This window comes from Citrus sinensis, chromosome 3 (genome assembly GCF_022201045.2).
Source record: "Citrus sinensis cultivar Valencia sweet orange chromosome 3, DVS_A1.0, whole genome shotgun sequence".
Taxonomy (NCBI): domain Eukaryota; kingdom Viridiplantae; phylum Streptophyta; class Magnoliopsida; order Sapindales; family Rutaceae; genus Citrus; species Citrus sinensis.
In genome coordinates, this window is record NC_068558.1 from 41520926 (window position 1) to 41622720 (window position 101795).

General features: G+C 35.2%; 14 protein-coding genes, 1 long non-coding RNA gene, 1 other non-coding gene and 1 pseudogene across 20 annotated transcripts; 8 read left to right on the forward strand and 9 right to left on the reverse strand.

The window, feature by feature from the left end:
• Positions 1 to 5656: 5656 nt before the first annotated feature.
• LOC102609110 (uncharacterized) lies at positions 5657 to 9095 on the forward strand. Its single transcript, XM_006479190.4, has 2 exons — positions 5657 to 6484; positions 8407 to 9095. Exons 1-2 carry the CDS (start codon positions 6199 to 6201, stop codon positions 8775 to 8777), a joined length of 657 nt encoding a protein of 218 aa, XP_006479253.2. The 5' UTR covers positions 5657 to 6198; the 3' UTR covers positions 8778 to 9095.
• A 137-nt stretch (positions 9096 to 9232) lies between these two features.
• On the reverse strand, positions 9233 to 12369 carry LOC102609572 (putative pentatricopeptide repeat-containing protein At3g25060, mitochondrial). The gene has a single exon (XM_006479192.4). It carries the CDS (start codon positions 12033 to 12035, stop codon positions 10245 to 10247), a length of 1791 nt encoding a protein of 596 aa, XP_006479255.2. The 5' UTR covers positions 12036 to 12369; the 3' UTR covers positions 9233 to 10244.
• Positions 12370 to 13595: 1226 nt separating this feature from the next.
• On the forward strand, positions 13596 to 18166 carry LOC102609867 (probable methionine--tRNA ligase). Its single transcript, XM_006479193.4, has 14 exons — positions 13596 to 13806; positions 13903 to 14047; positions 14923 to 15076; positions 15231 to 15386; positions 15559 to 15789; positions 15940 to 16083; positions 16402 to 16492; positions 16658 to 16764; positions 16846 to 16960; positions 17072 to 17190; positions 17287 to 17352; positions 17433 to 17561; positions 17653 to 17796; positions 17914 to 18166. The coding sequence occupies exons 1-14, from the start codon at positions 13665 to 13667 to the stop codon at positions 18046 to 18048; spliced, it is 1878 nt and encodes a 625-aa protein (XP_006479256.2). The 5' UTR covers positions 13596 to 13664; the 3' UTR covers positions 18049 to 18166.
• A 739-nt stretch (positions 18167 to 18905) lies between these two features.
• On the forward strand, positions 18906 to 23976 carry LOC102610176 (uncharacterized). The gene is made up of 13 exons (XM_006479194.4): positions 18906 to 19184; positions 19262 to 19931; positions 20370 to 20454; positions 20579 to 20668; positions 20918 to 20991; positions 21543 to 21627; positions 21733 to 21819; positions 21917 to 22047; positions 22312 to 22393; positions 22476 to 22523; positions 22889 to 22961; positions 23083 to 23186; positions 23500 to 23976. Exons 1-13 carry the CDS (start codon positions 19046 to 19048, stop codon positions 23617 to 23619), a joined length of 1788 nt encoding a protein of 595 aa, XP_006479257.2. The 5' UTR covers positions 18906 to 19045; the 3' UTR covers positions 23620 to 23976.
• A 2499-nt stretch (positions 23977 to 26475) lies between these two features.
• On the reverse strand, positions 26476 to 30195 carry LOC102610489 (uncharacterized). Its single transcript, XM_006479195.4, has 6 exons — positions 29787 to 30195; positions 29287 to 29348; positions 28912 to 29183; positions 28193 to 28267; positions 28021 to 28083; positions 26476 to 26820 (listed from the first exon to the last, which is right to left on the reverse strand). Exons 1-6 carry the CDS (start codon positions 29891 to 29893, stop codon positions 26776 to 26778), a joined length of 624 nt encoding a protein of 207 aa, XP_006479258.2. The 5' UTR covers positions 29894 to 30195; the 3' UTR covers positions 26476 to 26775.
• A 1696-nt stretch (positions 30196 to 31891) lies between these two features.
• LOC102610787 (uncharacterized) lies at positions 31892 to 36828 on the reverse strand. Of its 2 annotated transcripts, XM_006479196.4 has the most exons (11): positions 36541 to 36821; positions 36287 to 36382; positions 36096 to 36172; positions 35231 to 35310; positions 34986 to 35043; positions 34172 to 34257; positions 33978 to 34059; positions 33360 to 33443; positions 33185 to 33262; positions 32643 to 32762; positions 31892 to 32074 (listed from the first exon to the last, which is right to left on the reverse strand). In XM_006479196.4, exons 1-11 carry the CDS (start codon positions 36554 to 36556, stop codon positions 31892 to 31894), a joined length of 960 nt encoding a protein of 319 aa, XP_006479259.2. In that variant the 5' UTR covers positions 36557 to 36821. The 2 variants fall into 2 exon arrangements, with proteins under 2 accessions (XP_006479259.2, XP_015386092.2); XM_015530606.3 differs by lacking the exon at positions 32643 to 32762 and having other exon boundaries at positions 36541 to 36828.
• Positions 36829 to 37971: 1143 nt separating this feature from the next.
• LOC102611090 (uncharacterized) lies at positions 37972 to 39428 on the forward strand. Of its 2 annotated transcripts, none has more exons than XM_025098735.2 (4): positions 37972 to 38406; positions 38571 to 38654; positions 38803 to 38919; positions 39023 to 39428. In XM_025098735.2, exons 1-4 carry the CDS (start codon positions 38112 to 38114, stop codon positions 39157 to 39159), a joined length of 633 nt encoding a protein of 210 aa, XP_024954503.2. In that variant the 5' UTR covers positions 37972 to 38111; the 3' UTR covers positions 39160 to 39428. The 2 variants fall into 2 exon arrangements, with proteins under 2 accessions (XP_024954503.2, XP_024954502.2); XM_025098734.2 differs by having other exon boundaries at positions 37974 to 38406; positions 38520 to 38654.
• Positions 39429 to 39710: 282 nt separating this feature from the next.
• LOC102611777 (uncharacterized) lies at positions 39711 to 43941 on the reverse strand. Its single transcript, XM_006479200.4, has 5 exons — positions 43560 to 43941; positions 41809 to 43068; positions 41032 to 41181; positions 40765 to 40945; positions 39711 to 40048 (listed from the first exon to the last, which is right to left on the reverse strand). The coding sequence occupies exons 1-5, from the start codon at positions 43818 to 43820 to the stop codon at positions 39870 to 39872; spliced, it is 2031 nt and encodes a 676-aa protein (XP_006479263.2). The 5' UTR covers positions 43821 to 43941; the 3' UTR covers positions 39711 to 39869.
• A 392-nt stretch (positions 43942 to 44333) lies between these two features.
• On the reverse strand, positions 44334 to 45683 carry LOC127900834 (xyloglucan endotransglucosylase/hydrolase protein 2-like; annotated as a pseudogene).
• A 237-nt stretch (positions 45684 to 45920) lies between these two features.
• Positions 45921 to 48783, reverse strand: LOC102609979 (xyloglucan endotransglucosylase/hydrolase protein 2-like). Its single transcript, XM_006479274.3, has 4 exons — positions 48533 to 48783; positions 47997 to 48097; positions 47576 to 47769; positions 45921 to 46479 (listed from the first exon to the last, which is right to left on the reverse strand). The coding sequence occupies exons 1-4, from the start codon at positions 48708 to 48710 to the stop codon at positions 46086 to 46088; spliced, it is 867 nt and encodes a 288-aa protein (XP_006479337.2). The 5' UTR covers positions 48711 to 48783; the 3' UTR covers positions 45921 to 46085.
• Positions 48784 to 58237: 9454 nt separating this feature from the next.
• Positions 58238 to 58341, reverse strand: LOC127901561 (small nucleolar RNA R71). Its single transcript, XR_008053802.1, has one exon. It is a non-coding gene; the product is annotated as a small nucleolar RNA R71 (small nucleolar RNA).
• A 10234-nt stretch (positions 58342 to 68575) lies between these two features.
• LOC127900835 (uncharacterized) lies at positions 68576 to 70414 on the forward strand. The gene is made up of 2 exons (XM_052436087.1): positions 68576 to 68847; positions 69088 to 70414. The coding sequence occupies exons 1-2, from the start codon at positions 68576 to 68578 to the stop codon at positions 70412 to 70414; spliced, it is 1599 nt and encodes a 532-aa protein (XP_052292047.1).
• A 4359-nt stretch (positions 70415 to 74773) lies between these two features.
• LOC102612364 (small ubiquitin-related modifier 1) lies at positions 74774 to 76512 on the forward strand. The gene is made up of 3 exons (XM_006479201.4): positions 74774 to 75019; positions 75901 to 76050; positions 76266 to 76512. Exons 1-3 carry the CDS (start codon positions 74918 to 74920, stop codon positions 76335 to 76337), a joined length of 324 nt encoding a protein of 107 aa, XP_006479264.2. The 5' UTR covers positions 74774 to 74917; the 3' UTR covers positions 76338 to 76512.
• Positions 76513 to 76719: 207 nt separating this feature from the next.
• Positions 76720 to 79369, reverse strand: LOC102612065 (ER lumen protein-retaining receptor-like). 2 transcript variants are annotated; one of them, XM_052438185.1, is made up of 6 exons: positions 79249 to 79369; positions 78886 to 79151; positions 78633 to 78748; positions 78242 to 78315; positions 77003 to 77066; positions 76720 to 76932 (listed from the first exon to the last, which is right to left on the reverse strand). In XM_052438185.1, exons 1-6 carry the CDS (start codon positions 79337 to 79339, stop codon positions 76896 to 76898), a joined length of 648 nt encoding a protein of 215 aa, XP_052294145.1. In that variant the 5' UTR covers positions 79340 to 79369; the 3' UTR covers positions 76720 to 76895. The 2 variants fall into 2 exon arrangements, with proteins under 2 accessions (XP_052294145.1, XP_052294144.1); XM_052438184.1 differs by having other exon boundaries at positions 76720 to 77066.
• Positions 79370 to 82759: 3390 nt separating this feature from the next.
• Positions 82760 to 86613, forward strand: LOC102612670 (purple acid phosphatase 15). Its single transcript, XM_006479202.4, has 7 exons — positions 82760 to 83213; positions 83363 to 83554; positions 83817 to 84150; positions 84249 to 84466; positions 84899 to 85089; positions 85372 to 85656; positions 85910 to 86613. The coding sequence occupies exons 1-7, from the start codon at positions 82925 to 82927 to the stop codon at positions 86057 to 86059; spliced, it is 1659 nt and encodes a 552-aa protein (XP_006479265.2). The 5' UTR covers positions 82760 to 82924; the 3' UTR covers positions 86060 to 86613.
• Positions 86614 to 87004: 391 nt separating this feature from the next.
• Positions 87005 to 89029, reverse strand: LOC102613173 (uncharacterized). 2 transcript variants are annotated; one of them, XM_006479205.4, is made up of 3 exons: positions 88844 to 89029; positions 88675 to 88761; positions 87005 to 88425 (listed from the first exon to the last, which is right to left on the reverse strand). In XM_006479205.4, exon 3 carries the CDS (start codon positions 88364 to 88366, stop codon positions 87245 to 87247), a length of 1122 nt encoding a protein of 373 aa, XP_006479268.2. In that variant the 5' UTR covers positions 88367 to 88425; positions 88675 to 88761; positions 88844 to 89029; the 3' UTR covers positions 87005 to 87244. The 2 variants fall into 2 exon arrangements, with proteins under 2 accessions (XP_006479268.2, XP_015386164.2); XM_015530678.3 differs by having other exon boundaries at positions 87005 to 88761.
• A 7895-nt stretch (positions 89030 to 96924) lies between these two features.
• On the forward strand, positions 96925 to 98123 carry LOC127900538 (uncharacterized). The gene is made up of 5 exons (XR_008052718.1): positions 96925 to 97088; positions 97193 to 97268; positions 97486 to 97596; positions 97704 to 98023; positions 98109 to 98123. It is a non-coding gene; the product is annotated as an uncharacterized LOC127900538 (long non-coding RNA).
• Positions 98124 to 101795: the final 3672 nt, after the last annotated feature.

The window sequence follows — 101795 nt, forward strand, 5'->3', positions numbered from 1 at the left end:
TAATTTTTTTGCTCATATCAAAACATATATATCTTATTTTTAATACTTAATTTTTTTATTTAGTTTATATTCATGTAATTTATTTAATTTATAATAAATGTAAATAAAAGAGTAGTTGAAAATAATGATAATATTGTAAACTTATACTGTCAGTGGGGATTTTGGCCATTATAAAAACAGAAAGGGGATAAATAGTATATATTAATTACTGTATGGGGGAAAGTGGCAATCCCCCCATATTAATAATATATATATATATATATATATATATATATATATATATATATATAAAGTTGGGACTTGAGGAGGTGATGTGACATCACCATTTCTCATCTTTGTATATTCTCTATTATCTAATAAATAGAGAAACTTTCTTTTAGATTTGACTTTTCATCTTCTCATAATTAATTTGATTGTTATTACACAATAACAATTATGTAAAGATTTTAATGAGACATATTCTTTGTAATGAACATCCAAGGGGGAGTGTTATGAATTTATTAAAATAAATGTAGATGTTCGTAACATATATATCTTAGTCTCCCTACTATCTCCCATTAGCAACCTTTAGCTTCCCTATAACTCTCACTATCTCACAAGGAATTATGATCCATAATTTTTCATTAATTTCATGGAGTGATTATGTAACTATAAAAGAAGAACTCATCTTTTTGTTTTGTACACACACGATTAGAATGAATAAAATCACTCTATAACATATTCTCTCATTTTATTTTTTATCTTGCGTTGTTTCTTTATTTGTATTGTTGGCTAATAGCTTTTTTTGTTTTTTATAAGGCTGTCTCATCTTTAAAAAAAATCAATTCATATTTTTTATCAGTTTCATCAAGTGTAAAGCAAAAAAAAATGATAATACTAAATTCTTTTTTCAAAGCCGAGTGAAGCGCGGTTTTATTTTATAGTTATCAATAAAAGGGGGTATTTATAATAAACCCGTTATTAATTGACCCGATGTTTATCAAATTGTATTTGTATTTTAATTTCAATAACGGGTAAATTATAAACATCCAAGTGGGGTTGTGCAGGAATAATTGTGCCTCCACTCTAGAATTTCTACTATGGATCGGAGAATAGATAACATATAAGAAGGGAATGAGTGTGTTTTTGACTAATGAATACTTCTCTCGATTAATATTTTTGTTCATATTTTTATATATGTATTCTTGTGACCCATCATGTTCATGCATGAGCTAGTTGTGAGATTCTGTCTTGTCTTCTTCATTTGTTGTTAAATTGTCTTGTCATGATGGGAATGCAAAGGAGTCTTGATGGTCTTAATTAGATGATACTCGAAGATATAGAGGAGTCTTGATGTCAACTCGTTGAGTCTTAAGGTTTGACGATGTCTTGATGTACGACTTGGTTTCTCTTAGTGTTGATGGCATGTCGTAGTAGTCTTCCAAAAGAAATAAATCTTAGGAGTTGAGTCTTTGACCATAGCAATCTTTGAATGGTTGTCTTCCAATGGCCTTGCTTGCTTCAGCGTTGTAATCTTTGAATTGCCGATGCAAATCTTCGAATAAGTGATGACTTGAATTGCCAAGAATGTGTTATCGTTCAGAGTTCCTTTGTTAGTCTGATATTAGAATGATATCTAGTTTTATTTACCTTATTAATTGGGCTTCTGATACCAACCAACAGAGCGGAGAGCAAGGTAGCAGAAGTATAATAGAATAGGTTACGCTCTAACAAATCGTAATTAGATTCAGTTCTAATTTAAACGATTCAATGAGATTTGTTATAATTCAAATAACTCAACGAAGTTTTAATAATACGTTAAGTGAGATTAGACGATACTCTAATCCAAATGACTTTACAAGAGTGATTTTGATTGATAATCTCAAATGAAATTATAAAAGAGGATTTTTTTAATTAAGTAAATATTATGAAAAGTTGAAAACAATAACAAGGCCTCACTATGTATAATAGGGTAAGTCTAGTTCCGTATGTTAGCTTAAAAAAAGAAATTAAATAACAATTATAATAGAAATAAAAGATTAAACACATACAATTCTTGACTATAACTAAAAATAGAAACAACTTAAATAAAACATTCTAAAATCTTCATTTCAAAAAAAAAAAATCTTAAATGTGCTTAATATTGATAGGCTTAGTGATATATCATAGGGAAATTATCAGTCATATACCCTTAAATGACATCCGTATCAAATGTGTGCGAACACTTTTCAAGTGTATCACTCATATACCCTAAGTTAACAAAACACTTATGTCGTCCACCAATCCGTTAACTTCCGTTAGAAAGTTAACATAATTATGGCAAATTGATTATTTCGCCCTTAAAACTCAAAATGAGGTAAAAAAATAAATTTACCCAAAAAATTAACATCAATTTTCAATACACAAATTTTTTTATTTTGTTATTAAAAAAATATATTTTTTAATTAAAAAAATGAATTATTAATGGTACATATTATTAACAATTATCCATCAAAATATCCATATTATACCATAAAAAATTATTAACAACATATTATTTACAATTATACATATTATACCACAAAAAATTTCAGTTGGAGTTTGGAGGAGTAGATTTTCAAAAATTTAAATTAAATTTTGGGGGAGTAGATTCGGTTGTAAAGTATTTTTTTAGCAATTATTAACAATTATCTAATAAATGGGATGACATGTCATTTTTTAATTAAAGTTTCGTCCATCTTAAAATACTAGATTACTTTTATGATGTCAACGCTTGTAAACGACAATTAACGGATTGGTGGACGACATAGATCTTTTGTCAGCTTAGGGTATACAAGTGATATACCTTAAAAGTGTTCACACACGTTTGATACAGGTGTCATTTAAGGATATATGAGTGATAATTTTCCTATATTAGAACATGATTTCTACACTTGACTAGACCGATCTAGCTTATGCTTTTGATTTTCAGTATAGGACTTCTTAAAATAAATTATTCGATTATGCCTCTTAATTTTGTCACTAAAATATAAATATACTTAGGGTGTTTGAGGATTGTTGATTGTGGCTAATAAATTGCAACCGTGAGTTAGGTATAAAGCTCGTGGGCTGTACAATAAAACATCGTTTTGCAACATCTGGAGAAGAAGGGGAAAAAGAAAATCATGAAATCTTCAATAAAGTTATAACATCACCCAACGCATAAGAACTCTGAAATTCATGTTAAAAACAGTGACGGATTTAGGTAGGATGTATTTAATAATTTTAATGGACAATATAAATGATATAGAGATAAGGGGGGCTATATGATATGAAGCTAGAGAGCAAAGCACGTAAACAAGCTTATTATTTTTTGATTGAGCTGGGAATTGAAAATTGTACAACATTTAGGAGGCCGACCAATAGGATCAAATGGTGCGCAAGTAGGCATTCATTACACCTCTGTTTTACCGGTCTCAATTTATTTGAGTCGATAGACGTCCACTTTGCACACTGCATTATTATAATTTGATACTTGAAATTTTTAAAAAATCACCACCCAATTGACTGTTATTATACCATCAAATATATGAGAAAGTCTTGTCTGGGGGATTTCGGAGGCTGGAGCACCCCCTCATTTTGTCCACGTGGTGTTTCCCACCAATGACAAGCTGCACATGTGGCAGAAAACTTTTATTAACTTATTCATCCAGTCTTTCTCCAGGTCTCTCTCTCATTATTTTTACATTTAATGAATAATCTCCCTCATGTCTCTTATTTTGATATTCAAAATTCATTTCTTCAATTTGAAACTGTCAAATGATCTGTCTAAACCCATATTTATTCCCCCTACTTGTAAGTTTGTATCACAGACATATATTTGTTCCTGAAATTAATTATTTTAAGATCTACTATATTACTAAATAGTCTAAACTGGCCCTTAATTAGTTGGTTGAAACCTTAATAAAATATGATTGATTTATCATTGCTATCTTTTAATTGGAATTTTGCATCGATAGTCAGTCTATTGACTAAGTATGATATCAATTTATAATCAAGATACTTTCCCTATGTAAGATCTCCGCACAAAGCGCACTAGAGATTTGATGTGTAAATTAACAGTTGGCACAAGCTCACTGGGGAGTAGAAGAATTAAAACTTTTGATTCTTATTTATGATGCTACGCGGCAATGAAAATTAAACTTATTTTTTTAGTTACCAGCGAGTTGCTGCGGAGAAGCAAAATTAAGGACCACTGTAAAAGAAAAGACATGGGATTGGCAAGCAATATATAGTTGACGGGGCGATTAAATTTGTTTTCTTCCCTAATTTGGCCTAATATTTTCCCCAAACGACCTAACTTCGCGTACTTCAATATTAATTAGAGACCATTCCACTAACAGTCCGCACAATTTGAACCCATGCAGCGCCTACGCATTTTGGCGCAACCTCGTTGACTGCTGCCCCATTTTGGTGTATAAATACCGCCACAAGCCCCCCCACAATTTCCATCAAATTCAATTGCTTCTTTTAGTTAATCGGTATATCTCCCATGAAGTCCCCACAGATATTTCTCCTCTTGGCCATGCTCGTGGCTTCGGCCATTGCACTCACCGATGCCACGCCACCGCAGTCCGAAGAAGGATCATTCAATGGCATCGGTACCGGTGACGACAACACTACTACTTCGGTCGATAGGCGAGACTTGCTGACTTCACTCCGAGGAAGAAGGGGGTTCTTCCCTCGCTCCGCGATGAAATGTGACAAATACCCAAGGGTCTGTCGTGCCCGGGGGAGCCCGGGCCCGGACTGCTGCAAGAAGAGATGTGTAAACGTAATGAAAGACAGGTTCAATTGCGGCAAGTGTGGTAGGAACTGTAAGTATTGGCAGACTTGTTGCAGAGGCCGGTGTGTGAACGTAATGTCAAACGAGAAGCACTGTGGGGGGTGCAACAACAAGTGCAAGAAAGGGAGTTCTTGCACATACGGGATGTGCAGCTATGCATAAATTAATGCTGCTGCTGCTGCAGACTTCACGTTACATGCATCGGCAGATTATCTAATACAACCACGTATCTTGGGGCTGGGGCAGCTAAGTTTGGTTCATTTTATGTTATATGTATAATGGCTTTTCGTTCGTGTCACTGTCACACTAGCTAATAAGGCGAACCATCAGTACCTCTGATGGAATTTGCCAGTACTGTAATGGTTGTTATTCTTTTAATTTTTAATTCATGTACGTGTCATGTGTCCATTTGAAGAACAATAAAACTTATTATTAATTGATTGGAATTATTGAGATTTATACATAGGAATCTATGATTATTTATTTATTTATTTATTTTTTCCAAACATCTAAAGAAGGAATGAATGATCTCACTCTGGGATGGCGGATGCATGTAATTTTGAAGACAAATAAGTAGTGCTCTGTTCGACGTGAAACTCGGTAGTTGCGTAGATCATGGGCAGAGTTGTCATAATCTCATTGTCCAGTTGTCAAGTACGAGTAGCGAGTTTCGGCGTTTAATCTAAATGAGAGAGTACGACTAACGCGCCTTTCAGTTTAAAAGCAGTTTCGAAAAAGCACAAAGCTATTTGTTTTTATTTAGATCAATAGATCATCATCTTAGTGGTTTACCAAACGCTACTTTAAGTCTTTAACGTAACAAGATTAGCTAAAGGGCTAATCGAACGCATGATAATAATTTTATAATCTCTTGCTTGCTTCCGAGCCAAACCTGCCCTCTTTTTACGCTACTTTCGTGACTTTTTTATTTTTTGTTTTTAGTTTTTTCCCCATTTCTTTTCTTCATTTAACTTTTTGACTATTGGCCATTTCGTCTTTTGGGCTCTCGTGAGTGAGTCCTGCTGTAAAAAGCAAAACCTATTACCAAATCACACACTACTAATCCACAAACCACACCATTAATTTAGATTAAAGAAGCAAATGAGAAGAAAAATAATGGGTTTCTAAAAAAAGAGCTTCTTTCCTTTTACTTACGGCTAAATCCACAGATCTTTAGCTGTACAAACCTCATTTTTCTTGAGATAAAAATCTAAGTGAAATCTTGTTTTGGGAGGTGGGGTTTTTTTTTTTGGGTGTGTATTTCTTATAAAAACTAGTGCCCATTTCCTAAAACCCTTCTTTTCTGAAGCTGTAGATTGCGTTTCTTTGAGTGGTGTTAGTATTTCTCATGAAGATTGATACACATTTAGGAAAAATCTTGACTCTTTGAAAGTTTCTAGCTGAGCTTGGCAGAGATGATTCAATTGTTGTTCTTGGTTCTTTTCGCTGAGGGTGCTTTGGCTTTTCTTCTATTAGTAAAGATTGGGCCGTTGAGGGAACTTGTGATTAAGAGTTTGGATCAGCTGAAAATGGGGAAGGGTCCAGCTACTGTTAAAACTATTGCTGGCACCATGTTTGTTATTCTCTTATCAAGTCTTATGAGCATTGTCAAGATCCAAAACAAAGGTGCAAAGCTTGGTACCATGTCTCCTATGGATCAAGTTCTATGGAGGACTCACTTGCTTGAGGCTTCACTCATTGGTACGTTGATTCTCTTTTCTGTTGGTGATTTTTGGTTATTGTTTTTTTTTTAATCTTTTACTCTGCAAGTTTTAGTAGTTGTTCATCATTAGAATTCTCTTTGTGGGACTTAAGAGATATTATTTCATATTGGGATAGGTGGATTTTAAGGAAACTAGGAGGGGGTAATTTGAACTAATGTTACAGGGATTGTGTTTTGAAATGTAAGATTTAATTAACGAATGCTGGAATCACAATAGGGATATTTAATGCATAAGTTTATTGCTTTATCTAAATACTAAGATTTTAGATTTGTGTCAAAGATATATCAGCTTTTGAGAGCCAATATCCCCTTGATTTCTGTTCTTAGAAATCACATTTGCGGTGTGGTGAAATTTGTTCTTAGAATAGAAGGACTGGGTTATTTTGATGGCATATGCGCATATATAAGAAGTGTGCCCTAGATGGAGGAGAATGGGGGACTTGTATATTGTACACAAGCTTTCTTTATTTTATTTTATTTTTTTTAAGTAGATTGAGTGAGTGGTGGGCACGCAAAAAACTGAAAAAAGATAGGTATACTACAATAGGGGTCATTGAATACCTGTGTGAGATTGCTTTTGTTTTGTGTGTGCTAAAGTCCATTCTTTTAAAGGAAGAAAGGGAAATCTGAATTAGGGAATGCGTCCAGGTAATTAATGAAAATATCATAACAAACTCATTAGAGAAGTCAATAAGATGCTAAATTCAAAGAGGTTCCCATTCTTCCATTTATGTTCTGAGTATTGTTTCTTGACATGCTTGTGATAAATAAATGTTCTAATTTTGAAATTCCCCTTGGTTTATGCCCACAATACCTTTTGCAAGCATCTTGGTCTATAAATATTGTGGTTACGGTTCTTAACATTGTTGCTGGAATGAAAGATCATGTTCAGTGTGTTCATTCTGATATGTGTGCTTTATGGTTCCTGATTGCTAGAGTTCAAGATTACTGGAATTTCTCTAAACATAAGACTCGGTTCTATAGCTGTTGATGGGATGCAAATCTCATATTTGAGGTCACCTACTGCACCTTTGGTACTCATAGCAAGATGGAAACTGAACTTGGTTGGTCTGAAACTTATCGCAATAAGTACTAATGTTGCTTGAAAGGCCTATGAAGATACATCAAAATCATTTTGCTATAGATGCTAATAAATGTTTTTGCTCCTTATTTTTAATCTCTTCTGCAATATGGCATGTGCGTTTGTCTTATATCGTGCACTTGTTAGTTAGATATGTGTACATCTGTATGCAGTAACTCAAAAGCATTTTAGAATTCAAATTTATGAAAGCAGAAATTAGATAAGATAACATCCAAATCTTACAATGTGAAGACTAGAACTGAATTTGATCTGACTAGATGTTGAATGCCAGGGCTATTTTTGTCTCAAATTCTATTAAGCTTCATGAAACAATTAGCTGTCAATGATTTGAGCTTTAACTATCATTACACTCTTGTAAATTGGATTTCCTAAATTGTTTACATGTGTTCGTACTCTGTTTTTTCAAATTTTCTGGTTCCTTTTTTTATTCCTCCTGGTTGAATGATTGAAAAGTGCCATGTGTTGCATCTCTCGTGTGTAAAAAGTTATGAACTAGAGACCAAACTTTATGTACTACTTCCTTTGTTCTTGTTCCTTTGGCCGGTTACATTGTTGCGCAACATTTTTCATGTAAGCTGTTGTACCATACAACAAATGGAGGAAATTTTAGTTAAAAACATGTTTCAATGATCAACTGTGAAGGACTCGGTGATTGAAAATCTGAAAGGAGATAGATTTAACCTTGAGAAGTTAATCGACATTTTTAGTCTCTGAATTTTGTGCAAACTTAAACCATTCTTGGCCCAATTCCTTTTAGCTTGTTTGTGTAACTATAATGGTCTGAACTTGATTTTGCAGGCTTTACCCTATTTCTTGGATTCATAATTGATCGCATGCATCATTATCTTACTAAGCTTATTCGGCTAAGGAGTAATGCTGGATCCTCAAAAGAGGAAGTGGAACAGCTTCAAAAAGAAAAAATGCAACTTAAAGACAAGGAAGAGAAGGCTTCCAAGGATTTGAAGCGGCTGCAAGAAGAGATTTCAACTCTATCTGTGAATTTGAAGAAGCTAAAGTCAGAATGTGAACAGAAGGACAAGCAGATTGAAACCGCTGATGCTCATGTGATCGCCCTTCAGAAACAATCTGCAGATCTACTACTTGAATATGATCGCTTACTAGAAGACAACCAAAACCTTCAGAAGCAAGCTCAAGGATACAAGAGTTGAGGAAATATCGAAAGACTCCAACATTCAGGTTTTGCAAACGATTACTTCTTTTTGTTCGATGGGATGTCCATAAAACATCTCCAAAATTTCACGGAAATGGCTACTGATTTATGCTTCATGGAGGAGTGGTAGACAGGTGGAGGCCAAGTAGCTCCTTTTTAGGGTAGGGGAGTGTTTTGTCTACACCAAATTGTTGAAAATTTTGTAATTCCCTGAATTTAGAATTTGCAGTTTGCTCATCTTATGTCTTGTCTTATTGTTGATACCCAATTTTCTTTTCAACTGATATAGAAATTGAAGTTAGATTTTATCTTGAAATTCTGGTCATTAAACATTCATCGGAGGGTTGGAAAGTGGAAACTACCGGATACTGTAATAGCCTACTTCTTTTAGTTTATTAATAGACTTGAACATGCTTCATCATTCAGAATTCTTCATAAATATAACCTGGGGGGAAAAAAGGAACAGAATGAAATTTACATAATGAGGTTCAGATTAAGGACAAATTAGAAACAAGAAAAATTATACTGGAACCTGGATATACTTTCTTGTACAGAACTGATAACTAAAATGAATGAGCATCTCAAGATGCCAACACCAGTTGATGCAAATTGCTTTTAACATATATAAACACATCCCTTTGTATATGCATGTATTATACAGAGTTTTACAAGGTGTTAAACCATGCTAGAGGTCTTGGCTTGTATCCAGAAATGGCAGACAGGTGCAATCTTAACATGGTAAATGTTCTCCATATTCTTCATGTTTGTAAGAGTTGGGGATATATTGAGCTAAAGAATTCACACTCTATAGCCTTATTTTCAGATAGTAAGTGGGGGCATATTGTGCAGCAGTTGACAGAGGATCATGCTCTTCATGCTCTTCCATGTGTCCCTGAAGCCAAGAGCTAAGCTCAAGTGCCAAAATCAATAAAAATCAGAAATCCAGTCCAGAAGAGAGTAAACATATCATAGTTCTGGATAAGACTTCCAGAAGAACACTAGTTGATATGACTGATTAATTGGCCTCATGGTGGGTTTATAATCCATGTTCCTTCAAATGCTCTGGGACTTTATAGAGGAAAGTGGAAACCATCTGTGATGGAGATGTTAGTTCACAAACTCTCTTCATGAGCAAGTCACGGTTGTGAAAACCTAGTTCTTTCATCTAATTGAGGGTCCTTGGCTAGAAAATTTGGCTCTCAACATACAGAAAGTCCTTGCAGTGCCTCATGTTTCAGCAGTTCCCACTTGCACAGTTCTTATCCCGAAAGAGAGGGAATTACTTCACGTTTCTCACAAAAGTCCCTTTTTCATTATTTAGGAGGTGAACAGTGAGCTTGGCAGCTCATCTCCCTCTCACCAGCGTCGAGGTTCTTCACAAGGAGTAATTATTTTCTAGTAGTCTCTTATAGGCCACAAGCAATTCCAAATCTCTCACTACGGCCACTCATTCTTGCCTTTCTTTTCAGATCATGCAAAGTTCAATATTCGGAAGATACCTTATAGCTCTCATCTCTAAGTACAACTTCTTTAGAACGTACGCAATATCTTCATACTGATTATGGCTCTTATCTTCCATAATAAATGCATGGAGCTCCCCATTCACTTCGACTACACTATAGCCAGGCACTTTCTTCATCCCACTCTTTCTCATTGTCTTTCTTACACCAGCAACTTCTTCCCACTTCTGTTCCATGGCAAAGAAGTTTGAAACCAAAGCATGAATGCCCAAGTCATCAGGATTTAGCTTAAGGACCTTCTTTGCCACCTTCTCTCCAATTGAAAACTTCTTATGGTTATGGCAGCCTGACAAGAGAGCAACCCAGACAGCAAGTCCAGGTTCAGTACTCATGGAATCTACAATCTTTAGTGCTTCTTCTACTTCTCCTGCACGAGCCAAAAGATCAACCATACAAGCATAGTGGTTCTCAGTTGGTTGAATCTTATATTTGCTGACCATGAGATCAAACCAGTATCGACCTTCTTCCACTAATCCTGAGTGACTAAGAGCTGAGAGAAGTGAAGCAAAAGTAGAATGGTCTGGTTTTACCTTTGTTTCTATCATCTGGAGGAAGAGAGATAGCGCTTCCTCCCCATGTCCATGGATCCCATAGCTAGCAATGATTACATTCCAAGAGATTAAGTCCCTGGATTGCATCTGATCGAAAAGGGCACGTGCACAAGAAGGCACTCCACATTTTGAATACATGTCAATTACAGAAGTACCTAAAACTTGATTAAAATCAAACCTCCTCACAGTATATCCATGAATGGACTTGCCCAATTTCAAAAAACCAATTTGTGCACATGCCAAAAGTGCACTTATGAGGGATACTGAATCTGGTTCAAACCCACAACTCTGCATCTCCATCAATAATTCAAGTGTACTTCCCGCTAAACCATTTTGAGCAAAGCCAGAAATTAGTGCACCCCAGGTGACGATGTTAATACGGGACATATTTTTGAATACATGAGAAGCAAGATCCAAATGCCCCGTCTTAGCATACATATCTACAAGGCTTGTTTGAACCTTGACGTCCAAATTGAGATGTCTCCTAATACTATACCCGTGAACTGAGAGCCCAAATCTCGAGTCCCCAAGATCAGCACAAGCCTGAATCAACCCCATCATCACAACCTCATCTGCATCAATCCCCTCCTTTTTCATCCTTTTATAAGCATCAACGGCTTCACGAGGTTGTCCGTTAAACACGAGCCCATTTATCATAGAACTCCAACAAACGAGGTCTTTCCTTTGCATCTTCTCAAACGCAACCATAGCCTCATTCATTTTCCCACACTTCACATACAAATTCAACATAGACGATCCAACAAACACATCATTTCCATAACCAAGCTCCACTGCTTTACGCCATATTTCCTCCCCCATTTTCAAGTCCATCAAGCTCACGCAAGCCTTTAGTGCAACTGTAAATGTGGAGCTATCAGGTCTTACGTCTTCTTTTATCATTTGATTATAAAGGCCCAAAACTTCAAATGGAGATTCTTTACGAGAATACGCAATGATTATGGCATTGTAGGTGTCTACACCTCTCAGAGGCAATTCTTCAAACAGTTTTCGGGCCGACACAATATCGTTCTTACCACCGTATAATGCTATGATTCGGCCGACGGAGTTTCCATATGCGGAGAGGTTAGTCTTAATCATCAAAGCGTGGATTTTGATTAGGGTTCTTTTATCTTTAGCAGCTAAGAAAAGGGCTTTTAGGTGCTTTGGATTTTTGAGAAAGCACATGTTGCGGCATGCTACAAAAGCTTGAGAGGTCTAGAGTTTGTCAATGGCCGTTACAAAAAAAAAAAAAAGGGCGGGAAACAAAACACAGGGTTAGTTTATCCAAACGATTCCGAAATTAATTTTGCTAATTAAGAAAGCTCTCTTTTTTGTTGCTAAAATGCAATTTCAAAATGATTAAAAGGGATTTGCGAAATATAAAAATATATGTGTGTATGATTTTTCATCTTGGAAATTGACTTTGAGAATCTGATTAATATGCAACATATATTTAAACATGAGGCATCATATCATCTTTGTGACAAACGAGTGCTGACCTTGATGCTCCACTTGCTTGCTTTTTAATACTTTATTGGTTGGCTCTTTTTATTATTAAAAGAAAAAAAAAAAAAAAAAAAAAACAACCAACGTGATTTCCTTTGCTGAGTTGTTTGTCAAATTGTGATGGTGGGTGGGTGATTCTTCAACACCCTATTTCAATTCTTCAAATTTTTATTGATGGTGCACCAGATGGCCTAGAATTGAAATGGAGTAAAATTAAAATACACGGAATCAGAATAGAGAATATGAATTAGAATATATTGTTTACTTTAACTATAAAATTAGAATCAGAATAAACTAATTATATTATCATTAATGTGTTTAATTTATATTAAAATTATTTCAAATTATTAAATTGACCTTAATTAATTATAGTCATTTTTTGTTATATTATTATTATTATTTTAGTGAGGGTAATATAGTCACTTAAAAAAATAAGATTCTCATTCTCATCTCCCCATAAAAAATGAGAACTCTAATAATCATTCATAATTTTAAATAAATCTTGTCAATTTAATTCTCATTCTACCTCTCATTTAAACAAATAAACATATTATTCATTCGTATTCTTTTTTTCTCATCTCCTTGATTCCCATATTCATTTCTGAAAAGTATACACAGCATCAAAAGATACGCAACGGCTGGAATAAATAAATAAAAAGTTCTGCTCCGAAAATATATATAAAATAGCATAATCAATAGTTCAACCACTGCGTACATATACACCGACCACCCTACCCACAAATGAATGATTCGAGCCTTCCCGGGCACTCAAACCGTTTGTCCCACTTCGACTTGGTGGCATTAGCATATAATTATCTATAATAAGTAATTACCTAGTCTCGCTTTATTATTATTATTATTATTATTATTATGATAACTTTATTTACAATACAAAATAGCTGTATAAAAGTAAGTTTAATAATATTATAATTTTTAAAATAATTACTGTTAATTATGATGTAAAAGATAAATTAAATATTTTTTAAAATTTAAAATTTATTATATGTGTTTCGAAATTTATTGTTAAACTGTTAGAAGAATATAAATAAGTAATATATATATATATATATATATATATAATTGAATAAAATTTATACACACACATATAAACAGGTGTATATAATATTTTGATTATATAAATAAACAAGTAATATTTGTGCCTTATTAGTTTTATTAATTTAATTTTGTTACCTTAAAATAAATAATAATAAAATCTTTTAAGGCAGCGCTTGCCAAGCCTATAGTTAGTTACTAAAATCTTGATCTCTCTCCCGCTTCTGGTTTCTTAGACTGCAAGATTACAAGGAAATGGGAGATTCAGAACAACAACCGGATGGTGAAAGAAACCACAGAGTGGCAAAGCTGCCAGTCCCTGGCAAGAGAAACATACTCATCACAAGCGCTCTGCCTTATGTGAACAACGTCCCTCATCTTGGGAACATAATAGGCTGTAAATTAAAATAAGCATCATAGTTTCTTTCTTTTTCTTCTTCATTTGCAGTTCATGTAACCTGGGGGTTTTGTTTTTAACTCGGCTTTGTTTCAGGTGTTTTGAGCGCTGATGTTTTTGCCCGCTACTGCCGACTGCGTGGCTACAATGCTCTGTACATATGTGGTACCGATGAGTATGGTACTGCTACCGAGACTAAGGCTATGGAGGAGAATTGTACTACGCAGCAAATCTGTGACAAGTAATAATTTCTTGTTACATTCATGCAGTCTTTTATTTTTTCCTTTCTTTCTTTTTTTTTCCTTTTTGGCCATTTGCAGCAAGCAGTTGTGATCATACCTTCCTTATTTTTATTTTCAAAAATTGCATTTGTTAACCTTTACTTCAATCGAGGGCAGCAAATCTGTGATAACTGAAGGTGGCTGGAATTTTTTACCTTCACACATATTTGTAGCTTGTGGAGAACTTCTCACAATCGTTGGCCTCGATTTCGGAGGGGTGAGTACCTGAAATAGGCACTCCGACACTTAAATTAGTGTTTGATTAAGATTAAAGAAAGAAGAAAAATGGAGAAAATGAGTTTCTCTCTCTAGGTATGAACAAAATGATTTTTTGGAGGCCAAAGACCAATCAGGGTAACAGATGTTGTATTAATTCGGTATGACCAATCAGGGTTATTTCGATGCTGGAGCATAGAATCAAGACTGCACCTTAATCCAATTCAGTGCAAATCATATTATCTATTGTCATCTAATGGAAACCCATAATTAGAAAACTAGTAATAACCATGTAGGTGTCTTCAAAGTTGAGGCAGCAGTCCCTTTCATATCGTTGAAATTCAGAGAGTCTTATTGCATACGATATCTGATGGAATGAATGTGAGTGCTGAAAGTTGCTCTAAGATGTAACATTGTTGAAATTCTAATAATTGCATAGCTGAGCGTTGTGATATTTGTCTTGCTTGAAGATGTTGTTCTGTTTGTTACTCATATCTTTGATTTCAAGTGACGACCATGTTAATCCTGTATATCCCTGGATGAAGCATATTTCTTTTGTTGCATCTGAAAGCATACATGAATTTCTTCCATCTCTTACTTGTTCTTCCGGCAATTGCAGATACTATGCAATACATAAGGCAGTTTACAATTGGTTCAACATAAGTTTTGATGAATTTGGACGCACATCAACTCCTCAGCAAACTGAAATTTGTCAGGCAATTTTCAAGAAGTTGTTGGAGAACAACTGGCTTTCAGAATATACAACACGACAGGTAGTTTTGCCACACTAGGATGTTATTTTGATTTTGTGCAATTACAGAGGTTTTTTTCCTGCACTTAACTGAATAATTTTATCGTATATTTTCTGGAGAATAATTTGCTGCATAACTGAGTCTTTGGTGAATTTGATTTCCAAAAACGGTGCAGCTTTATTGTGATACATGCAAACGTTTCTTAGCTGACCGACTAGTGGAAGGCAGCTGCCCAACGCTAGGTTGTAATTATGATTCTGCTCGAGGGGATCAATGTGAAAGGTGCGGAAAGCTGTTGAATCCAACAGAACTTAAAGATCCCAGATGCAAGGTACACATACCATTCGCATAAATATGTTTTTTAGCTACTCTCTTCTTGTGACTTCCACAGTACCTTGGCTGAATCAACTTTGTTTAATATTCTGCCTGTTAATTAGAATTTAAAGATATAGGTGTTTTCAGACATATGTTTGGTTTTATATTGAATATTGTACTCTGAACAGGTTTGTCAAGCAACACCAAAAATCCGTGATACAGACCACTTGTTCCTGGAGCTCCCATTGATTAAAGATAAATTAGAAGAGTACATCAATAAGATGTCAGTTTCAGGATCTTGGAGCCAGAATGCTATTCAAGGCACATATGCATGGCTTAAGGACGGGTTGAAACCTCGGTGCATTACCAGGGATCTTAAATGGGGTGTTCCTGTTCCGCACAAAAAATTTAAGGATAAGGTTGAAATGAAATTTTGCATTCATTTTTTAAATTGATCCCTTCTCTGTCAAGCACAACATTCTTGTTTTTAGTTTTGTTCAAAATTGCCAGCTCTTATGCAGTATCACATTTAATTATATCATGTCAAGTTGATTATACATGATGTTCAGGTCTTCTATGTGTGGTTCGATGCGCCTATTGGTTATATATCTATTACCTCATGCTATACTCCTGATTGGGAGGAATGGTGGAAGAACCCTGAAAATGTGGAGCTGTATCAGTTTATGGGAAAGGATAATGTGCCTTTCCACACTGTAAGAACTTCCTCTTCACTTCTGTCTCTTCTATTCTTTTTATTTCTGCTATCGAGTTGTAAAAAGGAATGTACAGAAATTCCTACTTAGGGGAATACTATACCCATGGATTGAAAATGCTAGCAGTTCTGACTCTTGGAACCAGTTTAACTGACAATGGACATGATTAATATGTGCACTCCCATTAACATTCAGTATGCGTACCCCATATCTTCATGATCTCAACATTATCAATGCATATAGATTAATAAATTTTGTGCTCATTAATGGAGTTTGATTTATTTGTGACCCTTCTTTTGGATGATTCTTTTCTTCCAGGTGATGTTTCCATCTACACTTCTTGGGACTGAAGAAAACTGGACACTAATGAAAACTATCAGTGTTACAGAATATTTAAACTATGAAGCAGGTATTACTGTCAATGCAAAGTGGTTATCTTGGCATGAAATCGCCAAATAAGATTTCCTTACGGTGGTTGTGCACTGAAAAAGTCCTTTTGTTTCTGAAGCTGTGATGCTATGATTCTTCAATATAATAAATGTTTGTATAGTTTATATAATGTTTAATACTGCAGGGAAATTTTCAAAGAGCAAGGGTGTAGGAGTTTTTGGAAATGATGTGAAAGATACGAATATTCCTGCTGAAGTATGGCGATATTATCTGATAACTAACAGGCCAGAGGTGAGTTCAATAGCCACAGAAACATAGCTATCAGCTTTAGCAAGATCTGCTTGCTGATTCAGAAGGTTCTGTTCTGGTCAGGTTTCAGACACACTGTTTACATGGGAGGACTTCCAAGCAAAATTGAATACTGAGTTGCTGAATAATTTGGGCAATTTTGTTAATAGAGTACTGAGCTTCATTGCTAAACCTCCAGGTTTGTTTGCATCATCTTATGTACGCCGCTAGAAAACCGTATATCATTCAGCTTACAATTTTTTTCCATGCATAATTTGGTCTCCTACAATATTGATAATTTCTTCTGCAGGGCGAGGATATGGATCTATCATTCCCGATTCCCCGAAGGCAGATTTACATCCATCGACCAAGATGTTGGCAGAAAAAATTAGTAACCATATAGATCAGTACATTGAAGCCATGGAAAAGGTAATTGCTTAACTATGATGTGACAAAATTTAGTTTGTTGTATTTCAGGTCTTATTTTTGGAGTCCTGTGACAATTCTCTGCACTGCGTTGAATAGGTTAAGCTGAAGCAAGGATTGCGAATTGGAATGAGCATCTCTAGCGAGGGGAATGCATATCTACAAGTGAGTCTGTTAAAACAAGTTTTTTGTTCTTTTTAGCTTTATCTGCGTTGACTAGTTTAACTTTATGACATGGTCTGTAGGAGAGCCAGTTCTGGAAGCTTTACAATGAAGATCAAGGTTCCTGCTCTATCGTCATTAGAACTTCAGTGGGGTTAGTTTATCTTCTAGCATGTTTGCTGGAACCTTTCATGCCATCATTTTCTCTTGAGGTATGCATCAGGTTAAGAGATTCCTGAATAAAAATTTCCCAAAAGTTGTTTAGTGAGTCTAATGATAATGCAATTAATTTTCACATTCAAGGTCCTGAAGCAGCTCAATGTGCCCACTGAAACCAAATTTTCACTTTCCGACGAAAATGGAGATCTTGAAAGGGCAAGAAAACCTTGGGAGATTCTTCCTGCCGGTCACAGGATTGGGATGTCCTCTCCATTATTTAAGGAATTGGTATAAATTCTCTTTATCTCAACTTTTATATCTTTGGCGATTCTCTATTGGACTATTACTAGTAGAGCTTAATCTCGCCTTCCTTATCACTGAATGTGGCAATTCGTTTACTTACAGAAAGATGAGGACGTGAGGTTCTTCAGGGAGAAATTTGCTGGAAGTCAAGCTGATAGAGCTGTACAGGCAGAAGCTGAAGCCAAAAGGCTAGCAGAACATTTGAAGAAAACCAAGATTTCTGTGCCATTAAACTGATCAATTCTACTGATTTAGCTACTAGAAAAGAAAAAGAACTCATTGTAAAACCAAGATTAATAAAAGATATAATAAGAAAAATACTAATGAGCCCTTTACATGGACGGCTAGTGATCAATCTATAAAGCGTTTTAAAAAAGAACGTATTTGCAAGCGAATCAAAGACATAAAAAAGGCCACTCCTAAAATGAAAAGATTAAATAGTTTCACGGGATGAGTGTTTTGTGCAGCAAATTCGTGTGGCACTTAGATAATTTTGTCAAAAATTTCTAAGTAAGTCTTGAGCTTCTCGACTAGTTAAGTTTAGAGGTTTTCGAAGAATTAATAGAGAAGAGAGCAATAGAGCTGAATGAGAGAAATTGTATTACTCAAAGAGTGTTTACAAGAAAGCTTATAAAAATGTTTGAGTTACTTGCTCTAAGTTTGTTATTCAAATGCTAAATGTCATGACATATTTATAGGGGAGGCTTACCAAATTCTAGAGATTCTAGAGAATTCTTATCACATGCCTAGAATTCTATATATTTACATGAGCTAGAAATGTGTGGAGTATTTTAAATTATTTACAAGCTCAAATGTGCTAGAGTTGTCTCAACCTTTTCAGAATCGGGTCAAGCTAGCACCCTTGGTCTTGTTTTGGGCTCTCTAGTCCGAAATGATGGACAATTGAGCTAGCAACGGTCCGCAACAATACTGTACAAATAATTCACTTTCCTTTTATGGATCCCCTACCTTACAACTAATGTAAAATGTACTCATCATATAAATAGTGACTAAGTCCCATACATAAACTGTTTATTTGAGAGGATGTACGATTACATTAGTTGTAAGATAATGTTTGCCCCCTTTTATTTATTTATTAAGTTGTTGGAATCTCTTGGGTCCAAATCATTCGCCAGGTCAGCAGTGAGTTCGTAAGTTAACGGGAAGCACGAACACGAGCTGAACTCAATTCAATCGAACCAGAGGCAAGAGCTTCATTCAGTGCAAAAGAATAATGAGCGAAATCTCACCCGAGGTACCCGATAATAGGCAAGCCGCACCTTCACACGTGGACCCGGACAGCACCCGCATCACCAAACCTGGAGTGAAGCGGCTCGTCCTGACTCTCTCCGTACTCTTCTCCTTAGTCCTAGGTAATCATCACACCCAAATATGTGCATCCACTCGTGACTGAATTTTCATTTTCATTAACTTTTAATTTTAATTACAGGCTTTCCGTTCTTATGGAAGTCGGTCGAAATCTACCGCTCTTCGCTTCCGTTCGGCGAAATATCGGAAATGGAATCGAATCCATCGCTATCATTCCCCTGCCGTTTTCAAGCCGTATTTATTAACTTCAATTCGAATCCCAGCCCTAACCATCTCCAACTGTCAATCCTCGACAAAATTAGGAAACTGACCTCGAATACCTCCCAATGTGGCGCCTGTGCTAACGATCTCGCACTCTCCGTCACCGTTGACTCCGTTTCTAGTTGCGCGCAAACGCATCCAACTGATAAGAGTAACTACTACCGCTGTGGCGCAATCAGCGCCGTTGATTTTGATATTGGTAACGATGATGACGATGGTGTTGATGAGTTGTTGGGGTCTGCTCTGGGAGTGAAGAATGTCTACAGCGTTGTGGTGGTGAATGGAGGTGGAGAGGGGATTAGGGCGGTGGTGGGGAAGTACAGGCACGCGTGGATTGTGGGGAGTGTTGAAGAGGAGGAGGAGAGTGTATTGGTTTCGAGAGTTGCGGAGATATTTGTCAAAATGTTTGTGAATGGAGGGACAGAAAATGGGTTGATTCATGGGGAGTTTATGCCTGTGGGTGCTGATGGTAGGATTGTGCTCTCCTTTAATTTGCTTAATGCCGAACCCAACGATTGGGTTTACGATTGGTAAGATGTTTGTTGTTGCTGCTGTATTCTTCTTTGATTTCCCTATATATATAAATTGTCTTAGTTTGAATGCAACAAGTTATTATCTGAACAAGTAGATAAGAAAAGTCTGTGATAGAGGCAATTACAGTTTTGATTTGCATTTTTAGATCTATTTTTCTGCTATTTTCTTATATCTAGAATCTACTCTACTGATATATGGCTGCATTTGACGGAAGTAAGAAGGTGAATTGCTCAATTCAATAACTAATGCTCATTCGCTTTGCTGATTAATGTATTTGGAGGTCATTTTAAATTCTTTGGTCCTTTTCTTATGAGGTTAAAAGAGTATACAAAAATAAATATTGATGGACAAATAAAACGAAAAATAGCAGATTACACATATCTGCGACAACCATTCTAGAAATCTATTCATCTTCCATTTCCATATATATGCAGGGATTTCCAAAGAATAGATGAAACTCTACTGGCCCCTATAATTAAGGTTTTGGGACCTATTGCAAATATCAGTGTTGAAAGTCAGGTAATTGTTCTTTCTTCCTTCCATAAACACTTACTGTGATTTTATTAATCTTTGGTGTTGCATTCATTTTGAGTGTGGTTCTATCTGACACTGGTCTATTTTTGTTGTTTGTTCTCACTTTTAGGTTTTATACCATACGCCAAAATCCTCATTCTCATACTGGGATGAAAAGTGGAAAAGCTACATCTTTAGTACCAAGGATCTTCCCTTCTTTGTAAGTTTCTTTGAGTTCTTAACTTTTTTTGGTTTTTGACAGATTATTGGAAGTTTTGGAAGAATATTACTGTAAAATCTCCATTAATCCCACGGTGCCATATTTGAAGTGTTAGACATTTACAGTATGGTTCACTCATACAAGAATAGTCATTCATGTTATCTTTTCTTATCATGGTTTATTCTGCATCTCGTATGAGTGATTGGTTTTTATTCTTTTCACTCATAATGGTGTTGATTAATTGAATAGGTGAATTCAAACGAGTGGCACTTGGATACTTCTATTGCAGCAGGCGGACGGTCAAAGATATTGCAATTTGTGGTGTATATCCTTTTACTTCCTTCTCCATTTATCCACTTCCTGATACTTGTGTGCAGATCAAGTTGTTATATTATGGTAGATTCATTTAAGACAAATTGTATATCAGCATGTGACATGTTATTAGTTTTTTTAGAATATTTGCTTGTCAGTTGAACATATCTTATTTTCCTGAAGAATAGCTACACTTATCTTATTGGCCAAGTATTCATTTAGTTTTCAGCTTTATTTTGCTCTCTCCTTTGTTTTTGCATTTGAAGAGACAGTACATATTTATCAGTTTAGTTATGGTTGGAGGTTTTAAGTATATGTGATTAACTTTCTGTAGGGCTATTTAATCTCTGAGGAAAAATAATTTTTTCATTATTATTATTTTTCTTTAAAAGTTGGAGAATCCTGTATTTATGAATTTCTTTTGTGGTGTTTTCTGTTGTCATCCTTAGGTTGTTTCCTTGATTTGTTAGTTTAAGCCATGCTAATAGTGTAATTTATTCAGAAGAAGTATTTTGTTCCAATCAAATCCCACTTTGTTGATTTTCTTTCTTTATGCATTCAGATATGTACCATCTGCAAAGGAGTGCCCTCTTTCCCTTCTGCTTCCAACTGGAGAGATTTCTAAGACAAATGGTTTTATATCTCCTGTTAGTGAACTTACCTTCATTATCTTCACTTTCATTATTTGGAGTTTCATTTTCCCTTGAAATTTCCTAATAATATGCACAAATGATGCTTCTGGTAACTTGTAGATGTGGGGAGGTGTTGTTGTTTGGAACCCTCCTGGCTGTTTGAATTCTGAAACTAATCATCCTTCCAGGCATACTATGTCTCGTGAGGTCAGATTAGTTTTTCTGGGACTTCTTGAGCTTTGGATTTTCAATTTATCAATAAAATCTTAATTATTTCCTTATTATGGGGCACATTCTGAAACAGGATCTTCAGGCGGTTTTTGAAGTTTTCATGGGACAGTTCCGGCAGCTATTCGGCCTTAAATCCAATAACCTTTACATTGGTGCCTCTGGCACATACCACCTTTTGCCTAGTGGAAAAGGCTTCACAGAATGGTAACAGTGATGTTTTCTTTCTTGACTAGTCAAAAACTCAATGGGACATCTGTCTGTTAACAAATGCTTTCTTGACTAAACATATTACATCATATTGCCAGTATGGTATTTACTGCAGTAGATGCACGTGCTTAGGTTATTTCGGGGAACTTTTAGTTTTCTGAAGATGTTTATATTGATTTTGGTTTGTTCAGTTTTGAAGGTCAATTTGTAACTGTATTATTGAATTCTTTCTTTGATGGTAATTTTTGGTCATTTTCTTAGGGAGCTGGATGTTTTGTCTCGGCAGTTCGCATGCTTTAATCTTCATTCATGTTCCACAACACTTGGTTCCCTTTCCAGATTGGTATGTTTAGTACTAATAAACTGACATTCTCCACTTTCAGCCAGAGCATTTGGTACAATTATGATGAAACTTTTCTGTTCAGGTGCAGTCGCTGCCAAGGATGATTATCATGGATGAGATAGGAAAACTGGTTAGTTGCCAAGTTGATTGACTGTTGATCGAACAACTATATCAATGATTTCATATCCGATCCATGTGCTTGAAGGGTTAGGAATGTTTTACTTTTGTAATTGATGAAAATAAATGACCATGTGTTGGGAGAAAATATTAGTGGGAAGAAAAGAGAGAATTAACCGGCTATGGACATGGATGAGGAATGCAACATTAGCTATCTACATTTATTTGATGCATAAGAGATGATCATTTGTTGTCCCAGTCTTTGCTGAATTAGATCATAGGCTTTGTTAGTTATATTTTTTGGTCATTTCTCTATTACACAAGGTTTAATTGCATGAGATTTTTGAATTTTCTGTTTCTTTTGTTCTCGATGAGCAGGTTCAGTTTTCTCTTGAGGCAGCAAAATTGTCCCAGAGTAATGCCTCTTTAGGGGATAATGAATCTTCTGCAGGTATGTTTCTCTACACAGTACTTTTAGGTTCTCATTGCTTTTGGCTTCGATTGTGGATTTTGTCTTCATTTTGTATCAGCAAGGATAGCCTAACTAATCATTTACCATCCCTTTTTGTCAGTGTCTTCAGGACAAGCAAGATCCCTAGCAGAGGATGCCTTTTTTCACCCGTCTATCATGTCCATCAGTTACTACTCATTTGAGCACTGTTTTGCCATCTATTCGGTTTGTTACTCAACTCTTCATTCATATCCAGGCACTTAATGAAAAAATTACTTGTATAAGCAAGTTTAACCTAATTAGTGCATGATGGAACATTTTATGTTAAAGCAAGGTCAATCTGATTAGCTCTTTTATTAAATCCTATTTAATTTCCTTCAAACATATGTACAGCATTAGATTAGCTAAACAAAAGAGTTATTATGTAGAATATTATATGAATCAAGTTTATCAGGATTGACCTGACTGTTTGCTTGAGATATCACTTTTCTTGTTGTCTACTCTCTTATTGGATGCCCTTTTGCGTCTCTTTGGGCAGCCATTCTTTTTGCCTGTTTCGATGCATGTCCTCCTTGCCGCTTTAAGAGAATGGAAGAGATACAAGCAAGAAAAAGCAAAATACACAGCGTGGAAAGCCAAAGTGAAGGTAGAGTCTTGATCATTACCTTGACCTGAGCAACATCTAGTAATAGAGAGGAGGGAGACAATGCAGAGAGGCCAGCAGGCATCAGATGGTAAATTCAGCCGGCATTGCGTAGTGCGCCACAGCTTCATACTGCGAAGCAAACATTATTCCATTTAATCTCAATAACACTTGAATGATTTTCTCATCAATCAATGATGTTGGTAGGCGTTTTGAAGATTCATATTGTAGAAATACTGAGATTATGGTGGGTCTATATGGTTGGTTCTGAGTATCTGTGGGATTCTTGTCAACCAATGAGCGAGATGGATTTCTTGCCCCCTCGGCGTTTCGGTTAATTATTACTAAATTGAGTGTAATTTTTTCAGCTAATTGGACAGTCTCTCATGAAAAACTTGCTTTGCAAGTGTACCTGCCACTTAGGGATGGCAAAAATCCCCACGGGGACCGGTATTCTCGGTGATTTTCCCCATTCGGGGAAGATATGAGGATAATTTAATACCCAATTTCTTATTCGGGGAAAGGACGGGGAAATTTTTTTACCCAATTTCTTATTCGGGGAAGGGACGGAGATGAGGTGGAATCCCTATCCCCTACTCATTTCTCCATTTTAATTTTTAATTAATTTTTATTTTTTAAAATTACTAGTAAATAAATAATAAAATTTGAATTATAAAATTATAAGTATTGGTAAAAATAAAAAATATCAAAATATTTATATTATTAAACTTTTAGGCCTAATTAACTAATTAAAGTTCTAAATTTTTATTTAGGACATTAAAAAGACTGGACAGATTCTATTAGTCCAAAATTTTTGTTTTAATTTTAATATTCATTAAATATTTTAAATTTAAATTTATTTTTTATTTATTTTTAGATGTTATAATTGCCCACAGTAAATTACAATTTTAATATCTAATCTAATCTAATATTTGCTTCGACTTAACTATTGTGTTGTAAAGGAAATAGTTCACATTTATAAAGTGCCCACGCCACTATTGAAAAGTTAATTTTGAATATAAATTTAATTTTATTTGTTACAATTTTGTATTAGACTATTAATTTATTCATGATAGTTTGTATCTCTTGTATGCTGCGTTACTTACTAATTTAATGTATGTGACTTTTGTAATGGATATTAATGTAAGATATATTTCGAACTTTACTTTTATTTGAATTTTTTTTAATATGATTAACTCAAAATAAAAAAAATTGTATTAGTTATTCGGGGATCGGAGATCACCTGCTATTATTCGGGGAGGGGATGGGGAGCCTCTTAAATAATTCTGACGGGAACGGTAAGGAGATGGGGACATACACAAAATATTGGAGATGAGTACGGAGAGATTGGTCCCCTCCCCTCCCCTCCCCATTGCCATCCCTACTGCCACTCCACTTCCCATGGATGAACAATAAACAAGTTCCTCTAGAATCAGATGTATCTTGCCACCTGTTAGTTGTCAACTTGTTACCTTTCAATCTTCTTTCCCGACCTTTTCTCCATCCTTCTAGTGAAAAAATAAGGTTGAATTATGCTGGTAATGCCTTCTTTTATTAAGTTTGACCGATGTAAGGTTAAAATTATGAGTCCATCCATACCACACCATGTAGGTGATAATGCCTGTTGCAGCCTTTTGCAATCGGACCTCTGTTACAACCCGATGGAGATGTTTGCCCCGTAAGGCATAAGACGACTCAATATTTAGATCATTGGAGGATGTTTAAAATTAGGTTGTTGTTTTACGGAGTTGGAATCCTACCCGGTGGAATATGCAGGTAATTATGGCAGAACAGGTGAGTCTGGTCTTTCATAATAGAATGATAGATGGAACTGCCAAAGGCACACCCCTTGATCCCCAAAAATGACTGTCTATTCCACACAAATTAGTTGATATCCTCATAAGGTCATATGCAAAATAACATTATAGTAATATGCTAAACAACATTATTATAAGAGCATTATTAAAATATACTTCAAATAAATTTTATTTTTTATTTAAAGAGTCCGATCAATATTAAGGACTCTAAGAAATATTCTAATTAAAAATTTTCAAATAGGATATACTTCTCTCTCCAAAATTATCAAATAAAATTTTCCTTTTCTATTAATATTATATTATTTTGATTGGAGATAGAGAAATGCTATTAATTACTATTTTATTTTTCCTTTCACAAAAATAACTACTTTTTTTTTGTTCTAATGGCTTTTTTTTCCCACCCTATTAATATCATTAAACTCATGCACATCTCAATGCAAATTTAATATCACTCATTTTTCATTTAACTTCATCAAAGTGGATCAATTTGATCATCCAACATTCTAAAAAAAAATTCCTAATTCATTTCAATTCATTGAACCATCTACATCACTAATGACTTAATTTATAAAGAGTTAAAAATACTTGAAGAAAATGGAGATTCATTAAATTTGTTGAAGGGAAAATAAATAGAGATTCATTAAACTTGTTGAAGGAAAAAGTTGAGGGTAATTGAAATTGAATAAGTGATAAAATAGAAGATAATTAAATTTGTTGAGAATCAATAGAAAATAGTTAAATTTAGCGAAGAAAAAGATTTGATTAAAATAAAATTAACTTGTTTTTATTTGAAAAGTCTTTTTAAAAGAATTTACTTTTCCTCCTTATTTGAAGAACAAAATTAAGAGAGTTTTTCGGTGACACTTTCAAAATTTGAAAGAAAAAAAAGAGAGAGAGAGAAAGAGTTAACATACCTTAAGATTAAAACATGCTTAAAGTGGAAGCAATTGATTTAAAATCCAATAAACAGCAAAGGAAACTGCATTGATAAACGCTATACCAAAAAGCCCCACTCCCCACTAGCCACAGTTTCAAGATTTTAGCAAGCCATAGATAACAGCTAACAAAATAGTACATTCATTACTTTAAAGTTTCTACTCTATGAGTTCATTTCAATAACAAGCTTACGGGAGCCACTTTCAGCCAAAAAACTTAAAAAAAAGGAGGTAAAAATTATAAAAAGAAAAAAAGGAGAGGGAAAAAAGGAGGGGGGAAGAAGGCATGGCTTTTATGACACATGGTTACATGCAAGCTCGTATCAACCAAAGTACAAGATACAAACTTGTAAGGAGAAACCAATAAACATATCAAAACCCATGCCAACATGCATAAGAACTAGTTACAGCCTGAGATGTTAGGCTCTGGATTCCAATGCCAAGAGTATCTTCTTTCTCGGGCCCTGAAACCAACAATATGAATAAAAAATCTTCTATTAATCATTGCAAAGTAAAGAACAAATAACTGTAATAGATTGAAAATCAGGTATGGCAAAACATCCAAAAGCACATGAAGGCAGCTCACTGCCAAGTAGTTGATTCACAGAGTTAGACTACTAGCCAAATTTGTCAACTAATTTCGATTGAATCTAACAGCATTCAATTTCAAGCATTCTCCATGTGTAGCCAAGAGAAAAAATATACCCAAAAATCATGTTATATTCATCAACTCTTGATCAGGTTAAAAGACACTGATACCTAAGGACATGCATCCCATTTAAAAGGGAGAAATCCCAACCCTGACTGGTCCAGCGTAGGCAGCAGGCAAAATCATAAAATGGGATTACTCTAGGCCAACCAGTCGCACTATAATTCTATTGTTGTGTGCACATTCTTACATCTATATAATGTATCTACTTTTGTATTATTATTTTTTTTTAAAGGAGAAGAAATAATGTATCTACTTAAATATCTATATTCAGGTACAAGTTTATCACATATGAACACAACATAGTACAAAGATAAAGATAGGTGCAACTTTTACATTCTAAAAAAGATTCTCGTCCTTCTTAAAGACCAAAAGGTCCAACTCAAGAAATCGAATCTAGAAGATTTCACCAATCCCCTGCGCCTATTTTCTTGTGGTATCATTATATTTATTTCCATGATAATTGAAGGGATGGAAAAATAAGCGAGTCCAAACAATTGAATCCATAACTAATCATCAGCATAAATACACCAAAAGATATTAAAACAATGTGTACTGTTATTACAGAACTAAAAAAGGGAGTACAGTTAAATTTTCAAAACTAGTCATATTTTCCAAAATAAAGACATCATTTGTGGAACCAATACAATTTAGTATTTGGACAAATATGGATCGCCCTGACAATTAATAAAATGAACATGCATTGTCCACATATCATGATAACAGAACAGGAACTCCAATGGACATATTCAAACATGGTTTCAAAAAATTGACTCCTAGTTCTTAAATGACATGATTGACTAACACGTCCTTGGCAGGGAACCCAAAAAATAAATCTTCAAATTCTCCTATTACATCTAAACAGGAAGCTTCTTGTATTCTGTAAATTATTGCACTGAGATTGAAATCTATTTAAAAAAAAAATTACATATTGCATGTGAGTTTGGGAATTTACCATAGGTATTCCTAAGGCCTTGAGATCCTCATCGGTCATGTGTAAAAGGGCTGTCATATCAACCTGCAGAAGGAGTGGGTCTTAAAAGTAGTAGAAATCCCTAGGATAATGATTGGAAATAACAAGTAAAAATAAAACACAATAAGCAGAAGAATGCAGTAGGTTTACATACCTCCTCTGCTTGAAACGTAATGGAATACTTCTCAAGACCCAATGATCGCAGAAAACCATCCACGGATGTCTCAGCCTGAATGAAAAGATGCAGGCTTAGAATTTCTGAGACAAAAAGAAGGAACAGAAAATACGTGCACATCCGTAGATCTAACTAATACACTGGGAAGCTAAGACCTCAGTTGAAGAGTCCAAACTTAGGTGCGAGGGAGGTGAAAAGACATGCTTAATTTGACCTATTTTACGAAAAACTATTTAAATTTCATACAGACAGACATGTGAACCCTTTTTTTCCTCGTCTATTCCTCAAAATTTATTTAAGACATATCAAACTTAAATCAAGCCTCATTCCAACAGTCCAAATAACTTAGCCTACCATTCTTCTCTTCAAATATCTGGGAAAATACTGGGCTGCTTACTTCATTCAACATTGGAAGAACACATAAAAAGCTCTAGAAAACATAACTATATTAGCAAGGTAAATGGGTGGTGCTTCTAATATGTTTCTTCAGGAAACAATAAGCATTTCACACTTCTGTGCGCTACATGCAAATACAAAAAAAAAAAAAAAATGAAACTTACAGTGTAGCCTCAAGAAAAATTGGCTTGAAATTCTCACCTAAACATGGCCAAAATCTAACCTAAAACAGGATTCTTCCTTACAGCTCTTAGAAATGAATGTAGAGAACTAATATAAAAAGGAAAGCAGAAAATTTATGCCTTTTGCTGATCTTTCTTTTTAGAAGCTGGAACAGCAATTCTTTTGGACTCTGGTTCAGGAGCTTCAACGGCTACACTCTTTCTGGCCAGTTTGGCAGCCTCCAATTTTGGTTTAGGCGGATCAGAGTTCACTGGCTGTGAATTCATTGTCCCAGATAACTTTTCACGAAGATCCCGCACGCCTGAAAGATGCCCCTTTCCACTTTGAGATACTTGCTGTAGACTCTTCTTTTGAAGTTTCAAACGAAGATCTCGAACACCAACTATGCGATCTTCACAAGCCATTAACACACAGTCAAAACCAATTAGAGATGATATTAGTTGCATCCAAGAATAGCAGCAATTTTTAGTTCCAGGTTCACAATCAATCCATACTTGAAGCGTTTGGTTCATCATCAGTGTAAAGATCATGCTCCCACTTGTCAGCTTGCCTTTGCCTGCAAAATATATCATTAGTTCATTACAATGACACGATTATGAAGTCTCAAAAAAAAAAAAAAATCACAGAAACTAACCACCAAAACAAGATTATTTAAATACTATAGTTACTTAAAAGAATTTTGAGCCTTCAAGGGAACACAATATGATACTATCACCAGTCGTTCAAAAGTGAAAAACTCATACCTTACAAGCAAACTCTTAAACTTCAGGAAGCAAGAGCCAGACCAATTTACAGAATAAGACCCAGATCCTAAATTGTAAAACCCAATAATCTCATAACTAAAATATTAATGTGAACTAATTTTCTAAGCTTCTACACGTATCTGATACATAAAGGAAATCAGCACAGCTACAATAGGTAACTGTGAAGTAAAACTCAGTTTCAAATTGAACAAAGCAATTGCAATAAATCACATTAGATTAAAATTACGAACCTTTTGCCAGTGATTGATCGCCTACGAGTAGAATCACCGACGGAATTACCGTTGAGACGCTCCTTAACCGACTGTTTCGCCGCAGCTTCCACTCGATCAGCATACATCTTTTATCTAAATTAAAACCCTAACCCTAGTTTGGCCAAAAATTGAAGAATAATTTGAAATTCTAGAGAGATGGAACCAAAGCTGTCAGCGTAAGTAAATGCAAAGCAATAAGTTTTCAGATATTTTAAACGAGAGAGAAAAAGTGAAATTAATTAGCCAAATTGTTTTTCAACGCATTCTCTGTAAACTTGAAAAATTGGAGAAGCATAAGGGATTTCACTATCCACTACTTCGGCTTTCGAGACGCGGGTGGATGTTAAAGAAAGACAGGGATATTTTCGGAATTTAAAGTTTTCGCTGCCCGAACCCGATTGCGTTGCGGATCGGGGCAGTTGCACTTGTTTTTGGAAATTGCAGCAATAGAGGGAAACCTACTCTTTTTTCAAAGAAATGAAGGGTGCGTTTCGTATCATTTTTTAACTGAGCGTTTTTCGTTTTACAAAAATAATAAAATTGAAAATACATTTGGTCGGACATTTCATTTCTATAATGAGAAATTATGGAGAATGAAATATTTTTATTCTTTAATTTTTCTTAACAAATGCAAAGATCACAATATTTGTGTTATCTAAATTTTGTTTTTCTATCCTACATGCAATTAACGTATGGGACTACATTTTGGTGACTTTTGTGACTTTTTACCACTAAAAAGTCGTGGGCCTCGAAAAGATGTTAAATACAAACATGATACTTTAATTTAAAAATGACAAATACATAGTAGATTTGTTATGTATACAATAATTTGGTTAAAAAATACTTTAATATAAAATAATAAATATTTTTTTGAAATAATTATGGATATTCTATAAATTATTCTATAATATTTTATTTAATAAAACTTTGTAACAATATAAAAACTCATAATTTTATATTAATATTTATTACTACATTATTTTACTTGTTTATTCATTTTTGCAAAAGTATCTAAAATAACAAGAAGATAAATTTAAAATTAACGCATTTCATATAACTATTCTAAAATAATTTTCATAAAAATTATGTCAAATAAATTTTCAAACAAACTACCAAACACATTTTTACTATTTTTCATTTTTAGATTTTAATTTTAAAACAAATTACCAAATGCGTTTACATCTTCACAAAAAACTAATCCTTCTTATCTTCTAAATGAAAACTAAAAAAACCATTTGAAAAATAATACCAAACACACCCAAAAATACCCACGAGGGAGCAACTCATTCTTTCATGCCCTAATATACATTGAGGTTAAATATTTTTGGGCTACAGGCGGAAATGATTAGGGTAGTTTTTCAATTATTTTATGAAACATTTTCAATTATTTTTTGTTTTAACAAATATATCCACGAAACATTATATATCTTTTTAAAATTAAAGTGAAGATATATTAAAATTCAATTCTCATTTCAAATTTACGACATGTGCGTATTTCATCATATCATAAAAGATTATGATAAATGAGCTTAAAATATAAAGGTGAAAATAAATAAAGAAGAAAAGACTTCTCAAAAAAAATAATTCTACCGCCACAATTACTTATACAAATTAATATGATATAACATAATTAATTAATTAATTAAGAATTTAAACAATAAAACAATCTGTCCTGACAAATAGCAAAGAAAGTTTCAAATATTGTATTGGATTTACATGCTGTATCCAATGTAACAATCTCTCCTCAGATAAAGAGGATGTAAAAAGTAATAAACGCACCGTACATTGTCCTTTACAATTGTTGGTGGTTTAGAGAAAGAAAAAAGAAAACCGAACAGGGGAAGAATTGGATCTTCATGGGAGCTGAAATTCTCCATTTCCATTCATTATCATAGTCTTAGCTTTGAACAGTGCAATATTCCCTCATAAAAGAATAGAAAAAAAAAACCCAGCATAAGACAAATAATTGTTGGAAGATAAATGGATATGTTATATGTTTGTCTTCATATGATCTGTACGCAGATTCTTTCGAAACTTTAGACCATAGATACGGAACTGGATATTCATATAACACTAATCCTCTTTTAGCCACCGAGAAGGCCAAAGAAGGGATTTGTCATTGCAGACCTTAATAAGGAACCAGCTGCGTTTAACCTTTCCATGTCAAGTTTGTCGCTAGGAAGATGCAAGAAATCACCCCCTTCAGTTTTCTCAAATCCACAAAGCTCAAGAAACTCAATTCCTCCTTTCATACTCCCAACCCTATCCTGTTTCGAAATGGTAAAAGAAGATATTATTGAGAATAATCATGACGATAACATAGAAAAGCTGCTAATCGCGTTTACAAAAAGCATTCTCAGAGAAAAGAACAAAAAGATGTATTCAGTAAATTATAACCATCCAGGGTTAGAAAAAAGTCTCCATGAGCAATCTACTTTTATTGCCTAGCAGCTGTGGAATAGATGGGTCCCGTGCAGTGCCTGAAAGAAAACATGCGACTTTCAAGAAACGTATGCCGCCTCAATTAATAAAGGTGAGGACTCTTTGCTAGGCATCCTTGTGATCAAATGTGTTATTTCTCTACCAATTGCCATTTTATATGCTCATAATACCCCTATCGGTCTAATAAAGTAAAGTTTGATAGAACAAACACAATGCTTTGTATCAGTTGATGAAATATGTGATAATAACTAAACCTAAAAGTTTCATTGAATCTGAAGAAACTAGGACCTAGAAGGAGTCAAAAATGTAGGGTGGTTAAAATACAACATTTCACTGATTCTAAAGGTCACCATACAGTTCATTCACATACAAATGCCAGGAAGAGTGCTTTACCTGAAATAATGGGTTGCCAAGTCGAATCTTCCTATATTTTTCCTCATTGGGATTCTTTACAATGTTTCCAACATAAATCAAAAGAGTTTGAAAGGCCCTTTTTACTCTGGCATCATCCTCCTAGACCCAAAATCAAAAAATAAATATGTTGAACTGGAGAAGCTTTTGATAGTAATTAGTGAACATGTCCAAATCAAGACTATTAAGTAATACTAAGCAGCATATTAAATTCTCAGTTCATGAGGATGGAAATTTTTAGAGACTTAAAAATGACCTAGAAAATCTCAGGTTCATAGTCTATTTTTAAATATAGAATTCCAGTTAATTGGGGTTTCTGTTTCAATTGGATGTCTTCAAACACTTTCTGTAAACTGTGCTTATGCATGAATTTCATGCAATTCAATTGCAAATTTAATCTATCTTACAGAATTCACCATTATTTTTAATGAATTTCTTTATGTAGCCTTATAGCCAAACGCATTACTGACTTTTCGGCTCTTCTGCTTGTTAAAAAATAAAGATAAAGATGGTATTTCTAATACCTTATGATTGCGCCTGAGAGACCTTAAACATTCTCTCATTTTCTCAGCCTTTGTGATAGTCATAACAGGCAAAGAGGTCTACAATTTTAACAGGATAAGAAAAACACATCAATGTCAGCATATGTTTAGGCCAGATAGAAATTCCATGTATATAAGATTTTTCTTCCAACCTTACCATTTTATCCTGTACAATAGGCTTTGAAGGATTTAAAGTTACGGGGTTTTCTGATGGGAATCCAAGCTGCCGCCTTCTTTCTACCTGTGAAGACATACCCACAATTCTTGGGAGTCACACGACAGTTTTGAGAACACTAAGATTTTTGGAACGGCTGTTGCTTAAAATAAGAAACATAAAAATGCAGAGTCAATTTTAGCATAGATTTTCAAAGATTATTTACAATTTTACATCACTGATTCCAGATGCTTTAATAGTGTAATCAGTCCTCTAGAACAGTTAATTAAGTTTTTACCCATGACTTTAAAATCTCTCTGGTCCACTATTATCCAATTGAAAAATTTTCAAATATTTACTTTTCTAGAATATTTTTCTCATGAAATTTCTTTGTTTCTTTGGGAAGGGTCACTAGTTATGAAACAGTCATGATTAGCATTACTTTTTTCAAAAAATTGACAGAGAATCAATGTTGTTAACCTTGGCTCATAAGTTAAAGGAGAAAGGTTTTCAAAGTCTCAAGTACAAATACCAAAACTCTTATCTGGTATGCTTGAGATCTCATCTTCAAGCAGTCAAAGCAAAATATATAAAAAACTGTGATAAATAACTAACAAACACCTTATCTGCTTCTATTTTCTGACGAATTTTCTGCCTTGCTCTTTTCACTTCCTCTTTCTCAGCTTTCCTCGTGGCTAAGAAGCTGAGAAACAGATTGCATCCAAAAGTAGGAAAGAATAGGATATGTTAAAAATGAAATGGATAAAGTATCCATGACATGGCATACAAACAGCAGTTACTGGAATAAGACAGACCGTTGCCTTTCATTTTCCGCAGCAGTTAGATTTGCCTCAAGTAACTCCTTACCTGCATGTATTCTTTGCTGTAACCGATGTAGCACCTAGGTAAGCAACATCTAAAACCTTGAGAGGAGGAAGCAGTTAACAACCAAAATAATGGAAATGCTACCATAGGCGAAACACTAATCAGAACTCCAAAATAGACGTAAATGCCAGATTGATGTTCACAGGGCAAGTAGTAATGAAATGTGGCTCAATAAAGACAAATCTAGGTAACAGCATTATTATCCTCAAAATATTATAAAATGAGTTATGCAAATCAGTCAGAAGGCTTGGCGGTCAAAGCAATCCTAAAAGTAAACACTCTTAATGATTTGAAAATGTCCACAAATTAGCAGAATCTTCATGTAGTGGAATTCGTACCATTATTATTCACAATAACATCTCTATATATAGAGAGCATCTAGCATTATTTTTTGGGTTTTGCTCCATGGAAGCAGAAAACATATGATCCAGATGATATTCAACACTGGCAAAATCTCAATTAGATATCCTTATTCTATAGAAGGATACAGAACATTAGCTTCTATGGACCAAATTATGATCGCATAATCTCAACAATATTCCTAGGAAACAAAATGGGAACATACAAATTAGAGAATGAAAATAGTGGCTTAAAGACTAAGCAAAAGTCTTATATTATTGAATTCTTTGGCATACATATTTAGAGAGATAGGGAGCATGATTATGTCCCTGTCTGATTGCCTAAAATTATAAAGATTGCAGAAAACTATCATAGGACAATAGGGAGGAGTAGACTACAAACTACCTTCTCGCTGTTGCTTTCCGGTTTCTTTTCTTCTTCTTTCCTCTGGTGAGCTCGATCCCTGAGAATGAAGAACAATAGTAGAAGTGAAAGGGGAGGGAGAGAGCTTATATGTTCAGAAGAAAATACAGGATCAATCTAGAAAACATTCAGAGTGTAAATATGCAAATGGACATAATGAGAGAAGAAGAAGCTGCAGAGTTTTTCATCAAAGAGTACTCTATTTGGGTGGGGGTGTTGGGGATGACCTTTTTTCCTGCGCTTTCTTTTCCACTTCTTCCATCATATGATCTGGCTGAGGAGATTCAATTTCAATGTTGACAGCTATCTGAAATGAATTGAACAGATGAGACAAATATCCAGTGATAGTTCGAAAAAGATAAGATCTTTCAAAGGTCATATGCTAGACTATTTAACTTATGAACCTAATTTTCCATCTTATCACATCTCGCGCTCCTTATATGAAAATGAAAGAATAGAAGCCATGGAAAACTATGAAATGCTATTTGATGATTTGATAATTGATCAAACCATCAATTTGAGAGGTAGATGTGCAGATGAGAATTTATTTAACAGAGAAAAACCTCGATTCTATATCATGACACAAAATCTAGGCATATGGAGCGCCATCATCTGCATAATAGCTTTGCTTAAGTATTACATTTCTCTAATTCTCAGGTCTACCAACCCCAAAATCACCATTGGAGTAAATAGTAAAAAACTATCATATTCAGAGAATATAATGTCCCAGTAATCAACCACATAAGTTATCATGTGTTTTAGAAGCCCTGATCTGTCACTATATATCCAATAAAACACTTATGGTTCCAGTTCCCAGCTGCCTACCAGAACTGCAAATCCTGCTCTTAGTTCTCTTTGTCCAAATTGTAACATCATTTCATAAACTAACTTTAATGTAGAGGAGCTAGCTCTTCTTCCCCACATCAATACAATAGATGAAGTAGTCATTTAGTTAGACCTTGCCTACGAGCATACATCATTATGCAGTAGAATTCCCAAATGAAAAGAGAACAATTGGGACTGTAAAAAGATAGGAATGGGGAATTAGAAAGAAACAAAAGAATTTGCCAAGATGAAAGATCATGTTCATACCAAAGGCATCTCATCGTCCTCAGCATCGTTCTCATGATCAACGATCCAATTTATAGCATCCTCAAGGCTACCATTGCCTGGAAAGAAAAGACAAAAAGAAAAATTCAATTTTTTGCATATGAAATTAAAAACAATTAGAAACTAATGTAATTTCCAAAGTCAATTTATATCCACAAAATAGGCCTAAGCACCAGAATAATGAAGCGCCCGCGCTGCTCGAGCAAGTGGGAATCCAAATCCTTCCAGTTCCTTGAGCAGTTTCTTGTCTACTTCCAAGACGGTCGTCTCTAAATGAAAGTACAAAATTGCTCGCTTTATTTAGAAAATATCAAATCTTAATGTCAAAGCAATCAACAATAGATTGATGTCTGTTTTAATTTTGAATCCAAACAAACAAATAGTAGCATTGAAATTGAAAGAAGCAACAAGCGATTCATATTCATACCGTGATCGGACGGCATTGAAGATTGGAGCCAGCAGAATGGCGTCGTTGAATGGCTGGCATCCAAATGAGGTTTTTAATACGGCGTGGTTGAGACTTCTAGTGGCTTCAGAGAAGCCTTGCAACCGAAGCATTTGAGAGATTGGGAAACTATTGAAGGCTCGGTACTGATTCTAACAGTCGATAATACTTTGTTCGCTGCCTCGTTCACAAGAAAAGAACTTGCTTTCCCTTTCCCAGCCGTGAAATGCAATCCCTGTACTTCTATTCTATTCAGTTGATCTGTTGAAAACGCCACCGTTTTTTACTGCAACAAATGGCGCCAAATGCAGGTTTTAATTTCACATTTCACCTTTACTTTGTTTAGGTAATAAAGCCCACCAATGGGCTAGGCTTTAATGCAAATAAACTAATTAATAATTATAGTGTAAAGTTTGTTCTTTATTTTTTTTGAGATATGAACAAATTTGTATTTAGCTGAAACACAAATGAATCTAAATATAAATATTTGAAAAATATATTTGTTTAATTATTTACTGTTTGAATAATATATATTTTTAATTATTTAATATTTGAATATAAGTAATATTTTTTAATAAATTAAAAGAACGTAAATATGGTTGTTTGACATGAATTTAAAAAATAAATAAGTAAATTAAAAAAATGAAGTCTAAAATTAGTAAAATTTTAACAAACAAACGGCATCGTGCAAAAGCTGAAAAAAAAATAAATATTCTAAATACGTAATTGAATTAAAACTTGAAAAGTAAACGGAAATTTATAACATTGACCACAAAAGTTTTGTAATTTGCAAAACTAATCCCTCCAACTTTTTGAAAGTTATGTCAATTAATATTTAAAAAAGTTGAATTAAACGATTTTCTGATAATACTCTTACCAATCATGCCAATAACAATATCATGTGCTTAATTTACACAAAATTAACCAATGGGTTCTTAGTTCATTCGTAATAATGCCTGCCAGCAATTAATGGTCCAAGCAATTAAAAATTAAGACTCGATTATCTTTCAAAATAAGTCGATAATCTTTTGCTTACAAAAAGTTCCGATAATTTCTAATTGTATATATCTGTAAATTTTTAATTGTAATATCAGTGAGTCAAAAAAGATTACACAAAATTAAAACAATTAATAAAAGTTTTGAAATTAATATTAAAAAGGGTGACTTTTACTGTTTTACACGTGTTATGTCAACAATTGCAAAAACATGAAACGTGGTCGTTTGATATAGTGATATCATACGGAATATGGTAAAGAGGACGTTTGATACAGTGATACACTGATATTGTCCAAAAGGACGTTTACACGTGAGGACAAGTGGAAAAACCTGAAACGTTGTCGTTTTCAATAGACGGGGAGGCAAAAAAAGCGAAAATACAGGGCCGCGGTAAGAATTACGGAAAGTACTTGAGAAACATCCAGAAGGCGTTAGGAGTTAGAATCAAGTAGACCGACAATCACCATGCACGAACAAATATTACAACCAGAAAGCGGAGAGAGAATTAGAGACGCTCAAAGTCCGAGAGAAGGAGAAACCGGAGATAGAATTATTCAATGAGCAATCCGAGAACAATAAAACTGTTCTGCCCGTCAGTGTCGAACCTAATTCAGTTTGTGGCATGGGACGAGCAGAGACTCGACTTGGGGTCCATAGCCCGCGCGTTTGGACTGGATCCATCAACTGTCAAGCTCAACGGTCACTTCATCAGCAGAGGGTTCGATTTTGTATCCAGCTCTGTCACTTGGAGGCCGTTGATTAAGTTTTTCTCGGCTAAGGGATTGTCCACTGGAAAGGACGATAAGGACGCACTCATTGTTGACGGCAAGCTCTCCAAAGTTGGCAGCAAGCGTAAGTTCCTTTCAATTCCTTATGTGCTTATTCAGTGTTAGTTTTTTAATATATGGGGACTTATTTTTAGTTGTAAATTTCGAAGCCATTTGTTCCATTCTTGCCTTTTCCAGGATTGCATAATTCTGGGGATACTTTAGTTGAGACTCCTGGTAAATTTGCAGCCCCTGTCTGTAGCATTTGTCGGAGGCCATTGGCTGAAGATATCAACTTGTTCAAGAATAAAAAGCTGAAAGATAGCAGCTCAGGTAAAGTTTTAAGGGTTGGTAATAATCTTTTTATACAAATTTCTGATTTCTTAGTGCACTTGCATTGATTAGGGAGAGTGGCTATGAAATTTGTTCATTATGCATAAAGATGAACAGTGTGTGACTGATTTTAAGTTTTGATGTTTAGGATATGAAGAAGGAGATCATCATGCGGCCATGAGCAATGGCCTTGGCTTAAAGAGAAAGCACTCGCTGGAAGATCTCTGTTTACTCAAGAAGCTGAAGATAAAAGAGTCCAATTCAGGTACATAATAAACTCAAGTTCTCTCATCTGTATTTGGCATTGCCTTTGCTATTTACAGCTTTTGCCCGACCCGCATATCATTTGTTTTGTTTGCTGTTTTCAGATTGTCAGGGATCAGCAAATAAACATTGCAGCACTTTTTCAAGGACCCAATTTACATGCAGTCACATGAGTGACAGTGTGAAAGGACCAAGAGAAAATGAGGTGATTACTGCCACTCCTTGCAAAAGAATCAGATGAAGCATACGTCTCCTTCTTTTGGGTTGATTTTTTTCTCGGAGAAAATAAACCTTCTTAACAATCATAGAAGACCGACTTTGTAAATGATAAGCAATGTGGGTGAATGAGGGAAGTCAAAAACACTTGTAAAATCTGGTGATGGTATGGTGAATCGTAACATGCCATTTCAACAGCATGCAGCAGATAATTCATGCTATTGAATACTGATCAGCAGAGAATTTGATGTCCAGTTTCATTTATTGAAGTAATTCATCATGACTTCTATTTTATTTCCTTCTTCGTGGATAAAGGAGCTTTTACACTTAAAAAAATATTTTTAAAAATTAGTGTACTCTTCCCAATTATTTGCTTTTCAGAGTTAACTCAAGACTTGATGACCTACCAATACAAGGCCAAAACCAAAGGCAGAAACCATCAACGGAAGAAACTAACACAGACAAGCTTCCAGGGGGATTCAGCATATGGAACTGACTGACCCAATGAAAATGTTGAATAAAATTGAAAATATGCAAGTGTGATGATTAAGAAACTGGTTCAAAGGGCAAATGACGAAGACAAAGAAATCGTGTGTAAATGAATAAGGAAATAATACAAAATTGGGATACATCTGGGGTCATTTCTTCGTGGTAAACGAATACCATTTTCCTGATCTCGCATATAGTTTTCTTTTGCACATATTGTACACTGAGATACCTGACTAAGAAATGAAATCATCCAAAATAGTATTGCCAAGTGACAGCAATACTAGCTACTAACAAGATTTTCAGTACTAACCTAAAACTAATAAAAGAGTGAGGCAAGGATGATGTTGGCTGCTCCTGTGGTCTTCCTCTGAGCTTGGCTGATAGCCTGGACAGCAGCTGAGAAATCCAACCAGCTTTGTGGCCAGCTGCAAGCAGAAAAATGGTTTAGTCATGGCATCTAATACTGGAACACAATTACAGAAGTAGCACATCAGGTAGTGGTGGCGAAATTTTAGATCAGGTGGATAAAGACATAAAGAGCATCAAATAATACACTACCGTGCATAATATTAAAGATTTTTTCGAGCATGGCCTCCAGAGGCATAATCGAATTCAGGCCCTGAGCTCAACCATGAATTAAGCATATCAACCTAAATTTATTTTTGACTGGGTTGTAGATTTTGCAATCACTAACAATATTTGACAGTATATCCAAATCTCATTAAAACTTGAAAGTAAATCTTTCTGTTCTTAGTTGTTTGTATTCTGACAAAATTGCACGAAAATTAAGATGTCATCAAGAACTAATAGAGTCAAATTTTAGATGTTAGGAAATGAGGAAATTTAAATCGGTCTTTTCTACTTGCACAGTTCCCTAAAATATTGCTAACTGCCCTAATTAGCCTGTTCTAATTGATTGTATCCAACCAACACACATTTATGAATGTTGCTAATAGCATTGTCAGCTGACTGAAAGATATTTTATCAAACCTGAAGAATTGAAATTTGCTTCCAGTTAACCGACACTAAAATTGAGAAACACATCTTGTAAAAGTCAGATTTTACTATAAATTATAATTATGTATACTGCTGTTCTGTGTTTTCTCATGCTGGATCAATAGTATTTCTAGATAAGAGTTACCTCTGCTTCTAAGTATTCTCTCCTCCTCATCAACACGCCTCCGAAGCACATTGAGCAATGATCCAAAATACAATGCAAATACTGTGCATGTAATGGTGATGACGTTGTAAGGCATGCTGAAGTCAGGAGTTGTTAGAGGAATAAGTAACACTTCTGTGTAAGAAAGAACAGGACTCGTTTCCTGTACCACAAATTGAGGCAATAATTCAAATGATGCTAAATATTAAAAATGGAGTATTTATAACCAACAGTAAAACATTATTATACCTGAAATTTAGACAAAATCGGTGAGTTGTTCAAAAATTCATCTTCAGAGAAATTCATCCTTGCATTGAAGCTAGGAAAGCTTATTAGCGCTGATGGAATGTCGAACCCTTGATTAGCATCAGGAGGATATTCATCAATGTGTAAGAAACCCTATTGAGACATTTTGAAGTAGAAGATAAGAAAATCAAATATGTGCAAAAAATTAAACTGAATGCTTGTTCAGTTTGGCCTCACAATCACCGAGGAACATCACATTCTAGATCCAGTTTTGAGAAAGAGATCAATTGAATAAAAGAACACGGGCATTGTATAACAGTGTCTATAACTACTGAAGTTAGGTGTTAGTCTCACCAATGAGTGGGTCAAGACACTTTATTTAGATGTCATGAATAACCAATCAAGGTGAAATAATTTACTTTCTATCAAGTAATGACAGCATGATTTCTTATTGGCAAAGGTAATAACATGCATTCAGTTTTAGTTTAGTTTTCTGTTCGGAATCAATGCATAAGTATAAATTGAAATGTATTCTAAATTTATTCTCTAGTCATTTTCCCAGGTAGTAAATGGAGTGACATTATAGATCATGGGTTTTCGTATGACAAGAAAACATGCTTAATTGTCATATGTTTGAAGATACTGAAAACATCATCATCATCATCATTATTTGTCTTTAAGTTTGATATAAACTTCAGAGCATTACCAAGATTTAAAACTAAGCAGTTTGATAGTTAATTACATATTTCTCCCATTAAACCTATAATTCATAAACCATACCTTATCAAACTCTAAAGAAAAAGCAGCTGATTTGGAGCCACAAGGAAGCTTCAGAATCATCTCCATTACCCCAGGTGATACCTTATCTTTGGAAGGCGAAACCCGTATCTTGTCTACAACATCTGCCATGGCCCTAGGCTGTTTATCAACAAACACTTGCAGGGTATGAAAGTACACCTTAATATACCAAGGCACAACTTGGAAAATATCAACTCGCAGCTCACACCTCCCATCAATAATATGACTCGTCGGTAAGCCCTCACTTGATTCTGTAGGTTCCAAAGAGATAGCGATAGCACCCCTTTCATTCCCACTGCCCATTAAGAACCTACTAGCATGTAATGGTGCCTGTTGACAGGACCAAACTACAGGAATCTTCCATGTGAGCCCCAGATCAAATGGCTGGGAATCACTGTACTTTTCAACTGAAAATCCATAAATAACAGATGTGCTCTTGCCATGCAAGTTATCTACTTCTTCAAACACCTTGTCTGGAGTAACTGATATCTTAAAGGCATGGTTACTCTGAAAACCTTCAGATTCAAAAGTGTTGGCCACATATTTAGCATTTTCCCTCTCCAGATTCTTTAGTTCACCAACCAGACCGTTATCAAGTTGAAGGTATACATTACTAGACTTAGCAATAACACATTTTCCAGGGATGTTCCTCCCAAAAATTGAACTAATTGACCAACTTGGTTGTATATTTGTTTCAACAGAATAAGTCTTACCCGTTCTCCAGCTACTAGGCTGAAGAACTACTGTAAGGGTTTGGTCTAGTCCAATGCCTGAATCCACCTCATCTGAACCAGATTCACTTGAGGTCAAACGCAACCGCTGAGAATGATAAAAGCCTCTGTAAATAGATGGTCTATCCATTAAAGCAGAAAGCCCGGCTTTGTCTCGACAAGGAAGCAGCTTCAACCATGGAGTAAGGTTCTCAGTGCAAACAGCTTCACGTGGCAATGTACCATATCTCAGGTTGCCAAAAGATGGCTTAAAGGTCAACTCAGGAGCAGAATAGGTGGTAGAAGACTCTAGGAAATTAATAGAAGCACAGAAAAGGCCTGAAAGCGTGTGGGTTAAATTCCTCCAATAAACATCAACTAGAGATTGAGGGACATCAAACACAGCCCAAAGCTCAACTCCAGGGGGTTTTGCATTATTGCTTGATAAGGGATCAAATCCACCCCATTGTTCATATCTCCAGCGACCCTGAGTAAAAGATAATTCCATTTCCTTGACTCGAAACTTCTTAACCTGTAAAGGCAATACTATCCCTTGAATAAAACACTATATCACAAATAAAGCAAGTCACAATTTAATTTCTTAAACTCTTTTCAGTTAATAGATGTAACTGATCATAGAAACTTGTAACGAAGCCCAATCTCTTTGAACTTGGACTGACAAGCGCTTTCTGAAGAGCTTGCACTTCTTTTGCTAAGTCTTAAACTTAGCAAAATAGTCTACAGCTTCAATCCTAAACCCAAATCTCATGACCCACTAAGAACCAGAAAATAAGCAAATAAACCCAAAAATGTTGTAAGTCATTCAATATCACACTTCTCAAACTTTAACTAATAAAATCTAAGATAAAGCAAGAAATTTTTTTTTTAAAAAATCAATCTTTACTCCATTTCTAAATTACACACTATAAAAAGTAAATAGGGTTTACAATTTTTACTCACACAACATAATGACCCAAAATAAAAGGCTGGATTTTGAAAATAAATAAATAAATAGTAGCGTACCAGCTGAGCGATGGCTTTGGGAAAGAGGTGATGGTGGCGGCCATGAGAACTAGAGTGGGGAGCTCTGCTTTGGAAATGAAAATGGGCCAACACTTTTCGATCGGGAAATGGCTTTAAAAGCAACTCCTCTGAGAATTCTTCCCCTCCTCCTTGTTTAAGAACCGATCCAGAAGAAGAAACTGTAGCATACAAAAAGAGTTGACAGAGAAGTAGGACGACGACAGCTAAAAGATTCGACCTTCGAGATAATAATATAGCCATTTATAGGTTGTTGATCTTGTGTGAGTCTAATTGAAGTCATGAGAATGAGACGGGGCTATCAGAATCCGCCATGAGATTAAGGAGAGCACCCCCTTGGAGCTCTCGGAGGAATATAATTTTAATTAGTATTTTTATTTTTTTGGGTTAAATTAAAAAAAAAAAAAAAAAGTAATTGGCGTAACTTTGCAGTTTCTGGGCTTGGAATTTTGATGATTATGAGACTAACGGCCCAAGAATCAGCCCATATATTTGCCTGATTATCCATTATTTTGTAACAATTATAAAGTGAAGATATCCGAACCCACAACCCCAACGGGTAAAAACTAAGTTTGAAAAATGTTCACAGGATGAAGGATCAGGTAAAACTTACTAAATAAAAATTCATTAGCAATAGGAGACGTTTTAAAATCATACTATGCTAATCACTTGTTCTTTTCGGTTCTTGCTTCACTATTGCAATTTTTTTTTTTATCACCACCATCAAGTGAATAATGAAATCATAATTGATTAATATCAACTATATTGGCATTCAGTGGGAGGTCTAGGGTATCTATGCGTATCAGAGCAATAATCGTAAACCATGTGATGCCTTCTCACATTCTGATATCGTCTTCTTTGGTTGGAGTCAAGTTCCCAAAATCTCACTTCATTCCACCAATAATGTGAAGCATAACATTGATTCATGTCTGAGCTTTTATCAACAGAGCAGCGGGCAACATCAAATCCACGGTAACGAGCCTCGAATGGTGCATAGCTCCAGCTAATCTGCATTCGGCCTCCATCTGTTGCCCAACTGGCGTTCCACAAACTTGCTTCTATTTCCTCAAGTTCCTGAACATTCTTATGGGAATGTCATCCACGTGAAACCTGACAAATTGACCAATTTTTCGCATGTACTTTAACGTAAGTAAGTAGCTAGGAAAACAACATGAGAGTAAAAGTGATAGAAACTGAAAACCGTAGGGTTATATATATATATATATATATGATCTGAGATTTTAAAGTGTGGAAAAAGTCCGGTAAAATTTTTAAATCATGGGGTTTAAGAGAATTTAAAATTTAAAATGTTTAAATCTTACTGTTTATTTTTTGGATTTTTCGGCATTTTAAAAGTCTGGATTAGAACATTTTTAACGTATATACACACAAACAAAGAGAGTGTGTGATGGAGAGATTATTCTTACGCAATCTGATGATGGTTCCAGAGAATTTGGTAAGTATGAAAATCAGCAGTGATGCAAACCAGAGGCTAAACCTCTGCTTTCTTCCCCCTATGCCATTTGTGAATGCGTTTGTTGATATGTAGATAGGTTTTCCTTCATTATTGCCCAGGAATTCAATGTCCACCTCATGATGATTATGTCCTTGCGACGTTAGCTACCATTTAGTTAATTAAAACAAACTTCGATTAATCACCTTGCAAATTAAAAAAAAAAAGGAAGAAAATTGATTAAGAGAATTAATAGATAGTGGAAATGTATCAGTACACACATAAAAAGCAGTAACAACTCCTGCAGAATTGACTGGTATCTTCATCCTGAACCTGAAATAAAAGAATCCTGATCCATAAAGTAGCTTTGATCCAAACCCAGCTCCTACAACACAATTATAAAGGCAATGTAACGTTCATTTTTTTTTTTTTCTAAATGCGCATGCATAATGAATGCCACCTCGTTAAGAATTAATGATAATTATCACCCGAAGGATAACACAGGGACAGCACAACTTCTCTTCCTTGATTTGGTGTCCAAAGTGGTCGTATCCCCACGTAATGTAATAGTTTTGATCGAAGCTAACGTTGCTGATAATCCTTGAAGCGAACAACCCACCGAAAAAAGCCAGTAATCGAGAGATCAAATTCATTCAAGCCGATTTCGATTTTTAATAATTGCGGCAATTAAGTAATTATAGAGAAATGCTTTGTGGGGTAAATTTATTTAGATGAAGCTTCCCAAGAATTAAGCAATAAAAATGCAAAAAGGATGTGAACCAACAAGTAGATTCACCTTCCTCACACGCTTTATCCCCATAATGAACCACATCATTGTACCAATAATGTTGGAAGCACTTCCAATAAAATTAAAAAAAGGACTTCTGACTAAAGCATTTTATATCTTATATAGTATGGAATTTCTCCCATTATTTTAAGGATTAAGAAGTTTGAGTATCATACATACTCATCACTTACAATTTCGTATGCTACTTAATTTTATTGGTTACAAATTATAAATGGTCACCAACTCTAGTGGCCATATATTTTGTATTTTAGTAAAGGCACTCTTTGGGAGGATGTGGGTATCTAGGTCTATCAGAACAATGATCGTAATACATGTAATTTTTTCTCACATTTTCATATTTTGCTTTTTGGGTAGAGTGCAATTTCCAAAATTTCTCTGAATTCCACCAATATTGAGAAGAATAACATCGTTGAATGCTTCGGTTCTGATCATCATCAGCTGGGCAGCCACTGATGTCAAATCCTTGAAAATGAGCTTTGAATGGTGCATGAGTCCAATTAATCTTTGTTCGGCCTCCATCTGTTGCCCAGCTTTCTCCATTCCACAAGCTTGCTTCTATTTGCATTGGCTTTGATGGATAGCCTACTCCAATACTTTCAAGATTCTTGAACACTCTAATGGGAACATCGTCTACGTAAAATCTGTCACAAAACAACAGTAATTCAAATCCATAGTAACTCTATATAAATATATATTTAATTGATTAAAAATATTGTCAATATTTCATTTCCGGTGGCTGAACCAGAATTTTGGTTAACTTGGGGACATATTGAACAAATTATAAACTTGATTATCCCAAAATAAAATGTTTAGAATAAAGGGGGCTAAAAATGTGAAATTTTTAGTGAAATGTGCTAAATGTAGGATAGGACCCTTATCTTCTCAGGAATCTTTGATCCTGACCTAAACGCACAAGGACCACAGGCACAAGTAAAATCTTTAATGAAATGTGCTAAATTTAGAATAGCACCATGTTGGGGACAGAGACGGTATGGTCTAAATGGGTCAGCCACCTCCACTGAATTAAAAAAATATTCAGCTTTCTATTTTATGCTAGTGTCTAATTACGTTACGTTGTAATCTTTATTAATTTGCCTCTTAATTTCATTGTTCTACCACTTTGCTCTTTTAAAATATTTTAACAACTCAATAACTTGAAATCGAAAGTCCAACAGCCCTAATCACATTACATTGAGAAGGATATTTTGGATAGTTTTGATAATGAAACTATTGAATAATGTTATCAACTTATAAAAATGAGTCATGGATGAAAGACAAAACTTTTATATTTATTATTATTTTATAAAATTGCCCCCTATAGAGTAAAATTTTGGCTTCATCTCCGCAGGCCACAGCCACAACATAGGTTCACCCTTGTTGCACCCTACAATCTTAAGAATCATCACTTACCACCCTGCCGTTTTCATAACACCCTGTTAGGCTATTACATCCTGCACGTTAAAATTTAACAAAAAGACAGTGGTTGTTTTATAATTGGATGAGTTTTTCTAAGAAAGTTTTGACATCAATTAATTAGAATTCAAAAATTGTAAAGAGGGTAAGTTATAAGACTCACAAACTATACAGAAAAAGTGTTATTCTCCTTGTTAAAAATTACTAACAAACTTTAATTATAAGAGCAAACATTATTCACCTATAAATTAAATAAGTTACTTGGTTGACAAACAGTACGCATAATTTAGTTGGAAATCTGTGAGAGAGATTAATTGGTCTTACACAATTTGATGTGGGTTCCAAAGAATTTTGTAAGTGTGAAAATCAGCGGTAGGGTCAAACCAGAGGTGCATCCTTTGTTCTCTGTTCCCTACACCATTTGCAAACACATTCGTCTGTAACGTAATCGGCTTGTCTTCTCTGTTGCCCAAAAATTCAAAGTCCAGCTCATCATGTTTATCGCCTTGTGAAGTAAGCTGCCAATTTCAACTCTTTGAAAATCAGCATATAAATAGATCCTCCCATTAATATTTTATGTGACATGCATGGACCCATGCATATGCAGTGAAACTGTTTCTAGAAGAGAAGTTGATTAGCTAAGAGACAAATAAATATTGATACTTAAAGAGCTAAAAACTTGCTTTTATGCATATGAGATTTATAGTTGATGAAATGAAAGTAAGGGTGGCTTTGGTATACTCACGTAAAAAGCAGTGACAATTCCAGCGGAATCCTTGTCCGTTAGCTTCATCTTCAAATGAAAGAAGCCTGAACCATAGTGTAACTTCGATCCAAACCCAGAACCTAAAATACATGTAAAAGTAGTCGATCACTACATTGCTTTTCTCAACTTATATAATTACTATCGCATGATCATTATGTTATATATCATCAAATGACTTACTTAATGTCAATAAAAATAAAAATAAAAACGTGTAGAGGGAGAAAGATTAGTGTAATGATTAGTGTAATGGTAGCTTTAACAAATTCCCTAATATGACACCCGTTCAATTAAATAATAGCTTAACAATATACCTCGATTGCAAGAATCAAACCAGCTGGACTATCTTATTGGGATAAATAAAGCAGTACTTGTTAAACCGAAAATAATGAATATCTAGTATCAAAAGTTTCAAGTCAACTACAGAATTCTACGTTGAAGATTCAAATATATAGCTTGCGTGAAAACTTAAAAGCATTATTGAGTAAGAACATGGTGAAAGAGAGAATAATATTAACCAGAAGAATGATCCATGGACAGCTGAATAGCTCTCCCTTGATTTAGAGACAACACATGATCGTTTCCCCACGTAATGTAATAATTTTGATCGAATTTAACGTCACTTTTGGTCGCCGCAGCAATCACACGACTGAGCAAAAGAAACACAAAGAAACCTAGAAACTGAGAGAGACCCATTGATAATATATATATTTGCTAATAGTTAAAACCAGTACCAGATTGTGTGCTTTGTGTTAGCATAGAATGATGAATTTATACACCACAAAAAAGGTTAAAACGACGCCATGCGAGCCCGAACCCATAAGCATAAAGAACAAAAAGACATGCATGCATAAAGGGTGTGAGCCATAACCTTAATTCCCCACACGCTATTGACTTCTCTTACCATGCTATCCCCCATAACAAACCACATCATTGCAATTTAGCAATGTTTAGAAGCAAAGAAACTCCAAGAAAATTTGATTAAAAACACGTTATAATTGTGCTTAAACTTCAAATTAAACCAATCTTAATTGAATGGCGCGAACGGTTAATTGCATGATGGGTTTGACGTCACAATCAAATCACAGATATTCGACACGTACGTTTTTTAATAGTGTTCCAAGAAGGTGTGGGCTCCAGATTAATTCATGCCCCGTACTCGCTTTGTTGGTATTGTTACTATTGTATTATAAAATTGATTTACTAGATTTATTATCACTTTTGATGCTAGTATTTTAATCCCAACGTGATCTAGGTCTTCAGATCCTGCGTGCATGTGTGTCCCTTTAGAAACTTGAAATGACATAAAAATATACTATCCAAATTATTAGGGTTTTTGCATATATTGTTAGTTTTGATACGCCGTGGACACTTGCTTGTTTCATTTAAATAATATTGAAGATTCCAATATTTAAATTTCAATATCACGTGTCTAGAGATGGTAAAATTCAGATTCAGATTTATATATAAGTGCATTCAAATTCGAATCTGCATTGATATTTTCATATTTGGATATGGATGTGGATCCAGAAAAAATGCAGATTTGGATACGAGATACTACTAGGTGCATCCAAATGCGGATCATAAATCCAAGTCTAACACCACCGCAAATTCACAAATAAAATTATAAAAATACCACATAAAATAATGCCAGATCTGGACATTTTTTTATTTAATTTAACTTATATATTTTTTAATTAATCCTATTATGTTTTCTAATTTAACTTATATTATTTATTTAATTTTAATTTAATAAATAATTTAAAAAATAATGTAGATCCAGATATCCAGTTTTTCGATTGGATTTGCATCTGGATCTAGATTCACATATTCCAAGTTTTAGCATTCAAATCGCAATTTTTTTAATGTGCGGATCTGGATTTTCTCATATTCGGATATTTGCATATCTGGCCCAGACCTAGATTTTTTTACCAACCCTACATGTGCCAATTATATGTTAGATGATAAATTTTATAACTTGCAAAAGTTACATAATTACTATCCAATAAATGAATATCATATTAGTTGAAACTTATACTAGGACTTAGATATTAAGATGCATGATTAGCATTGCTAGTTTTATTTTTTAGGATGAGGTTTTAATTTTTCTATGTGTATGTGGAAATTGATTTTACTTTAATCATTTGAAAGTAAATTGATCCACTTTGATATTTTTAGCTTAGGGCCAATTTTAATTTACCTTCTAATAAATTTATTATCTTCAAAATATCCCTCAAATTATTGTAAACCTTAACTTATCCCAACTATTGTTAAGAAAATAATTTCTTTTCATCAACATGTCCCCATTTGCACTGATATTTTTTATTAGGGATAAGTTAAAATATAAAAATTTAGGAAATATTTTTAAGATAACTAATTTATTAGGAGAATAAACTAAAATTAACCCTACAATTTGAGAAAATCTTTTTAATTTTTTACTATAAATATCATGGATTGCAATGTAACGAGGGAAAAAGAAGTTAGTTTATCAAACTATAGATCTTTAATTAAGTTGGTTTTAATTCAAAAAATAATAAGCTGGTTTAATTTTTTTATGTTGGCAGAGAAAATTAAATTAAAACTTAATTCAGCAACAAGTGGAATTTCTTTGTGCGTGATTTCATCTTCTTTTTTTTTTATTTGCAGTTACGAGATGACAATTCCAGCTGATTCAGGATAAAGGGGTTTGGAATTCTTTCCCACATTTTTTATAGCGGGGTTTCCAGAGAAAAGAAAGATAGCAATTATCCTTATCCAATTAGCTATGTTTCACTTTGTCCTGTTCCCAGTGTACTCTTTAATCCCCTGTACATGCATAATTATGTTCCTTGACATCAATTTTAGGGATAAAAAACCAATGAAAGTTGATGAAGATCAACACCATTTATTATCGTTTACAGAGGTCAGAGATCAGATTCTTGAACACCAACCTGCACGTACAAGAACTGTTACAACAGAATGTACGTTGTCGAATACTTTTTGCTTTTGCATGGACGGTCTACAGGTTTAATTAATTTTATATAATTAAAAGAAATATCATGCATCGCTTCAGCAACTAATGAACTACTATAGGTGATCCGACTTTCTTTGATCTCATTTAATTTGGGAATTTCAGTTTTTCATCTTCATGGATAATAATAATAATAATAATATACAACATTTACAGCAAATTCACCTTGAGAATTGTAATTATCTGAAGGTGGCTTCCCGCTTCAGGCACTTGGTGACAATTATGAGTTCTCGGGGGTAAATCGGAAAAGGTAAAATTACCACCTAAATGTTACTTTCAGAAGGTCATATAAGTGCCAAAACTGAAATAAAAAAGATAAAATTAAAATAAGTAATTACCATGAGGATTTTGTATTTTTGTAGAGTACTAAAATGGCCAAAGCAGGACTGATTTTTGAAGAATAAGCACTATCATTGTCACTAGATAGATTACAGTCCAAAATTAGGAGTAAAAAAATGTGAGAAAATGCATGTTATTACGTTCCGAGTGAAGTTGGTTATACCTAAATGGCTAAATGTAGTGTATATAAATAGAGAAGCTACAATGGCCAGAGTAAAATCTGAACAAAGTTACCAACCATGATGCACAAGGACCCACCAAAACATAAGAGATGATGTATACCCATTTCGGCAACAGTGCTCCAAGAGGGTGTGCCAAGGGTTTCATAAGCAGCAATAGCGGTGATTTTACCACCCGCGTCAACGCTGGAAACCCTTCTCAAGATTCCGAAGGAACGCCATTGTTCCAAGATATCTAATTCTTGAAATCCTATCCCATGCTTCAATCCACTTGAAAAGGGGTCCGCAAAGGCGGGAGGCAGTTGCCTTCAGGAGAGGTACATAAACATTCTTATAGAGATCATAAAACCCAATTATTACAGTTATGAGTGAGATTAATTAATGTATAAAAGATTCTGAACAGAGGCGGCATCCAGGGACTGTATATATACTTTACAGAGCACTGCGTATGATGGAAGAAAGATGACTCAAGAGGGGAGGCCCGCTTCAGTTAAAGTAAGAAGCTTCAAATCAGAAGTGATTATCTGCTGCAATTCAAAAGGAAGATCCCTGTTGTTTTCCATAAGGAGTAGAAAGGAGTAACCATACTCTGTGGACTCAACATTATTATATATTACTATATTTCGTCCTCTCTTCCCATTTGTTGATTCTTTCACCAGATTCTCCGCATTAAGTACGTCCTTGGGGTCCGCTGGACATTCTCTAACATCAAAGAATTCATCTTCTGAAAACAGCTTGGCTTGAGATGCGTCACCAAACGACTGTTCTTTAGAAGCGACGGTAATTCCACGTGAACGATGAGGAGGAATTTTGTCGTGTAGAAGGACTAGATTACGCTGTAGCGACAGCATTTCGTAGTGGGTGCCTGAGAACCATGATGTTACAGAGCTCAATGCCTGACTGATATTGTTAAAAATTCCCATTTTCTCGAAGCTTTCACTTCTAAAGCAAAGGATGCATCAATCTGTTGGCAGCATTACCAAATAAAGCAAGGTAAATGAATGGTTAATCAAGCACACATGAGAAGGACGACTTTCTTTCTGCAGATAAGTAGTGAAGGCATACTATAGGCACTTCAAAGGAACGACACCCTGCATTTGGAATGTACACTCAAGTTTGAACACGTGTTTTCAGATGGGTAGAGTTTACGTTCTTTATATACCATTTCTGTGGTTGAATCTATACAAAAATATTCTATATACTAATGCTAGTTCTTGTTAATTAATTGTGGAGATGGTAGCAATTCAGCATGTATATATGAGTACCTGAAGTTCATTCGAATAGTTCATACCGCGTACATTTTTCTATGCAACTTCGAACACAATAAGGCCATGTAAGTCCTCATATAAGTTCATTAAAAAAGAACAAGCCTTCTCTGTCAGACTGGCCAGGTTAAATATGACATTCAACCACTTGTAAATTTTTTTACTTTCATGGCTGGAAGAGCTGCAACTGCACTCGTGCACGAAGTTCTGGTGTTTCTGAAAGGTGACATCCTGCTGTACTGAAAAGAGGGAGGGGGGGGGGGGGGAATGGGACTCAAAATCAGCATGATGCGGAGTCCCACTTCTCAAAGACAACGTGCAAACACCAAATCTTAGTGATCGTGAGAGGCTGATCGTGAATGTTTATTCTTCCACCAGGATCAGAAACTCAAGGCTAATGGGGGGCAAAGTACACGAATGCTCGTGACAAGGAAGATTGAACATCTCTGCAGCAAATGAAACAAAGTGATCCAAAACATCAAACATCTGAAGTCATCAAAATGATAATATACTAATGAGCACCTGCAAAAATATCTATGCAACGTTTTCAGTAATACTATGTCTGCTCAGGGAAAAGCGACATTGGAGAAATTGGATAAATGAAACAAACCAGCCCGAAGAGCAAAATCTTTTTATTATTCAGAAAAGAAAACTTCAAAATTTCTTTAATTAACGCTCCCCTTCGAACATAACAAAGGATCAAAGACGCTGCTATATGCTGCAGTCCAAGGTATCACATTATCGAAATTCGGGCAGGATTAGGACTCTAGAATCTGAAAACACTGTGGTATCCTATTATAACTTCTTTTCAACGAGGGAAACTTCTACCTGAGACCAATTTGACTGGCCACTGTAATTTCTCCTATTTAACATCAACAATAAGTTTAATTGACTCGGTCGTACTTTTTCTATCAATTAAATGGCCAAATTTCTATACAAGGGATAAAAAAGATGAAGAAGAGAGTCCATTTCCAGTAAATTTTGAATCTTCTAATTGCCTCCTGTACCCCTCCGGTAAAATCCGAACTTATAACGCCAAAATTGGAAGAACTGCCTTGGAAAATCTGATCTGTTTGCAGAGTTAGCCTAATAAATAAATATATAAATTAACTAATTAGTTAATTAATTAATAAAGATGAAAAATAAAAAAATCTTTATTTGAAAATTTGAGAATATTGACTAAGCATGAGAAAAAAAAAGGGGAAAGAATACGAAAAGAAATTATTGGCGAAAGTCAGGTGCTCGAAATGGAAACGAGAGAAGAGGGAAGAAGAGAGGTCGAGACCGGAGAACAGAGGGGCAGAATGGTCATTGTGTTGTTAGCTGGTGCCGCCAAATTTAGAATGAACATGAAGACGCCACCTGAGGAGCGGTCGTTTTTACCGTCACTAAATATTAAAGCAGAGTATAACTATATAAAAACACGATATACTTCCTCTGCTGCTCAAACTGATCATTCCCTTTTGTTCAAATGATAAAAGCTCAAACTTCAAATTTGAAAATGAATTTAGTTACTGTGGGTGATCAAAGATAAGGCGCCTGAAATTAGATATCTTGGAATTTTTTTTTTAATATTACTTTACATAGAAATTTAACCGATAAATACATGAGAAGAAGCCGCTCCCAAGCCCTAAAGAAGGGAACAAAAAATATTTTCATTTCCAAATATAAGGTGAGAATGTATCATTCAACCAATAAATGGTTTGTTAAGATATTATGATTTATGAAAGATAGAAAATGGAATTGATTTAGGAAATTTGGCCAAGTTTAATTTTAAAAAGAAAAAAAGAAATCTTTTTTTTAATGACTCAGGCATTGAAATTGAATTTATTTGGTATAATTTCTATTTGAGGGAAATACTCCGACGAGACCAAACGTGATGAGCAGATGTTTGGTGGCAGAAGTCTGCGAGCAGGTGTGTCCTGTAAGAGCCAGGTAACAGGGGCAGGAATATTCTGCTCATCCACGAGCAGGTTATCCGCGAGGCCAATTTCCTGTAAGAAGCATAAAGCCATTCCTACTGTATTCTCGCTAAGGGTTTATTCGAGGAGACCCAGTCAACGACAGTTGGCAAGGCATGCTCTCCAGCCCGAGAATCTAGGCACGAAGGCCACGCAACCACCCACGACTACGGAAATGAGGAATCCACGTTCGAGAGGTGGGAGGATAACGGGCGTAGACTGTGGAAAACTGGGATTCAGAGGAAGCCTATAAAAAGGTAGCCAACGAAGGTAAAAGGGTTAGCAATTTTGAGACTAGAAGAGAGATAAAAGCCATTCTAAAAGAGAGAAAACAACCTAACAGCCATAAGATTTGTGGCAAGCGTTCCCCGAACCTTCATATCTGACTTGAGCGTCGGAGGGTTTGCGTCGGAAAAACAACCGGCGTACTCTGACCTGTCTGTGTGCGCAGGAACCACTGGAGAAGAAACTTTACGAGGAGAAATCTTGGTCGTGGTGAAGTTGATCGAGCAGAGACCCTGGTCGTAGAACGAGGACAACCAGAATCTCGCATCAACATTTTGGCGCCGTCTGTGGGGAGCTGAGCAAAAAGCTTATTTTGATAGCAAGAAGAGAAGGGAAAGAGCTGAAAAGCATGAAGCAGGGAGAGCAAGAAACCCTTCGGGAATTCATCAAGAGGTTTCATCGTGTTGTCCTCGACTTGGGAGCATTCAACCACCCTCAGGCGTTAAGGGGATTGAAAGAAGGGGTGAAGATAGGAAGGTTGTGGTACAAGAACGGATGACAAGAACCTGTAGAGGATCTGGAAACAGTAAGCCTGGGACCAGAGAATCCGGGAAAGACGATCAGAATCGGGTCGAGACTTAAGGGAGAGCAAAAGCAGGAGTTGGTGAAATGCTTACAGGCTCATGCAGATGTGTTTGCTTGAACACACGAAGACATGCCAGGGATTGACCCTGAGGTAGCATGTCAAAAGTTGGCAATAAAGAAAGGTGCTCGGGCAGTACGGCAGAAGAGGGGGTGCTTCAACCAGGAGAGGTATGAGGCCATAAATGGCGAGGTGGAGAAGCTCTTGAGAGTAGGGTTCATTCGGGAAGTCAATTACCCTGAATGGATATCGAATGTGGTGTTGGTAAAAAAAGCAAATGGCAAGTGGAGGATGTGTGTGGACTTCACAGACCTTAACAAGGCGTGCCCAAAAGACAGCTGTTGAGTATTAGAAAATGCATATTTATAAAGGAGAAAACCGTTATTTTACATTTTAAGTCTTACTAACAACCCTTACTTTTATATATTTAACCTTCTTGTGATTTAATTACATGTGTTTTATTTTAATTAAGTATTTTATGTATTTTAGGGGCATTATAGTCATTTCACAATAAAGGAGAGATCAGACGGCAAAACGGACATCACTTTTGAACTCAGGACGGTCGAAAACCTTAGGAGGAGCATAAAAGGAAAAATGACACTATTCACATGTACGGTACTATTCACGTGTACGGTACTGTATACGTTACTGTTCACGACACTGTTCACATAGACGGATGATGACGTGGCATTGACCGATGATGTGGCATTGACTGATGAGGTGTCACGATCCTGTTGGACTAAAATTCTTATGTACTGTTGATGGTGACGTGGCAGCATATCAGTGGACGAAAAATCTCGCGTACGGTGCATGCATCACACAGGATTATTTTCAACCAAACCGCGTTACTGTTCATCCGGGTCAAACCGCGTTACTGTTCAAAGTCGGGTCAAACCGTGTTACTGTTCATCCGCGTGGTCAAACCGTGGACTGTTGACTGATGACGTGGCGCAATCCTGAGCGTCCAAACTATTTTTAATCCGATGGCCATGATTTACTCCATGTATCTATAAAAAGGGGGCCTCCCCCCCCTAATTTGATATCTCTGAATCCATTTTTGGGATCCATTTTCTGTAATTCCTTCTCCATCTTGTATTTTCTTCGTATTTTAATAAATTTCCATTTTGCCCCTAGTTCAATTATGAGTGGCTAATTTTCTTTCAAGCTTGGGTTGAAGGTGAAGTCTCAACATGTGTCATGGGCTTAATTTGGTAAATTTATTTTCTCTTCCCCTCTAATTTTTGTGGATGTTTTGACTTCTCGTCGACAAATAATAATAGTCTTGTCTAGATACCGCCTTGGTTACACCGGCTCTCTAGTATAAGGTTATTATTATTTGGCACGATAAGCCCTTAGCACCATATTGATTAGAGCGTGGTTCATGAGGTGTGGATTCCCCCCTCATGATTTAATTGGCATTAATACGGATTATTTAGCCCATGATGCATGTTGATACGGATCCAGATACCCAAGTACGTCATTTCAATAGAATTCTCTTCAATTCATTCTCGCCATTTCAATTCCAGTTTTAGAATTTATTCTCGCCATTTTAATTTAAGTTTTAGCATATTCCAAATCATTTCCACCATAAATCCAATCACCCATTTACAAAATTAATTCTACACAATTAAAATCCACCTCCTCGTGGGATCGACACTCGTCACCATAGATCTATACTACAATAGATTCGTGCGCTTGCGAGTACATTAAAATTTGCACAACAAGTTTTTGGCGCCGTTGCCGGGGAGGTAAGTAATTTTAATTCATAGAATTAATTTTTGTGAATAATTTCTTTTATTTGTTTTCTTGTATTTTTTTTTATTATTAAAAAAAAAAAGTGAATCTACATTTAAAGGTTAGTATTTCTTTTCTTTTTCTCTTCTTTAAAATTTTGTAATTTAATTTTCCATTTATTTTTCTTTGTAATTTTTTTTGTTTATCTTATTAATTTAATTTTTAGTTAATTTCTTTCACGTATTTATTTTTGTGTATTTTTATAGAAAGGTTGTAATAGCGCAATAAGGTTAGTATCGTAATTTCTCCCTCTTCTTTATTTTTATTTGTTTTGTTCCCATCTTTATTTTTGTTTTGTTTGCATCTTTATTTTTATTTTATTTATTTTGCATGCATGGTCGTAGGTCATTATTACCTAATCTTGAACCTATAGACCTTGAATTAGAAAAAACACTTCGCACACACAAACACGTTAAAAATAAAATGGATTTACAAGCACCACAGGAGAGGCCATTTAAGGACTATTTTAGTCCCTTAGCTAATTTGAGCACGTCATGCATAAGATACCCAAATGTAGCTGCTAGGAGTTTTGAATTAAAACCTAGTGTGTTAAATTGTCTCCCTACATTTTATGGCCTAGAAAATGAGGATCCATATAATCATTTGAATGATTTTCATGCCATTTGTCAAACATTCAAATATGAGAATTTTTCAGATGATGATGTTAAACTTAGACTATTCCCATTTTCTTTAAAAGATAGAGCTCGTTCATGGCTTAATACATTGCCTGCTAATAGCATTGCATCATGGGAACAAATGGTTACAAAATTTTTAAATAAATATTTCCCAGTGCATAAAACCAATGCTATTCGCAGGGAAATCTCGGAGTTTACCCAGAAAGATGACGAGCAATTTTTCGAAACATGGGAGCGATTCAATGGGCTACTCTTGAAGTGTCCACATCATGGGTACGAGAAATGGCACCAATGCCAATACTTTTTGGAGGGATTATTGCCGAATGTGCAAGAATGGCTAATGGCAACGAGTGGAGGAGAGCTAATGTCAAAAAGTGCATCAGAGATTTGGGAATTCTTCCAGCGACAAGCAGATAATTCCCAACAACGGAGTCGATCACTCAGGACTACTAGAAGAATTAAAGGAGTGAATGAGGTTCAAATTGGCGAATCAAGTTCAGAAATTAAAGAAGTCAAAGCGATAATTGAAGGTCTCTCTCGACAAATAGCATCATTATCGACTGCTAAATCAACAGAGCCACATGACCATGACTCATACTCAGATCAAGCCAATGCCATAGGTGTAATGAGAAAGCCATCAAATTACAACCCATACTCCAACACATATAACCCTGGATGGAGAGACCACCCCAATTTTTCATGGTCTCAAGGATTCCAACAGAATGGACCAACAGCTCCAGCTCCACCAATTCCACAAAATCCTCAAGCCTCTCAGCCCCCATTTAGACCATTCAATCAGAATCAGAACTACTCTCAACCCAGACCATGGGAGGATGCATTCCAAAATTTCAAGAATGTTACTCACTCCACGATTGAGCAACAGAACCGCACCATTGATGGACTACGAAATGAGTTGAGAGCGGGCTTCAACTCACAAGCCCAATCAGTTTCAAGCCTCGAGAAGATGGTGGGACAACTCGCTTCTTCAGTTCAGACCTTGGCAATGACTGTTGAGAAAGGAAAATTTCCAAGTCAACCAGTGCCTAATCCTAAAGGAGTGCATGAAGCGAGTACTAGTTCACCACAGCAACATGGAGAGGTCAAAGCAGTAATGACCTTGCGAAAAGGAAAGGAAGTCGACAACAAAGTGGAGATGCTGGTGACAAAAGAAAATCAAATTGTACCTGTGAATGTTGAAGACTCATCACCGGAGGAGAAAGAAGAAACCAACCCACGAGAATACGTTCCGAAAGCTCCATTTCCTCAAAGGTTAGCGAAAGGAAAGAAGGGAAAATCCACAGGTGAGATTCTCGAAATCTTCAAACAGGTAAGTGTTAATATCCCTTTGCTTGATGCTATTAAACAAGTTCCATCTTATGCCAAGTTTCTTAAAGACCTTTGTACTAAAAAGAGAAATATGCATGTTCAAAAGAAGGCATTTTTAACAGAAAACGTTAGTTCTATACTCCAACATAAAATTCCTTTAAAATGCAAAGACCCTGGCTCCCCCACTATCTCATGTAGTATAGGGAACCACACAATTGAGAATGCTTTGTTGGATTTAGGAGCTAGTGTAAATCTTTTGCCTTACTCTGTATTCGTGAAACTTGGACTGGGAGAATTACACCCAACTCCAGTGGTGTTACAGCTTGCAGATCGGTCCACGAAAATACCTCGTGGTATTGTGGAGGACGTGCTTATCCAGGTAGACAAGTTTTATTTTCCTGTTGATTTCATTGTAATTGACACTCAACCAATACAGGATTCAAGGAAGCACATCCCCATTATTCTAGGCCGACCTTTCTTGGCAACTGCGGATGCTCACATTCAATGCAGGACTGGAAATATGCAGTTGTCCTTCGGCAACATGACTATGGAACTGAACATCTTCAACATTGCCAAACAACCTCACAATGCAGATGATGGAATTGTTGATGTGGATTTAATTGAAGCATTAGTTGATGATACTTTTGTTTCAAACCTTAGTGATGATCCTTTACAAACATGTTTAACTCACTTTGGTTTTGATTTTGATATTGACAGATCGGTTGATGAGGTCAACGCCCTGCTTGACTCAGCACCATCTATGGACACTAATAAATGGAAGTCAAGAGTTGAACAACTAGCACCATCAGAGAAGAAACTCATCCCATCATCAGAATCACCACCGAAACTCGAGCTCAAACCATTACCCAACACATTGGAATATGCATTTTTGGGAGAAGAAAGTACTCTACCGGTAATCATCTCATCATCCCTCAATGACGAACAAAAAGGTAAGTTGTTGGATGTTTTAAAAGAGCACAAAGGAGCATTAGGATGGACCATAGCAGACATCAAAGGTATAAATCCAGTAGACTGCATGCATTACATTCACCTTGATGAAAATGCTAAATCTACTAGGGAAATGCAACGTCGGTTAAATCCTAATATGAAAGAAGTTGTTAGAATTGAAGTCCTTAAGCTATTAGATGCAGGTATCATTTACCCAATTTCTGATAGTTCATGGGTCAGTCCTGTACAAGTTGTCCCCAAAAAGTCAGGAGTCACAGTAGTTACGAATGCAGATAATGAATTGATACCCACTAGAGTAACTACAGGGTGGCGTGTATGCATCGATTATAGGAAATTGAATTCTGTCACACGTAAAGACCATTTTCCTTTACCATTTATTGATCAAATGCTTGATAGATTAGCAGGCCATGAATTTTATTGCTTTCTAGATGGCTACTCAGGATATAATCAGATCCCCATAGCACCAAAAGATCAAGAGAAAACTACTTTCACTTGCCCTTTTGGCACATTTGCATATAGGAGAATGCCATTTGGATTATGTAATGCACCTGCTACATTTCAACGATGTATGTTGAGCATTTTTTCTGATATGGTTGAACGATTCCTTGAAGTCTTTATGGATGACTTTTCTGTCTTTGGTGACTCGTTTGATCAATGTTTACATCATCTAACGCTAGTTCTGCAGAGATGTACCGAGAAGAGCTTAGTCTTAAATTGGGAGAAGTGCCATTTTATGGTAAAACAAGGTATTGTTCTCGGTCACATCATTTCGAGCAAAGGTATTGAGGTTGACAAAGCCAAGGTGGATCTCATTTCTAATCTCCCTCCACCTAAAACAGTCAGAGAAGTAAGATCTTTCCTTGGGCATGCTGGTTTCTATAGACGTTTCATTAAAGATTTTAGCAAAGTTTCTAGACCCTTATGCAATTTACTTGCTAAGGATGTACCTTTTATCTTTAATGATTCATGTCTTATGGCTTTTGAAAAATTAAAGCAATTGTTGACATCATCACCCATCATTCAGGCCCCAAACTGGAGCTTACCATTTGAGCTTATGTGTGATGCATCTGATTATGCAGTAGGAGCAGTTTTAGGACAAAGAGTTGATCGAATTCCTCATGTTATTTACTATGCTAGTATGACATTGAATGATGCACAGTTGAACTATTCAACTACTGAAAAAGAAATGCTAGCAGTAGTGTTTGCATTGGAAAAATTTCGATCTTATCTCATTGGTTGTAAAATAATTATATTCACAGATCATGCTGCTCTTAAATATCTTCTCACAAAGAAAGATGCAAAAGCCAGACTAATTCGTTGGGTGTTACTTTTGCAGGAATTTGACTTGGAATTCAAAGATAAAAAAGGGATAGAAAATGTTGTGGCGGACCACCTCTCTCGTCTCCATTTTGACACAATTATAGAACAATTACCATTAAATGAGTCATTTCCAGATGAACAATTAATGAGTGTGGAAGTATTACCTTGGTATGCTGATATAGTTAATTATCTTGTTACAGGTAAACTTCCAGAGCATTGGACCAAGCAAGACAAGGCTAAATTCTTTGCAGAGATAAAGAATTTCTTTTGGGATGACCCGTATTTGTTCAAGTATTGTGCGGATCAAATTGTTAGACGATGTGTCCCAGAAAGTGAAATTCAGAATATCCTTTCATTCTGCCATGAACAAGCTTGTGGAGGCCATTTCAGTGCTAAGAAGACAGCGACTAAAGTTTTACAATGTGGTTTCTATTGGCCATCTATATTTCGAGACGCTTACACTTTCTGTTCTTCATGTGATAGGTGTCAACGAATGGGAAGCATTACACGAAGGAACATGATGCCACTAAATCCAATTTTAGTGGTTGAGATTTTTGACGTATGGGGTATCGACTTCATGGGACCCTTTCCCCCTTCTTTTGGCCATCAATACATATTGGTTGCTGTTGACTACGTATCAAAATGGGTAGAAGCAATTCCATGTAGGACCAATGATCACAAGGTGGTGATAGCATTTTTGAAAAGCAACATTGTTTCACGCTTTGGATTCCCTCGAGCGATAATCAGTGATGGTGGTGCCCACTTTTGTAACAAAGCATTCAAGGCTCTTTTGACAAAGTATTCAATCACACACAAAGTGGCGACCCCGTATCATCCGCAAACCAGTGGCCAAGTTGAGATCTCCAATCGAGAAATAAAGCACATATTAGAAAAAACGGTGAGGCCAGACAGAAAAGATTGGTCATTAAGACTTGATGATGCATTATGGGCATATAGAACGGCTTTCAAGACCCCAATTGGGATGTCACCCTACAGGCTAGTGTATGGAAAAGCTTGCCACCTACCTGTGGAACTCGAGCATCGTGCATATTGGGCCATCAAGAAATTCAACTTTGACATGCAGCAAGCCAGCTCAGAAAGAAGATTACAGCTGGCAGAACTTGAAGAAATTCGCAATGATGCATACGAAAATGCCAAAATTTACAAGCAACGAATGAAAGTCTTCCATGATAAGCAAATTATGAGAAAATCGTTCACTCCAGGTCAGAAAGTGCTTTTATTCAATTCTCGCTTGCACCTATTCCCAGGTAAGTTACGCTCTCGTTGGTCTGGTCCCTTTATTGTTCATACTGTTTTTCCACATGGGGCAATTGAAATTAAGGACCCAAAGAACGGTGTCACGTTTAAAGTTAATGGTCAAAGATTAAAGCCATATCTAGAATACCAACCACGTGGAGAAGACACCGAAATAAATTTGAGTGACCCACCAGATTTGAATTGATTTTTTTTTTCTTTCTTTTCGTTGATTTGATTTTGTTTTCTTTCTTTATATTATTCTTTTGCTAATTGAAATTGTTTTTGCATAAGTGTGTTTATTTTACCATTAAGTTTTCTCTTATCATTGTTAATCATGAGTCTCATACTTAGGCCGTTCCTCCTGAACATTCTTAAACCACTTCAACGTGTCAAAACTCATCTCAAAAGGCAGATTCAATTTTGTAAAACACAACGCATTTGGGCTCTACAACCACCAGAGTTAGTAGCCTATGTTGAGGGTTTAGAAAGCCAACTCAGAGACATTGAGAGAAGTGTTTACGACATCCAGTTGGAGCTTGAGGTAAATTCAATAAGAGGACGATTTTAATTTTCTTTGTGTGTTTTAATTTGTTTTTCTGTTTGTGTGCTTTAGTTTGTTACCCCGGTGAAGTGGCGGATAACGGTACTCCGTGACAATCAAGTCGGTTACTTCAGTTTCCTATAATAACTGATATTCTGAGGCGAAGGTATGGACAGAAACGAGATTCTAACGAAGCTTCACAAGCGATTCCCTTCACTTCCTCAGAATGCCCTCCTTACGATCTATAAAGCTCGGTCCGAACGCATGCGATTACTCATGAGAAATAACATACCTGCTGACATCCGTTGGTTAATCGAGGCTAAAGTACGATCGGCAGGTGAGTTACCTCCAAAATTTATTGCATACATGCCTGGTTGTGGTAAAGGAAATTATGCAAGAAAACGACGAGCTCGAAGAATTTCTGTTGCTTGTCATAAGTGTGCCAGAATGAGTTGCAATAAAAACCCATGTTCTTTAGGAATGATGTCTGATAACAGGGAAGATAAGATTCAATTCATTAGGGATGGCTTGAATAAGGAGTCATTGGATGATATCCTTTTGTCTCTTGAAACGCATCCCAGTGGATATGTGCAAGGAGCGATTCTCCAGTTATGGCCATTATTCCAGAAAGAGCATGCACGATATAGTCTCGGGAATCTGACTATAAACGACCCTGTTTGCCTGTTTATAAGAAAACTGGATGGGAAGCCTATCCTCGACCCATAGAGGGCGTTCAAGCCGTTTCTGGACGTAAAACCAGAGGAAGATGTGAGCCACAGTCGCAACTACGTGTAAATATCCTTTTACTTTACTGTTATTTTATTTCATTTCACTGTTGTTTTATTGTTTGCATTATTGTCTTTAATAATTTTATTATTGTTTGCTATTTCCTTTTTACTGTTTTCTTTTTGACTCGCGAGCCATGTGCTTCATGCGTTATTTGACACTAACATGTTACCTCATTCACAGCTGTGACCCACTATCACCAAGACTCTTAAATGTGATTTCTTTTGTCAAACACTCACAAATTGTTTTTGAGAAATATTCCAATGGCAGCTACTCCCAATAGACAATTCAAGAACATTTGTGTGCTTTCTGGATTTACCTATGGCAAACATAAAGAGTTCGTTGAGGCAGCCATAGATCTTGGTCGAAGCATAGCAGCGAGAAATTTACATTTGGTGTATGGAGGAGGTAACCGAGGGTTATCAAAAATGGTCTCCGAAGCAGCTTTTATCAGAGGAAGTCAAGTGTTAGGCATCATCCCAAGAGTCCTAAAACCATTGGGCAGTTCGTCTGACTCATCAACTGGAGAAGAGTTAGTCGTCTCAGGTATGCAAGAAAGAATAACTGAAATGCTTAATCATGCTGATGCATTTATTTTCCTTCCAGGAGATCTTGCAACACTAGAGGCACTTATCACGCTAGCATCTTGGGCCCATCTGCACATCCACCAAAAACCCATCGGTTTGTTAAATGTCAATAACTTTTATGATGGCTTTATCGCATTTCTTAACCATGCAATAAAAAACTATTTCATTCCCGCTAATGTGAAAAAACTTTTTATTTGTGCTCACACTGCTAACGAGCTACTTGATCTGTTACAAGCTTATAGACCGGAGCCAGACCCCTGGACCTTCGTGTTGGAGCGTCCAAATAATGATGGTAACAGTAGCAGCAGTAAGAAGTACAAATTAGATTTAACTCTCCGCCTATAAATATTTTCTTCTGTGTTGCACCACCCAGGTGATGTCTTCTAAACTCTACTTCTTTCCTTTCAAACATTGAGGACAATGTTTCGTTCTGGTTGGGGGGAGGGAATAGTCGACAATTGTAGAATTTTGGTTAAGTTTTTACTAATTTTTGTTGTAGAAACTAACTGTTGCTAACTTTTTGTGTTGAAGATGGCTGAATATGGAGTGTAGTGACTCTAGAAACGCATCTTCATCGTTTATAAAAAAAAAAAAAAATTCAGACATTTTCTTTTTCTTTATTATGTGTTTATGTTTATTTTTCTTCTTTTTAATTTCTCCTCTATAAATATACATTTTCCAACTTTTGAGTCGAAGATGGCTGAATATGGAGTGTAGTTCCTCTAGAAACGCATCTTCTTTAAAAAAAAAAAATCATTTTCGTTTTCTATCATTTTACGTGTAACTTTTCTAATTAGTTTTTATGCATCATTTTCACATTTCTGCATGCATATTTTCCTTTCATGTTTAGAATAGGTTGGGGGGTAGAATGTTGTTTAAAAAAAAAAAAAATTTGTGTGATTTGTTTTAACATTGGGTGACATGATTAATTTTAAATTTTAGTATTTGTATTATCTTTGGTCTTAAGTGATGTTACATTATGTTTGCTACTCTACATGTTGATGTCGGAGACATATATGAGTTGCTTGAAGGAATGAACATGTCATAATAAGTACCAAGTGAGTTTTTGAGCCTATTATTTTTCTTGGAGAATAACCCTTTTGCCCACTCTTTATACAGCTTAGCAGTTTATTATTTTATACACGATCTCTAAATTACTTTTGAGTTAACCCTAAAAAAAAAAAAATTGTAAAATAAAAAAAAAAGAAAAAAGAAAAAGAAAAAAGAGTGTGTTGCTACATTTGGAGGCCCATCTAACTAGTAGATATGGAAGGTTATTCAGAGCCCTAAAAGACGATGGAAAGGCCATCTTTGATCCGTTTGAGCCTTTCTAGCCATCCCTTTTATTAAATATCCATAGTTAACCCTTTTGAGCCTTTAAAAAAAAAAAAACATTTTCTTTGTCAACTTATCATCTTGACCCACTCCGATTTGGAGTATTACCCGATGTCTTATAAGTTCCATCACCTATTTATGTTTGAGAAAATGTAAATAATTATGTTGTTCAGTGAAGTTATGCCAAAAAACAAAAAAAAACAAAAAAAAAACAAAAACAAAAACAAAAACAAAAGTTGTTGTTTCAAAAGAATAAAAATAGGTGAAATCCACCTTGCAACTTCCAAAAAAAAAAAAAAAATTTCTCTGCATTTTTCTCAAACATACACTTTGTTTTCCTTATTTTCCTTCTTTGTTAGCCATGTCCCTAGCCTACGTTTCATCCTAATAAAAGTCCTTCTTGATTTTAGGGAACTATAGTTTGAAGTAGAAGCTAGTTATATGGGCTAAAAAGATGTAGTGATGCATAATTAAAAAAAAAAAAAAGATAAATAAAGTGGGTTGACTAACATTTTATTTGACTTGAGATCGTATTATTTCTAAGCTGAGGGCATATTTATTTCATCTTGGTGAGAGCATGTGATATCACTTCTTTATTATTTTCTCTCTCAATTACCATTCATTGGAGTGACTATTTTTATTGGGATTAATTTATTTGTGAGAGTGTCACTACTTCCAGTGAGATTTTGGGGTTTGACATGTCATTCTTGAGAGTAGCTAAAACAAAGTCTACTGGGCTAATTCATGTGGATGGTTGATGTGGGTGTGATGTTGCTTTAGACTAGAGATAATGCTTATACTTTTATTTGAGTGTTATCATTAATCTGATGGAATAAATACGAGTGTTTCTATTAAAACAAAAAAAAAAATTATTTTGAATTTGAATTTTGTTTTCGCTTTATTTGCTAGGGACTAGCAATAAGCTGGTTGGGGGGTGTGTTGAGTATTAGAAAATGCATATTTATAAAGGAGAAAACCGTTATTTTACATTTTAAGTCTTACTAACAACCCTTACTTTTATATATTTAACCTTCTTGTGATTTAATTACATGTGTTTTATTTTAATTAAGTATTTTATGTATTTTAGGGGCATTATAGTCATTTCACAATAAAGGAGAGATCAGACGGCAAAACGGACATCACTTTTGAACTCAGGACGGTCGAAAACCTTAGGAGGAGCATAAAAGGAAAAATGACACTATTCACATGTACGGTACTATTCACGTGTACGGTACTGTATACGTTACTGTTCACGACACTGTTCACATAGACGGATGATGACGTGGCATTGACCGATGATGTGGCATTGACTGATGAGGTGTCACGATCCTGTTGGACTAAAATTCTTATGTACTGTTGATGGTGACGTGGCAGCATATCAGTGGACGAAAAATCTCGCGTACGGTGCATGCATCACACAGGATTATTTTCAACCAAACCGCGTTACTGTTCATCCGGGTCAAACCGCGTTACTGTTCAAAGTCGGGTCAAACCGTGTTACTGTTCATCCGCGTGGTCAAACCGTGGACTGTTGACTGATGACGTGGCGCAATCCTGAGCGTCCAAACTATTTTTAATCCGATGGCCATGATTTACTCCATGTATCTATAAAAAGGGGGCCTCCCCCCCCTAATTTGATATCTCTGAATCCATTTTTGGGATCCATTTTCTGTAATTCCTTCTCCATCTTGTATTTTCTTCGTATTTTAATAAATTTCCATTTTGCCCCTAGTTCAATTATGAGTGGCTAATTTTCTTTCAAGCTTGGGTTGAAGGTGAAGTCTCAACATGTGTCATGGGCTTAATTTGGTAAATTTATTTTCTCTTCCCCTCTAATTTTTGTGGATGTTTTGACTTCTCGTCGACAAATAATAATAGTCTTGTCTAGATACCGCCTTGGTTACACCGGCTCTCTAGTATAAGGTTATTATTATTTGGCACGATAAGCCCTTAGCACCATATTGATTAGAGCGTGGTTCATGAGGTGTGGATTCCCCCCTCATGATTTAATTGGCATTAATACGGATTATTTAGCCCATGATGCATGTTGATACGGATCCAGATACCCAAGTACGTCATTTCAATAGAATTCTCTTCAATTCATTCTCGCCATTTCAATTCCAGTTTTAGAATTTATTCTCGCCATTTTAATTTAAGTTTTAGCATATTCCAAATCATTTCCACCATAAATCCAATCACCCATTTACAAAATTAATTCTACACAATTAAAATCCACCTCCTCGTGGGATCGACACTCGTCACCATAGATCTATACTACAATAGATTCGTGCGCTTGCGAGTACATTAAAATTTGCACAACAACAGCTTCCCTTTACCAAAGATCGATCAGCTAGTAGATTCAACGGCTGGACACGGTCTGCTCAGTTTCATGGATGCGTTCTCGGGATACAACCAAATCCCCATGTACGAGCAAGATAAGGAGAGCACGGCTTTCATCACTAACCAGGGTTTGTTCTGTTACAGGATAATGCCATTTGGTCTAAAAAATGCTGAGGTCACCTATCAGAGGCTGGTGAACAAAGTCTTTAAGCCATTGATCGGGAAAACCATGGAGGTGTACGTGGATGACATGATCACCAAATCCAAAATCCCGAAGGAACATGTCAGACACCTCGAGGAGACCTTCGGGCTTTTGAGGAAGTATAAGATGAAGCTCAACCCGGAGAAGTGCGCTTTTGGGGTCGAGTCAGGGAAATTCCTTGGATTCATGGTGAGCCATAGAGGGATTGAAGCAAATCCCGAGAAAATCCAGGCGATTGTGCAGATGAGGTCTCCTCGTAACCTGAAGGAAATGCAGAGCCTCACGGGGAGGTTGGCGGCGTTGAACAGATTCATATCCAAGGCTACAGATAAGTGTCAGCCATTCTTTCAAGTGATAAGGAGGGGGAAGAAAACAGAATGGACACCAGAATGCGAGGAAGCCTTCCAGAACTTGAAGCAGTACTTGCAGCAAGCTCCACTACTGTCCACACCGAGGGATGGGGACAAGTTATATCTGTATTTGGCGGTATCGGATCGAGCCGCCAGTTCTGTTCTGGTGAGAGAGGAAGAAAGAGTTCAGTATCCGATATACTACACCAGTAAGGCCCTACTCGACGCTGAGACCAGATACCCACCGTTGGAGAAATGGGCACTTGCCCTTGTAGTTGCGGCTCGGAAGTTGAGGCCATATTTTCAAGCATTCCCAGTCTCGGTAATAACAAACCAGCCATTGCGTCAAACTCTGCACAAGCCAGATGCTTCTGGTCGGCTCGTCAAGTGGGCTATAGAGCTGAGCGAGTTCGACATAGACTACAAACCCCGAGCAACGATAAAGGCTCAGGCAATGGTCGACTTCGTAGCAGAATTCACAGAGCCTGAAGTGTGTTTAGACCAGCAAGATGTAGTTACAGACAGTGGCGAAGCTCAAGTATGGCAGATGTCTGTGGATGGGTCGTCAAGGGAGCAGGGTTCGGGAGCAGGGATTGTATTGGAAGGCCCTGAGGGAGAGGAGATCTCTTATGCTGTAAAGTTAGAATTCGCAGCCACCAATAACCAGGCAGAGTATGAAGCCTTGATAGCAGGATTGGAGTTGGCTAAGGCCGTGAGAGCAGATAAGGTGAAGATCAGAACTGATTCCCAGCTGGTCGCGAATTATATCAGTGAAAGATTTCAACCAAGAGAGGAGAAGATGGAACAGTATTTGAAAATAGTCAGGCGGATGATGGGAAAATTTGAAGCAGTGGAGGTGATACAAATCCCCAGAGAGCAGAATAGTCGAGCAGATATTTTGGCCAAGATGGCAGCGGTAGCAGACCCAAAAATGCCAAAGTCGATCCCTCTAGAGGTGAAGTCCAGCCCGAGCATCGAGCAGAATCTGGGGGTATTGCAGATAGAACAAAAATGCACGTGGATGGACCCAATAACTTCATACCTTAGAGACGGGGTATTGCCACCAGATAAGCTGCGGGCTCGGAAGATTAGAGCCCAAGCCTCGAGATACACGATGATTGACGGGGTACTGTATCGGCGAGGGTATACACTACCTTTCCTTCGGTGTTTGGATGAGGACGACGCAGATTACGTTCTAAGGAAAATACATGAAGGAATTTGCGGGAATCATTCTAGTGGGAGGTCCCTGGCCCACAAAGCTCTAAGGCAGGGATATTTCTGGCCGACAATGCACCAGGATGCACAAGAGAAAACCAGGAGCTGTGTAAGCTGCTAGAGTTTTGCAAGTTTCTCCAACCAACCACCAGAGAAGCTCACCTCTATGGCCTCCCCTTGGCCATTTGCTCAATGGGGGATTGATCTGATCGGCCCGCTGCCAAAGGGACGAGGAGCAGCAACGCATGTAATAGTTGCCATAGATTACTTCACGAAGTGGATTGAGGTCGAAGCCCTTAGCAGGATCACAGAGAAGAAAACAACAGACTTTGTGTGGAGAAACCTGGTATGTCGATACGGGATCCCATATGCCCTGGTAACGGATAATGGCAGGCAGTTCAATAATCACAGCTTCAGGGATTTCTGCTAGAACCTCGGGATAGAGCTGAAGTATTGCTCGTCTGCTCACCCCCAATCGAATGGACAAGTAGAAGCAGCCAACAAGACAATCAAGAGGCTTTTGAAAACCAGGCTTTGAGTAAAAAAGGATGCATGGGTTGATGAGCTGTCAAGTGTGCTATGGGCATACAGAACAACCCACAAAACAGCAACTGGGGAGACACTGTTCGCCCTGGCTTTCAGACATGAAGCGGTCGTGCCAACTGAGATAGGAACGACCACGCACCGAACAAATCATTTCAATGAGCAGGATAACGATGAGCAGATGTGTCTGAATCTTGATCTGCTAACGGAAAAGAGGGAGCAAGCAGCTGGTCAATCTGCCATTTACCAGTAAAGGGTTGCTCGTTATTATAACCAGAAGGTGAACATACGGCAGTTTAAGGTCAGAGATTGGGTGTTAAGGAAAGTGAATCAGAACACCAAAGACTCGACTCAAGGAGTGCTCGGTCCGAATTGGGAGGGGCCGTATAGAGTCAAGCAGCTAATTGGACCAGGAGCTTACAAGTTGGTTCGCATGGATGGCCACGAGGTGAAGCGCCCATGGAACGCAGCACATCTCAGGAAATATTTCCAGTAAGAGTCGTTAATATTTCCAAATTCTTTCTGTTCGTAGTTGTTGTTATTTATTTTATGTCCAAACAATTTCATGTAAGTTGAATCCTGCAATTAATGGAACGTCGAGGAACTTCATTCACTTGAAACTGTGAAAAGTCACTAAGGCATGCAAAGGCTCACCAAGTCTCAAAGCCTGTTTATGGCGAGACAGAAGCCAAGCATATCAGGATCGGCTCGATCGCGCGAAGGTGAGCAGAATCCCCAAGCATCGAAGAAGTCACTAAGGCATGCAAAGGCTCACCAAGTCTCAAAGCTTGTTTATGGCGAGACCAGAAGCCAAACGTGCCAGGATCTGCTCGGCCGCGAGAAGGCTAGCAGGATCCCAAGCTTTGAAGAAATTACCTAAGGTATGCAAAGGCTCGACAAAGTCTCAAAGCCTGTTTATGGCGAGACCAGAAGCCAAGCGTGCCAGGATCTGCTCGACCACGAGAAGGCGAACAAAATCCCAAGCATTGAAGAATTTACTAAGGCATGCAAAGCCTCGTCAAGTCTCAAAGCCTGTTTTATGGCGAGACAGAAGCCAAGCATGGCAGGATCTGCTCGACCACATGAAGGCGAGCAGACTCCAAAGCATTCGAAAAAATTTCTAAGGCATGCAAATGCTCACCAAGTCTCAAAGCCTGTTTATGGCGAGACCAGAAGCCAAGCGTGCCAGGATCTGCTCGACCACGAGAAGGCGAGCAGAATCCCAAGCATTGAAGAATTTACTAGTGCATGCAAAGGCTCACCAAGTCTCAAAGCCTGTTTATGGCGAGACCAGAAGTCAGGCGTGCCAGGATCTGCTCGACCAAGCGAAGGCGAGTAGACCACCAAAGTTTCCAGTCTTGATTCGTTTCACTCTCAACACTAGAAACTGAGGGACCGGTGTTTGAAGGAAATACTCCGACGAGACCAGACGTGATGAGCAGATGTTTGGTGGCAGAAGTCTGCGAGCAGGTGTGTCCTGTAAGAGCCAGGTAACAGGGGCAGGAATATTCTGCTCATCCACGAGCACGTCATCCGCGAGGCCAATTTCCTGTAAGAAGCATAAAGTCATTCCTGCTGTATTCTCGCTAAGGGTTTATTCGAGGAGACCCAGTCAACGACAGTTGGCAAGGCATGCTCTCCAGCCCGAGAATCTAGGCACGAAGGCCACGCAACCACCCACGACTACGGAAATAGGGAATCCACGTTCGAGAGGTGGGAGGATAACGGGCGTAGACTGCGAAAAACTGGGATTCAGAGGAAGCCTATAAAAAGGTAGCCAACAAATGTAAAAGGGTTAGCAATTTTGAGACTAGAAAAGAGATAAAAGCCATTCTAAAAGAGAGAAAACAACCTAACAGCCATAAGATTTGTGGCAAGCGTTCCCCGAACCTTCATATCTGACTTGAGCGTCGGAGGGTTTGCGTCGGGAAAACAACCGGCGTACTCTGACCTATCTGTGTGCGCAGGAACCACTGGAGAAGAAACTTTACGAGGAGAGATCCTGGTCGTGGTGAAGTTGATCGAGCAGAGACCCTGGTCGTAGAACGAGGACAACCAGAATCTCGCATCAACAATTTCTATTAATATTCAAATTTTACATAGTAAATAATGATAATCTACTGCAATTGGCTATCATCATTGCCAAAATAAAAAATAAATTAAATTAAATAACTCGTATATCATTCACATGCAACCAACTCTGTACTCCTTAGTTGAGTTTATAAGGCACATCTTTATCTCATGTTAAGGGTGTTTGTTTCTTTATTTATTTTGATATGTGAGTTTATTTATATGTTATTTGATTTGATTTTAGATTTTATAGCGGATCATAGTTTTGATATTTTGGGTCAAGTCCTAACAAGATATATTTAGTTGTATTCAAACAAATAAACTGAAAAATAAGATCAGTTAATACTAGTGTATTATTAATAGAGCCTAAGATTCAAGCCCTCTCAAAGGAACTCATTTTTCCAATAATTAGATGCTTATCACTCGAGTCTCTTTAAAGGAACTCATTCCCCGGTAAAATAATTAGATGAGAGTAAATAAATAAAAATATCTCTTAAATATTTGGCGTTTAGACATGTCCAAAAAATATATATATAAAAATTCTTGACTACGTCATGATGAAAATGATGCAAATGAGTCCTAAAACCAAAGAGATGAAAATGAAAAGGTACCGACATAAAACACTGGGTCGTTAAGGCATAAGATCCAGCCCAGTCCAATTAGGCCCATTCGCAGGCCGACAATTTTAAGACAATCGAAAAGTAAAAGTAAGAATCCAAACCCAATTAGTCAACCGGTGATTTCTGGGAAAGCAAAATTAAGTACGCATCGTACTCACCATAAAGCAATAGAAGTAGAAAACGACTACGTAACCAGCTCTCACCACTAAATTATCCACACTTCCACGCATCAGCAGCCGTCAGATTCCTCTTCCATTCAAAATCGACCGTCCATCAGGATTCCACAAACATTAAAACTAGGGAAAATATCCACCGTCCACTTATTTTTTACACCTTTTTTAAAAATACACAATTCCTTTATTTTTTAGCTGGAATCCACCTAAAGTTACATTTTTTTTCACTTTTCCACTTCCGTTTGGAGTCCGTTAAGAAAACTAACGGAAACTTAATAAAATGACCATTTTACCCCCAAAACGAAAATTACAATTTCACCTTAAAAAATACCAAAAATAATAAGATTTAATGATGAATATCATTATTGGTACTTTAATGAAGTACAAAAAAATCTTAACTACTAGAGATTATAACTCAATTAATAATAAAACTCTACTTATCTTAAATTCAATTGATGATTTGTGAGATTGAGCTATTTTTAATACTACTGTTATAATTTAGCATTCTAATTACAGATATATTTAAAAAAAAAACATGTATTTGATGGTTATGGAATTAATTTATTTATTGACCGATGGGGAAAATAATTAGATTTAATCTAATTATTTTTTGTAATTTTTAAGGTGAAATTGTAATTTTCGTTTTGGGGGTAAAATGGTCATTTTTTAAAGTTTCCGTTAGTTTTCTTAACGGATTCCAAACGGAAGTGGAAAAGTGAAAAAAAATGTAACTTTGGGTGGATTCCAGCCAAAAAATAAAGGAATTGTGTATTTTTGAAAAAGGTGTAAAAAATAAGTGGACGGTGGATATTTTCCCTTAAAACTATTCCCTCACTTTCTCGGACTCAAATCCTTTATCAAATCCCGTTAATTCAACGTGCTCACTTTTTTTTTTTTGGAGAAATATCCTTACGTTCTCGCGCGTACGATTAGGCTACAAACACGCTTTCTCCAACAGACATCTAGGCAATAAATGGCAAACAAGTAATTGCACCGGCAGATCTTTTTATAGCGAAATTACTAATAAGCCCCTGGAGTTTGCGCATCTGTCTACGACGCGAATACGGCTTCGATTTCTTGAATAGCGTGCAAAAAACGCTTGCTCTTCATAGTGTCGGTTTTTTGTACTTATTTGTAGTCGCAGGGGGGACGACAAAACCCTAACCAGAGGCGCAGAAAGAAAGAGAGGGTAAAATTCAATTCTAACAACCTGTAAGGATGTCAGCAACTGGTGGTGGCGGCGGCGGCGGCGGTGGTCAGGAGGAGGACAAGAAGCCCGTCGATCAGTCGGCGCACATTAACCTCAAAGTCAAGGGCCAGGTATTTACACCTTAATTTTTTGTTTATATTTTATGTAATTGGCCAAATTTGAAATTTCTATTTAATTAAAAACTGTTTTATTTTTGTAATTTTTTTATATATTTTTTAAAAAGGCTTTTAAGTTGTGTTTGTGAACAAAATTTGTGCGGGAAAATTGAATCTTGGCCGAATAAATAGACAGTTTCTGGGAAAGGGATAGATTCATTAAAAAGGAATGATGTTGGTTTGAACTTTGAAAGATTGAAAGGCACTAATTTACAATTGTTGCCCTGATTTTTTTTTAACCCCGTTTTTGGTTTTTGATGGTGAAACTTTTATGTGGGGAAGTCCATTCTAATCAAATATGATTAGTAATAAGTTGGTTGATGCATGTTGTTTGATAAAGTGTTTCTGACATTAAAAAAAAAAAAAGGTATCATATTTTTTTGGATATTTAAATAATGGTCTATCGCAGTTATGCATCCTGTTATTGCTTCTTATGTTAAGAATTGCATAGTTTTTCTTTTTTCTTTTTGTGAAAACGAAGAATTGCATGGTTGAATTCAGTATAGAGTGAAATTTTTTACTTTGTTTTTTTTTGCGTCTCAGTATCTGCTAGTATTGGGGGAAATTTATCACATGAAGGTCTACTGTAGGAGTTTAAATTAATATTTAATTAGCATGTTTTAGTTGTGTCTCCCTTTTATATAGTTGATGGTGCAACTGCTGAGGCTGGTTAATTAGAGCTCTTGTTTAAAATTTTCAATAATTTTATGGTAGAAGGCTGAGTTTTGAACCCCCTGGAGTCTATTGCAGTTGAATTCACTTATTTAAGATTATCTAATGGGCACCTCTCTTTACTTTCTCTATTTCATTCTAACATTTAATGTTTAATTATGTAGGATGGCAATGAGGTGTTTTTTAGAATTAAGCGAAGCACCCAGTTGAAAAAGCTCATGAATGCCTACTGTGATCGGCAGTCGGTGGAGTTAAACTCTATTGCTTTCTTGTTTGATGGGCGGAGACTCCGAGGAGAGCAGACTCCAGATGAGGTAATTCTTTTATTTTGTGCTTTTTGTAGTTGTAAATATGGACGTCTTAATACAGGACACTGCAGATGATACCTTGCTTGGATGAAACTCTCCATGATTAGTGATGAAAACAAATATGAAGGAACCAGTTTGTCCATTTGCTAAGTACTTGCAGCTTCATTTTCATTTACTGTTTTCATTTTTGCTTTGTTTTGCAATCGCTTATGTGGGAATAGCTTGAGATGGAGGATGGAGATGAAATTGATGCAATGCTGCATCAGACTGGAGGTGCGCTTGGAAGCGGTTAACTGCAGTGTGAAATATTTAGAGCATCGCTGGCGGACTTGATGTTTGAGTTTTTTAAATTAGCCTATATCTATGGAAATATTACTGTAAATGATGACTTGGATCTTATAATTAACTTGAATTTAAGTCATGGTTTATTATCAATAATTTATGTAGTTAGTGTTTTCCCCTTGAAAATGAATGGCTTTGTATGCCAATCACTTCTATAGGTTTTTCTTGCCAGACGGGGAACTTAGGGTTGGAAATATAGCAGGAAAGATATGGCTCAGTGTCAGTCATTGCGCGTGCTATACCCTGTATCTGGTTCCTGGGGTTGAGGAACCACGGCGTATCATTCTCCCTGTTCTCTCTTCTTGATAAACTCCTATGTTCTTCTCCGTAAACTGAAAAAAGAACATCTACTTTCTTCATATTAAACAGAAACGTTTTTTGTTGTATAAATGGTGTACAAGGAATTAAGGAACACAAGAATTTAGCAGTCGAAGTATTAGAATGAACATTATCGGCAAATGCAGCTTGTGATAGATACTCCGGCAGTAGGTATACGAGGGGGAGCAAACTTAAGCCGGTAACCGAAGGTTCTTGTTGTTTTTCCAGCTGTAAAACAGTTTATCAAGATGATCAAACGAGCACTAATACAAAAATGGGGAAAGATAAAACGGCATACCTGTCGAAATAATAATAGAAGAAGTCAGCATATAGCAATGTTTGAACAAGCCCTGAAATCCAAGCTGCAACAAAACAACAAAAGAATCATGGAACCAGAAATTATTCGAAAGGAAAATTAGCTTCAAGAAAAACAAAAGTAACATTAAAATTCAGGAAAAAAAAAATCCACAGTAGGGAGCAGAACCTAAGAATGGAAGAAAAAGAAAATAGAAGAATTTGACAATTTTGACATAAATATTACAGCAATTAGTCATACAGACTAAAGCAACTAGATATTTAGAACAATTAAAATTTTGTGATTTAAGATATTTTGGACGAATACGCTAATTATTACAACCTGCCTGAAAGTCAAGGGATATACCTGGGAATTCTCAGATAAATTGAACTAGCTGAGAAATGTTTGCAACTAGTCATACCAGGAATCATGGCTTGCGGAGGGTAATTGAAAGTAGAACTATGTCTATGGCACTAAAATATTCTTAAGCAAGGAGGAAGAACCGCCATCTGATGGTATAGGTAAGGAGACACCAAAGACATTCAAGAGGTAACCCTTTCTCTCAGGTGCAATACAAGCAAAAAACATGTCCCAAATCTGGAACTACACAAAGTTGGACAACTTATGCAAGCCCAAGGACTCCGCCAACAACAAGGAGATTAGTTTTCTTAATACCAAAGAGTATGTAAAGCTCCAAGGCATGAAATGTTTCCTAATTTCCACAGCGTGAATTGGGGATTGAACAATAACAATGCCAAAAGGACTCTTATGAAAACCTGGTGCTAAAATCATATTCATAGTTTTAAGATTCCTGTTTACTATATCTAAAGAGCTTCAAGGCGTGAAATGTTTCCTAATTTCCTTAGCTTGAGTTGGGGAATGAATAATAAAGCGCCAAAAGGACTCTATGAAAAGCAGTTGGTAAAATCATAATATTCATAGTTTAATTGTAAATATCAGTAGTAGTTTGATGTAATATCAATAATAGTCTAATTGTAATATCAATGTAAAAAAAATAACTAAAAAAAGAGCTTCAATGCAGGGAAGAAAAACAGTGGCAACTTAAAATATTGGTATGCCTATCCTAATGTTACTGGATGCAGTACATATTACAGCAGTAAGATGACCATAATCTCAGTCAATACTAACATATGAAAATCATGTAGACAGTTATGCCTCAGTAGTTGAATTGAAAAAAAGCCACAGATTTGTGCACATTTTTAAACACAAAGAAAGTCTTACGTATCCAATGCACATAGTGCAGCTCGGTGAAGTAGCGGTAAACCCAATTTAGGATGTATAACCCTCTATACGCACTGCATTAAAACAGGAAAAAAAATTAAACATTTGGATTTTTCTTTACAGAGATTTAGGCGTGCAAGCTTATAAATATGCACATTTCTACAATAACACTAAACATAAGCCTAATCTTCATTGTCACGAGACTTTCGTGCATAGTCAAGGACGACAAGAGAAACAGCCAAAACAACTATTACAAAATAAATTATTCAAAGCAAGAGAAATGTCATTAAACAACGCTCTTTTGCCAATGGGGTTCCAAATTCAAATCATTTTATCAGAATGCACAATTAAGAAGAAAATCTGTCCAACAATACAGGGAATTGTAGCATACCCAAGAAAGAATACATATTGGCCTGTCAAATTGTCGATGTTTCTAGTCCTTTGCAAGAGTACAAGTTGAGGAAGTATTGCAACAGCTTCTAAATACAGCGAAAATGTCCACATTACCTGACCCCCAATTCATTCGAAAAACCTCATTAGAATAAACAAATGAAACATTGTTACCCAAGTAATAAAAATACCCGCTTTTCTAAAAAAAATGAAAAATGAAAAATGAAAAATGCGAAACAAAATTACAAACGGACCTCCTTGAAGGTGAAATTTTCATTAATAAGAAGAGCCAAAAGTAAGCAAGGCAAAACAAGGAAGAAACGGTGAAAGGTGTCCTGGTCTTTATTGTGAGACCTTCTCACAATGCTGTGATGCCTCATGTACCAAACAATTGAAAACGAACTACCCAAGAATATAAGCTTCATTACTGTATTGTACAGAGACACAAAATCTGTGAATATATCCAAGTATCGGGTGGCGAAAACCAGAGCGTAGAGCTCTTGAGTCTTCAATGAAACGCCTGCAAATGAAATGCACACAACGCAATCAAATTATTGGTAATTGAAAAATAAAACAAAATAAAAAGTGTCACTGTGTCAGTGAGAGCGAGAATGTACCAGAACAAGATTTAATGGTGTGGATCTTGAGGAGCAAGACGAGAACGCTAGCTAAGTGGGTCATGTCACCCGCTAATCTGAAAATGTTCATTTTTGTTGAACTAGAGAAAATGGAGACCAAACTTTGCGAAGACTTTATACGACAAGTCAGCCATACTGTATTTGATTTGATAGTCGAACGGTGGCTAGTGAAAGTGTGAAAGCTACGGCTTAACACGCGGCGTGCGTTGATATGTGAAGAATGGTTTATTTATCATTTTTGTTATTTACGATATAGTGTATTTTTATTTTGGAGTTATTTAGTCTATAGTTGCAGCTTATAAACAAAATTAGGAAATATAATCGTACTTCGTGAGGTTTTAAAAAAAAAATTTAGTATTATTTTTTTATTATTTTATACTTGATAAAATTAATAAAAAATATAAATTTTTTTATAACTATTTAATATTTATAGAGTTTGAAGAAACCAAAAGGCAATAATTAAAATTAAGCCCTAATGGCATTGTTGATGGAAGATGAAGGAACATTCCTTCTTATATTAATTAATTGATATATTTAAGCCACTAAAGTTTAATTGTTGGTATAATAAAATAAATAAATGTTTTAAAATTCATAATTAATTATTATTAATGGTTACATATTATTGAATTTAAATAGAAAGAGGAAGAGACATGTAATCTTTTATAATCTAATAATTATTTTTTATTTTTAATATTTTGTAATGTAATTATTTTTTTTAATATCAACCAATTTATTGGATAATAGAGAATATAAGAAGATGAGAAATAGTGATGCCACATCACCTCCTCTAATCCCAACTTTATATATATAGATAGATAGATAGATAGATAGATAGATAGATATAGATTTTTAATATTTTGTAATGTAATTATTTTTTAATCTCAACCAATATATTAGATAATAGAGAATAAAAAAATATGAAAAATAATGATGCTACAAATCTTAAATATTTAATGTTTATGGAGTTTGAAGAAGCCAAAAGGCACTAAACAAAAGATTGAATAATTAAATATGGGATTATGACATTAAAATTAGGCTCTAATGGCATTGTTGAGGGAAGATGAATGAACCTTCCTTCTTATATTAATTAATTAATGTATTTTAAACCACTAAAATTTAATTGTTGGCAGAATAAAATAAATAAATGTTTCAAGACTTATAATTAATTATTATTATTAGTTACATATTGTTGAATTTAAATAGAAAGAGGAAAATACATGTAATCATTTATAATCTAATAATTATTTTCTATTTTGTAATGTAATTATTTTTTAATTTCAACTAATTTATTAGATAATAGAGAATATGAAATGATGAGAAATGGTGATGTCACATCACCTCTTGTAGTCCCAACTTTATATATATATACTAGAAAATATAACCGCGCTTCTCGCGACTTTGAAAAAAGAATTTAATATTATCATTTTTCTTATTTTACACTTGATGAAATTGATAAAAAAATATGAATTATTTTTTTTTAAGATGAGGCAGCCTTATAAAAAATTTAAAAAAAAATTATTAGCCAGCAATACAAATAAAGAAGGAACACAAGATAAAGAATAAAATGAGAGAATATATTATAAAATGATTTTATTCATTCCAATTGTGTGTGTACAAAACAAAAAGATGAGCTCTCATTTTATAGTTACATAATCACTCCATTAAATTAATAAAAAATTATGGATCATAATTCTTTGTGAGATAATGAGAGTTATAGGGAAGCTAAAGGTTGCTAATGGGAGATAGTGGGGAGACTAAGAGATATATGTTATGAACATCTATATTTATTTTAATAAATTCATAACACTCCCGGATATTCATTACAAAGAATATGCCTCATTAAAACTTTTACATAATTGTTATTGTGTAATAACAATCAAATTAATTATGAGAATATGAAAAGTCAAATCTAAAAGAAAATTTCTCTATTTATTAGATAATAGAGAATATACAAAGATGAGAAAATGGTGATGGTACATCACCTCCTCATCCTCAAGTCCCAGCTTTATATATATAGATATAGATATAGATATAGATATAGATTTGTAATCTTAAGGGTTTAGGGAATGCGAATGAATGAATGAGAATAAAATTTAGATTTATTTAGTAAAATGTAATTTGGGAATGAGAATAAAATATGTGGATACCATACAATTTGAGAATAATGAATAAAAATCTCATTCACATAGGGGGTTGGGAACGAAGATTCTCATTCCCTTAACTGACTTTTGTATCCCTATAATTTTTTTATATTTTCCAAATTAACATCATTCAAATCATAATTAATTTTATTATTTTAAATGTCATTATTATTATTATTATTATTATTATTATTATTATTATAGTTATTATTTATTATAGTTATTTTTATTTTTATTAATATTGTCATTATTAACATTTATTATTATTAATTTTATTTTTTTAATTAATATCATTTTTATAATAATATTTATACGTGTATCTAATTAATAAAAATTATATTATTTAATATTATGGTATTTTGGTAAATTGATTATCATTCCCATTTATTTGCTAAGTAAACACATACATTTCAGCACATTCTCATTCTTCTTTATTTTTGCCAAGTGAACATTAGAACATCATTCTCATTCTCAGCTCATTCACAGTTCATTCTCATTACATATTATTTCCATTCCATAAAGTAAACGCACTATTAATTCACTGGATTTATTTTTTCTCTTAAAAATTAATTTTTTATGACTTGTTGTATATAATATTTATCGCTGCATTATCACATTGCAAAGTTAAGGAGACATGACCCAATCAAAATTACTTTCCTTGTATTAGTGAATTCAGAAGAGAGGGGAAAAAAACAAAAGAGTATTTTAATGTGTGATGACACAAAATGGATTTTAAAATACGTGTGATCACATAAAATGACGACGCAAATACCCCGTCCCCATGCGTCGTATAATAATGAGTTAGAAAAGGCTCCGAAAATCTAAACTGTCACCTTGTTGGGTTGGACCTAGCTACAAAAATCGGGCCACTTAAGCATCTTGATTGGATTGGATCGGATCATCACAATTCGACGTTTGGCCCATTTCATAGCAGATAAGACATTCTGTCCTCGGTGGACCAATCAACAGTCAACAGCTAGTAGACAAAATAATAAAAATAAAAGGCTTTGGCTAAGTTACGTTAAAGGTAACTTACGCCAGATACAGCAACAGTGCTAGTGATGGGACTTATTACTGTTGCTGTGCCTGGCGTAAATTACGTTTAACGTAACTTAGTCGGCTCCAAAATAAAATAATAAGCGAGCCTAAATAACTTTTACGTTCAGTTGAGAAAAATAAAGTGAATGGAGAAAATTTTATTCCGACACTTTAGTGGGACCAGCTGTTTAAATCTGCGTGCCAAATGTTTAGTATTTCTCTTTCCATAAAAGAAAAAGAAAAAGAAACAGACAATAATTTCGGTTATGCCAAAACCGCCCATCTCTGGCTACTGTGTCACGTACTCAACGGCTACTAACTGTTTTGAAGTTGAAACTCTCACGGTCTTTGCCTGACGCCACCCACTTTTTTTTCATTTCCAGTTTTATATATTTATTTCCAATTGAATAAATTAAATCTAAGCTCACTCACTTCTCTCTCAACGATAAATGAATTTAATTCAGTAGAGGAGACAAATGGAGATGGCCTTTTCGAACTCTTATCGAATGGGAGGAATATTCTTATTCTTCATATTCCTGTTAAGTCCTTTGGATATTCGCGCCACGAATGCGAATATTCCTTCAACTTTAGACGGCCCGTTCGAGCCCGAGACGGTGCCCTATGACGCCAGCTTGCGCGGCAACGCCGTTGATATTCCGGACACCGATCCTCTGGTGCGCCGCCGCGTCACTGGATTCGAGCCCGAGCAGTTATCCGTATCTCTCTCCTTCAATCACGACTCAATTTGGATCACTTGGATCACAGGTTGGTTCCAATCTTTTATTTTGCTTTGTGTTTGTTTTTGAATTTTTCAATACGAATGTTAAATTTTTATTGAGTCATTTTTATTTGTAACAAAATGAATCTGTTTGATTGTTGGCTTCTTCTTTCCACCCTTTTTTTTTTTTTTGCAGGGGAATTTCAAATTGGAGACAACATAAAGCCATTAGATCCTAAAACTGTAGCCAGCTTCGTTCGGTATGGGACGTCGAGGACAAATTTAAATCATGAAGCAACTGGTCACTCCCTTGTTTATGATCAGCTTTATCCATTTGAAGGCCTACAAAACTATACTTCTGGAATCATCCATCATGTTCGCCTTACAGGTTCAGTTTTGAAACGCTTATTAAATTACAGTCTTTTAATTTCTCACCATTCATCATGTTGTTGAGTTCGTGGGCGCCTGCTAGTTTAGTTGATACAATCTTTTGCGTTGAAACAAGTGATCAGGATTTTTAACTCTGTTCTAATTACCAGTATGATAAGATAAAGAGAATTATGGTTATGTTCAGTATGATTAGTTCGGCACTGGATATGAGCGTGCGGTATTGTTAATCAAAGATTGTGATGTTTCTTATGTCTTTATAGGTTTGGAATCCAACAGTACTTACTATTACCAATGTGGAGATCCTTGGATACCGGCCATGAGTGATGTCTACTATTTTAGAACTCTGCCGGCTTCTGGTCCGCAAAGCTATCCGAAGAGAATAGCAATTGTGGGAGATCTTGGTCTTACTTACAACACGACTTGCACTATCAATCACATGATTAGTAATGAACCTGATCTTGTGCTGTTGGTTGGCGATGTCACTTATGCAAACCTGTACCTCACTAATGGAACTGGCTCGGACTGTTATTCTTGCTCATTCTCAAAAACTCCCATACATGAGACGTATCAACCTCGTTGGGATTATTGGGGAAGGTTGAAAATTCTATTTAAAGCTCTTTCTATTATGGCTTTCCTTTATCGTCGTGAGTGTTTGTACTATTTTTATATCATCTCTATACGTTCCTTTACAGGTTTATGCAGAATTTAGTTTCCAAAGTTCCAATAATGGTGGTTGAAGGGAACCATGAGATAGAAGCACAAGCTGGAAACCAGACGTTTGTTGCATACAGCTCTAGATTTGCTTTCCCATCTGAAGAAAGTGGATCTTTGTCCTCATTCTACTACTCCTTTAATGCTGGGGGAATTCATTTTATCATGCTCGGAGCCTACATTTCCTATGATAAGTCAGGTAATGTTACCTTTCAGTTATCATAATTTTTCTCTGACTCATTGCCCAATGTTTAAAAGGTGAGGCTCATAAATTCTTAATTTTGTGAAAGTACTTATATCTTCATCGAGCCAGTTTCATGAGATGAATCTTAACATATCTAAATTGAGTCCTTTAATTGGGGATTCTAAGAATTTACTCTGCAGTTAAATATTGTGAGATTGGTGAAGGAAATTTGAAAGTCTGACGGTGAGTTTGATCAACTTTTGGCCCTCATGACATGAAATCGATCTCTCTTCCTCTTGTGCGAATAGAAAGTACTATATGTTCAATTTACATTAAAATTAAATGTGAAAATGAAAAACAAATATTTTGAGTTCCATCTTCAGTTCTTCACTTGACCAACTATGTAAGGAGAGTTTACATGATTCTTTATTTATCTTCCTTTTGCAGGTCATCAATACAAATGGCTAGAGAAAGACTTAGCTAATGTTGATAGATCTGTAACTCCATGGCTGGTAGCCACTTGGCATCCACCTTGGTACAGTTCTTACAGTTCCCATTACAGAGAAGCAGAGTGTATGAGAGTGGAGATGGAAGCATTACTTTACTCTTATGGTGTTGACATAGTTTTCAATGGACATGTAAGTCAAAATAATGAACAATTATGAAGTGTTCAATGAACCGTGTGAGTGAAACCATTTCATTCTTATTTTCATAGCACTTGAGAGAGTTGGATTGGATCATGACCAAAAAAGACAATGAGAAATTGATGCAATTTAATTAACTTATTTTTAGTTCTATGGAAAACAGAAAGAATCATGAAGGAACTTAATTTTAAAGGAAGCAGCAGAGGCCTGCTAAACATTTCTAGTTTTGTTTTCAAGTTCTTGGATGTTCATCTGTTTATTTGAAAAATGTACCAGGTTCATGCTTATGAGAGGTCAAATCGGGTTTTTAATTACACTTTAGATCCATGCGGTCCTGTACACATCACAATTGGAGATGGTGGAAATCTTGAGAAGATGGCAATCACACGTGCTGACGAACCTGGTAACTGCCCAGAGCCATCATCTACTCCCGATCCATATATGGGTGGCTTTTGTGCAACAAATTTCACGTCTGGTCCTGCTGCGGGTAAGTTCTGTTGGGACCGACAACCTGATTACAGTGCCTTCAGAGAAAGTAGTTTTGGGCACGGGATCCTCGAGGTACTCTCTCTTTCTCTTCTATTCGTTCCTCTTTTTCTTCAGCCAAAGTTCAACACTATAATGACTCATGGCCTGTTCTTGTGAAATATATTATCATACAGCATATTCCATTGAGTTTAATCCCCCTGCTATTAATCAAACATTAGTCTTTATTTGAAACTGTTGCTTTTGATTCCGAGAATAATAAATCCTTGTGACACAGCTCTGAGTCACCTAGGTTTTTAAAATCTGATAACCTCTATTTGTTTTGCAGGTGAAGAATGAGACTTGGGCGCTGTGGACATGGCACCGGAATCAGGACTCTAATAATAAAGTTGGGGATCAGATTTACATAGTGAGGCAACCTGATAAGTGCCCTTTCCATGGCATGCCACAACCCAAGCCTTTGTTGGCATCCAGCTAAAACTCAATTACTAGTAAACTGAATCCGATTTTCTCCTTGATAAAAATCTGTGTCCAATATTGCTGCGGATTGATACACCATTATAGATTCTGGAGGTTCTGGTGGGACCGTCCGATACAAAATCCAAGTAAACAGATGAAATTGTATCACTAGCCGTTTTCATATTGTTAAATGTAAGAGCAGAGTGGAAGAATAGTTCCAAGGGTTTGAAGATGAGAAGAAAGAGATTTTTTGTTTCCCATGTTGATGAATTTTGTGGCTCCACGCCCATGGATAGAATGGTAACTTTATGGATTTTCTGTGCACCAAATCCATTTCTGACTTCTGGATATGGTGTGAAGGCTGGCTAGTTGATATGAATTTCAGTTACTTGATACACGGTGGTGATTGTAAATTGCAGGTTACTCTGCCTTCGGTTGAAGTTGTTTCATTTTTGTAATCCCTCCTCCTGTCAACAATATTTTTGTAACTGAAACAATTACTTCTTTCATGTCCTATCGGAATTATGTAGTACTGCCATTACCATTAACATAGAAACCCATGTAATTTATTCACTTGAGTTTCAATTCATTTTAAAGCTTCTCCCTGGAGAATTTTTTAAATATAAGTGAAGGTGACGCACACAACAAAGCAGAAATAGCAAAATACTCGATGGCGTAGGTTGAGCAATTCTGATTCGAAGATTAAAGAAAAGAGCAGATTAGATGAGCTTTCCACGCCATTATTAGATTACATCATGGCTTTAAAATGGTTAAGACCCTCCTTTTAAAAAAGATAAAAACTACTCATCATTCTTCCAGCCCTTCGCATCTTACATGTCCTTTTTGGCCTTTTGCTTTACTACTGAGCCCCACTGCATCTTCTTCTTAATTTTATGTTTTACCATTTTGCACGCTGCTCAAACAAGACAACAGTTCTTCAAATCCCAGAATTCTGGAAAACAAATGCGCATGAAGACTTGAAAGTTTTATATAAATTAGTTATTCACCAAATTTAATTAACAACAGAAAATGATCATAAAATCATAAAAGAAAAAGAGACGCTGTCAGAGAGAAAGAGAGAGATTGTTTACACAGATCTTTTTTTTCTCCACAATCAATCATACAAGAAGAAGATGGGAGGCAAATAAAGTTGAACAAAAACCTATTTTTCAAAAAAGGAAAAAAAAAAAAACAAATTAAGGAATCAGAATATATCAAGAATTTCCAAAATGAAACCATTGCAAAGAGGACAATTTCCTCTCTGGACCCAGAGCTCCCTTGAACAGAGCCTGCAAAAAGTATGTCCACACGGGATAAACGCCGCGCCTTTGTGCCTCACCATGCACACGCAGCAATTATGCTCTATCCCTCCAGCATTCTCTTCCACGTCATCGCCTTCCTCCTCGTACTCTCCTTCTGCTTCTGCTTCAGCTTCATCTTCTTCCTCTTCATCTTCATCTTCACCCACCGCGTACCTCGACCCTTCCAAACCCATTTGCCTGTCTGTCTCCTCTAACAAATCCATCAGCGACATCCTCGGCTGTCGCGGCTGTACTGGCTCTGCCGCCTCCGCCTCCGCCTCCACTTGCACTGAAGCTTCTGCTTCAGCTTCTGCTTCTGCTTCTGCCGCTGCCGCCTCAGCTTCTGCTGCTTCCTGCGCAGCCACCGCCTCGCGTGCCGACAGCTGTCTCTCCTGCGCCAACACCACTGCCAGGCGGCGAGTTCCCTCACGCGCCACATCAAACGGGTCGACGCTGTTGTCTTCCGACACGGTGTTCGACGCCGCCTCCACCCGGGTCGAGTTGTGGCGGGATAACTGCGGTTGTCTTGAGCTACGAGTGGGAGACCCTTCGCCCTCAGGGGAGTCCTCGTGGTGGGACGACTGGGTTGGACCCGGTGACGATGAGGCAACTTTACTCGAGGGACGGCGCGCGAACTGAGGCGGCGCTCCTCTGTTATCTTCGAGTTGAGACGCCAACTCGCCGGCAGGGTTAGTCTGGAACCTAACGGAGCTGCGCCGAATTAATTGCGATCTGGGATTGGAATTGCTGAGGCTGCTGCTCGGGATAGGGATATCGGAAGTCGGAATTCTAACGGAAGAGGTCCAGGCGGCGCCGGCTCGCTTAAGCCGGAGCCGGTCTCGGAAGAGTTTCCAGCTCTTCCTGTCCTTATGACCAAAATTCTTGCCGTTGGGATCCTCATCACGGATAATGTCGAGAAGCGTACGCCCGGCGGGAGCCGGGGGCGGCGAGGGTCTTTTGTTGGTCAAGATGGCGTCCAGAGTCAAGCCGGCCAACGGGTCGCGCCGATCTTGCACAGCTGACATTTGGTCCAATAGCGTTATTCTCCTGCCAATGACACCACCACCACCACCACCACCACTCTCTTCCATGTTAACACAAAAATGAACCAATTTATAAATATTAAAACTAACAACAATTTAATTTTTAAAAAAATGTGAGGAATTCAAGGATTGGAAAGTTCTAACTTATGTTTTTGTGCGGAGACTTATTGGAAATGAAATTGATTATATGAAGTTGTTTTCCCAAATAATACAAACCAATCCTGACAATCAAAGCCTGCACGCAGATCCAAAAATTTTGTACATAATCAGCTATAAGTAGCATTGGATACCTTACGTCCGGTACTCCTCCTTTCGGAACCCAATCGGCAATCACAGCCGTTGATCTGATATATTTCCTCAGCCCTTCACTTATTTATCTATAAAATTAAATAATAAAATATAAAATCAAGTGAGTGAACGGTTAAAGATTAAAAAATAAAAGGCTGAGTGAGCACGCACCAAAAGAATTCACCATCGGCCTTTTTTTTTTTTTCTTCTTTAATGACTCTCCCTGTCCCTGTTGTTTCTTTTATGTGTCTTCTTGCTCTCTCTTTTTGTTTTATTTTAATTTTTATTTTTAGTTTCTTTTTTTTTTTCTCTCTCTCACGATTTACTGTTTCTGAGAGAGAGAGATTGTTGAGTTTGTGTTGAGAGCGATGACGATGAGATTGAGAGGAGTGAGTTTGGACAGCGGAGCGAGTCTTACGGGCCAGGGCCACACAAGAGGGCGACTTGCACCTCAGTTCGCTCGCATGCGATTTTACTGTTTTGCCCCTTCTGTTTTCGCTTTCATTCGTTTTGTAAAATGTGAAGCTTTCTCTTTGTGGCTTATCTTCTTCCTTTTTTCTTTTTCTTTTTTTTTTTTTGGGGGGGGGGGGGGGGGGGGGGGGGGGGGCGCCGGGGGGATTAGTCCTTGTGGCGCATCTTGAATTCTTGATCTGTGGATTGATGGATGCTAACAGGTGGTCCGCTGATTTTCATCCATTTGAGGTTAATTTACGATAAATTAGGAAAATCAAAAGTGGTAATTGAACAAATTTATAATTCATTTTTACGATAAATTAAGTAAATCAAAAGTTAATATTTACTCTTAGTGAAAAAAAAAAACACAAAAAATATGGTAAATTTATAAAAATAGTCTAACCAAATTTTTTTTTTTTCACCTTCGTTGCTGAAAATGCATTTTGAATAATCCTACCCTCAAGTATAAAATACCAAAGCAATAACGGATAGGCAATCATAGATGTTTGTCGCTAATGGACGAGTGGTTGATGTCAATAGACAATCAATCAGTCGATAGAAGTAGATGGATCATCAATATCTTATCTGGTAGATGCATGGCATCATACTCGGGAATATTATCGTTCAGAATATTCTTTCTCAATTGCAGGTCCTTTTAGGATTGGTAACGGGATTTTTTAAAAGTTAAACATTAATTCTAGTCTTTAATGATTTTTTTTTTTAAATAAAATTACCCAACTCTACAATAGATTTTGAAGTGTATGATTCGAGTAATTTTTTCAAAATTTGATTAGGAGAATCAATTTAATCCTTAATATAATTTTAAGTATATCCTCACATATATTGCCACTAGACATGTAATAATTTTTTTTTAATAACTGATTATTTCTATTCTCTACATCATTGTCAAAATAAAAGCGATTACTTAAAAAATTGCAATATTTTCAAATTGCGACCCTAAAAAATTAAAAAAAGTTTAAGTGCCAGTTCGATAGTGTTATAATTTTTTTAAATAATTGATGTTAGCTGCGCTGTATAAATAATCGTCAACAAAATAATCAATTAATAATCTGCTAAAATTTATTTATAAAAGTGCTGTAAATTTTAAAAGTAGTTGTATGTATTTAGTAAATTTTACTGTCAAATTACCGTGAGAATATAAATGACTAAATTTGATATAATGTTAAACAAAATTTATTCAAACATTTGTAAACATGTATATAAAATACATTGTATTGTGTATATATAATAATTGATAGCTAAAATAAATATTTTATATTATTGCTTTATTTTTTATTTTGGTATCTCAATATTATTATTATTATTATAACAATAACAACAACAACAACAACAACAACAACAATAATAATAATAATAATAATATATGTTGATGCCAAAATCCAGATGAGTTGGTTAGTGACTCGATCTTAGATCCCTGCATCAGCATTAAATTTGTTTGGTGGGAAGTTGCTGGTTGATCTCTAAGAAAATCCTCCGACTATGAACAGAATATTCATGAGCAGATAACATTCAAGCTGATGACAAGCAAGTACCTGAAATTACTAAGAATTGTCATAGGCACCATAAATTTTTCCGGCGTAAACCCTCCGACGCTCAAGTTAGTTATCGGGTTTATAGGAAAAACCAAATATGTCATTTCTCATATAGCTTAATAAATATTGCCTTAAAACCAAAAGTTTTCTCAGTGAGACCAACAGAAAAAGAACCCTCCCTGGCGTGGTTTTCTCCGATTTTTATAAATACCCCACACCCACAACCTTAGATCGTGACAATAACCATTAATTGATCAAACTCGTGCCCTGATTTTTCGGAGGAGCTTTGTGGTGGCTTATTTTAACTGAGTCTTGATTCTTAGTCATCACCTGGTCGAGGTGATCTGCTCAAGTTCATAGCACATGGTCGAGGTGGTCTGCTTAACCATTTGCTCACTTTTACTTAAAGGAGATCATGGTCACCCTATTTAATTCCTCAAACAATATCTTTAAAGTTAATGATTTTATTTCCTAATTAGTACGGATAATTTTAAATTTTTATAATATATAGTAGGATATATATGGAATAATATTAAGTGTAAAAATGATTTTCAAGATCAAATTTAAAAAAAAACTACTACTTCTTTATTTTTCAAAATTTACTGTGGTGATCTCGTCAAAAATATTTTTAAAAAAATTATTAAATAATAAAATTAACTAACGAAAACTATTGTTATAAATTAACTAAAATTTTGCCGTATTTCTATAAATTAGCAAGAAAGAAATATTCTTCTTCCGGATTATTTTAAGGTACGTGCGAATTCAGCGGGGTTAGCCATTAGTGCGATGCAGTGGGTGCTACGTGGCACTGTCACTGAATACGCACGGAAAGGTGGATGGGGCAAACACCGTATCGGATACAACTGCTACAATTTGTATTGTTTTTTTTTTGGTTTATTAAATAAATAAAACAATTTTTAAGGTCTTAACATGCCCCGTCGTGGTCAACGCTAATAATTACTGGCTTTTTAAAATATTACCCGTCTGCCATCTCTATTAACCTTATCCCATTTATCCTGTACGTGCATAATCCGCTGCACAATTTTTTAAAGAATTGATTACCGAGCGTACAGTAGAAGGAAAAATACTGCAGAATCGAATAAACAATAAAACAACTAATTATATATTTATTGACTCTCGTAGCATAATTTTATTAAAATATAATATATATTATTCCTGTGTTAACATTGACGTCAATAAGCCTTCATCAAGTGACTTTCGAATAGTTTTCGTTAATCATCCTCGTTCGTGTTCTTTTAAAAAAAAAAAAAAAGAGAGATTAAAAATAGTTTCATTTTGATACTTTATTTAAAACTTTAAAAAAAATTGAAAAAAAAATTATAACTATTCTAATATATAACATATGTGTAATAGCATTTTTATGATTTTGTAGTGGTCGTCGATTAAATGCGATCATATCTACTCCCTAAACAACTGCTGTGTATTTATTCAAATGTAAGAATCTAAATAATTTATACCGAGATAGATACAACCAAAAGCTAAAAACAATATTATTGGTAAAGAGTTGTTAAGCATTAATTGACCAGCAGCTATACATTATCTTATTTCGCATTAATTGAATATTTGATGACTTCACATGTATGATCATCAGTATTTTTTTCGCAAACATTGGGCCACCATGTTTTCTTTCTGCTAACAATAATCTTGATCATGGACGAAATCGAGCTCGCCTTTTATTGGACCACTTTTATGAATGGTATAAGTTTTGATTGCATTGATGGTACATTTATTAATCAATAATTAAAATAGATTAAATTTAAATTAAGAAATGTTAATCAAAATAAATTATTTCCGTTAACTATAAAAATCGGAATTAAAATGAATAGTATTATTATTGATGTGTTTATTTTGTCTAAAAATTTAAATGAATTGTTGTAAGTTATTAAAATTATCTTAGTTGCTTATTATCATTATTTATTATAATAATTATGATTATTATTTAAAAATTAATTATTGTTAATAAGAATAATGATGATGATGATGATAACAACAATTACAAAATATTATTATATTATTAAAATAGTTATCATCATCATCATGATCATAAATTTTATTTTCATTATTAATAATAATATTGTTGTTATTTTTATTAATTACAAAAATAATAATAACAATAATGTAATAATATTTAAATTAAGGACAAAAACATGAGAACTTAATAAAATAATAAAATGGAGAGTTTAAAGAATGAAAACTTAATTCCTATTGTAAATCGTGGTGGATTCCACCAAATAATGCTCTCCCATTATCTTCTTTATTGCTCTCATCATTATCCTTTTTATAATTAACAATCATAAATGCTCCACCCACTAATGACTATATATATTACCCTTATTTTGCTAATAAAAACACGCAATTTTCATTTTCCCTTGAAAGCATTTTGCTTTTGTTTCTTCAATTTTCGTCTATTTTTTTATTTAAGCATCATTTGTTCATATATCATTTTTAAATATTTGCTTATATCTGATTTCTTTAAATTATAATATCTATTCTCTCCAATTCCTAACTTAATTAAAAAAATATGTAGGCCCCATATTTTCATTCTCATTTCTACTGTTATTTTAATGAGTAAATATAATTAATTATGCTCATTCTATATTTCAACTTCTTGATTTGGGAATTAAATGCACTATAATTGTATATTGCCGGGAAGGGGGGGGGGGGGGGGAGTATTTTGAGCACCCAAAAAGAACAGCGTCATCGCTCGGATCGTTTGTAATTGAGGCAAATGGTTAAAGGATTCAAATTATTCATAGGAAAAAAAAAAAGACAAATCTTGTAAAAAGGAAAAGTCTCATATACAAGTAGACTAGGGCATCGTGCACTCATGGAGCCACAGTCAATGCGCGGCGAAATTGTCGCAAATGGAATGTTCGTAGCAGTGCAAGCTTTGGAGGCTAATTCCAAAAAACGACAATGATAATACTGGGATGCGAGGCCAAGCCTTGCAGCCATTTACTCGAGCCCTGATCTTTTTCGGCCCACTTTACAAAATTCTTACCAGCATCTCGTCCAAATGAATTCTACGAAGGGTGACGCTTTCCTCGAAACCCCTTTCGTACTTTTACTATTTTAACCTTAGTTTAAATTACCTAAAAAGACATAAATCTTGTTCTCCGGTGCCTGAATCATTGAGACACCGTTAAAGGTACAAGGGTGTCAAAAATACCCGTCCGGTCTAAACCTAAATCAAACCCATGTGAATACTCAACCTGAAAATGTAGGTGGACTAATTCTGGGCATCACTTAATAAACTTGGGACTTGGCCCGAAACTCGAAGTTTATTGAAAAAAAATATAAAATATATATTATTTTAAATAATTATATTTATTTGACTCATCTATTACATATGGTAAAGTTTTAAGTATTAAAGTTTGTATTTTCATTTCTAATTTCATTGAAATAAACTTCAAAATTATATATTTTTTTAAAAAAATATACATATATAAGATTAAAAAAAAATATAAAATCCATATAAAAAAACCCCGCTCAAGTGTCTAAAAATTACATCCGAGCTGGGTCCGAGCATTATGATACTTGGACCTAGACCTGGGTTTTGCCAACCCGAATTTCATTAAAAATTTAAAATAAAATAAAATTTACTCATAAAAAAATAAGACAAATAGACAATATTTTTTTCTTGTTGCGCTATCCCCATGCAAATCCTTCATAAATCATAATTACATATATCAATCCAGTTTATTTTTCTGTTATTATGTAAAATTAAGTACTAGTAATTGAACAAATAAAAGATGCAGAAAAATCAAGATAAAAAAAATTGTGTAGATTCCATAGCGATCACAAAACAGAGGCTACCTTAAATTGCAACACAATAATTCATATATTTTGCAATTTTTAAAAAATTCAATTTAGGCCTAACCTATGAGATGGTTTTTTTTTATTTATTTAAAACGATTCTTCTAGCAACAAGAATAACTATTTCTAATATTTGACGGGAAGTTGAAAAACAAAAGGGAAAAAGTCAAAAAGTTTGTAACTAGTTTAATAGAGAATTTGTGGGCAACAAGGTAGGGAGTTCGATTTTGACTAACAACTGAGGCTTGAGAAAGTGAGTAGGGGTGGTAAAATTACCCGCTTGGGCTGGACCTGGACCGCACCCGGGCATTTTGGGTTGAGTATGAAGCCGGACCGGTTTTGAGCATCGCTTGATAAATTCAGAATCCGGATTTTATTGAAAAATATATTATTTTCAATATTTATATTTATTTAACTTATTTATTACACATATAAAATTTTAAACACTTAAAGTTCAAATTACCAAAAAATAAAAAAAATATACACATCTACTATTAAAAAATATAAAATCCGGGTACTCGGATTGAAGCCCGGCACAACCCGGCCCGAGCATCTATGTATCCGGGTCAGCTCTGGTCATTGCGATACCCGAACTTGGCCCGAGGTTTTGCCAACCCTAAAGCTGAGGAAAAACAAGGGGTTTTTAAACTCCAAAGAGGAAGAATCAATGAATCAACAATGGTTAATTTTGGAATGTACAAGTACAGCAGAAGCCCCAATTTGCTGTGAATTTCCAGCCCACACCGTCATTAGTTAATACTCGAAAAAATAAATAACAAAATAAAAAATTCTATAATATCATGATTAAAATTATGACATCAATAATGTGATAAATATAAATTTTATAAATTATATATAAGATTAGTAAGTAAAAAATAAATAAATTTATATAAGAGTGATAAATTAATGTTTTAAAATTATAAAGAAAATAAATATTTGTACATGTATCATAAAACTTGTAAATTAACATTAAATTTTAATTAAATAAAAAATTTTATTCATTTAATTTAATTAAGCAAAGAAAAAAACTCACTCATCAATGGTAAATAAAAAAAAAAGTATTGAAAACAACTAGAATAAGTTTCATGTATTGGTTTAACCATTAACTCTGTATTCATCCTATAACATTTACAATTTTTTTTTCATTTTTTATTATACTATTTTTTTACTACACATGTTAATTAAGTAAAAATTATTTTTCTTGATGTGGATCAAGACAAAACAAAATAAAAAGATATTCTTATATTACTAGATATATATATATATATATATATATATGATATATCAACAAAGTTGGTTCAAATTTTCAATTTCATACATACTTTATACAATTTTAAACTTTGTACTTAAAGATTATTCGGGGACTGGAGTTACCGTTGAAGAGATTTAGTATAATGCAAAATCATCTTATATTACAAATGGTTTTGGAAAACATGAAAATAATAGTTTTTCAAAATCTGACTTTGAAAATGAATTTTATCATTAATAAAATTTCACATAAATAGCCACATGTATTACATAAATCCAAAGCTATCATTATTCAATTTATAAATAGAATCAATAAATATACAAAGTAATTATTATTATAATGTGTTTTTAGTTTACATTTGTAAATTTATATTTTTTTGATAACTCTTATATTAATTTATTTGTCTTATATGTTTTATTTACATACTTTGTATTTTATTTTTCACTAAATATAAATTTATAATTTTTATGTTATACCTGCTAGTTTTATTTTATTTATCATTAATATACAATTTGCTATTTCAATGTTAATTTTTTTTATTTACCTTCTATTTATAAGTAATATATTTCATTTACCTATTTTATATTTTGTTTTACATTTATTATTAATTTACAAGTTTTTTACTATATATATATATATATATATATATATAATATTTGTAAGTTTTTGTTTTGTTTACCATTGATGCACGAATTTGTGATTCATATCTTAATATACTTTGCCTTATATTTACATTATTTATCTTTTATTTTATACTTAATATCAATTTATAAGTTTTATATTATATCTACATTTTTTTACTAATAATACATTAATGTACTACTGTTATGTTGATTTACTTATTTTATTTTCTATTTATAAGTCTCGTGTTTTATTTATACAATTTATGTTTTATTTTATTCATAATGTTGATTTACAAGTTTTATATTACATTTATAAATTTTTATTTTATTTATTAATAATACACCAATTTTAACAGTCATGTATTAATTAATTAATTTTATTTTTTTATTTATAAGTCATTTTTTTATTTGCATCAGTTATGTTTTGTTTTATATTTAATATTAATTTATAAATTTTATGTTAAATTTATATTTTATAATTTTTTCTATGATTTATATTCGGAGACAAAAAAAAAAATACTTTTTTTATTTTATCACAAGGGTAAAGAAATATTTTTGCCTTTTTGGACCCGCTGGCTCGGCTTCTTCATCCTTCCACTAATTGTCTTCTTATTAGTCCTCGCCTGGTCTCTTCTACTACAACAATCAACGATCAACTCTCTCTGCGATCTGAGCCGTTGTCTGCTTCTTCGACGTTTAAGGTGAGTTTCCTCTTGCATCCCTCTTCTTTTTCTGATTTTCTTTCCTCATTTTAAGAAAAAAAGAGTTGTAAAATTATTTACTGATGAATCATTATTGTGTGAAGTGCCAGGATTTCTCTCTTACCGGTCTTGTTTCAGCATCTGGATAATCAACAATGACTCATATCCTTGGATCGATCTGTTTGTTTCCTCTCCTCTGCAAATTTATTTTTTAATTTAATTTAATTTTCGGCGCTGTATGTCTTTTTGGTTATTTAGAGAAAAGCTGATTGAAAAAAAAAATTGAAAATTTTCATTCAGATTTTCTGAGCAACCAAACGGATTACGGGCAATTCTTCATTTGATTTTTAATTATGGTTGTGATATTATTTACGCATTTGTTTGTCTTTAACTGAAGCTAACGCGGTAATCAAAGAGAGCGAGACCGTGAGAGGGCGCAAGCCCGTGGTGCTCACAAATCCAAGCACCGCAAAGACGACGGCTTGACTCCAGAGCAACGCCGTGAAAGGTCCCCACTGTTATCTTCCTTTGTCTTTTTCTTTTTTCAAATCATAAAAAATTATTATTATTTTTTCTCAAAATTTGTTCTTAGTTTTGAATTGTGATGAGATGCAGAGACGCGAAGGCGCTGCAGGAAAAGGGGGAGAGAAAGGCGGCGGGAGAGAACAATGCTGGTGGCACTGTTGGAGGGAAAAACCAGAAAAATCACAAGAAGTAGAATCCGTTGTAATGGATGGTGGATGTAGGTAGTTAGGATGGGAATGGTTGTACTGGATCAGATCTGTATTTGTCGATGATTTGGGAGTTTAATGTTTATTTTAGGTTGTAGATTGAGCATTATTGGTGTTGGCTTCTCAACGCTTTGATTTGTGTCTGATTCGGAATTGAAAATCAAATTCCCACTCTTGTGCATTCATTTTCACTCCTACTTTTTGGTACATAAATATTTTATAAACCAGTACCAATGATGAATCAATCAACATGTTAGATTTCTAATAATTTATTATTTGGGTTCGCCAGGTTCGTAGCTCCAGTTTTTTCTGGTTCTCAGCCAATCCGGGAAGTTACCCTCTCAAGCCTGCTTTACTTAATCATCCCTGGGAGAAGTCTATGTTACAGATTCTGTAACATACATCCCCCACTCCATACACTCCACGTGTCCCTGCATGTGGAAACAAAGCAAGCAAATGACAATCTTGGGGAGCTGGCTAACCTGGTCTGTATGTTACAGAATCTGTCCTCATCCCTGTTCATAATAGGCAAAACCTTTTGATGTTCATAATAGCTTGCAATTGAAGTGAGAAGTTGAGCCACATGGGCCTATGAGCAGCTGAGATCAAACTAACATTGCTTATTAAGTAGAAGTCGTACTTGTTGACATGGCTGATAAAATGCTTCTATGGGCATCAGCAGGGATCTGAGGTAATGAAATCTTGGACATCTTCACGAGTAGAACCTGCAAAATAATAATAATAATAATAATAATAAAACTCCGATGCCCAATTTAGTAAATAATTATTGTTGCATAAAATTAATAATATGAAAATCGTGCGTACTGCGTACCTGACAGCGGAGCTTAAGCATGAAAATTCGGGGAAGCAACCAGCAACAGCATCAAATGATCATTTGATACATGGCTAAAGTTTGACTTGATCATTTGATGCTGTCATTTGATATATAGCTTAAGCTCAGTAAAACAGCGCCGTATACGCTAGGTGGTTAAGCATTCATGCAACGCCAGACCGATCGATGAGTACTTGAATTAAATGCATGGAATGACCAAACCAGGAAGAAAAATAAAGAGAGAGCAAAACGCGTTTTCTTGGATGAATATGAACATTATTATTATATAGTCTTCTTGTCGTGGCGGAGAGATACCGGTGCAGAGAAAGATTATGATTTATAGAGTTAATGCATTTAATTAAGAGAACAATTAAGTACATACCTGGGTAACTGGGTTGGTCTCAATTCTCATGCTGAGTGCATAGCATGATGCTTCAAATGAAGCTTCTGTGTTTGCGAGGCTGAGGCATCAATTGTTCTTGTTCAAGTACAACTTGGCAAATTTTTCTCTGATCATGTGTCGGAGAATGGAGCCCATCCACCGTCCCTTCTAATAAAGACGGCTTCTCAAAACCCCCTGTCAGATTCATGACCTTGAGATAATAATAATATTACAACGCTGTTGTTGGCCCCGGGCAATCACAATACTGGGATTATGATAAAATTAGAGCATCTATGGCTTTGCCAAATACTTTTAACATATGCTATCGAAACTCGTCGAAGTTCAAGCTTTTGCGTGATTAAGGGTTCTGCAGCTGGGTTTTGATTGTGTGATGAAACGAAGAGAACGAAGAGGAAGAAGCAGTTGGGTTCTGTTTTTAGCACTTTATCTAAGCCAAACGACATCATTTCACAAAAAATAAAAATACAAAAAATAATAGTAATGGACGAGGCAAATATCATTTTTCATAATATTATATACTACTTAATTAGCAGTTTAGCACTATTTTGTCTTCTCCTTCTCTTCTTCTTTGTCACCACTGACGATGCCTAAATCTGGCCTGTCAACATTAAATTTGTATGATAAGAAAGCGACTTGCCTATCTCTGAGGATGCCTTCCAAGTTCCAACCATCAGCAGATAACCGTGAAAAAAAAATTCTCGAGTTGATGATCCGCGAGCATTTGAAATTATAAAGGATAGTGAGAGACGGCGAATTTTTTTTCAATATTAACCCTCCAATTCTGAAGTCAATTTCACAGGTTTATTAAAAAATATAGCATCCCTTTTTTTTTTTTAAGATGGATTAAGGAAAATGAGAATCTCTCTTTACTTAAATTGAAAAGTAAATAAAGGAAAAGAAAATGAAAGAAAAGATAGTGTAGATCGTTATAATGGATAAAAATTTCCTTACTTATTGAATTCTTTGGGGAGTTTTATATAAGTTAGAATCCTCTTTCCTTTAAACTACTGCCAAATAACTATTTAATGATTAGGCTTGATCTCTCTTTTTTTTTTTAAGAATTCGGGAGGTAGTTTTGACTGAGACTACTCTTAAGTTATCTCAATTTGGCATTTTGTCTTGAAAATTCTGCTCATAAATTATCTTCTTGTCAAAGTGATCTACTCAAAGTCACCATATAACTTTTCAAACACCTCCATTTTATTGCAAGGTGAGCATTGTTGGGTTTAAAAAAAAACTTGATTTTGGTCGCTTTATTTTATCACCCAAACAACCATTATCATCTTTATCATTAATTTAACGTATATATTTTGGTTTGACGATGGCCAGTGGTTTCCTTATCATATAGAAAAAGTATGTGTTCATTTATGAGAAGGATAAAGGTTTTTAAATTTTAAGTGCTTCCAAATTTGGCTTCATCCCTGTATCACCAATATTCTCAACCCATTCAATTTCCACACAATTACCAAATCTCTCATAATTTTGATTAGATTACCAGGTTTAATATAATAGTGTGTTTATTTGTGACATTAAAGAATCAGAATCCATAATGTAAATGATCGATATATTTGTTAAAATAGGAACATGAGTAAGAATGAAATGTGTGAGACCCACATATTATTGTTGTTGTTGTTGTTGTTGACTTATTGTTATTATTTATTAGTATAACTATTATTATTAATATCAATAATTATTTTGAATAATAATAATAATAACAACAAATGTTATGACAAAGAATAACAATAATCAACTAAGGACTAATGCTATTTTAATAACTTGCAACAATCCATTCTGATTCTAAGATAAAGTAAACAAATAATATATTCATAACAATACAGTTCATCTCAATTTTGATTTCTATAGGTAAAGTAATTAATTTATTCTTATTTTTATTCTCCATTCTAATTCCAGCCAATTCCAGTTCATTCTTATTACTAATTAGTAAATGCACCATAAAAATAAAATGCATTAGCTTGCCTTTACAGACCTGTTGGCCATTGCTTTACAAGATTTTTCTCTATTCAAGAGTTTGTGATGTCAATTTTCAAACTATGCCCATTATTATTGTACTTATTAAAGCTTCAACAAACTATTGTCTTGATACTACTTTACTGCTAAGTTCCAATAATAATTTTTGTGTGTGTAAGTAGGAGGGGGGGATGTTCATAATCTAGGGATGAAAAATTCAGGCTTGGATCGGAGTTTTTCAAGCCTAGGCCTAAGCCCATATTATTGGTAACAGACTCAAGCTCCTCAAGCTCCTCTAAAAGGTTAGGGCTTGGTCTTCCATTAATTTATTAAAATAAAATTTTAATAAAGATAGAAGTTTAAAAAAACTTAAATTAAAGATAATTATCTATTACATAATAGATTAATAGTCTAATTCACAAAATACTAGCAGCACTACATAATAAACTACAAATAATGCTTATGTATTAAAAATTATACTTTTTTAATTTATAAATTATAAGGTCTGGGCTTAGTCGGACTTTTTCCATAATGTCTTAACTAGGCCTATTCACAACGGGTTTTAAAAATTTTTACCCATGTCCATGGCCTCACGATACGGACAGTGACTTGAGCTTTTATGCCCACCCTATTATAATCATTGTTCCAATAATTTTTTATTTTATTTTATTTTTATAATATCAATTAGGTGTAAGAACTATTTATAATGACACACTACTGGTTTAAAATACAGGTAGCTATAAGTTACATCTTGTTGCTGATCCAAAATTAGA

What these genes read in the sequence shown, in the direction of transcription:
- LOC102610489 (XM_006479195.4), bottom strand. Translation starts at nt 29,893, where the DNA reads ATGTATGCTGATCGAGTGGAAGCTGCGGCGAAACAGTCGGTTAAGGAG. An exon ending in CGATCAATCACTGGCAAAAG is followed by an intron (nt 29,349 to 29,786) that starts GTTCGTAATTTT and finishes TATATTTTGCAG; the next exon opens with GCAAAGGCAAGCTGACAAGT. An exon ending in AGGCCTTAGGAATACCTATG is followed by an intron (nt 26,821 to 28,020) that starts GTAAATTCCCAA and finishes TGTTGGTTTCAG; the next exon opens with GGCCCGAGAAAGAAGATACT.
- LOC102610787 (XM_006479196.4), bottom strand. An exon ending in CTATTGTACAGGATAAAATG is followed by an intron (nt 33,263 to 33,359) that starts GTAAGGTTGGAA and finishes TTAAAATTGTAG; the next exon opens with ACCTCTTTGCCTGTTATGAC. An exon ending in CTCTCAGGCGCAATCATAAG is followed by an intron (nt 32,763 to 33,184) that starts GTATTAGAAATA and finishes TTTTGGGTCTAG; the next exon opens with GAGGATGATGCCAGAGTAAA.
- LOC102609572 (XM_006479192.4), bottom strand. Translation starts at nt 12,035, where the DNA reads ATGTGCTTTCTCAAAAATCCAAAGCACCTAAAAGCCCTTTTCTTAGCT.
- LOC102612065 (XM_052438184.1), bottom strand. Translation starts at nt 79,339, where the DNA reads ATGAACATTTTCAGATTAGCGGGTGACATGACCCACTTAGCTAGCGTT. An exon ending in CACCATTAAATCTTGTTCTG is followed by an intron (nt 79,152 to 79,248) that starts GTACATTCTCGC and finishes TTTCATTTGCAG; the next exon opens with GCGTTTCATTGAAGACTCAA. An exon ending in CAATATGTATTCTTTCTTGG is followed by an intron (nt 78,316 to 78,632) that starts GTATGCTACAAT and finishes GTTTTAATGCAG; the next exon opens with TGCGTATAGAGGGTTATACA.
- LOC102609867 (XM_006479193.4), top strand. Translation starts at nt 13,665, where the DNA reads ATGGGAGATTCAGAACAACAACCGGATGGTGAAAGAAACCACAGAGTG. An exon ending in ACGCAGCAAATCTGTGACAA is followed by an intron (nt 14,048 to 14,922) that starts GTAATAATTTCT and finishes CGGCAATTGCAG; the next exon opens with ATACTATGCAATACATAAGG. An exon ending in CTTCATTGCTAAACCTCCAG is followed by an intron (nt 16,961 to 17,071) that starts GTTTGTTTGCAT and finishes TTTCTTCTGCAG; the next exon opens with GGCGAGGATATGGATCTATC.
- LOC102609110 (XM_006479190.4), top strand. Translation starts at nt 6,199, where the DNA reads ATGATTCAATTGTTGTTCTTGGTTCTTTTCGCTGAGGGTGCTTTGGCT. An exon ending in GCTTGAGGCTTCACTCATTG is followed by an intron (nt 6,485 to 8,406) that starts GTACGTTGATTC and finishes TTGATTTTGCAG; the next exon opens with GCTTTACCCTATTTCTTGGA.
- LOC102612670 (XM_006479202.4), top strand. Translation starts at nt 82,925, where the DNA reads ATGGAGATGGCCTTTTCGAACTCTTATCGAATGGGAGGAATATTCTTA. An exon ending in CGTTGGGATTATTGGGGAAG is followed by an intron (nt 84,151 to 84,248) that starts GTTGAAAATTCT and finishes GTTCCTTTACAG; the next exon opens with GTTTATGCAGAATTTAGTTT. An exon ending in TTGGGCACGGGATCCTCGAG is followed by an intron (nt 85,657 to 85,909) that starts GTACTCTCTCTT and finishes TTTGTTTTGCAG; the next exon opens with GTGAAGAATGAGACTTGGGC.
- LOC127900835 (XM_052436087.1), top strand. Translation starts at nt 68,576, where the DNA reads ATGGATGCGTTCTCGGGATACAACCAAATCCCCATGTACGAGCAAGAT. An exon ending in ACCTTCGGGCTTTTGAGGAA is followed by an intron (nt 68,848 to 69,087) that starts GTATAAGATGAA and finishes TCAAGTGATAAG; the next exon opens with GAGGGGGAAGAAAACAGAAT.
- LOC102610176 (XM_006479194.4), top strand. Translation starts at nt 19,046, where the DNA reads ATGAGCGAAATCTCACCCGAGGTACCCGATAATAGGCAAGCCGCACCT. An exon ending in GGAAAAGGCTTCACAGAATG is followed by an intron (nt 22,048 to 22,311) that starts GTAACAGTGATG and finishes TCATTTTCTTAG; the next exon opens with GGAGCTGGATGTTTTGTCTC. An exon ending in TTGGTTCCCTTTCCAGATTG is followed by an intron (nt 22,394 to 22,475) that starts GTATGTTTAGTA and finishes TTTTCTGTTCAG; the next exon opens with GTGCAGTCGCTGCCAAGGAT.
- LOC102611090 (XM_025098734.2), top strand. Translation starts at nt 38,112, where the DNA reads ATGAGCAATCCGAGAACAATAAAACTGTTCTGCCCGTCAGTGTCGAAC. An exon ending in CTCCAAAGTTGGCAGCAAGC is followed by an intron (nt 38,407 to 38,519) that starts GTAAGTTCCTTT and finishes TGCCTTTTCCAG; the next exon opens with GATTGCATAATTCTGGGGAT. An exon ending in GCTGAAAGATAGCAGCTCAG is followed by an intron (nt 38,655 to 38,802) that starts GTAAAGTTTTAA and finishes TTTGATGTTTAG; the next exon opens with GATATGAAGAAGGAGATCAT.
- LOC102609979 (XM_006479274.3), bottom strand. Translation starts at nt 48,710, where the DNA reads ATGGGTCTCTCTCAGTTTCTAGGTTTCTTTGTGTTTCTTTTGCTCAGT. An exon ending in GTCCATGGATCATTCTTCTG is followed by an intron (nt 48,098 to 48,532) that starts GTTAATATTATT and finishes CATGTATTTTAG; the next exon opens with GTTCTGGGTTTGGATCGAAG. An exon ending in GAATTGTCACTGCTTTTTAC is followed by an intron (nt 47,770 to 47,996) that starts GTGAGTATACCA and finishes TGAAATTGGCAG; the next exon opens with CTTACTTCACAAGGCGATAA.
- LOC102613173 (XM_015530678.3), bottom strand. Translation starts at nt 88,432, where the DNA reads ATGGAAGAGAGTGGTGGTGGTGGTGGTGGTGGTGTCATTGGCAGGAGA.
- LOC102612364 (XM_006479201.4), top strand. Translation starts at nt 74,918, where the DNA reads ATGTCAGCAACTGGTGGTGGCGGCGGCGGCGGCGGTGGTCAGGAGGAG. An exon ending in ACCTCAAAGTCAAGGGCCAG is followed by an intron (nt 75,020 to 75,900) that starts GTATTTACACCT and finishes TTAATTATGTAG; the next exon opens with GATGGCAATGAGGTGTTTTT. An exon ending in GAGAGCAGACTCCAGATGAG is followed by an intron (nt 76,051 to 76,265) that starts GTAATTCTTTTA and finishes ATGTGGGAATAG; the next exon opens with CTTGAGATGGAGGATGGAGA.
- LOC102611777 (XM_006479200.4), bottom strand. Translation starts at nt 43,820, where the DNA reads ATGGCTATATTATTATCTCGAAGGTCGAATCTTTTAGCTGTCGTCGTC. An exon ending in TTTCTTTAGAGTTTGATAAG is followed by an intron (nt 41,182 to 41,808) that starts GTATGGTTTATG and finishes ATGTCTCAATAG; the next exon opens with GGTTTCTTACACATTGATGA. An exon ending in CGATTTTGTCTAAATTTCAG is followed by an intron (nt 40,946 to 41,031) that starts GTATAATAATGT and finishes TTTGTGGTACAG; the next exon opens with GAAACGAGTCCTGTTCTTTC.